Genomic DNA, 144,179 nt, shown 5'->3' on the forward strand with positions numbered 1-144,179 from the left:
CAGGCAGCCAACACCTATTGCTGGAAATATCCCTTCAAAGAACCTTTTGGTACCAGTCCAGAGTCTATGTTCTTTTAGCACTGGGTTTTTCTGCCTAGACTGCTAACTAAACTGCGGCTGGAAAAGGAGCATTTTTTCCTTTGTTTTGTCATATTGTTATGGCTTTGTGGTCGGATAATCATGGAGTGGTCTTCCAAGCTTACCAACGCACATCTTCTACTCCAGTCGTTTAGGAGAGATGTGTAAACAGTAACTCCACACAGCCAATACCAATCCTTAATGGCCCTAGTTACTATATGTCTTGGGACATGTGACAACTTTGGCTTTCCTTAAATGCACAGTACGCTGCGAATGTATTCCTAATGATTACTCCATCCATATGCAAGCACAGTGAAGTGGAAAAGTGGAGTCAGGGTGGAAATCTTCCTCAGTTCTTGCTCTATTCCGTACGTGAGTTGGTGGTAACAGCACTGCATTATTTTTATTTGGCAGTGCTAATATGATCGATTGCATTTACTGTTGGGGATTTCACCAAGCTTGGATGCTCCTCCTTTTTTTCCACACAGAGCAATGATTCTGGGATTGAGCCTATACAGTAGTTGTCACTTTGGTGTGTACCTGGAGTAGAACCAGCATTAAATGATTTGGCCGACAAGCCCATTTCCGGGTTGTATTATAGGATGCAAGCATCCCATCCACACTAAGAAATCCACTTCACACCCACGGCCGCATTAACAATAGGGCTAGGCGGGGCTAAAGCCCCGGGGCCCGAGCAAGGAGGGGGCCCGTGATTGGCTGTGGAGTAGATACTAGCCATCTGATTGCCAAAGCCTTACCACGCAACGCCCCCCACAAATTAGCCCTGTTATTTAGTGGCGCTTTGCCGTATATTCCATGCATTATCATGGAATCATTATCATTAATGTTATAGTGACCGTTCGCAAAGACCCGCCTTTTTTAGTTACTGTGTGACAAGCCAGGCGGCTCTCACGAGTCACGCATCATGTTCTCACTCACGCAGGGAAAAATACATCGCGGGGCAAAGACTAACGTTACACTGAGTGACTATGAGAGAGAGTTCAGAGCAGCTTTCTGTTGATATGAAACAAAGTCTCAACTTTCAAATATTGTCATTTAAGTAATTTAAACAATACCGTTTTCAAGTTCAAGTCCACTGACGTTAATCTACTGACAGCTTGTTGTCGGACAAAATTGCGTATTCGGCGTTATGATTGGCCAGTTCGCCTGTCAATCAAACCCCCGTGGTCAGCAGGACATGGTGAATTGAAACGTCACGTTTTAATTTGATATAACAAATACATTTATTCTATATTTAACTTGTGAACGATCGACCTGCTGCAGATACATAAATAGCTGTCATCAACATTTGAAGATTTGCATCAGAACATATTTCTGTAAGGTCATTGATATAAAGACTAATAGGAATAGGACCCAAGATAGTTCAAGAGAGGAATTCCTGCTATAGTTTTATGGGGGACTGACTTAATATTATTAATCACAATGCTTTTTTCACATTTTTCAAAATATGAATCGAACCATAACATAGATCGTTTTGATCAATTAAACTTCAAATATTTTGACATTAAATGTTGTTATTTACAGTACCAAATGTCTTTTTTAAGTCCAGGAACACCAAACCAACTATACACTCACCTAAAGGATTATTAGGAACACCTGTTCAATTTCTCATTAATGCAATTATCTAATCAACCAATCACATGGCAGTTGCTTCAATGCATTTAGGGGTGTGGTCCTGGTCAAGAGAATCTCCTGAACTCCAAACTGAATGTCAGAATGGGAAAGAAAGGTGATTTAAGCAATTTTGAGCGTGGCATGGTTGTTGGTGCCAGACGGGCCGGTCTGAGTATTTCACAATCTGCTCAGTTACTGGGATTTTCACGCACAACCATTTCTAGGGTTTACAAAGAATGGTGTGAAAAGGGAAAAACATCCAGTATGCGGCAGTCCTGTGGGCGAAAATGCCTTGTTGATGCTAGAGGTCAGAGGAGAATGGGCCGACTGATTCAAGCTGATAGAAGAGCAACTTTGACTGAAATAACCACTCGTTACAACCGAGGTATGCAGCAAAGCATTTGTGAAGCCACAACACGCACAACCTTGAGGCGGATGGGCTACAACAGCAGAAGACCCCACCGGGTACCACTCATCTCCACTACAAATCGGAAAAAGAGGCTACAATTTGCAAGAGCTCACCAAAATTGGACAGTTGAAGACTGAAAAAATGTTGCCTGGTCTGATGAGTCTCGATTTCTGTTGAGACATTGAGATGGTAGAGTCAGAATTTGGCGTAAACAGAATGAGAACATGGATCCATCATGCCTTGCTACCACTGTGCAGGCTGGTGGTGGTGGTGTAATGATGTGGGGGATGTTTTCTTGGCACACTTTAGGCCCCTTAGGGCCAATTGGTCATCGTTTAAATGCCACGGCCTACCTGAGCATTGTTTCTGACCATGTCCATCCCTTTATGGCCACCATGTACCCATCCTCTGATGGCTACTTCCAGCAGGATAATGCACAATGTCACAAAGCTGGAATCATTTGAAATTGGTTTCTTGAACATGACAATGAGTTCACTGTACTAAAATGGCCCCCACAGTCACCAGATCTCAACCCAATAGAGCATCTTTGGGATGTGGTGGAACGGGAGCTTCGTGCCCTGGATGTGCATCCCACAAATCTCCATCAACTGCAAGATGCTATCCTATCAATATGGGCCAACATTTCTAAAGAATGCTTTCAGCACCTTGTTGAATCAATGCCACGTAGAATTAAGGCAGTTCTGAAGGCGGAAGGGGGTCAGACACAGTATTAGTATGGTGTTCCTAATAATCCTTTAGGTGAGTGTAAGTCCTTTATCAAGTGACTATTTAATATGTTTCAATAACAAAAAAATAGCTGAGTAATTATGCATGAAACCAAACTGCAAAGGGTGAAAATTATGTTCTATCTCTAGATAATGCAATAGTTGTTCTGAAACAGCCTTCTACAGAACTGTGGACAAGACTGGGAGAAGACTGATTTAAAAACAGCCTTTGCCAAAGCATTTTCCCAGCCTTTTTGCTTTAAATGAGCTTCTATTTAATTAGAAACCAAAGAGTCCATATCAACTTCAGGCCTTGATTACCTCACAAGGAATGTTCTCAAAACTATTCAAATGGAGTCTCCAGTTTCATGACAATGTTATTATGGAACTGATGATTACTCAAAAAAATACTCAGAGAATGTGACACAGGATTTTTCAACAGCCCTGGGTACATTCTGCAGTGCAAATGTACATAGAACAGGGAATGGGAATCCTTGAGTCACACCTCCAGGAAAACCACAACACATCCCTCTTTCTTGATACAACTGGAGGAATAGTGAGCAAGATACCCAATCAAGATAAGAGAGTACTGTACTACGCTCTTGTCCTCCCAGGAGATTGTTTAACCTAACCTCCATTTCCAATTTTTGAGCTGTTGTCAAATGAGCACAATATCTGCAAGTTGACCTCAGTCAGATTACATCACATCGAGACAGATTTTAATTGGGCCTTGATTCAAAGTTTTCTGCTATCATTCAACAAAGAAAATATTGAAACTTACAAAGGGCACACAAAATCTGACACTCAAAATACAGACTTCAGAAGGACCTAATGAGGTGCACAGTGGTGCATGTCTGTGCAGTCAGCAAAGGACAAAGGATTGCACAACTTTGCTGTGTTTCTGCTTTACACTTTTGCAAAATAGTGTCAGTCTTGAGCAAGCTAAAGCAATCTTTCTGCAGATGTGCATTGTCATTTTGGGTGAAAAATATACACCAACTGTAGGGATGGATGGGGAATGAAGTAAAACTGTCGCTCAGGGCAAGGGACATAGCCTTTAAATCTGGAGATCTCTGCTTACAGAACTGGCAGAGCTAATCCCAAGAGAGGCATTAGTTCTGCAAAACTAAAGTACAAACAGCAGATTGAGGAGGATTTTGGCAATAACTCCAATCCATGGCGATGTGGCAAGACATCCGATCAATGACGGATTATAAAAAGAAGACTGTCTTGCAGCATATGCCAACCAACAATTATGCTAATCTTGCAGAAGAACTTAACAGCTTCTTTGCTCAGTTTGATAAAGACAATAACCAATCTCCAGTTCTCTTTAAATTGACAGGACACTCACAACAAGTGGTACGACTGTCATTGGGCTCATATTAAACAACAATGAAGCTGCATTGGTTCAGCGTGGTGTGACATCAACAACATGGTTTTAAACATCAAAAAGACCAAAGAAATAATTGTGATATTTAGGACCACTAAAAAGATCACCCACAGTCCAGTAACTATTAAAGGAGAGGTCATGGAGCTATAAGTTCCTGGGACTTCACAGAGGATCTGTCCTGGGGTTACAACACTGCAGGTATAGTAGGCAAAGCACAACAACGCCTCTACTTTTTCAGAAGTCTAGGGGAGCTAACCTTCCCCAGAAGCTGTTGGTCAACTTCTATAGATGCACTATAGAGGGCATCCTGACTAGATTAGATTAATCCGTATATGAACAAACAGACTAAATTTTTTTTTAATTTCCAACAGCAATAACTATCTTAAACTCTGATATCCCCTTGTCTGACCATATTTAATTAGCTATGTTGGCAATGTATGACACATTGTTCAATAATAAGTGCAATAATAGTTATTGCTGCTGTACATTTGTGCAATAATAATTGTGTTGGTTACTCGTGCATTTAACACTGTATATGGCATTTTGCCAATATTCTGAACAACTTTTAACATTGTGTATGATGATTCTGTTTCCTTTAGCCTGGCTCCGCCCTCCGCCGTACTTCCGCTCAATTTTCATTTTCCTTCAGTACTACGTCTGGGATTGTGCTGTATTCTTTGGTTTTCTCCTGTAAATTTTTTACCGGTCCAATCAGCGAACAGAGGGAGTGGCTGAGAACGATGACGTTGATATATTTATATTTTAACATTTTTCTCTTGACTCAGGATTTGAAATGCATTTCTGATAGAAATGGCAAAACTGACACAAATTTAAAAACAGCCACTGGCCGACCAAAGTGCTTGTAATGACCCTGAGTGTTCTCCTTACCTGATGGTGGCAGTCTGTGGAGTTTTGAGTCACTCCCCCATGTTAATAGCTAATTGGGGAAATGGAGTATACAGTATAAGTGCTCTGAGTTTTCATTTGGTTAGCACTCTCTTTGGGATAGTTTCTCACAGGAGCGGCTCTTAGCATCTCATTGATTTTCTTTCTTATACTGTACGTATCTTATATCATGTAGCTTTAATATTTATTAGCATTTTGTTTGTTATTTCTTTGTATCTTTAATTTCCCTAGACTTATATTTGTTATGAGTGGTTATTGTTATATTTGTTAAAGAAAATAAAAATAAAAATTCATTCATTGAACGCTGGTGTTTGATCCCTCTTTTATGTTGCGGCTTGAAACGAGCCTGGCCGTAACAGTGCTGTACAATAAAAGCATAAGGGCCTGCTCACATATGACGTCTTTTGCGCGCTCAAGTTCGTTATTTCAAATGTAGGCACGCGGTATGCGCACTCATAATGGAAGCGGTGCAACATGCTCGTTTTTTCCATGCGCGTCCGCGCCGCATCGAGATAAAAACATCTCAACTTTTCAGAATGCCGCAAGCGCACCATAAGCGCACCGTAGGTCACGTGACAAGAACCAACCGGAGCAGAACCGCCCTAGCGCTTTGGAAAAAGGAGAATGCGGCGCGCCCAGCGTTTTTAATTAAAAAAAAAGGGCGGCCGAGAGTTCGGTGGTGGACGGCAAATTCACATTTAAATGTAAGTATTATGTTTTCATTTACTCAAATAGCTGGAGAAACCAGAGTTAAAAGTCACAGGTTTTTCTTTCTTATAAACTTCATCTTAACTCATTCGTCACCATTGCGTGGCTTCATTTGTCATGTGGGTTGAGGCAAAACTTGTGCTAATATTAGTTTAATAATTGTTTCAGGGAGCAAGGAGCAGACAGCTCAATTTATTAAATTGCGGTCTGAAAATGACCATTTCTTAGGGGGCGAAAAACTCCACCAGCGTGGCTTGGAGGTAAAACAACAACCTATTTGTAATATTTGCACTAGTCTGTCTCACTTGTGTATTATAAGAAATATCACTCACCCTATAAAGCACACAACAATAAGAAAAGCAGTAGATAGGGCAATGGGATTCACTTTTGTGTTTTTGTAGTGCAAAGGTCTACAAAGGTTTTAACCAAATTTGAGTATCCAAGTATTTTGTATGCATGTCCTGATGTTAAGTGTGGTGATGTTTTTCAATCAGATCTGAAAAATAGGTGGCCTTAGCTTTCTTAACAGCTCTCTGATATAAAGACCGTTCTTCAGGGTTTCAAAGGATATTTGCAGTTTGTCTTTTTTCCATTTTCTTTCCGCTTTCCTTGATGTTTGTCTCAGGGAGTGATTATTTTGATCAAACGAAGGCTCTGATTTGGATTTCGACTTAAAAAGCTTTAAAGGTGAATGGTGTTCAGAAACTCTGTCGTTAGCTGTTTAGATGAACAACAGACGTGGACATTAAAGTCACCTGCTAGAATTATCTGATCATATTTAGTGATCAGACTCCCTAGAGCTCTGAAAAATCCACTATAAAGCCTTAAACTAAATGTGGTGGCAGATAAATCAAAGCTAAAACAATAGGTTCAGACCAATCAAGTAGTAGTAGCTGAGCTTCAAAGCTTGAGGATAACGGCGGACATCGAGATCTAAAACTAAGATCTAAGATCTAAAAGGAGCATTATAGAAACAGTAGTCAGCTGGAACTTGTTCTGAGTAAGGGCTTAAATCTCCTACTTTCACCCAGGTTTTGGTAATAAACATTGAGTCTAAGAGGCTGTGAGTGGAGATAAAATCGTTGAGAATAAAAGTCTTATTAACCAGGGAGTGTGCGTTAATCAGTGCCATTTTTGGAGGATGTAGAATACTGCGCGAGACCGGAGCTTTACTCAGAGATCGAAGATTAGCAGAGTTTACTCCATCAGAGCGAAGCCAAATACTAATCCGAGGAAGTAGATCCTGTTGAAGCAGGACCAGAGAATCGGGAGGAGCGGGAGGGTCAGGTAGAATACGTCTAAGCCAATGTGATGACAGGACCGGCAAATGCCAAACCGCATAGCAGCTGAGATCCATAATCCGTGGCAGAGGAGTAGAACTGAGTGAAGCGCCAGCTCGCAGGTAGGTCTTTAGTCTGATGATCACTCCTCCGCGTTTCCCGAGTCTTCTCCAACGCTTTCTCGGAGTAATATAGCCAGAGCGCCTGACATCAAAGCAAATTTAAAAGTGCTAATCGTAAATTCTCTAAGATTATTATTTACGTCGGCACTAATGATGTTCGACTTCGCCAGTCCGAGATCACCAAAATTAACGTTAAAGAGGTGTGTGAACTCGCAAGTACGATGTCAAGCACTGTAATTTGCTCTGGCCCAATTCCTGTTCGCGGGAGTGATAAGATAGTTAGTAGACTGTCCTCACTCAATGGCTGGCTGTCGAAGTGGTGTCCGCAAAATAACATAGAATTCATAGACAATTGGAAAAGTTTTTGGGGCAAGCCTGACCTGTTGATAAGAGATGGTATTCATCCCTCCTGGGCTGGTGCTGCTCTTCTCTCTAGTAATATGGCACATAGTCTTAGAGCTCAAACATGACAATCTGGGGCTCAGGTCAGGAAGCAGATGGACTGGCTAAACCGACCGTCTGCTAGCGGCCTCACGTCACCAAGGTCAGATAAATCCCATCACATAGAGCCTCTTTCACCTAGATATCATCATATAGAGACTGTGTCTGTTCCCCGAATTAGGAAATACAAAAAACTTCCAAACCCATCTAAGGGTAAAAATTTAATTGATGTTCAACAAATAAAAAACAGACATAATACAAATGAGCAAATGATAAAGCTTGGGTTGCTGAATTTTCGATCCCTTACTTCAAAAGCACTTATTGTTAATGATATGATTTCAGATTATAATCTAGATCTGCTGTGTTTGACAGAAACCTGGCTAAAACCAAACGATTATATTACTTTAAATGAGTCAACCCCACAAGATTACGGTTATAAGCATGAACCTCGTCTGAAAGGCAAAGTTGGAAGTGTTGCTGTAACTTATAGTAATATTTTCAGAATTACTAAGAAATCTAGTTTCAAATATAATTCTTTTGAAGTGTTGGTGCTTAATGTAATAATATATATTATATAGTGTAAACGATAAATCACGTTTGGGATTTGTGTTGGCTACTGTGTACAGGCCACCAGGGCACCATAAAGATTTTATCAAAGAATCTGCGGACTTTCTATCAGAAATAGTATTGGCTGCAGATAAAGTACTAATTGTTGGTGATTTTAATATACATGTAGATAATGAAAAATATGTATTAGGATGAGCCTTTAAAGATATTCTTAACTCAATTGGAGTTAGACAACACGTGTCAGGACCTACTCATTGTCGTAATCATACTCTAGATCTAATACTATCACATGGAATAGATATTGATGCCGTTGAAATTCTGCAGCAGAGCGATGACATCTCAGATCATTATCTAGTCTCATGTAAATTACATTTAGCCAAGGCTGCAAAGCCGACTCCGTGTTATAAATATGTTAGACCTATAACTTCTGCCACTAAAGATTTCTTTATCAATAATCTTCCTAATCGGTTTCATCATCTCAGCATCCCAGATAGCTTAGAAAAACTCGATATTGCAACAGAAACTTTTAACTCTCTCTTTTCCAGCACTTTAGACGCAGTTGCTCCATTGCGCTTAAAGAAGATTAAAGAAAATAGTCCAACGCCGTGGTACAGCGAGCACACCCAGGCCCTTAAGAGAGCAGCCAGAAAAATGGAGCGCAACTGGAAGAAAACTAAACTAGAGGTATTTCGGATTTCATGGAAAGAGAGCTCGATTGCTTACAGAGAGGCTTTAAAAGCTGCTAGATCTGCTTATTTTTCAACCCTATTAGAAGAAAATAAACAAAACCCGAGGTATTTATTTGAAACAGTGGCTAAACTAACGCAAAAGAAAGCTTCAACCCCAGAAGTGTCCAAGCAACACAGTGACAGCAGTAATGACTTTATGAACTTCTTCACTTATAAGATTGATAATATCAGGGACAAAATTATAACTATGCAACCGTCTACCACAGTATCGCATCAGGGAGTGCATTGTAGTCTCCATGAGGAAAAATTTGATTCATTTGTTGCTATAGGAGAGGACGAATTTTCTAAACTCGTTAAATCATCTAAATCGACAACATGTATGTTAGACCCTATACCGACTAAGCTACTGAAAGAGATGCTTCCAGAGGTCATAGATCCTCTTCTTACTATCATTAATTCATCTTTGTCTCGAGGATACGTACCAAAAAGTTTTAGAGCACAATTTAACACAACCATAGTTGATTCAAAGTGATTTACAGTGAGAAATATAATAAGTATAATTATATCAAATAAGTAATGAATAGCAAACTGCCTGCTTGATTTACATCCACTGGGAGTCTGTGTGCTTTCAGTTGGTCCTACATTTTATCATAAAATGTGAACATAAATTTAAATGTGAACTTGATAAATCATGATTTCTGAGTGAAAACATGTCGTACACAGCTTTCAGCAGATATGTGCATGTCTGACAGTCACTTGTCGCCACCATCTGGTGACATGATTTAACCTGAAGAGATTGAAGCCTGAAAGCTTGGGTTCTGCTGGTTTGGTGCACACTGAGCCAAACCAGCGTAACAAGAGAGTTACGCTGGTGTGTGTGGTGTTGATGCACAGAGACAGAGACGTGTGGACAGAAAGCACAGCTTTATTGAGTGCACTGGTCGAGCACAGCCGAGCGCTGGCGATGATGGGACGGGCTGTTATTAAGGCATCACACACAGCATGCACATACAGTCACATGAACATTATATTGCTCTAAAGACTGCTTAACATGGAAAATGTACAAAACGGAAAAATAGGTTTTTGCACTGATGAAAAATACTTGTCTTTTTTTTCTCCTTCTATAAAGATTTCCAATACAAGAAAATAAATATAGCAAAAAAACAAACAAAAAAGTAAAATAATTTAAAATAGCTCTTTTTTTATTTTATATGTTCAATAGTTTTCTCTGCTATTAACAAATGGCACAGCATTCTTTGAAACAAAGAACATAGAAGGATAAACTCCTGCAACATTCATTTCATCATATCGTAACCGTGTCGAGCGATGGATGTACAAGTGGATCTTAATCGACTAAAGCCTGCTAGTGCTTCACCTCATGAGCTTTACTCATTTAAGATCTGTATTACCAGTAAACATGTCAGGAGAGAGAATTCAGACTTCGATATGCCAGCAAAAGCTACTGTGCGACACACGAGACCTCCAGAGCATCAGTGAACCGGCCCTCGCTAAACCACAACACTGACGCATATCTGGCTGTGGAAAATGCCAAACAAATTAATCTTCCTAAAAAATGCCTTCTTTTTCTTTATGCAAAATATAATTTATTTCTGTGGATGAAATATGACTCTTCTTCAGCCAGATTCAACTGTGTGCATTAAGGAGCAAGTGATTATTATGAGGCCAGCTGTAGATTGTAACTTTCCTCATGGATCCACTCGCAGCGGAAGGAAAGGGGTGTGCGATGTGGCGTATACGGTAATATAGGAATTGTTGTTTTTACCAATGTGAGCTGACATTATTGAGTATGTCACACACCAAACACGTCTAGAGAGAACTGAGACGCAGCCTAGTAAGTTAGCATTACCCCTGAAACTCAAAGGCGGAAAATGCTCTGTATGACTTTTCATCTTTTATATTTATATCATATGATAGAGTTAAGCAATGTCACATGAGCAAGTGTGCCGTTTTCCCAAATATCAGCACGACTGCAAATGTGATATTGATTTTATACATTTTAGACACAGTAATGTCTGTTCAAAGCCACAGCAGAGCCGTTAAGAGTTTCTGAATCAAACGAATCAGTTGAGTGAATGATTCAGTGACTCACTCATTAACACAGTGATTTGCCACTTCCTACTCGGGGTTTTAGTTTCATATTTAAAGTATTTCATTTTTAATATTCATACATCCAAAAGGTTTTTTTAAAACATTAAACTACCAGAATATGAACGTGTTCGTGAGTCAGCTGTCCATGACGGGCCTAAACCATAGACTGTATAAAAATATGGACATATTCTGTGGCGTCACTTTTTGTGACAAGCGTTTTTGAAGCCCAAAGTGGGCGGAGCCGGCCGTCGCCATCTTGGCCGCGCGTCACTCCCGGATAAACGAGAGGCGGATTAGCTGAGGTGACGTGACGCTAACACACAGCAGACAAACGGCTAGTAGTGACATCAGCGGCAATCCACCTGTCACTCAACTGGCCACGCCCCTAATTATGCAGAACTTTAAGGCTTAATATAATTTAAACGGATGAGTTATAAAAATATTCACCCGCCTCAGTCGTCATGAAGGGCAACATTAGCTATATAGACCAAAACCACTTTTTGCACCAGACTGTAAACATGTGTTTTTCTGCTGTAAAGTTGGGCATTTTAACATGCGGGTTTATGGGATTGACTCTCTTTTGGAGCCGGCCTCTAGTGGCCAGTGGAGGAACTGCAGTTTAAGTCGCTTCAGCGTTGATTTATGAGAGATGGGAGGGTTGCCGCTTGGCCTAAACCAGGCATCATCTAATTATTGTTAGCAGGAAATATTAAAATATTTTTGGTCAATATCGCACACCCCTTGTTGGTCTTGATTACCAGTTTAGTTATAAACGAACGCCAGCAATAGAGACAAAAGAACAATAAGTGCAAAGATGTCGAAGTGGATAGCTCAATAACAACAAATCTGCCAACGAACACGAGATCTACTTCGGCACTCTCGCCCTGTTACGCTGTGGGAGGAACATGATTTGCACAGAAGCTGAACATTTACAGAGATTACGTAGAGTATATGTTATAGTTTTGGTACAACGAAGCATGATAAAGAAGCGTGAGCTCTTGCAGGCGGCTGAAACTATTTCACTAAAGGCACAGTTTTCCATGACTGAACCAGAGAACGGCAAATGACCAGCATCTATGATTAGTTCCTATTAAAGCAGCTGAGATACATGAGATCTGTACAGGTCGCGGTCTGTGGTCAGACAGCGGCACGAGTTAGAGGAGGAGCTCACTTCAGAGTCACAATCTCCTGATCATCTACTCTCCTCCACGTCATCCAAGATGTTCATGTCTTTCTTTCTTCAGTGGAAAAGAAATGAAGGTTTTTGAGGAACACACTCCAGGGTTTCTCCATATAGTGTCTTCAATGGGGTCCAACGGGTCGAAGGTCCAGATGTGAGTTTCAGTGCAGCTTCAAAGTCTCGACACGATCCAGCCGAGGAATAAGAGTCTGATCTAGACAAACCAGCGGACATTTATAACACAATACACATTTATATACTTTTATACCACTAATGCTGGTCTTGCTCTAGCTGTGATGCGACACACATTACGTAATAAGGTTGAAAGGTCACGCGTGTTCCGGTTTATAAATGTAGAGTAGGGCAAAAAAATCGATTTTCTTCTCCAACCTTAAAATCGTCGTTTTACCTTTTAATTATTATTTTTTTGGTAAATGTTTTTACTTAGTCTTTGCACGTTCGCTTTATAAACACTGTGCACGTTCGCTTTATAAACACTGGGTCGGTTCTTACGCCTAGGTCACACTTGACCTTTCAACCTGATTGCGTAATGTGTGTCGCATCACAGCTCGTGCAAGACCAGCATTAGTGGTTAAAAGTATATAAATGTGTATTGTGTTATAAATGTCGGCTGGTTTGTCTAGATCAGACTCTTATTCCTCGGCTGGATCGTGTCGAGACTTTGAAGCTGCACTGAAACTCACATCTGGACCTTCGACCCGTTGGACCCCATTGAAGACACTATATGGAGAAACCCTGGAGTGTGTTCCTCAAAAACCTTCATTTCTTTTCCACTGCAGAAATTAAGACATGAAGATCTTGGATGACGTGCGGGTGAGTAAACTATCAGGAGATTTTTCCTCTGAAGTGAGCTACTCCTTTAAGCCAATGAAGAGTCAGAACGAGGAGTTCGTTCTTCTCACCGTGGAGCCGTTCCAAACCCATATGACTCTTCTGTGGTTCACAAAATTGTTTGTTTATCAGAAGACATAGCACACCTTTAGTTACAATGTGGTTTGCAAAATCTCACAACGTCGGAGATCAATGGTGGAAGGGAAGGTTTTCAGTCAATAAAGACTTTTAACTGGAATGTAGCGCATGGACCACGGCTTCTTATTTGGACCCATTTACATTGATACGGGTTTGGAACGACATGAGACTGAATACATGAGGACAGAAGAGTCCTAGTTGGGTGAATCCCTCAGGTGTGCGGAGAGAACACACACTCTGCTCACGTACGCCACATATCAGTTGGTTTTGTCTCGGAAACAAAACATGTCAGGACAGAGCGTCCGCCTTCCTCACGTGTGTGTGCTCGACTGATGATGCGATCCAGGAGTGTACAGGTGGACACCAGTGCGGGTCGAGATCTTCAGGAGATCAGGACACAGTGTTTACATCCACTTCAGAGCATTTGCTGACTTGCCTTTCTTTGGCATCATCATACAATAAAAAATAAAAAAGCGAAACTCAGTGTTTCCTCATTCCCATCAGATCCTCTCAACACACTTGCCAAAGAAACACGGTGTTGTTGGTGAATGTACAGGTTTTCACTCTTCACATGGTTGCGATCACTTCTTCTCTTTAACCCTGAGATAAACACCATGAGCTGATTCACGAGACGTCACGAACTGAAGAACTGACTGACGTTGGTTTAGGAACAGCAGGATTGATGATTGTTGGATGCTGTTTTCTACACACTTTCATATGAGCTTGCGGACCATTTCTGATTGCCTTCATCGTGTTAAAATGACTAAACATGTGGATTATTAGCTTGATTTAGTAGACCTACAGAAGGCACGCTTTCATGGAGAATGACAACAGTTTTTTTCTGGACAAATGGACCAAAACAAGTTTGAATCTCACAAAAAGTAAGAAAAAAGTAAGACATTATCTTTAGATGTAACAGGGTCACAGCGTCACAAGTGGTCCAGTGGAGGTTGCCCAGCCATTTCTAATGCGATTACCTCTACGTATTGGTATTGAAAAATTATCATTTGGTATTTTTGTTACACAGACGTTTACGGAAACCTCAGTATTGACTCAAGATGTTCCTTGAAACAAAAACTGATCTTTAGAGTAGAGTACATTACAAAATACACAAAGAAACATTTGATACATTCTTGTTCCTTGTCAAAATGCAATGACCACGACCGCTCAGGGCTCAACTTCACGGTCAGTTTATGATAGGAAGGATTCGAGTCTCAGCCGTAATGTTGTACCTATTGTAGATATGTAGACCAATTGGGTGTTTTGTGGGCGGATCTGGTGGCAAAAAAATAGTCTCGGCATATTAAACAGTGTCGGCCCAGATCCGGGCCGTGTGAAATCCATGTGTACCGGATGTGGGCCGTATCTGGGCCGACACTATGTTGCTGTGCCGTATTACAAGAAATAATGGGTAGCAGTCGATGGACGGCAACAGAATAAACAATTAAAAGTTTATATTTCAGAATTCGGACTTTTTTTCTTGCAATTCCGAGTTTATAAAACTCAATATTCTGACTTTTTCCCCTCAGAACTGCGAGTTCATGTCTTTTTTTCCCTCAGAATTATGATATAAACTCCCAATTGCGAGAAAAAAAGTTTGAATTGTGAGATAAAAATGTTTAAGGTTTAAATATGTAGGGCTGATATGTGAATACTCTGTAGATCTATTGTTTACATCAGATTCATGCTTTAATAGAAGGGTAATCGTCGCAAGTTTCATCAGTCCGGTTTGTCCGTTTAATGGCTTGCGACCATAAAGATCTGCGTTTAAAAGCTTGTCTTCGGCGACGGTTGTGTGTGACGAAACTGTGACGCTCCCAAAGGGTTTATCAGGCACGTGCAGAACGTCAACTTAGAGACTTTGCTTAAATATTCACATATGCAACTCTATTGGCTGTAAAAATTTGTTTAAGATTTAGCTGGTTACAAAGCTAGTTAATGGAAATCTGGGGGGAAATAAAAATGACCAAGCAACCAACTCTTTAGGACCACTTGAGATAGACTAACCCAACTGTGCTCAGATCTGTCCACTGGCAAACACACACACACACACAGGCTGAAGCGGGCCCTGCTCGTGATGCTGGTACGTCTAGACTAGCCAAAGCGAATGGATATGACGTGTGCTACATTCCCCAACGGCTATTTGTGCTTATTTGTGTCATATTTTCTCTTGTAAATCATTTTAAAGTAGCCACATCCTCTGAAGACACACAACATACATGTTCATTCAAAACAAACACAACCTGAACAGACGTTATAATGCCCACGTCATTGTCCCGGTTCCAGGACAGATCCTATTGCTTCCCAAAAGGACACATCCAACAGTGTTCAATTCGACGACTTCTTGTTCCTCGTTGTTATGTCAAGCACAAATGGTTATGGTTGCATAAATGTCGGCGACTGGCTAATATACTCTGACAGATAAAACAGGGATAAGAACACAAGCCATTACAGCTGAGGGTCTGGAAACGTATGCATTGAGAAACCGAGCCTCGTTCTGATGACACGACGACACTAAAGCGGCATCCGGGAATAGCTTTAGGAGGCGAGCACGCTTCGCCGCACTACTTGCTCCTTCCCAGCATGCAGTTGGGGCAAGCGTAGCTTTCGCCTGGACGAACGAAATTCAGTGTCACTCTGTTCTGCGTCGGAGAAATATCCATCCGTCTCGGTGTCCGGTGCAGATGTGCTGTTCAACAGCGAAGTCTCACTCTTAGAGCGGGACTTGCCTGGTCTAGGTAGGCGTAGACGTAAGGGCACCTGCGAATCCGCATCCCCAGTGCCGTCCCAAGACCCGTGCTCCTCGGAAATGTGGCACGAGTCCATTTTGGAAATGGCTGGTTGAAGCGGGTCGGGCCTGGCTTCGCTACGGCTGTGCCGGTGGAGCGATCGCTCTCCTCGTTTGGACCAAACCTGGCCTTTAACCGTGGATCCGGTCCGAGGAAGCGAGGCGGCTTTCCGGCGGGTGCGCGGCACGCCTCTTGCTTTGCGTCCCAGCTGAGGAGTTTTCCAGGTGGACTTCATGGAGTGGTCCATCATCAGGCTGAGCAGGTTCTCCTCGCCCTGCAGGAGGCTGGCGGACGGGTCGTCGCTCTCCCCGGAGAGAGACCACTGGCTCAGCATGTTATCCGCAGTGATGTGAACCGACCGAGCCAGCCAGCTGTCGAACAGCGAACCGTCCAGCGGGAAGGATTTGGAGAAACCTGCGGAGGAGATGTGCATTACACAATGAGTGGACCGTTCCTCGCCTGGGTCTCAATGAACAAAGTGCTTTTTGTTGGTGTAGTGGTGCAACTGATCACTAAAACTCACGGTTCAGATCATATTATGGTTTTTGAGTCACGGATCGGATCATTTTTTCAGACCAGGGAGAAAAAAAAGGGGGGGGGGGGGGGGGGATGGGGGGGGGGGTTAATGCAACTTTGCTTTTCATTTATTACTTAAAGCCCACTTTAAGTACTTCAACACCACTGCAAATTGCTTAGAAACAAGTGAATAGTCAGTGATAAAATAAGAACAAATACACAAATTACAAGCATAGATAAATACAATATAATAAAGTAAGGTCTAACAGTCGTAATCCGATACACACATGTAAAATAACACTATAGTGTTCACTGTATAAATAAAATATAGATTAGTCTTTGTTAAAGATGTGTTTTGTTGTTTGATTAACATTATTGACAGGAATATTAGGCCGCTGACACTTTAGGACCAAATGCACGGATCTAATACACTGTTACACATCCCATTTCTTCCTCAACTCACTTAAGACATAACCGACTGCGTTTATAAGAATATTTGCTGAGAAGGGCATTTTAACATAATTTTGTGTATACAGGTGAAACTCGAAAAATTTGAATTTTGTGCAAAAGTTCAGTAATTCAACTAATATATTATATAGACTCATTCCATGCAAAGTGCGATATTTCAAGCCTTTATTTGTTATTATTTTGATGATTATGGCTTACAGCTTATGAAAACCTGTTCACAATATTCTAATTTTGAATTTGGGGTTTTCATAAGCTGTACGCCATAATCATCAAAATTATAACAAATAAAGGCTTGAAATATCTCACTTTGCATGAAATGAGTCTATATATTAATTTCACCTTTTAGGTTGAATTACTGAACTTTGCACGATATTCTAATTTTTCCAGTTTCACCTGTATGTGTCCATTTAAGCACAAGGAGACGCGAAAGACGAATCAATTCGAATCAAGAGTAACTTTAAATCTGTAACGCGTCTCTCTCTGCACGCTCAGATAACAGCGCTCTCTTTCGCCTCTTTGGCTTGAATGTTTTAAAATCACTTGAATGTGTAAACTGTCAAGAATAAATACATTTTCACTCTGATGGTTAAACTTAGCACTTAATCCCCGAATCGCGAGCGTGGGGCAGCGGGTCCGTACGGTTCACGGATCGACTGCGTAGAGCAGGGATGTTCAACCTGGCTCCTGCGGGACTACACCCGAGTCTGAACGGTTCGGGGGGGAAATACTGGATTGCGATTTTTCTGCTAAAAAAGAGTTAAAAAATATGTTTGTTTGTAGGACTGCACAATTTCACCAAAAGGTTGCGATTATATATCAATATTTGCGGGCTGGGCATTGACACAAATTTCATGATTCGATTTTTAACAAAAAGCCTACATTTTGATTCGAGTTCGATTCAATATCCATTAATTGGGGCCTATCAGGCAAATTTCCTCAAGGAAAAAATCTCTCAAAAAATATATTTAAAAAATGTTGAGAACCTCTGCTGTATTTACGTTAGGCACAACAGCCAACACTGAAGTAGTTTGTCTTGCCTAAGAAACATTAGAGGAAGTATTTTAAAGTCCCCCTGTGGTGTAAATCCAGCGTTTAATGTTGTTTATGTGTCTATGTGGTGTTATTAATACGCTTTAAGACAAACCATGTGTAAACTCATAATTCGACACCATCAGAGGTGTACAGTCCAGGGGTCAGAAAGTAAAAGTCCTGCCATATGTTTATTCCACCCATGAACTCAGCCGGCGAGAAGGGTCTGGCTGCAGACTTGCACTCTCAGACTTGCACGCTCAGACACGAGCGCTTCCGCTGCAAGTGACGTCACTTGCAGTCGACACCTGCTCTCCGCTACCGGCTGTGGCGTCACTTGCAATCCCTTGTTCTCCGTGTTATTTCACAGAGTCGATTGATGCCAGATTTGAAGATAGCCAGCAAGTGGTGTTTGGATCAATCTAGTGCACTGCATGGTTCTGTTCATTTGCCCAAAGTAGTGTGTATGGAGGAACAAGACATTGCGGAAGCCATTGAGAGATTAGAGAAGGCTGAGTTTCCACAGGACAGAATCGATGCTCTGGAACCCTTTTGCTTCATCTTTACTGTAATGAATGACATGCAAATGTTTCTTGAACATGCAGTCGATGTCATGAAATTAAAGGTAAACTGTCGAACTACACTAGAGCAAAGTGAATAATGTGCTAATGTGTTTTTATATATGTTGTATATTGTCTATTTGTACCTTGTATTTGTCTGTTTTGCACATTAACTGTGTACTGTAAATTGACATTTACAATAAAAAATAAAATAAAAATGCATCATCTTGATGTTTTTCATCTACAAACTGTTCCCACAAAGTTGGGAGCATGAAATTGTCCAAAATGTCTTGAAAATAATAAAAAATAATTAAATATATTATAATAGTAAAAATAATTTCTTTCTTTCTCATAACTGAGTTTTGATTTCTAAATGATCAATTTATGTACAAGTGTTTTCCCACATGATTATTGGCTGTAGGTCATCAGTAAATGTGGTAATTTGGTAATGTGGCATTTAAATGCCAGTGTTTCCCAGATGAAACACAAGAGCTGTTAGTTTTGAATGATGTATGTAATGTAGAGAAATTTGTTTAGAGTTTTGCAAATAGTTTGTTTTTCAAATGCAAACTGAGTGCAAAGCATATAATGTCCTTGTATTTTTGCAGGCTTGGTCTAAAGATTGGGTACATGAGTGAATGGTTTCACTGAGTGAGCCTCAAATTCCACTTGTAGTGTTTTAGCAATTTGAAAAAAACTGTCAACAAAATGACAAATGACACCTTAACACGACCAAAATGAGCGTGTCTACGCGTTCAAAAGAAACACGTAAAAAATTGCCGCGGACAAACACTGCGTGTTGACGCGGTCAAATTTCACGCGTTTTGTTTAAAGACTATTGGCTCCGATCAGAGCAATAGAGAGCAGCGAACGTTCGCTGTTGAACGTTCCGTAGAGAGCAGGCGTCGATTGCAAGTGACGTCACTTGCAGAGGAAGCGCTCGTGTCTGAGCGTGCAAGTCCGAGAGTGCAAGTGACGGCACTTGTCTGCAGCCAGATGCTATTGCAGCCGGCTGATTACACTAATTACTTCTCTGGCTGGAGAACTGTGCTAATTAGCAAATCCAGGACTTTACACCTCTGAACACCATTGCTGAGTATCAAGTGAAATTCCTAAGAGGAGTTTACACATATTTGACAATAAATAATTTTCAAGAGATGATATACCAACTCATTTGCCTATTCATTCAACAGCGTATACTAAATGAGGCAAGAGTTACATTCAATATATTTTAAGGCGTAAAGTTTTTTTTTATTATATATATATATATATATATATATGTAATTTTGGGGATAAAATTGTTGACTACAGGGGAACTTTAAGAACCATAAAAATGCATTTTAAAAGCGCAACTGAATTGCACCGCTGGGCAGTGTATTGAATCGAACTGAATCATTCTGATTTTCTTTAATAAGAAGTTTTTGAATCTGATTGAATTGTCCATTCACATCTCCACAGCTGCTCCTGTCGGACAGCAGAAGGGTTCTCCGGCAGATCTGCACACACGAGGACACCGCAGGGCCACACACTCACCCAGCTGCGTGAACAGAGAGCCGTCGTCTGGTTTCCATTTGTCCTTTTTCTCTGGACTGCTCTTCCTCCTTTCTTTGGCTCGTTCCCGGACTCCCTTGCGGTGAATCTTCTCCCCTCTTAGATTTTTCTCTATGAAGTGCAGAAAACGGAGTATGCAATACACTTAAAATGAGAAATTCATCTTCCCCGGCAGAGCTGAGAAAATTAATTAAGAAATTTTCACTTAAATATGAAAATGGGTGCGTCTCAATCAGCTCCCGAGCTCCTGAATCAGTGCATCGTGTTCATGGATTCGGCATCGGTAAGGACAGTAAAGGACGCGGGCTCATGACACATTGTACAACATCAACGCAGAGTTTATAAAAACCTTTTTACAATATTCTAATTTTGAATTTTGGGGTTTTCATAAGCTGTAAACCATAATCATCACAATTATCACAAATAAAGGGTTGAAATATCTCACTTTGCATGTAATGAGTCTATATAATATATTAGTTTCACCTTTTAAGTTGAATTACTGAAATAAATTAACTTTTGCACCATATTCTAATTTAAGAGTTTCACCTGTATATTTCTGACATTACTTGTAATGTTATTTAAAGCACAGTATGATAAATAATTTGCTTGTTGCATATACGTGCAACATTTCAGCCGTTAATAAATTGTAAATGTTAGCTAGATTTAGGGTTCGGAATCGAATACTTGTTATACAATTAAAATTTCGAATCCTCTCATCGATTAATTTGTGAGCATTTCAATATGACTTTAAACCATTCGAGCGCGAGACGACTCGTGTGCTGTTCTCTGTGCTGCACACACATCCAAAATGCACTCGCAGAAAATTTTGGTGTGATTTTAAACCATGGAAGTGCGAGACGCGCTGTGTTCAGTGCAGGCGTGTGTAACTATATTGTGTAGCTCTTAAAGTGACAGCACTCATATTCCTGCCGTCTCTATAATAACACTAATCAAATGACAGAAGACAGAGAGAAAATTCACTCGTTCTTGACTGAATAAATGCAAAAAATATATATTTAAAAAAAATTAATATTTTATTTATAAACTGCATTGTTATTTTACATTTGATCAGTTTCTGAAAACCTTAAAACACTGTTCATTTCAATCGTATCTTTGTTCAGTTGTATCTATTTGTTGCGATTGCTCATTTTTTATTTGTTCTTTTCAAATTACTGAGTGTTTACTTGTCTTTAATAATGCTTGATTAGTTCGGCTAGTTGTTCTTCTATGGTGTTTTTAAACCGCAGGCAAACGCTGCTTGTGTAAGTGTTCTTTAGCTGATGATTTCTGCTCATGATATTCATTTACATGTTTTGCAATAAGACTAAAAGTGAACGATATCCAAGTTTTTTTTTACCTTATTGGAATCGAAATTAGAAATCGATAAGAATTGTGTTCTATAAGCAGAATCGGAATCGTTAAAATTCAACCAATATCCAACCATAGCTAGATTATGTCCATTACCTGTCTAGCGCCGTATGGTCATGCAGAAATATAATAAAATAATGGTTTGTATTTTTAAGAGCATCTATCACGTTTCGTTATGTGCAGTGAGCTGGCTCGCCTGATTCAAGTTTCTCGCTGGTTTTGACAGTGCATTGTGGGACTTTTTAGGGAGCGAACGTTTCAGTGCACTGGAAGGATTCTGCGATTGAGACGACCTTTAAAATGGCCGACTCCCTGATCAGTGCCCTGACTAGTGAACTAGGGAGCTGACTGATACACACCCAAATTATACATCCAGTGCTTCTAAATCTCAAACCTGTCACCACACACTCGAGTGTTCCCCTAATCTAACGCCTGGTTTAGATCATCAGCTCATTAGTGGAGACTAAGACCTGGGGCTGGTTGCATAAACATAGCTATTATGTTAATACAGTGTCTAAAGTTCTAGTGTGACCCACTATCAGTTAGTCTGGGGCAGCCAGTCGGTATCAAATTAGGCTAATCTAAGTTTTTATGTAGCTGACTTAAACTATGAACTATGACTATGAAAAAAAAAACTATGATTCTTTTGAATTAGAATTTTTTTTCAAAAAAAGTTTGCGTATTACGATTTCTAAGGATTGTTATCGTTATACCATTTTTTTTTTAATGAGGGGTTTAAGGGAGTGCTTGGGTAATAGTAAACAACCTTTATGGTTAGGACTCCACCACAGCATGCAATATGTCTCCAGAACAGGTTTGAGAAGCACTGAGTTAGATGAGAAGATCAGAGAACACCAGACCTTACATCAACAGGCCACAAGAGGGCGCACGGCAGAACTCAAACACAAACAGCAACCGGCTTTATTGCTCATTGCAGAGAACAAACCTGGCTGTCAACAAGTGCATTTCATTTAATAAAAATATTCTTTAAATTTAGTCAGTGTTCATTCCATATTAGTCAATTTTACTAATAAATAAAATGGGATCTAATATTAGTCTATAAACATTTTAGTTGACAAAACAAATTTTACACCAAATATTTAATCATTTTGCGTATTTAAACACATATCAACATTCACAGTAAAACATGTGAAAACTGTCATGCTGATCTCCTGGATTATTAATACTATAATGAGTACAATACTACGAAAAACAAGGTTTATATTTCAGTTATTCATTGTCCATGTTTTAGTCCATTGTAACTGAAAGCTCAATCACAACCTGATTTACACATTTTGCACAACACTGCGTTCATATCTGATTAAAATATGTGAAAAGTGCACATATTCATACTTGTAAAAGAGCAATTATGTGTCACAATTTCCTATATGTCCACTCTTATTTTGATACTCTTTTGTCTTGTTTTGCCTGTGTTCAGTTCCTGTGTTTTAGTTTCAGTTTCCATTGGGTCTTGTTAGTTGCTTGCCATAGTTATTTGTTGTTTCATTGATTAGTCTCACCTGTTACTCATCATCTTATGTATTTAAACCCTCAGTTGTCTTCCGTTCTTTGTCTTGTGTTAAAGTTTTGTGCTGGTGTTTCTTAGTATCGTTCCTGACGTTTATTCAATTCTTCTGCTTCAAGCCTTAGTTTGGATTATCAAGTCTAGCCAGTGTGTGACATTATGAAAATTAATTCTCAGAGATTATACTTAAGTATGTATTTAATGAATGAAACCTTTAACGTCCAAAGACTAATGTGAGAGCATGGCACTTTTATTGTCATGAAATGATATAATGGTGAATCATTTTCTCATCAGTAGATATCTTTAGGTATGATTTTTAGTTTAAACAGCCAAAATATTTACACTGTAATGCCGATATTTTTGAGTATCTAAGCTAAACCTGGGCTTCCAACTTTGGTTTCCTGGTCTGACTGAGATTTTGATGGCATGGGCTGAAACGGTTAACTTTCCCTATCGTCTACATTGACTAGCTAGATACCTAATATTGCCAGACAGATTTCTTACCGGCTAATTCACTTATTTTTAAAAATTACAATTATTTATGGAAAATATAGTATGAAATATACTGCATCAAGTTTGTTAGTCCACAGTTGTAAGGCAGAAAGAGTTTAACTTTTTTTTTTTCGGCACTCTCTCCTTCCAATAATTACAAGAAACCTCGGTTACTCATTTATAAAAATTACTCTTTAGAACTAGCACTGATGGCTTGGGCTGTTTCTAAGCAGGACACCAGGAATACCCAGGTATCCCTAGAATAATCTACCAGGAAAATAAACCCTAATTTCATGAACACAGACACAATCAGCCACCAAACGTCACGCAGCGCGTCCATGTCTCACTGCAGTAAATCTCTGCACCAGTTGATGATAGTTGCTCGCGTGGGATGTTGTCAAGAGGGTTTGTCTGTTTACATGTGCACCAATGATATGATTATTTGTAATAATTAGTGGGACTCAACTGAAATAAGATGTTTACATTGGGGGCGGCAGTGGTTCATGTGGGTTGTCTAAAAACCGGAAGGTTGGTGGTTCAATCCTCGGTTCCACCTGACCAAGTGTCGAGGTGTCCATGAGCAAGACACCTAACCCCAGCTGCTCCCGACGAGCTGGATGGCGCCTTGCATGGCTGCCGTCGCCCGTCGGTGTATGAATGAGTGAGTGAATGGGTGAATGTGAGGCAAATTGTAAAGCGCTTTGGTGGCCATTGGGTCTGTGAAAGCGCTATATAAATGCAGTCCATTTACCATTTACATCATAAGCAAACCTCTTCACGTCTATTTACATGCAGTTTTCCATGAATGCAATTATTATTAAGAACTATTTACATGTACTTTGATGCACAACATAAAAAGTTGATCTCAAATGCAATCTGTGTTGCACTTAACTCAAGTTGTTTATCTTTTTCATATTACTTTAATATATATTCATATACAGTACCTGTTGTTTTTCATTTTTGATATTGCTTTTCCGTTTCGGTTTAATCTTGAACCAATTGCCAAAGTTAAACAGTTTTTACAAACACACCCTTTTGAGCCCTTTTTACAGCTGGTATTAAGATGTATTTTGGTAGATCGGATCACAAATGGACGACACTAAATACAGGTGTAAACGGGTCAAAAATCGCATTCGATGCGTTTTTAATTCCCTCTGGAAGTGGTGAAAGTGGACGAGCTCAAAACGTTTAAGACACGTTTACATCTGTATTCAGTGTCGTCCACTCGTGATCCGATCTACCTTTTTATTCTTGTTTTGTGTAATTATGACAATTGATCCCATGTGTTTTTTGTATTATTTGTCTTTTTAGTTATTCACTGTACAGCACTTTGGTCAGTTTTATGCGGTGTGTAAATGTGCTTTATAAATTAAAGGTGCTATATGTATTTTTTAGCGGCCTCTATCGGTGATGTTTCAGATTGCAACCATTTTTTACAAGAACGCTCGTGCCCGAACACAAAAGCGAGCACTCATGGTACCGGCCACACTGAGACTTTCAACACACCGGAGAAAGCATCACACAACATGCTGGAAACTTGTGTACTCCCACTGCAACGTTACAATAATAGGCTACTTTTATCAGCTTGACGTTGAACTAACGCTCCATGCTCGTACCATGATAACGTTACATTTGTGGTGTTATCTAGCATAAAGCATTTCACTAACTATTCGTGTATCTTTCACGATGTATCATTTTATAATGCTGCCAGCTTGAAAAGTATCCTGACAATGACTGAAGCCTGGAGATACCTAAAGGTTCATTTATTAAATTTTTTAATATAGGTTATTAACATGAATAGAATAACAACGTAAACTTTGTCCTCGCTAAGCACTCGCTTATCATATAAATTTGAAACACAAAAAAAGTTACGGACTGCAGCTTTAAAATAATTGAATTTCGGTAGCAACAGTGACATATCACATATCTGAAGAGGTATAGCCTATTAGAGCTGCACGATTCTGGATAAATTGAGAATCATAATCATTTTATTTAAAATAGAGATCACGATTCTGAAATGACAACTAAACAAAATAACACGTAATTTACAGGAGGTTCTGACAAAATGAGTGAGTGAATGGTTCAATGACTCATTTAATTACTGGATGAATCTGCATTTTTGAACAGATCTCTTGAATGAATGATTCAATGACAAATACATTTGTTTCACTTGTCGCCACCTACTGGTGTAACAATGCAATCTTTATTTGAAGCATCAAGTAGCTTTTAAAGGTGATTTACACTATTTTGATCACTACTGTAGACATCAGTGTGCATATACACTACCGTTCAAAAGTTTGGGGTCAGTGAGAATTTTATTTTTATTTTTTGGAGGAAAGAAATCAATACTTTTATTTATCAAGGACAGTAAAGACATTTATAATGTTACAAAAGATTCTATTTCAAACAAATGCTGTTCTTTTGAACTTCCTATTCATCAAAGAATCCAAAAAAAACAACAAAAAAACTGTACAACTGACAGACCAACAACTGTTTCAACATTGATATTAATAATAAATGTTTCTTGAGCATCAAATCCTCATATTATACTGATTTGTGAAGGATCATTTGACACTGAAGACACTGACACTGGTGATGCTGAAAATTCAGCTTTGATCACAGGAATAAATTACACTTTACTATATATTCACACAGAAAACAGCTGATTTACACTGGAATAATATTTAATACTATAACTGATTTTTGTTGTATTTTTAATCAAATAAGCGCAGCCATGGTTAGCAGAAGAGAATTCTTTTAAAAGTATTTAAAATCGTACCGACCCCAAACTTTTGAACGGTAGTGTATATCAGAACTATAAACTTGTATTACATTACTTACACACTAAATGACTTGCTTCCAAACTAAATCCAGTTGTCAGTTCACCTTTTAGTCCTCAATCCTCTTCTGTACACACACAGTTCAGTAATTTAAAGAAGTGACCACCACTTTCTACATCCGAATGAAAAATGCAGATAGTGACAAATCACATTTACAAAAATCCTCCGCAGTGTGTACAGAACCAAACTGATCAACTAGTTGTTAATGAGGTATTTCAACCTGCATCAGAGACGTTTCTCTCTTCTGTTTGTGCGGTGCAAGAAAACCACAGTGGAAGAACTACGAGCCTCGACTTGTGTTGCCAGATCTGGCTAGAAAAAGCCAACAACAAGCCCATAAAAAAGGGAAATAAATCAAAATGCTTTGATGAAAATAATACTAAAATACTAAATACTAAAATATCATGACCCGCACCTCCTCATGAGCTTTATGAGCCAAGCACAAAAGCGCTTATAATAAGTGGACATGGCAACACTGCAAGAACGCGCTCCGCCTCCGTTGACTGCATTAGTCAAAATTCTCGAACAAGTTTTTTATTGCTGTAATATTACTCTGGCCAGAATAGTGTCAGTCCTAAACTTTACAGTGTGCATGCGGCCACCGTGTGGTTTAAAACACAGTTCATGAAATTGTTTCATATACATACACATGACAACTGCTGTCTCTGGGTCAGCGCCAACATAGACCACGATGTTAATGTGTGGGTGTTTAAATCGAGATCGCGATCTTTAAATGATTAATTGTGCAGCTCCATAGCCTACACAGAAAGTTCACTATTAAGATCAAATAAAGTTCAAAAACATTAACTAAGCACTGGTTTTACATGTCTGAAATGATTTAGAGGAAGAAATGTGAGTAAAAAGTGCAAACAGGGTTGCAAAAAAAAAAAAAAAAAAAAAGTTTTAGGCTTTAAGACATTTTTTTCCTAATTTCTTGGCTCATGTGACTACACTGTATCCGGACCAGTATACTCCTGTATACACTGCTGAAATGCGGACGATTCCGCTTCAATAATATGTGAGCAGCAAGTCTGTGAAAGTTTGTAGTTTTGAGAAAATGTTCATGCGTGGTTCGTTAAAAAAACTATTTTTTAAGTCCCTGAAATAAGGCCATAAAACATACCGAACAAGACTTTTGAGAACTGGATCTTGTAGCCTAGAGATTTAACAATATATTGATTTAAATAAATGTTTGTGTTGCGAGGGAGTGTCGATGGCCATGAATCGATGTGATTCACAACTGGGAAGACAACGACCCTCCCCGAATGGCCCAATCAAGGTAAATGTGACCGTGAGGAACCAAAGAAAGAAGGTGAGAAGATTAAAATAATGGGTTTTTTTCCCCTTGTTTGCAGTTTATTTCAACACAACATAATCAATACACAATGAAGGTCAAAGACACATTATTAAAACACACTAATCTAAACATAGACATTGAACTGTCTAACACCTTTGTGCCATTCCTGGAAACAGTTCCTGTGTGACTGAAGATACAAGTAAACTATACCTGGTATTTCCAATGTGTCGCTGCTTCTTTTGCACTGAAGAAAAAAAAACTGGCCCACCATCAGTAGTCAGTGATTCACCGTGTTCATGTAAAATACTAGTTCAATTGAGTTGAAAAACAGGCTGATGTTGGTACAGCGCTGTCATAGAAAGAGGCTTGTGTGAGAGTTCGAGTCTGCAGGACTCGTCAGTAGTGTCTATCGGGTCCCTGTGTTAACAACAAAGAAAGAAAAAGAAAAAAGAAATAAAAAAGGCGTGTGAGCATGCTGATATTAGGATAAACCAGATTATTGCATTAGTAATCACTATTAATATTACCCTCTCATAACAAAAACATGATTTTTGCAGTCAAAGAGGCACGCATGCTTTGTATTTATTATCATACATAAACAAATTAGAATATGGGCAAAAGTTAATTTATTTCAGTAATTCAACTTAAAAGGTGAAACTAATATATTATATAGACTCATTACATGCAAAGTGAGATATTCCAAGCCTTTATTTGTTATAATTGTGATGATTATGGCTTACAGCTTATGAAAAACTTTTCACAATATTCTAATTTTGAATTTGGGGTTTTCATAAGCTGTAAGCCATAATCATCACAATTATAACAAATAAAGGCTTGGAATATCTCACTTTGCATGTAATGAGTCTATATAATATATTAGTTTCACCTTTTAAGTTGAATTACTGAAATAAATGAACTTTTGCACCATATTCTAGTTTTTCGAGTTTCACCTGTACAGTACAAATGTCATTTTATATTTTAGAAATTATTATCATCACGTTATAAAAGTGATATTTGCAAACAGTATTTCACAGAAAACATTCTTAGACTTTAACATTCATCATATTACAGAGTAAACAAATTAATTTTATATCGTATTATGTTTTATATTAGAGCAAAAGAAACCGCTTTATAGGTCATTAGATGCAATGAAAGGTTGCTTATATTTTACATTTCAAAGTTTAACTCGATTTCACACATTTCAATCTGGCGATGTAATAAAAAGGAAAGGGAAATACCCAAATAGTAAAATGCGTAAAGGTTTATGTAAAAATAACACGCTAACTAATGTGAAAATGAATCACTTACTCGTCAGAAAAGATTTCCTCCGCTGAGTCAAGCCGCGCATCGCACTCTTCTTCTTCTGAGGTAAACAGGGCTCATTCCTCACAGCGTCTTCTTCCAAACCCGATGAACAGCAGAGGAATCTGGTGAAGCGTGACGCTCTGTTTACTGAGGTGGCGGCGCGCTCGCGTGGACGATTACCGTGGGTGGGTGTGGCCACATTAATAATAATGAGCAGAGACTTGAGAAACTCTAGTTGGGTTCATGCGGACTACATAAACTGATAATATTTGTTGTCGATTTCACTTCATTTAAAAGTATAAGCATTGTGTGTGTATGTGTCATGTTTTTGTCTGATGTTTGTTTGATTGTTGGTTTGCTGTGTTTCGATTTTTACATAATAGTATTTCTTACTAAATGTATTGCAATTTTTATATTGTTATGTGAACATGTAATTTTACTCTCTTTTAGGGTGACCTTTACCATCCGTCTAGGGACTGCAGATGAAAAATAGCCTTTTGGCTAATTCTGGCATAGTGACAGAAATGATTATTAATATACACTGTCCCTGTAATAAATAAAAATTCTCGTGTGTGTGTGGCAAGTATTCGCTGAGTTTCGGTTCACATTTGTGACGCATTTCAGAAAGAAGATCACGGAGACCGAGACAGCAGAAAGCACACCCGGTTTGCTTTCTTTATTTTAAGTTTTGTTGTTATTGTGAGTGTACACAAATAAAAATAGACCCTTTACAGTTTCGAATGATCTTATCTGTATGACCAGAAATTATTTTATTTTAAGTTCTTTCCGCTGGTATTAGGAAAAAATGCAAGTGATCCCGTCAGTGCCTATGTAAACAGTGCTCAACTCAGTGTACTATAACAATAGTAAACGCATGACAGCATGTATCAGTGCTTAGCGAAAGATTGGATGTAATGTGACACGTCTAATGACTGCCTGAAACATGTAAATACTGTTCAGACACAGAAGTAGCGCAGCTGCTGTGTTTCTGGGGTAAAGGCCGCACTTCTGCTGCTCCATCAGCGCCATCTACTGTCAGGGAGCCGATGTGCGCTTTCATTCACTCGTTCGCCATGTGCTTTTCATCAGTGTTGGGGTGTCTACATCAGCGCGGATGCCTTTTTGACGTAGCACACACGCTATGTTGCAAATATTAACCGCTTGATGGAAAAGTAATCTAAAAAAAGCACTGCTGTCATTAGTTGCTTCCAACCATCTCCGAAACTGGTCATCTTTTTGATGAACAGCATCAAAAATTAATTCATCACATTTATATAGCGCTTTTCTGGACACTCAAAGCGCTTCACATAGAAGGGGGAATCTCCTCAACCACCACCAATGTGCAGCATCCACCTGGATGATGCGACGGCAGCCATAGTGCGCCAGAACGCCCACCACACACCAGCTTACTGGTGGAGAGGAGACAGAGTCATGAAGCCAATTGGTATGGGGATGATTAGGAGGCCATGATGGACAGAGGCCACTGGGCAAATTTGGCAAGGATGCCGGGGTTACACCCCTATTTTTTCGAAAGACATCCTGGGATTTTTTGTGACCACAGAGAGTCAGGACCTCGGTTTAACGTCTCATCCGAAGGACGGTGCTCGATTGACAGTATAGTGTCCCCATTACTATACTGGGGCGTTAGGACCCACACAGACCACAGGGTGAGCACCCCCTGCTGGCCTCATCCAGGTACTAACCAGGCTCAGCCCTGCTTAGCTTCAGTGGGCAACCAGTCTTGGGCTACAGGGTGATATGGCTGCTGGTAAATACATTTGGTCCAAAAATAACCAAAACTAGGACTTTATCCAGCATTGTATTGTCTTCCGGTTCTGTTGTGGATCCGCGTTCAGTGCCGCCGCTGACGTAAGACGCTGCTGACGTGTGTCTGGTACGCCCGAGCTTTGTTTACAGTCTGAGGGAGACGCACGCTGGAAACTAAACAATCTTCGCAAACATGTCTAATGATTTCCACACAGAGGAAGACTTGCATTTTTTTGCCCAGCCATATTTATTTGAACCCGAATACACGGACGCACCAGACACACGTCAGCGGCGTCACTGCGGACTCGTGCTACACACCCCACGGCCGCATTTACACTGCAGTTCTTCATGCGCAACTCTGATGTTCAACTATATCAGATTTTTTTTCTTCTTTTAAAAGTGACCCATATCTGATATCTGCATGTACACTACACTTGGCGAAACTAACAAAAAAACAACATTATGATATCAAGAAATCATTTTCATTGTGTTTAATTCATTGACATGGAATTCATAGAAACATTTTTAATACAATGGTTTAATTTTTATATCAAAAACATTATATAGTACAAATTCTTCAAGACAGTGATTATGTACACAGATCCGCTATTAGTGTTAGTGTGTGCTAACGGTCTCGAGTAGAAGCTTTCTTTGGCGTGTTAGCGCTTCTGGGTTCGGATCTGCCCTCGTATGTTTTTGTTTCCTCATTAAAACCAAATGTGTTCATCAGAGATCGTACATCAGGACCAGGGACATGTGTGTGTGCAATTTATTTTGTGATTTCACAGGAATGAAGAGAGTCTCCACGACGGCACTGAAAGCGAGTCGCTGCCACTGATTCAAAAGCAACAGATTTCAGCGCCAGATCACCTCTGATTTGACACAAGCGAACGACATTAATACTCTGCTAGTCAACAGAGATGTTTAATTTGTTATAGATACAGGCGAAACTCGAAAAATTAGAATATCGTGCAAAAGTTCAGTAATTCAACTTAAAAGGTGAAACTAATATATTATATAGACTCATTACATGCAAAGTGAGATATTTCAAGCCTTTATTTGTTATAATGTTGATGATTATGGCTTACAGCTTATGAAAACCCCAAATTCAAAATTAGAATATTGCAGAGGTGGGAGTAAGTCACTAAATGCAAGTCTCAAGTCAAGTCCAAGTCTTAACATTGCAAGTCAAAGTCAAGTCAAGTCATTCTGTTGTAAGGGTCAAGTCAAGTCATACTCTTTGCCAAGTCAAGTCAAGTCAAGTCAAGTCAAGTCGCAAATTAGTCATCAAGTCATACCAAGTCGCACACAGGCTAGTTTTACACATTTTTTAACTCTGGGAATTTTATTACTTATTTAGACACAGAGGGCTGATGGGTTACAAAAATAAATAAATTAACTTGTGTGTAATAAATAAATTAGCATTAAAGGGACATTGTGTAGGAATTACTCCCATCTAGCGGTGAAATTGTATTTTGCATTCAAACGAATTGTGCTCTCCAGCGCCTCGCTTTTTCAAATGTGTATTGCATCTACGGTAGCCGTTATGTACCAAAAAGCTATTGACAGGACGTCTTCTAATAGCACTTCGTCGAGTTTTCCTTTGGGTGAACAGGTTTGTTATTTCAAACAAACTGCAACTTTACAGTATGAATTACTGACTGTGAAAAACATGAACCATTGTAATTAGTATTTATGCTTATTTATTCGTTATATTTTCTTAAGTACGTGCATTGTTAGATTAGATATCATCATCATCATCATCATCATCATCATCAGATGATTCAACAGTAGAGGGAGAGGACAGAGAGGCAGTGGATCAGAAGAACGTTTCCACTGTCAGGCCAGAAGCTCCGCGGTGCTTCAATAAAACACGCCCGTGTTATCAGAAAACTAATCAGAAAGAAATGGAAACAGCATTGCAAAACAAATATGATAAAAGCGACCGTTTGCTGGCATTTTTGTTGTTTACTTGACTATTTAAAACCCAAGCATCGATGTTTTACCAGGTGTACAATAAAAGGCGATACATTGATCATGAATTAATGTATGTCAAAATTGCACATTAGTCACACAGAAATAAATTACCGTTAGGTTTCACAAAAGAAATAGGACACACTTACTTCAATCGCGTCTGTTTCTGTTTATTTGGTAGTAACAGGACATATATCACATTTAAAAAGAATGATAATTTCTACAAATATATGCCACCAATAATACGACCTGAGGAGCTTTAGCACTCTCTCGACTCCCAGTAGGCTAACGTTACAGATATTTTCAGTCAGAGAAACAGAGGAAGCTCCCGGGAAAAAAAATGTGCTTTATTTTATGATAGTCCGGTATAAAGAGACGAGACGTAGGCTATCTGACAGATAAAATAAAAACATTATTGTGATAACCTTTATGATTGGTCTGATTTCTTCAAACGTTCACTATGTTTTTTTTACTATGCGTATCTTCAAGCGTTTATTTTGTTTACTATGGTAACGTTAATGGTTAGCGTGCAATATAGTCTTTTACTCGCGTATAAATATTTCTACCTTATATGGTGATCAGAATCCACATCGGATCACAAACAAAAGGCATTCAAACGTGAGTTACATTATTTTAAAAGTAGCCTATTTACTGCTGACAGAATCACCCGGCGCTGTCGTCTAGTAGAGGTGGACGACGAGGAAGAGGAGGAGAGCGAGAGTCAATACCACGACGACAAAGATGCCCGCGGCAGCTACAAGAGACGATCTTGATAGAATTGAAAGTTTCCAAGGCAGAGAAGAGAAGCAATGCAGCCTTTTAAACTTGCCGGGGCAGTGACCAGCGCCTCTCAGCTCTGCTCCTCCGGTTCTGCTGCTTTCAGTTACATGACGCTGGCTCTGAACGAAAACGCGTTGTGGAAACGCGTTTGGTTGGTACTTTTTGACCCTCTCTGCTATTATAGTTTTTCAAGATGGCGGAACGACATGGAAGCCTCCGTGAACCTACCCGTCCCATGTACATAAAGATAATAAATTCTTAATTTACGAGGATAAGTCAGATAATTTGCAGAGGTATTTGTACACCATTGAGGACATATTTAAGAATAAAAATATTGATTTCAGATAATAAAATACCTAAAAACCTACACAGTGTCCCTTTAAGAAGCACTTTAAATGCTCTAAAATAAAAATAAATTAAATGAACACAAGTAAACAAGAATTAATACAACTTTTCTTATCTTGTAAAGAAAAACTAAAAAGATATTGCATTCTAAATTAGTACTGTATGCCAAAGTTTGTAGGCTATGTTCTTACTCTAAACATCCAGGTGATTTGATCCCATAACACAAAATATTATATGGAAATTTTAAGAAAACAAATCTAATAATTTAAATGATTTAAACCCGACTATTTTTTAATACGTGGGTCGTTATAACTGACATTCTCAACTACTTTCTTTCTTACTTTCTCCCGCCCGCAACATTTATGTTTTGTCCCGCTCCCACCCGCAAAAATACTTTTTTCCCTGTACCTCCAAATAGTTTTAAGTTAGCCTACGTGTCGCCCACATACACATCAGCATAAATGCTCCTGATAAATTATTTGTTATTAAAGCATTAACACACAAACCACTTTTAGACATAAAAGCAAGCAGCTCCTGCGTCCATGGTTTGGCATGACTGCGCGCCCTAATTCCTAAAAAGCTGACATCAGTTCATCGCGATCTCACACATCTCTGTTATTATCAATGAAGCGTTCATAATATATACACTTTGTTTGTTATAGTTCGAGGATTTGCCAGCATACAGAATTCAGCACTGAACAAGAGGTCTGTTTTGAGCGGTGAGGGGAGTCTATCGTAAATGCTTCTGATTGGCCATTATTGCGTTTAAGAAATCAACACGTATGTCTGTGATTGGCTACATCGCTCAACGCTGCAGACATGTTAGAAATAGAAACATCTGGCCTGTAAATCGTTTCTATTTTGTTTTAGTTGTTCTTATTGCTTTTCTGCAACAGTTGAATAAAAATGTATTAGTTTTTATGTTTTATTCATAGATATTTCTAGTTTGCGGGAGTCCCGCGAATCGTTTTATTCTCCCTCAACCCGAACACACAGAGTGAGTGCATTACCGCCCGCGCTCCCTCCTATGACGAATAAAAAATACACAATAATTGAATTTTTTTTTTTTCCACAAGTCATTTCAAGTAAATAGGCACAAGTCCGAGTCAAGTCTAAAGTCACAAGGAGCAAGTCTAAAGTCAAGTCGAGTCTTTTCAGAGATCTAGTCAAGTAAGTCTCAAGTCCAGAAAATAGCGACTCGAGTCAAGTCATATGACTTGAGTCTCCCACCTCTGAAATATTGTGAAAAGTTTTCAAAGCTGTAAGCCATAATCATCACAATTATAACAAATAAAGGCTTGAAATATCTCACTTTGCATGTAATGAGTCTATATAATATATTACTTTCACCTTTTAAGTTGAATTACTGAACTTTTGCATGATATTCTAATTTTTCGAGTTTCGCCTGTATATCTGTGCCACGAAATGTTTCAAAAAGTCACTTTTTTCAATGACGTACGACTCGCATTGACGGGAATATATCCGATCTGTCCGCTTACACATGCACGTATCCGATTCATATCAGATTTATTTCCACATGTAAATAAGGCCTGAAACCGATCTGAGAATGGCGGAATCCATGTGCTGTTGTCCTGCGTACACGTTCGAGGGGCGTATCTGATCTGGGTCACATGGGAGGGAATTGGGTCACTTGAACAACGCAGTGTAAATGCGGCCTAAAAGCATATATGTAGGACTTTTTAGTGGCGTTAAAATCATGGGATTCTAATCTGAGACTTTCAGGATTTTCTAATGCCCCGCGGGAACCCTGGCAAAATGTAAAGCGGTCACTAACATGGGAATGCATGCTCGTACTCTTGGTGATGTCACTGGGATAGTTCCTCTTCAGGAGATGGAAAATGTCTGTTGTGTCGCCCAACCGTCAGTCGACATTTTGTTTAGCAGACCGTCTGGGCCGGATCACACAGAACTAGGGCTGTCACTTTACGTTCGAAAATCGATTACACAATCGATCGGACCAACTTACACAAGTTTCGAAAACGAAAATAGGGAATCGGTTTTAACGGCCTTTTTCTTTTCTTTTTTTTTTTTACCAAAAATGTGTTTTAGGTGGACAGATCAATACAGCACACAGAACATGTAGGATGCTGGAAAATAACAATGTCTTTTCTGTTCACCAAATGCTTTTTAACATTCGCTATTGCTTCAATGCAAGTGAACAAGCGCGCCGTTATTTGTTGCGTAGTGACGTATGTGTGTGTGTGTGTTCAAGTAAGCCAAAAATGTGCAGATTCTGCAATACGCTGTATTTAATATATCATGAGGATCATGAGTTGCGTATTTGCGCTAAATCCGCGCAGATTTGTCTTACACGAACTTCCCCAGCAAAGTGAGTAAACACAGAAACACGCCAGATTGGCTCGTGATTTGACAGCGTTTCCCGCCAAAGCTCATTTGTACCGCATCTGGCGGGTCGAGGGAGTTAATCTCAATCCCTGAATGTTGCGCTCCTGTTTGACATTGTGCTGAAACTTCACGCCAATAAATCATCAGTAATATTGCTGACTTGTGCGTCTCAAGCGCCCTCTTTACGCTCGTCCTTATGCCTGTTAGGTGGCCGTGGATTTGCCTGTATTTGGTGTTGAAAATGGAAACGTCTTTAAAAATGGATTTTACAATCGATTCACTAAACACTTATGTCTCAAATCGAACAGGATTTTTTCACAAAAGTGACAGCCCTACACAGAACGTGTTTTTTCAAAGCCTGCGCTACTTTTCCACTGGTTCTCTATGTAAACGTGCTAGATGGATGTGTTTCGCGTCTTTCGTAGCGTCGCATGCATGGCACGGCATTATAAAAACACGTTAAAAGAAGCTAAATCTTCATCTCGTGTTTCCGCAAAATCACGTTGTGTAATGCATTCTTACCTTTTTTTCAACAATTTCCTCCGCTTTGGAGGGCAACGCAAGTGTGTGTCCCTCGTCGGCTCTTTGGAGACTGACTGGATGTGGTCACGTTTATCTCTGATGTGTGATAGACTGGTAGGTTAATCCATTTAGAGTAAAAATGCCCAGAGCTTATCAACATAAATGATCGCAATCTCGATATCGCTAATCGCCCAGCCGTAGTTTGAGCACCTTCTTTCACCGACCATTTGTATAAAAAGGAAAAATAATACACTTTTGACGGGTCATTTTGAACCCTATTTTAGCCGTAAATGACTCCCAAACACTGCTTAAAGCTCTCATAATCTCCTCGCTTTGCTTCATTTCCAGCTTAGATACTGTGCTATCAATTAAAACCGATAGATCAAAATATTAAAAGTAAAACGTAAGAGATTGTTGTGAAGAGTTCCCATACCTCCGACCAGGTCCTTCTCCAAGAGCTGGATCTGCAGGGAGAAGATCTTCTCCTGGAGGTTGCATAAGGAGTGCTTGATCCTCTCTCTGCGTGTGACCATGTAGCACAAGTTTCTGACCTGGAAGAAAACACACCAGTCACTGAGATAGCTATGGCTAGGAGTTAGCATGTGTCTGTAAAACCTCGTGATAATGCTCACATTACATCTGACTCAGTTTGCTATATTCAGCTCCTTTGCTCACATGCAATTTTTTGCCTACAACGACTCCAAATATGAACATTATTTCCTAAATGTTTCTACAAATGATTTATTCTTCGTCATGCATCACGTTTTATAACTCTTAGATCAGTGAGAGCATCTACTCCACCCAGATGCGCTTCTATAGGTTTGGGTATGTTTTGTTTTTTCGATACCGGTGACAAATCGATACTTTTAAAACGGTACAGGTGCCTAAAAACTTAAAAAAAGAGAGCCTCAAAACGATGGTGAATGACATTAAAGAACGTTTTTTAAATTGAAAACAAATAAAAAATTCTTAAAATTGAATATATTAAAATTTTTGATTAACCCTTGTGTTATGTTTCGATTTTCTAGTTGTTGGAAATACTGGTTAACCTTTGTTTTTTTTTTCTTGATATTTTGTGACTTTTTCTCATTTATCATGATGAACATGCATGCAAAGTTTCAACATGCTGATGTGTTTTGACATATACAAACAAAATTACTATTACGTTCGTGATGTTCACGGGTCAATTTGACCCTCATAGGCTGCCATTCAAAAGCAACTGTACAGACACAAAATAAAAACATTTATTTTCTGTATGTAAGGGTACTTCAACTCCAGTTCTAACGTGCAAGTGCATCTAAAAGTGCTCTAACCCTAACCAAACACACTTGAAAAAGCTAAAATCAGTGTTTAGAATTATTTGCAAATTACAGATGAAAATGTTTGTCAGACACAGATAGTAAAATAAGCTCTCATTTCAATATTCAAGATATCTAAAATACCTAGCTTTTAACCAAAACTTTTATGTAGGATTTTCAAAGGCAGCTTCACAGAGCCAAAAAATAAATAAAAAACATTTATTTGATGTATGATTTTGTTATGTTTGGTTTCTCACTTCCCAGTGAGTGAATAATGAAACTAGGGAACTATAGGAAACTAGGGAAAGTTAACTTAGGAAAATTAAAAATGTTCATTATACAGCAAAATTGTATTGTTCAGTTACAATGTTCAAAGCATAAAAAGTAAAAAAATAAAATAGAATAAAAAAAGTAGTAAAAATGTATATGCAAAAGTCAGTATACTGTTTATTTTCCAATTTTGTCAAAAATTGGTTTAAAAAATGAATTAAAAACATTTTTATAAATTATATTTTCAGATATAATGTTTTTGTAATGTTTAACAAATGTTGATATTAAAAGTTTACAGTTTGTATCTAAATCTATGTTGTTTTTCATAGTGTGATTTTTGAGGAATTGTATTAAATCCAATTAGGGTCAATTTGACCCGGTCCATAAGGGGAGTACACAGAATTCGAACAGTGCACAAGGGTTAAGTATATAAATATAAGTTGTCTAAATACAAAACACACCAAATTTACATAACAAATTCACAATAAAACCTAAGCCACCTAACCCAAATACAATAATTCAACACTAAATAAAGGCCTGTTCACACCGGGACGAATTTCGCGCGCGATATTCGCCGACGTTTAACGCCTCGTGACTAAACAATGGGCACCAAAGTGAGTGTGCACACCGACGCGAAAAACGCCACGCATAAAAGCGTCATTTTTTAAAAAACGCCTCGGGTTCGTTTTTTTAGTTTGACGCGCCGCGCCAAAAACTATCCCACCAATGAGATTGGAGCTTTTGCTCTCGTGTCTGGAGCTTCTGAAGTTACAGTAAAACACACCTTGGGGGCGCTCAAACACAAAACGGTCTTGCTGAGCACACACACGTAACGACGAAGAAGATATACGCCAAGTAGCGTCTACACTGCCGGGAAGAAATAAGACGAGGAAGATGCAAGGCCAGATGAATGTAGAGCCGCTGGTCTCGTTGGTGTCGGAACATAAAGAACTATATGACAAACGCGACAGCGACTACAAAAATCTTGATAAAAGAGAACTGTTATGGAGTGGTTTTGCAGAGCAAATGGGCGCCATCTAATGTCAGGGAATGAATTTGTAATCGTCAGCGAAAAAATCGCTTGGGTGTGAACACAAAAAACGCGTTGAAAAACGCTGGCGAATAACGCGCGCCGATATTCATCCCGGTGTGTACGAGCCTTAACACTACAGTACTAATAATAGCAAAGTCTGTATTCGGTATGCAACAAACCAGCTTTAAATTTCAGCAATTCTTTTTACATGTTTTGGCTTCTCTGGCCAAATACGACACATCTATTGACTTACTGCATGTCCTGCTCAAGGTGAGCGTTATTTTAGAACGCATCACTTTAAATGCGTTACGCGAAGCCCATCGTGGAAGAAGAACTCCGTCATGTTTACAACTGTGACATTGAGCTCATCAGGATCAACTGAAGGCTGGATCTTCAAAAGCATGTGAAGTTCGCGGCTCCATTGTTGCAGTAAACTTGCACAACGTTCTTGAATGAATAATTTATTAGATGTACGCCGGTCTGTTATTGTATGGACGTCGACTTTACATTTTCACACCAAACATGACGCGGAACAAATATCGAACTGTGATTGGTTGCGTGTTTTGTCATTTTCGAGACCTTTATAATGATCATGATTCATGTTAGTTGATCTATAACGCACAATGGGCGCCATGTTACTGTGCAGAGAACGGAGTCAGATTTAGGCCTACAACACGTCATCCACTTCTCCCGAAATACATTAAAGTAAGTGGCTGGTGAAGTGTGAGAAGAATAGTTTTATAGTTAACACAATGTGTATCTAAACACGTCATCCATTTATAATTGAAAGGATTGTTATTGCCGCTTCCATAGACATCAGTGTGTATTTGACTAACTATAAATGTTGTTTTGCTAGTTCTAATGTGCATTTAAATGTCTGAAACTTAAAATAAAGCTTGTGTGGTTAAAAGGACTGAATAGTTGTGATGACGTCTCTCTCTGGCTCAGCACCAGCCAACGCAGATTTGAATTTAGAAGTTGATGATCATTACATTAAGCACACCAGTGCGAACGATCAAAAGGGTAAACTAGCGCTCACATGCGGTGATGATGTTTCTTACGTCCGTTTCGGAGAACCAGAGGGCAGATATTTCAACCGACAGCTGGGGCATTTAAAGGGTTAGTTCTCCAAAAATGAAAATTATGTCATTAATGACAGTCTGAGGGAGACGCACACTGGAAACTAAACAATCTTCGCAAAGGATTTCCACACAGAGGAAGACTTGCATTTTTTTGCCCAGATATATTTTTTTGAACCCGAATACATGGACGCACCAGACACACACACACACACACACACCAGACACACGTCAGCAGCGGCACTGAACGCGGATCCACAACAGAACCGGAAGACAATACAATGCTGAATAAAGTCCTAGTTTTGGTTATTTTTGGACCAAAATGTATTTTCGATGCTTCAAAACATTCTTACTAACCCACTGATGTCACATGGACTACTTCGATGATGTCTTTATTTCCTTTCTGGACAAGGACAGTATACCGTACATACATTTACAATGGAGGGACAGAAAGCTCTCGGACTAAATCTAAAATATCTTAAACTGTGTCCCGAAGATGAACGGAGGTCTGACGGGCTTGGGACGACATGAGGGCGAGTCACTAATCACATCATTTTCATTTTTGGGTGAACTAACCCTTTAAGCGGCACCGAAATCTGCGCTTTGCTTCGGTCCGGTTACATCTTTGAGACAGCTGTTAGCTGCGTTATCGCAGCATCGCCTCTGGTTACATGAACGCGTCACCAACGCATCAACACCGAAAACATGGGGATTTTTTGGGGGACAATAGTCGCACAACCTATTCGATATTCTATAATTAAATCAACTAATCGAATGTTCGAAAATCGTGACTCATCCCTAAATAATGCCTGAAACCAATCATTATAGAGCATTGAGAGATGGCACACTCACCCTCTCCAGGTCCTGGCGCAGGTGGGTGAAGAGCTGGAGCCGCCGGTACAGGACGTCCTGCTCCTGCTGGGCCAGATTGTCCACCTCGTCCCTCTTCAGGACCACCAGCGGCTGGTTTAAGTTGGCCTTTCGTCGCAGCTTCCAGTACTGGAAGAGGAAGTCCACGTGAGCATCCGGCAGCGAAAGGCTTTCCGCCACATCCTTGGGATCCACTAATGTGTAGAACTCATCTTCAAGCTCTTGCAGCTTCTGCTTGCGATGGCTGGCTTTCTCCCGCTCGGCCTGCTCCTGCTTCAGGCGGTCCGAGAGCATCCCGGGGAGGTCCAGGCGCGGCTCTGCACTCGCGCCGCTGTTCAAGCGCGAGACACTGCTGTGCTCCAGACAGAACGATTTGAAGCGCACCTCGTCGTTCTCCGCCAGAGTGGTGCGCATCTCCAGCCCGTTGTCGAACGCACAGGTCACGTGGAAGGCCACGGCGCAGGATGGCATGGAGCACTGTGGGAACAGAACGGCATGTGTTTCACGCGTCACAGTCGCTCATCATTTACTCACGCTCGTGTCCTTCCAAAACAGGAACACAAAAGGAAAGATCCAGGGACCAAAGCTTTCGAGCTTCCGTAAAAATATCATTAGTTAGGGCTGAACGATTAATCGAAATTCGCGAAAGGCTGCGATGTGGGTGCGATATAAAAAAAATATGCGCCAGAGCAAAAGCACGACTGTCCTCTTTGTGTGGCCGTCTCACTAAGCGCACATCCGCTCTACCCCAAAGAAGCTAACCAGCTACTGGATAGAAAGTTGTGTTCATTTCGTTAACGAAAAATGTTCGTTGACGACTTTTTTTCCGTGACTAAGACGAGATAACACCAACATCATTAAACGATAACTGTTGTGACACTACTAAATTGGGGCTAAGAGAAATAGACATACTTTATTTTACAAATGTGAAGGAGGATAAAATGTTGTAAAATAAGTAAAGGTGTGATTAAATTGGTTTCAGGCCATAGTTGAAGTTCTGTCTTTTGTATGTGGGACTTATATGTTTGGTGCAGAAACATGCAGACTTTTTATTTTGACAGGAGAGCACCTTGTAGGAGGAAGGCCTTCTTGAGTAGAAAATGCCAAGCTAGTTGGGGCTAAAGGGGCAGCACACTTGGGAATTCAGGGAAATGAGAAAGCAGATAAAGTGGCTAAAGAAGCAGTTAAAAAAGGAGATGTTGAAGTCAATATTAAATTATCACAATCAGAGGGGAAAGGCATAGTGTGGAGAAGTGTAAATCAACAATGGCAACAAAGTTGGGATAATGCAACAAATGGGAGATATTTATATGAAATTCAAAGAAAAGTAGGTATATCAAGAAGTAGGGGAGCAAAGAGAAAAGAGCAGGTGATAATAAGCAGGCTGAGAATTGGGCATAGTAATCTTAATAGCACACTTTTTATTATAGGAAAACATCCTACAGGAATGTGTGAACAATGTCAGGAGGCTGAAACAGTAGAACATGTTCTTACAACATGCAGGAAATTTAATCAGGAAAGACAAGAAATGATAATACAGTTATAAAATATAGGAAAGGTAGATAATACAGTAAAAAGTTTATTGGAGTATGGAGAGAGTGTGGAGGGTAGGAAATGGTTACTTGGTTTTTTTGAGGGGGACTGGATTAGATAGACGGATTTAGTATGAGTGGAAGTAAAGGGTAGATAAAGCCTGAAGATGGCAGTAATGCAACTTATTGGATGCAAGCTGGCGTAAAAAAAAAAGAAAAAAAAAAAGAAGAAGGCCAAAGGGGCATGCATGGTTGAACCAAACAGGGGTGCGTTTCCCGAAAGCATCGTTATCCAACTATGGTCGCAAGTCCGTCGTTACCAATGGAATTCAATCGAACTTGCGACCATAGTTGGATAACGATGCTTTCGGGAAACGCACCCCCGTTTGGTGTCTTTTAGCCTTCTCTGGAGTCGTTTATGGATTAATTACCCATTGAGGTTCAAGAGAAGACTTGGGTTTTTTGGTATTTTTTCTAGTTCATCACGTTTGGAGGATTGTTGCCATTTTTTTCTGGACATTTTGATTCATTTTTTGGGCGCAAGGACTAAGGATTCACCCATAAGGACAATACTTCTCACTCATGGACTATTTGATCAAGGACTCTGGGATAAGTGTTTATTTTTCTGATTTGACTGTTGTGTTATCAATATACTTTGTTGGTTAATCTGCTTATGCCTATCTTTGTCTGATTTCAATTATTGATACAGTTTTTTCCCTTATTTATTCATACCTTTTGAGTGCCCTGAACTTTTAAGTGACTACTGGTTAACTTAAAGGGATAGTTCACTTTGAAATGAATTTTTGGTGTGTTTTAGCTTACCTCAAGGGCATCCAAGATGTAGGTGTCTTTGTTTCCGCAGTAGTTTCAATTTTTATATTTTTAGGTCAAACCGTTCTTGTCTGTCAGTCATATAATGCAGGTCTATGGTCTCCACCTCAAAGAGCATGCACAGAGAAGTCCAAATTAAACATGATTTAATGACTCGTAAATGTAAGTACACATTGATGGCCTAAGACACGAAACGAGCGGTTTGTGTGAGAAAACAAACAGTATTTATATCGTTTTTACCTCTTGTAACCACAGCCACGTCCAAGTGATCTGAGGGCGCCGGCGCTTCGGTCTGGAAGTGATCTCTCGCGCGTGTATGTCACTCTTTGTTTACACAGAGCAGAGATTGTAGGTAAGACGGCTAATTAAAATGGTACTAATTTGCGCTTATCCGGGATGTTTAAACCGTCGTAAAAGAAAACAATAAAAAAAAAAATTACAAATAAAACAATTGTATGAGTGACGTACACGCGCGAGAGATCACTTCCGGCGCTTGCGCAGACCGAACCGCCGGCGCCCTCAGATCACTTGGACGTGGCTGTGGTTACAAGAGGTAAAAACGATATAAATACTGTTTGTTTTCTCACACAAACCGCTCGTTTCGTGTCTTAGGCCATCAATGTGTACTTACATTTACGAGTCATTAAATCATGTTTAATTTGGACTTCTCTGTGCATGCTCTTTGAGGCGGTGACCATAGACCTGCATTATATGACTGACAGACAAGAACGGTTTGACCTAAAAATATAAAAATTTAAACTACTGCGGAAACAAAGACACCTACATCTTGGATGCTCTTGAGGTAAGCTAAAACATACCAAAAATTAATTTCAAAGTGAACTATCCCTTTAAGTTGCAAGCCAAGTTTGTTACGCTGTGACTAAATAAACATGCAATATCGTTGACGAAAAAAGTTCTGGAATCAAATACCGAAGGTCAGGAATCAGATACATGTTATACAATTAAAATTGATTCCTCTTATTGATTTCTTTGTGTGCGTTGTAATATGACTTTAAAACATTCGCGCGCTAGACTCGCATGCTGTATTCTCCGCACACACACATCCGAAGCGTGATCCGAAGCTAGTTGTTTTTATGGTATTTTTAAACCGTAGGCAAAAGTCCCTTGTGTAAGTCTTCTTTAGCCTGTCATTTTTTGTTCATGCTATCCAGCTACAATTAAATATTTTGCAATAAGACTTAAAATAAATGTAAATTATATCTGATATCTAAATGATACACCCCCCCCCCCCCCCCCCCCATTCTCACTCCAAGCTAAGCTCAAACGTTGCCAGCCCTGAATAAAGTAAATAGCTAATTACAAACTAGCTAGTAGCGGTTTCTATGATACTTTTAAGGTGCTATTGTGTCTTGAAACTTAAAAGCATCAGTTATCACAAATTCTCCCATGGAAAACTGTTCTGGAACAACATTTAGATGGTGGACTATTCCTTTACTAGCTCTTCACATAAAGCTGGATATATAATATATATAAGCATGTCCAGCTTTATCTGTAAACATACAGTACACTCATGTAGGATGATATAAACTATATAGCAAATCTTTTGATTGATTGCTTGCTTGCTCTAATCTAATTAAATGAGAACATAGGGCATGACGATTTTAAGATGTTACAAACATTAACATGATTTTCTATAAGGCTGCTTTGAAATAAATGTGACTGGACTTCCTGAAGTCCCCGTCCGCTCTTGCTCTGCCGGTCTCTCACCTGTATACACGTGCCTGTGTGTTCGCGGCACAGGCTGCAGTACAGGGCCCATCGGCTGGCTGGGATGTGGGAGACTTTAGTGATGGGCTCCATCTTCTCAGGGCAGCCGATGCTCACCTGTGCGGACATGACACAACACCAGTCAGAAAACAGGTGAACAATACGCAATCATATTACGCTTATTATGCATCCGCATAAATGTCATAAATTGGTGTTTGTCTGAAAAACAAAGAGTTTGATTTGGTAATTCATTTCTTGTTATGTTTTGGAAAGTTTTTCATTCATAAATGCAGATTGTTTAAAGCTAAACCCAACTTGAATCAGTGGTTAAACTCTTGTGCAAATTGTTAAAATTAGTTAAAAACGAGAAAGCGCTTAAATTGATTTCACTATTTAAAAGCCCTTTTGATTTATTTTTCATGTTATTTTATTTTTATTTAATTATTTTATTTGTTTTATTGCGACTTTTCTGTTTTACTAGTTTTATAAAAATAATAATTTAATACATACAGGCAGTGGTGGAATGTAACGAAGTACAAATACTTCGTTACTTTACTTAAGTACTTTTTTCACGTATCTGTACTTTACTTAAGTAAAATCAATAGTGCATACTTTTGACTTTTACTTTGTTACATTTTAGAGCAATTATTATACTTTCTACTCCACTACATTTCTACGGCGTTCCGTAAAATTTTCATTACATTTTCTGATCAGTTTTTCCCCTGGCAAAACGTCTTCCTGACTGTCCGTCCGTCGCACGTGACGTTTGTCTCGCCAAGTTTGGTTGCCATAGATAAGGGTTGCTACCATAGACTGTAAAAAAAATAAACGATTCTAGAACGCTAATCTTAGTTTGACCCAATCAAAACCCTATAACTAAGGTTCTGGACCCAATCAGGTATGATCCTTCAATCCAAAGATTCTAGAGCCCGGCCCCTTTCGCTTTTCCAACGGCCACATAGTCTGGTGTGGTCAGTCAGGTCACTGTGGGTGTGGTGCTTGCCCTTATCCGATGGAGTCTGAGCCCAAATCAATTAGCCACCCATGGCCGTATTTTCAAGAATTATTCGAAATTACAGGATCAAAAAATGACTCGTGGAGGTTCCTATGTAAACTATGCCTGCCCCGAAAAAATGAGCTGCTGGCCTTCAAGAACTCTCCTTCAAATCTGAAGAAACATGTTGAGGTAAGCAATCTCGTTGCTGAGCAGAATCAATGTCATTTTCATTAAAAAATTTTCTCCCATAAATCGCCACATTGACTTGATTGTGTAAGAATATTTTTTTTGTACAAAAAATGTAATGATACATTAATGTTAGCTAGTACTATGATTAGCTAGTGCATGTTGTTGTACGTTACTGCTATTCATTTTGGTAACGTGGTATTTATGCTGCAATCTTGCGAAATGCATCTTGACATATAGTTTAGTCATGATTATATGGATGGTTATGGTATTTAGTAGATGCTTTTGTCCAAAGCGACATACAACATAGTCATCATCAGTGTTTGCGTTTCCCACACATCGACTAATTCGTGGCGGTGCGCCACAGAATCGACAACACTGGCCGCCACATATTGTGGTTTTGGCGGCCGCCAAAGTGAATTTTTATCCCGCCAAAGCCTTATTTGATCGGTCAGTGATGTATAGATGACTGACTAGCTGCGTTTGTGACAGGTCGCATGTTACTTAAAGAACGAGCAGAAAGAGAGCCCCTCCTCCGGCCGCGTGCGCGCTCTTATCGTCTATAAACTATCTTGCTCTCCCTCCCTCCCTCATATTAATCAAAATCAATTGAGAATTGACATGATGATAAAAGGTCGGAAGACAGTAACCTCCACCATTATAGGAGTATTAGGTTGAATGAGTTAGAATTAATGAATTAACCAAGAGTATTTTGTTACTTTTTATTTTCAGAGAAAGCATGCACATCACCTCAACCAATATCTTCAACTGACAGCACCCACAATCAGGAGGAAGGGAAGCTTGCCTGCTGGTGAGAATGCGTCACACAGTAAGCAGCTGAAACTAGAGGACACCAAAGCCTCACAAAAGAACATGGACCAGGCAGTCATCAACTTTGTTGTTCAGGGTTTGCATCCCTTCGGAGTTGTGGAGCAACCAGGATTTATAAATTTAATACAGCATACTATGCCAAACTACACAGTGATGTCCAGAACACCGGTCAGAGCTAAAATAAAAAAAACAACAGAGGAAATGAAAGCCAAAGTAAGGAGAGCGATGCAGAACATTGAATACATCGCGACTACCACAGACTGCTGGACGGCTTTTCGTCAAAGTTTTATTGGAGTGACCGCCCACTGGATCGAGCCAGACAGCCTAGAGAGATGTTTGGTTGCTCTTGCGTGCAAAAGGCTTAAAGGATCACATACATTTGATATATTAGCTGGAGCCCTTAATGACATCCATACTGAATACAACATTTGCAAAAAGATTGTCAGGACCACTACTGACAATGCTTCAAATTTCATCAAGGCCTTCAGGGTTTATGGTTGTGACGAAGAAAGTTTGGTTGGGGGTTGGGGGTGGGGGGTGGGATGTGAGTGACAGTGAGAATGCTGAAGATCTGGAAGAGGAGATAGAGGGTGTTGAGATACAAGGTGTCATGGATGAAGAGGATGGTGGTTCCGAATATCAGCTCCCAAAGCACCACCGTTGTGCATGTCATCTTCTGAACTTGATCTCAACAGTAGATGCCACCAAAGCCAACTCAAATCAGGTCTACAAAAAAATGTCACGTGCAGCATTTGCTAAGTGCACGGCACTGTGGAACAAGAGTGCTCGCTCCACCTCAGCTGCAGAGGTGATTGAAAGGGAGTGCAAGCTCCAACTTATTCGACCAAATGACACTAGGAACTCCCTCTTTCTTTCAGTGGAACGATTGCTAAGAATCATCCAAGACAGTGGAGAAGGAGCCATCAGAGCAGTTTGCATTGCACTTAAAGTCCCCATGTAAGTGTTATACTGCCAAACACATTGTCTTGCATAAACATACAACATAAAACTTTATGGAATATTAACTAATGTAATATTTAGTAACATTAGCCATCTGTGTATGTTGCAAATGTTATTGCCACATGACATTTTGTATGATTTTCTATCGCTGTGTGACAGGTTCAGCCCTGCAGAACTTGCCTTTTTGACTGAATATGTTGCTACCATGAGCCCAATCGCCAAGGCACTGAACATAATGCCGACAGAAGTGAATGTCCATATGGGATGGCTGGTGCCCACTATTACCCTCCTAACTGTGAAGCTTGACCGCCTCCTAACCTCATCCAAGTTCTGCGAGCCACTGATCTTTGCCCTTCAAGAAGGAATACAGCAGCGGTTTGGACCCATGCTTTTGGACCCCGAACTCATTGCTGCTGCAATTTTACTTCCGAAGTTTCGGACTTCCTGGACAAGCAATGAGGACTTGCTGAAACTGGGTAAGTCACTGTCTCTTTAAATTGCAACATGGAAAGCTTGGCAAAGAGCAGCACCTAACAGTAGAATAAAAAATGTGTTGTTACAGTTTTATGCAAAGGTTTTGGTGCCTCTGATCATTTTTAGGCTTTTAGTTTATCATCTGCTGGACTTTCTAAGCAGCAGCTTGACATATTTCGCACCTTATGTAATTAATGACATCCCAGGTGAAAAAAAAGTGTACTTGAGTGCACTAAAAAAACACTTAAATACAAGAAAGTATATTTGTAGTATATTCTTACTTTTTGTGCTAAAGAAAACTGTAAAAATTATGCACTATATATACACTAATTAAAAGCATATTTTTACTTAAGTAGTACTTAAGTGTAATTGCGAAATTATATTAAATAACATTGATATTTTAAATGTATTTTTAGTGCAATTTTTTTGCATTTTAATATATTTCTAACAAGTGTACTAGAAGTGCATTGGTAATAAATATATGCTTAATTACACTTTTAAGAAATATGCTAAACACAAGCATAATTTTAATATAAATCACTCCGGCCCGTAGCACTCCGGCCCGTAGAAAACTGAGGTTTGACCACGGGGTGAAGGTCTGACGGCAGGTCGGAGTAACTGGTACTCGGAGGGTGTCGTGTTGCCATGCCCACCTCGGGACTCGATCGCGAAGCCAAAGCGGTCTAATATGAAGCAATCCGAGCGGCGTTGCCGCGGATGCAGATGCCATATGCCCCAGGAGCCTCTGAAAAAGTTTCAGTGGAACGAACCGCACTCTTGCCCTCGAACTGTCTCAGGCAAGTCAGCAGTGACTGCGTGCGACATTCATGGCGACCGAGTCGATGTCCATACCGAGAAAAGAGATCCTCTGCACGGGGCAAAGTTTGGTCTTTTCCCAGTTGACCCGAAGGCCCAGACGAGCTAGGTGCCGGAGCACTAGGTCCCTGTGTTTGCAAACCGGGACAGGTTGGGAAGCTGTAGCCAGGCTCCCAACGACTGAACCAGCGGGGTCATACGAACCACAGACTTCCCATCGGTGGTGCAGCGAGGCGGAATGACTGGCCCAGACGTGGACGGCATAGCGGCCCGGTGTGGGGGCACAGTCATTGACCGCGCCCTGACAGAGGAGACCAGGGAAGGATGAATGTTCCACGGGGGTCTGCTCTGCCAGGGGGCTGGCGACAGAGGAGGATGAGAGCGGCACGGTCCGGGGACGGTGCGCACTGTCATCCGGCTCTGGGACAGAGGAGGACGAGGGGTGCACGGCCTGGGGGCGGCGCACCGTGTCGTCCGAGAACTCTGTGTGCTCAGGGATGGATGTGTTAATAATAATAATAATAGATTTTATTTATATTGCGCTTTTCTTGTACCCAAAGCGCTACAAGTACAGTACAAAAATAAATACATAAAAAATAAAAATAAATAAATAAATAAATAAGATACATTAACATACACCAATTAAGAAACAAACACCTTCTTAAAAAAGATGGGTTTTTAACAGTTTCTTAAAACTCGTTAATGTAGTAGCATTCCTAACCGTTAAAGGAAGTGCATTCCGTGCGTTACTTCTTTCTTTAACCACATTAGGGTGCTGCCCACCCGGGGGTGAGCAGCGGGGAGTGGAGAACAAAAGATTCTCCCCCGGCCCTCCACCAGGGGAAGGAGTGGTCCTGCTACCACCTCCTGAGAAGTAACAGTCAACATCACGGAGCAACCCATCTCAGGAGCGCCGCTTGGCCCGGCGTTTAGCGGGGGCCGGGACTGGAGAGGGCTGGGGCGCCTTCCTCCACGACCGGGCTCGGGTGAAGGCTGCTGCTTGGGCCGGGCGGGAGCCGCAGGAGGGTGCCCTCGGCGGCGAACGTATTCTGCCCGGTCGGCTGGGTGGAGGCAGCAGCGGGCCGTCGGGGCAGAATATGCTTAATAGTCTCAGTCTGTTTCTGGGCAATCGAAAACTGTTGGGCGAAATCCTCGACCGCACCGCCGAATAGGCCGGCCTGGGAAATGGGGCTGTCGAGCAGCCGGGACCGCTCAGCATCCCGCATGTCAGCCAGGTTCAGCCATATATGTCTCTCCTGGACCACAGCTGTGGACATCACCAGACCCAGGGACCGTGCGGTCACCTTCGTCGCCCGGAGAGCGAGGTCGGTGGCGGCGCGCAGCTCATCGAAGAGCCTTGGGTCTGTCCTACCCTCGTGTATGTCCTTTAGCATCTGGGCCTGGTAGACCGGCAGAGTGGCCATGGCATGCAGAGAAGCAGCTGCCTGTCCCGCCGCTCTGTAGGACTTCGCCACTAATGTAGACGAAAACCTACAGGCTTTGGATGGGTGCTTAGGCTCGCCACGAGAAGAAGCACTCTGAGGACACAGTTGCATTGCAACAGAGCGTTCAACCGAGGGGAGCCCAGTGTACCCACGGGCAGCTGCCCCATCGAGGGGAGGAAAAGCAGACGAAATCAACGAGCGGTCACGAGAAGACATGGGTGTCTTCCAGGACTTTGAGACTTCATCATGCACGTCCGGGAAGAAAGGTATTGGGGCAGGCTGCGGACGGCAACCAAAAACCAATCCTCCAGCCTCGAGCGCTTGGGACAGGGTGGAGGGGTCCACTCTAACCCGATGCACGCTGCCGCCCGGGAAAGCATGGCCGTCATCTCTGGATCCGACTGAGCCACAGCCGTATTCACACCCGAAGGTGGCAGCTGTGACGAGTCGTCACTTCCAGACGAATCAGACCCGTCTTGTGATGCTGCAATTGACATCGCGTCTTCCTCTGGAGCGCCAAAGGAAACCCGCGGGGCACCCGAAGATGGTCCCGCGGCAATCCCCTGAACACTCGCGGGTTGCAACACTGAAGAAGGTGCTGTGGGGCACGGACAGATAGTCGGCGCTTTGTTCCACACAGTCACCCTCAGATCACCCTGGCCACCAGCCGAAGTAGAGCCGTGGACAGGCACGGATTAACGCACGGGCCTACTGGGCACTTGCCCAGGGCACTGGGCCAGCAGGGGGCCCTGTAAAATGTACTGTGTCTATTCTTTTCAAATAATTATTTTTATTTTATTTTTATTTTCAGTAAAATTTTTAAATATTGAGGAATAATGTGATTTTTTTTTTTCTGTTGCAAAGTATTAACTAGTAAATAAATCAAATAAATAATTTTGATGTATTGCTGCGCTGTTGAGAAGGACATCTAGAGGCGAGTGAAAAGCATTGCGTAATATAAAAGTCACGCGTAGAAGACGGTTACTCAAAAAGCAAAACAAAAATGAGTTTAAAACCACAACCAAGACAGAAGATAGGCTAAGTTGTTTATGTTTTACAATAGTAGCCTATGGGCTTTTTTTTTTAACGAAATGTCAATCTTCATCTTTATAACAGAAGATATAATACAATACAACAATCTTCAAGATACAGTAAATCTTCAAATGTGTAACGGATTGTCACCTTAAAAAGTGTATTTTGTGGTGGAACAAGCAATTTAATCTTTGTTTTATTATTTTAGTTCATTAACTAATTGTTAACTCAACGAATTTAACGTAAAGACCTGCTAGAATTAGGCTAGCTTACTAATTAAATAAATGTCAACTAGCCTAAATGCATTGATTAGAATTGCCATTGGCTAAAGATTTTCTAGTCAACGACTAGTAGTCATTCCTTTAAGCAATTAGTCGACTAATCTCAAGTTAATATTAATTTCTGCTTAAATACTGAGTGGAGGCATATAGCCTATTCCGCGCTCAAGCAAGCGCATGCATAAATATTGCCGCAAAGCACCGGCAAAAGCAGGCTAATGATAATATATGTCTGGAAAAAAACTAGGCATTTTTATTGTTTAATAATAATTTTAAAAAATACAAATTTAATCAGTGTCGGCTGCAAACATATCTAGCTATATCTCCGCTGTAAAGTGGATGTGCCTTTAGAGAGAAATGCACCTTTCATGTCATATCAGCCTAATCAGCCGGTATTTGCTTTCGATTCGATTGGACATTTCAAGCTTTATATAGAAATATTAATCATGAATGTGAGGCTATACACTGTGTTTCAGTTCATTTTTGAGACGCGCTCCAGTTCACGCCACGGAGACCATGAAAGCGCGCCCTGTTTATTTTATTTTATTTTACAAAAGCACAACGTTTTCTTGTTATTGTGAGTTTACAAAAATAAAGGTACCTACTTGCGACTGATGCATTATTCTTTTCTGTATAGGCCTATGACCAGAAAAGATTGAGTAGTCCTATTTCAAGTTGTTTCCACTGTTGATAGGGAAATGCAAGTGTTCGCGCCGACGCTTGCCATGCAGTGCGCGCTGCACACTCCGCACACGCACTTGGATATGCATTTATCTAGGTTATAGTTAGAGCGAGCTGCCATGCCAGACGGATAAGTCCTTTTCATGTTTAACAAATCAAATCATGCATTTTCTACCTACCGCGAGTTAGCGCTGCACCAGTTTGAAAAAGGTAAAAGCATAACGAGCGTAACGAGCGAGAGGCTCCACACTGGGGGATGCAGAGATGTTGCTGCGTCTGTTATTATTAACATTTCTGATTGTTTAAATGACCAGCCCTTGGGGGTCCCCTTAAAATGCCTGGCTTGCCTGCCCACTGTTGTCCAAAAAATTGGTGACGGGGGCCTTTGAGACATCCGTGCCCAGGGCACATCATCGCCTTAATCCGTCCCTGGCCGTGGAGGCTCTACTTTAAAAAGACGTGCCGCGTGCAAGATCTTTTGTGAGAAAAAAACTTGAGTGCTGAAGCACCCGCGGAGAAACACACCAACTGGCAAACCATGCACAGATTAGCAGGAAGTGTGCACTCGCCGGGAGATCGCCGTCACACCAATACTGGAGAGGTTGCTCGTCTCGTAAGAAGCTGACAAAATCAGAGATGGCTAAAGGAGTGAAGAATTAACTTGGCTCCGAAGCGAAAACATATCTGCATTCTGCCGGCGTCCTCCTTTTATACCCACGAGGTAGGGCAGAGTTGCCCCATGCAAATTCCGAAGACCCATGGCATTTCTTTGCCATTGGCTCGTTTTGTAGTACTTGAAGTTGATAGGCTTCTAAGCGAAACCCCATACGTCGTCATCCGACGGAACTCGGAGTGACAACGAAAGGGAACCCCAAATTCCAAATTAGAATATTGTGAAAAGGTTTTCATATCTGTAAGCCATAATCAACATAATTATAACTAATAAAGGCTTGAAATATCTCACTTTGCATGTAATGAGTCTATATAATATATTAGTTTCACCTTTTAAGTTGAATTACTGAAATAAATTAACTTTTGCACGATATTCAAATATTTCGAGTTTCACATGTAAATGGGAAACCGACCCACTTATCGTATTGATATCGTCAAAGGCATCAGCGATATCTCTGACTATCGTCGATCGGCACAAACTAGTGCACTAGCCGCACACAATTGAATTTCAATGCAAGAGGACACACGATCTACAACAGGCACAATGAGCATGAGAGAAAGCATCTCTCAGGTGTGACACCTTCATGTTAGATTCAAGTTCAATTTCTTAAAAATTACATAAAATAGGCGAGTCTCACGAAGCCTATCTTTGCATTGTAACACAACAGTACAGCGTTTCCCCCAACCCTCTCAAACGTGTTACGGATGAGATTAGCATAAATGGGGAATAGAATCTAATTCACTGCGTCTGGAAGATGAGCCTTTTCACTCACTTTTGTGGCTTTCTACATCCTCGTCGTTCGGCTATTGTTACTGCCTCGCTCTTCAATTTCTGTACATTTCATTATAACACCCATGTTGGCCAGGCTTTTCAAAAATCCCTTATCTTCTTGTCAATCCGTCTTTTGTCCTCCTCTGGATATTCAGAAGCCTTTTGCATGTAAAATAGAGCGCTAAATGTCCTACGCCTTTACAGAAACAGCTTGCCCTCAGCCTGACCAAACCATTTCCAGCTCAAAAGCTTTCCTTTCAATCACATGACAAGACAAAGAGGAAACATTTCAATTAGACTTCATCCATTATTTGCGTGCTAATCACAATTTTCCTTTGTCGTCTTCCAGATGAATACGCGTGAGCATGTTCTGTAGCACTTGACAAAAGTGAGCCGATTGTGAACGGTGACGCGTTTATGATTTACTTTCTGCTTTTAATACTTTCTATCAAACAATCATTTGTGAAGCAAAATTCAATCAAAAGTGAATTTCAACTCAACTAGGGCTACAACAAATCAATAAAGTAAACAATCACCATTGAATTTGCTGACTTTACACATCAAACTTTAAAAAAAGGGAGGCAAAGTGATTCACCGTCGAAACCATCCCTAAAATTAATCACGTATAACCGGGGGTGTAAATCGGACGGTTCATCACGATTAAATATGATATCGATTCTCTCAGCCAGCGATACGATATTTGCCGAAAAAATATTCTGCGATTCGATTCAGGGCTATATCGATATTTACTATTTAGATATTACAGGTGAAACTCGTAAATTAGAATATGGTGCAAAAGTTCTTTTATTTCAGTAATTCAACTTAAAAAGTGAAACAAATATATTATATAGACTCATTACATGCAAAGTGAGATATTTCAAGCCTTTATTTGTTATAATTGTGATGATTATGGCTTACAGCTTATGAAAACCCCAAAATGACACTTAGAATATTGTGAAAGGTTTTCATAAGCTGTAAACCATAATCATCACAATTATAACAAATAAAGGCTTGAAATATCTCACTTTGCATGTAATGAGTCTATATAATATATTAGTTTCACCTTTTAAGTTGAATTACTGAAATAAATTAACTTTTGCACCATATTCTAATTTACGAGTTTCACCTGTCTGTCCACAAGTTTACACAACCAGTTACATTTTTATTAACTCACAAACGCAACCAAAATATATAGCATGAACGTTTAATTAAACTCTTTGAATATTGCACGCCCTCTCCCATTTGGGGCATTTTCAACAGAAGAGATGATTTGCAAAAACAAATAATTATCAATCAAACTGCAGCTGGGTTGTTTTGATCAAGTAATAATAACTATTATAAAAATACAGGTTACTTACGAAATTAAAGTTCATACAAAGACAGTATGGCGAGTAAACGAAAGCAGAAATGTGTCGACGGACAAAGGAACCTCATATTGATATTTTACGCGTGGCATCGATGCATCGTATCGTTAGACGTTTGAGCGATGTATTGTTACAGCCACTATCCCCAGACCAGCTTCATTTGATACCTCAGGGATCCATAAGGCACAGCTGACGTGGACCCACTTGGTTCCACTGCGAGTGGGTTTGAGCGCTCCTCCTCGTCTGGGACAGAGCAAACACTTGGCCTGCACCCCGAGAGCACAGGTCCGGCACAGCCAGTTCCCCTGCGGCACCTTCAGGATCCCGTAGCACGCCTGCGGAGACAACAGCACTCTCAGCACAGCCAATGAGGAGCACACATCAGGGCTGTTTCCCCAAAGCATCGCTAGCCAACTGTGGGCGCTAGTTCTGTCGTTATCAGCAGTTCGATGAGTCTGTGTAAATTGTGGGATCCTGACACTCAGTATGCTCAAAAAAATACACTTTGGGCCAGATGTACGTACATTTGCGAACACCGCGTTAAGACGCAGAAAGTGCTTGATGTGAGACCGCAGTGTGTGTGTTATGTACCAAACCTGCAGTTCATCAGGTGATCAGCGCCTCTCCACACACACTATACCGCAAACTGAGCGTATTTAAAGTGCACTTGAATGGGCCTCGTCCTCTCACTGCTGATGCTGTGACTGTTAGAGATGATCCTGATGCCAGTAGGTGCAATGCGAGGAGTTTAACCACGGCTGGAAGGGAATGTGAACGCCGATCTTTGATTTCTTCCAGTAACTGTAATATTGCGCAGCTGCTTAAAGGGTTAGTTCACCCGAAAATGAAAATTATGTCATTAATGACTCACCCTCATGTCAATACAATGCTGAATAAAGTCCTAGTTTGTGTTATTTTTGGACCAAAATGTATTTTTGATGCTTCAAAACATTCTAACTAACCCACTGATGTCACATGGACTACTTTGATGATGTCTTTATTTCCTTTCTGGACAAGGACAGTATACCGTACACACATTTACAATGGAGGGACAGAAAGCTCTCGGACTACATCTAAAATATCTTAAACTGTGTCCTGAAGATGAACGGAGGTCTGACGAGCTTGGAGCGACATGAGGGAGAGTCATTAATGACATCATTTTCATTTTTGGGTGAACTAACACTTTAATCTGTAATTCGTTTTCACTCAACTGTAAAAGTGTGATTCTTGTGGCAAAACTCTTTCCAGCTCGTCTCCTTCGCCTCTGTCTTCGTCTGGCTCGGATTACGCCTGCCGTTTCACCAGGAGGCGTACGCCATAAACCCGCTTCCTAAGTTACTCCTGCTTTTAAGAGGCGGAGAATCTTCAGTGCAGAATAGAGGCGCGCTTTCACCGGCTTCTTCTGTCCGTAGCGCGGAATACATAATTAGGCGCAGTTTACGCTTCCCCTCCATCTCTCTATGGGACACTCCCACTTTCCCCTTGACCATCCCATCAATACATATGCATGACACGAGAAGCGCATTTCGCCATTTTCAGTTCCCGCGACAGGCAGTCTGCGCTTTCCTCTCGGAGCGTCCCGTTCGTAAACACCTCGCCATGGGTTTATGCGCACTCTCCGAAACAAATACGCCTGAAGTGGGGGCAAAAGCGTGAGTACATCTGGCCCTCAGTGTGCAGTAAACATTTAGTCACTGGAGTCACTGGTAAGTCAAATATCCAAATGTCAAGTTTTATATATGATATTTCTGTAAGCTAAGCTATCCTGTCGCCTCCAGCGGGCGTACGTTAGTTCTCAGGGTAATATGACACGCTGTGCTCTCTCTCAAGTGCCTGTATCCACTTTTCTCTCCTTAACCCAGGGGTGCCCAACCCTGCTCCAGCCGATCGACTGTCCTGCACAGTTTATCTCCAACCCTAATTATACACACCTGCCTTTAATTTTCAAGTGAGCCTGAAGACCTTAATTGGTTGCTTCAGGTGTGTTTGATTAGGGTTGGAGATGAACTGTGCAGGACAGTCTGGCACACCTGCCTTAAACGCTTGTTTTTTTAGGTCGACAGCTTATAAAAACTTATTTTATTTCTGGGTTGTTTAGCTTGTTTGCTGGACAACCTGTCACACAGCAGCTTTAAGACATTATTTTGTTTTTTTGTTATAAGTCAGAAATGACAAGGAGGCGGAGTCAATGGAGGCGGTTGGATTGTTTCCCCCCCGATGTGGGCGTGGCCTAAATGCGCTCTGTCTCTATGCAATGTGGGTAATTTTTTGATGGACTACCTGGTGCACACAAACGTTGCACTTGTCGCAGAACACCATCTCGTTGCTGTCCTCCCCCTCGGGCGAGCGGCACACGTCACACACCACGTCCTCGTCGTACTCGATGCCCAGGCCCTCCTCCGTCTCGATGGCCCGCTGCATGTTCTGCTGACACCGGCTCTCCAGCTCCAGGACAACCTGCTCCATGGTGAGCTCGTCCAGCTCCGGCAGCGCTGGCGACACACACACACACACACACACAGGTGAAGCAGAGGAGAGGAGAGGAGAACCAAAGTCCTTTTAGGCAAGTCCTGCCACTCGGCCGCCATCTTGGCAACGCCCAGGGCTCGACATAAGCAATGGCCCGATGGCCCGGGGCCAGTAAAAGAGTATGTCGGGCTAGTTGATTGGCCAGTGACTGGCCATCAGCAAAACAAACAGCCAACGTCATATACAGTGGCGCGAAGAGTGTCAATGTTACTTCAGGTTATTTATAACGTGTTAAAATGTCAAAGAACTATGAGGCTGATACGAGAAAGAGGACATTCCTAGTAGGTCTGGGCGGTAAATCGAGTTTGTAGGCTACAGCATATCGATTTTTTTTTAAACGATATGGAATGAGGCAATACCGTTTCGATACAGTAGTTTGATACGAGCACATCTGAAAAATAGCGGAGTACGCAGTGTGAGCTCCTGCAGTGAAAGAACATAGTACAATTTGTCCTAAACATGACACAAGCTTATACTGGTAAGATATAGTTAACAAGTCTGACAGTAGAATAGTTGACAGATACTGTTGCTGACTGAGAGATAAATACTTGCGCTGTTTAATGCGTTTGAGACGTGGTGCTTTCCTCAGTGCTTAACTTACATTTCACAGGTATATTCTCCATCTGTAAATGTTAGAAAGTCAAACAAATATGTCCATTTCACTGTCAGGAGAGGACGAGCTTCTGCAAGTGAATCTCCGCTAATATTCAAGCTTCCGTTAATGAGCGCTGCCGCGAGCATGCGCGTCAAACAGACGAGCACAATAGAAGAGTAGCGCAATAATTCTGACTAAAAGATACATATTGCTAAAATATTTGTTGTTGGAGACAATAAATGTGCCATATGTGGAATTTTAAACCTACAAGTATGTTTTTATGAAAGTGAGCATTATAATGGGGTAATCAAATGCAGGCTAATATAATTAGTTTGTGCTTTTGTTTTTATTTTCATTTTTAGTTTAGCCTTTAGTCATTTTAAAAACAAAAGCATTATTTTTGCTTTTAGATTGTAATGTTACAACGTTAGAATGTAATATGATTTTAACAACCTTTTTGCACATAATATATTGCATAGCCTACATTACATTCCCTATATTTGTTTCCATATCCTTCAATATCAATATTGTTTGGATATCATTGAGCAGGATGTGAAATAACATTTTTTTTTTAAATAAATACAGATTTTCTTTATCCAAATAGAAAAACGTAGAAAGTACCGAGATATATATCGTATATCGCCATTTAACCAAAAAATACCGAGATATGATTTTTTTGGCCATATCGCCCAGTCCTAATTCCTAGTGTCATGGAAAACACAGTACACCAGGGTGGAGAAAGGCGATGAGGGCATGTACTGTTTCGTTTGCCGGAAATTTCCAACAAAAGCCGACCAAAATGCATAACCGGCCTGCCGACGGACTATCTAAAGTGTAATCAAATTCCCCTCTAAACTTCTGCCTAGCCCCCCTAAAAATGTGTGATTAAGTGTAAGCTACACAAATTTCACTTCAGTCTTGTTATAATCAGATTCAGCGCGTTCTTCATTTTTTCTTCATTGACAGTTTTTTAGGTCATAAATGTTAAACGAATGACGAAAATAATCAGGCAAACTAATATACTTCTGTCTAATTTCGCCATTTTGAAGTGAAAATAGGCCTATGTAATATTACTCATCACTCATGTAATGTAATAATTAGTTTACTGTCATTGTGAGGGGACAAGAAAAATGAATCCTAATGTATACAATAAATACAGTTTAATGGAAAAGTGCTTTTCCTTCTATTTCTTTCAGGGCCAGTTAAAATATACACTCACCGGCCACTTTATTAGGTACCCCATGCTAGTAACGGGTTGGACCCCCTTTTGCCTTCAGAACTGCCTCAATTCTTCGTGGCATAGATTCAACAAGGTGCTGGAAGCATTCCTCAGGGAGTTTGGTCCATATTGACATGATGGCATCACACAGTTGCCGCAGATTTGTCGGCTGCACATCCATGATGCGAATCTCCCGTTCCACCACATCCCAAAGATGCTCTATTGGGTTGAGATCTGGTGACTGTGGAGGCCATTTTAGTACAGTGAACTCATTGTCATGTTCAAGAAACCAATTTGAAATGATTAGAGCTTTGTGACATGGTGGAAGTAGCCATCAGAGGATGGGTACATGGTGGCCATAAAGGGATGGACATGGTCAGAAACAATGCTCAGGTAGGCCGTGGCATTTAAACGATGCCCAATTGGCACTAAGGGGCCTAAAGTGTGCCAGGAAAACATCCCCCACACCATTACACCACCACCACCAGCCTGCACAGTGGTAACAAGGCATGATGGTTCCATGTTCTCATTCTGTTTACGCCAAATTCTGACTCTAACATCTGAATGTCTCAACAGAAATCGAGACTCATCAGACCAGGCAACATTTTTCCAGTCTTCAACTGTTCAATTTTGGTGAGCTCTTGCAAATTGTAGCATCTTTTTCCTATTTGTAGTGGAGATGAGTGGTACCCGGTGGAGTCTTCTGCTGTTGTAGCCCATCCGCCTCAAGGTTGTGCGTGTTGTGGCTTCACAAATGCTTTGCTGCATACCTCGGTTGTAACGAGTGGTTATTTCAGTCACTGTTGCCCTTCTATCAGCTCGAACCAGTCTGGCCATTCTCCTCTGACCTCTGGCATCAACAAGGCATTTCCGCCCACAGAACTGCCGCTCACTGGATGTTTTTTCTTTTTCGGACCATTCTCTGTAAACCCTAGAGATGGTTGTGCGTGAAAATCCCAGTAGATTAGCAGTTTCTGAAATACTCAGACCAGCCCTTCTGGCACCAACAATCATGCCACGTTCAAAGTCACTCAAATCACCTTTCTTCCCCATACTGATGCTCGGTTTGAACTGCAGGAGATTGTCTTGACCATGTCTACATGCCTAAATGCACTGAGTTGCCGCCATGTGATTGGCTGCTTAGAAATTAAGTGTTAACGAGCAGTTGGACAGGTGTACCTAATAAAGTGGCCGGTGAGTGTAGAAGGGGCCAGTAAAACTCTGATCTACTGGCCCTGGGGGCCAGTGGGGATTTTTTTTTATGTTGAGCCCTGGCAACGCCTCCGGGCAGCTATTTCGGACTAACAAGACCAGGCTCCTATTTAAATGAATGGGCAGAGTGTCAGAACTGCAGTTTCACTGGTCACCGGGACATAAAAACTGCTTGTATAGAAACAGCAGTAAAATATGATAAAAATCGCTGAAAAAGTTTGATGACTTTGCCCCAAAATAAGGTTTAAAACGCCCTTTTCCCCACAGGTTATACGTTTACTACGCATGCGCAAGGGTTCTCGTCTCCGCTGTCGCAAACCTCAGCTGTGCGCATGCGTCAGTGGAACCAGACGATAGGCTTACATGTTTCCCGGCTTGACTGTTAAAAGCAGACGATTGGCTTTCCAGCGGGGGGGGGCGGGGCATGTGCATACAACCGCCATCTTTGGCGTTACGGGTTTTCCCTATATAGTTGTATTGAGGATTTAGGAAGGAATACTTATTGCTTTTTTTTATTTATTACTTAAAGGGGCACTTGGCAGCTCTAGCTCAACTCTCTCGCTGATTTTCACTTTTGTTGTCGCCTGTGTTCTCATCAGCGCCCCCTACAGATGTGGGCGTATATTTCACAACACTGTCGTAAAGAAACTCACTTGCGGCGCCTGATCCCGCTGTCTCCCGCTGCTTATTTGCATGTGTTATTATCGGAGCCGGCCAACTCTATCGTGTGGAGCTGTGTCTACCGAGTGGGTAATACATCATACACAGCATCATAGAATTATGTCGAATTGCCATAAAGCAGTTTGTGTTTCTCGCTCGTTCTCGCTTTTCACGAGACTTTTATTTCCCTCTTACCGGGACGTTAGTCCTCATGTTGCAAGAATGGTTCTCCGCCGGGGACGCGGGGAAAGCCACCACTCTCTCCAGAACAGGTTAGTGAACCATCCAAATGATTTCTAAACGGTTTTATTAAGTTGAAATAGTTGCCAAGTGCCCCTTTAAAGCTCACTTGGAAGTTCTTCGATACCACTTCAAAAACTACTAGCCTAACTGATAAAGTTCAAACATTAATAATAACAAATTGAACGGTCAGTAATAAAATAAGAATATATACAGAAATTACAAGCAGAGATGAATAATGTTGATGATTATGGCTTACAGCTTATGAAAACCCCAAATTCAAAATTAGAATATTGTGAAAAGGTTTTCATATCTGTAATCCATAATCATCTAAAGGCTTGAAATATCTCACTTTGCATGTAATGAGTCTATATAATATATTAGTTTCACCTTTTAAGTTGAATCACTGAAATAAATGAACTTTTGCACCATATTCTAATTTTTTGAGTTTCACCTGTATATTAAAGCTGATAAATAATGTATTATTTCCTTCAGCTGAGACGCTTCAGATGCGCACTGTTCGCCATGCTTTTGAACTGCTTGAAATATGATTGGATATAAGAAATTTAGGGTTATCGGCCAATATATCGGTTATCGGCTTTCAAATATAAAGAATTATCGGTTATCGGTATCGGCCAAAATGTTCATATCGCTGCATCCCTAATGTGAAATATACTGTACCTCAGGAGTGGGGGACCTTTTGTTAGATCATGTTAGTTCTTAATAATGCTACATTACTTTATTTTAAAAGCCTATTAAAATTGTCAGAAGCCAAGATTTAAAAAGGCTTAAAAGTATTGTTAGTTGATGTTAAGTGCTGTGTAGGATAGTGCTGTAAAGGCTACACGGTGATTCACATTAAACCTGGATAGACAAATCTAGAATATCACGCACCTTCTCAACTAAACCTAAACTAACTTTTCTCCGCTGAACAGCCCGGCTCATAACACTGCATACGCTACATTACTTTAATCATTCAACAGAATACATTTCAGACACTTTATGACATATCATGTTTCAGCTCCTGTCTTTATCCATGCAATAACTGCGTGTCCGTGACTAAGCTGGGCTTCACTCAGAGCAGCCAAAATAACTATTTAAAATCAGTCTAAGGTATAGAAATGTTTCTTTAAACTTTCATGCGCACATGTAATAATTTAATGCGCATATATTTTGAAACATTGAATCGTGACTCATTCGATCCTTAGCATTTTAAATCAATTATTGACCAGAACAAATGATTCACGATTCAAAAAAACATGTTTCATTGAGAAAACGAGTGAGTAGTTTCACCTCTTATAGAAATACATGTGACTCGACTAATTCCATAAGTTGATACCAACTTGTTTTAAGATAACAAAATTGCACGGTTTAAGAGAAATGCTCACCCAGCTGTCTGAACTCCGCATTGACCAGCTCCAGCCAGGCCACGTCCAGGTCATCCAGGTCGTAGCGGCTCAGCGGCTCGGCCAGACCATGTGACTCTCCGAAGCCGAACTCTGACTGGCCCCGGGTCGGGACCGGCGAGAAGAACGGGATCCGACTGACCTCGGGAAGCTCCCTGGGGAAACACACAACTCCATCAGGCATCGAGCGCTCAGAGCTTCAGGCTCACGTAAGCTCACGGCACAGGGTTTACTGCACACTGTGTATGATCCATATCCGGGCTAGAATAAAGCGCCTACAATCAAGGTCGGGTCGGGTACCGAACTCTGACCTTTGATTGGCACCGACCGAATGACGTCGGCACTACCGAGGACCGATTCAAAATAAATCAATCGGTGACAAATGTCGGTGCCTGAGAACGCATCTGGACGCGAGTGAGACTATTTAAACACCAATCCTGCATGTTCTGTGGGACTCTTTGTGAATGAGTGGCGCACACACACACACACACACACACACACACACACACTCTGCAGTCTCACTATATGAGAAACATGAATGCATTTGCAGAGCCGTCTCTGAGAGTCACTGAAGTTCATCAGCATTTTACAGTCTCATTTAAGAAAAACTATCGCCAGAGCCTGTCTACTGAGAGCCTGGCCACTCCCTATTAACCCTCTGGGGACTAAGTCCTTTTTGGTCCGTTTTCTCTATTTTTACATTTGGGCTTATAAACCATATGTAATGGAGATGGATCACTATGTGTTTGGTATCTATGGATTCAGAAGACCCTAAGATAACATAAGCATGCATGTAATGTGTTTATAAAGGAAGTATGAGTGAAAAATGTACTATAAACTAGAGAATTTCATAAACTGAAATTAGATTTTTCTCATTTATTTCTGAAAATCACACATCACACAAAAATATTGAACAGTTTTTGAACAAAAAATATATTTGTCAAAGCCTTTGCTTGACAGACATGTGTAATTGTTAAATAAAATGTGTAAAGAACAATGAAAAATGTAACTTTATTTACAAATAGTCCCAGGCGTTTTTCTTAGGAATGCTTAGAATTTTCTAAGCAATGCTTTCTTCTCGTCACTCTCCAGTAATTGTTCCAGAGCTTGTTCCACCGTAAATCGTTTACTGCTTGCCATCATAAAAGTGCTAAAACAATAAATAATGCTATAATTGTATGTATGTGTATATTAGGGGTGTAACGATATTTGAACCGAACCGAAAAACCGCGATACACCACCTACGATACGTATCGTGATACTCTCATGGCGAACCGAACACGCCCCGCCCCCTGCGGCCCCGCCCAGACCCGGCTCATTGCACCTCATGTGTTATGTGTACATAACGAATACAGGGCTGTTGCCTAACCACCATTAACCACATATAATCGCAATAAGCTCAGTGTTTTGTTACTTTTGATAATAAGCAAGGTGTAATCTTTCAAATTATGTCTATTTGATCACGAAATGCAAACAATAAATGCCGTTTTGGCGCTCTTAGATGTGGCGTGACAGATATCACTGTATGCATGCGGCAGCGCGGAGCGCGATCATCTCTTCCTCAGTTACAGAATAAACATGAATGGACACCCGAAGGTATGTTGAAAGATACAGTATACTTACTGAAAGGCATCATAACTCGTGTAAACACTCAATCAGTGTTTCAACAGCGGAAATACGTCAATAAAACGCTTAGTTTTTCACATAGCTTTATATTTACCTCAGGCAAGTCATTCAGTGTCCACAGCTTGCTGGTTTGCTAACTCTTTCACTAAATAAATGCTATATATTAGCCTATATATTATATTTTACTTAACCTGTTTATGATATCTTGATTATTTAATGTATGTTTAAAATAGTTGTCATGAAAATAACAGCGACTGTGTAAATTATTATATAACAATAACAAATTAGAGTAAAAACATGTTAATGCAAAAATTGCCTTATGTGCAGTTTACATGTTTTCATAAAATTTGTTATTTGAGTGTTGATTATTATTATATCATTTAGGCTAAAAGTCTAGGCTTGTTAAGCTTTAATGTTATAGTAATGTGCAAGTAAGGGCTGTAGTTTACAGCATTAGCAGATCATTTTGTTATTCTTGAGAAACGTTTACTTGTAATTGAATTAATTTAAAGACAAGGACACAATTTGTTCATTAAAGCACTGTTTAATAAAAAATAAAAGCAATTTTAGCTTTCTAAACCCCCCCACCCCACCGAAATGAACCGAACCGAACCGAACCGAGACCTCAAAACCGTGGGACGAACCGAACCGTCAGGTTTGTGTATCATTACACCCAAAGTGTATATAAATATATATATATATTATAATTGTTCTGTCTCTCTCTCATATAAATCTCTGATAATCCGCTCCGTAAGCCTCCGTTCGCTCTCTCTCCTTCTCTCCATTCAACGCTGTTTGCGTCATATCCCTAACTATATAGTACCACCCCTTGAAAAGGTACAGAGTCCTTTGATTTGCTAGAAAGGTCATGGTAACATTCCTCTGATTGTGTAAGAAAAATATTTCTCCATCGGCAATTTTTCCATTGGTTGTTGTTCGCGGAATCTGCCAAACAACATCGATTTCATTGGCCTTTTACATAGTGGTATTGCGCAACAAGGAAGTGTGCATATTTACAAAGCCGGGTATCACTGTTTTCAGCGGAATCTGAGGAAGACGGTAAAAAAGACCGCAGCTCTCTATAATTAATAGTTTTTAAGATAATTACACATTTGTAAAAGTATGCCATTTTGGGCGGTACCGCCCAATCCGTCCCCAGAGGGTTAAGTCCTATTGAATTGTGGTTGTAGTTCCACCAGAGTTCCATTGGGGGCGATCGCCCGAGTGCATGAGTGAATGGGAGTCTATGGAGCTAGACGGCTAAATGTGTCTCTCTCACCCGATTGCCGTTGAGAAATCTCAGATTTGATTGTAGGTTTTGCAAGTTCAACATGGGTTATAGGTCGAAAGTTGAATGAACGAGTGCTTATGTCCTTTCCATTTCTTACAGGTTGAGTTGTTGTTGCCCATAACACGCTAACATTCTCCTAATGGACGCTGATTGGTCAGTGAAGGACTGATTACGACCAGAGACACCGCTTGATGGCATTGTGGCCTCCGAAGCGGGACCAGAATGTTAAGGACTTTTAGTTTTTCCAAAACTCTTCTAGCTCGTGTGTTTACCTGTGTCCGCTGTGTCGAGAGAACAGAAAGTGCAGAGCGCGAACGCACCAGTGACTGAAGGATTGCCGTAAAGCATTATCTCTGGTTGCACGATGTGTGTGACGTCATTGACATTTTAAAAGACTTTTTAAAGCAAATAAGTGACTCTAAATAATCTAACACCCAACAATGTGTAATTTCTTTGCATCTCGTTTCGAATACAACATTCAAATTACTAGACAAAAAATTTTATCCTGAGAAAAGTGGATTTTAAGGGATCTATCTCCATAGACCTCCATTCATTCTGCACTCGTCCTGTGAGCGCCCTCACGTGGAGCCGGAGTCGTCCTGTGAGCGCCCTCACGTGGAGCCGGAGTCGTCCTGTGAGCGCCCTCACGTGGAGCCGGAGTCGTCCTGTGAGCGCCCTCACGTGGAGCCGGAGTCGTCCTGTGAGCGCCCTCACGTGGAGCCGGAGTCGTCCTGTGAGCGCCCTCAGGTGGAGGCGGAGTCGTCCTGTTAGCGCCCTCACGTGGAGCCGGAGTCGTCCTGTGAGCGCCGTCCTGGAGCCGGAGTCGTCCTGTGAGCGCCCTCACGTGGAGCCGGAGTCGTCCTGTGAGCGCCCTCACGTGGAGCCGGAGTCGTCCTGTGAGCGCCCTCACGTGGAGCCGGAGTCGTCCTGTGAGCGCCCTCACGTGGAGCCGGAGTCGTCCTGTGAGCGCCCTCACGTGGAGCCGGAGTCGTCCTGTGAGCGCCCTCACGTGGAGCCGGAGTCGTCCTTTGAGCGCCGTCCTGGAGCCGGGGAGCCGGAGTCGTCCTGTTAGCGCCCTCACGTGGAGCCGGAGTCGTCCTGTGAGCGCCCTCACGTGGAGCCGGAGTCGTCCTGTGAGCGCCCCCTCACGTGGAGCCGGAGTCGTCCTGTGAGCGCCCTCACGTGGAGCCGGAGTCGTCCTTTGAGCGCCGTCCTGGAGCCGGAGTCGTCCTGTTAGCGCCCTCACGTGGAGCCGGAGTCGTCCTGTGAGCGCCCTCACGTGGAGCCGGAGTCGTCCTGTGAGCGCCCTCACGTGGAGCCGGAGTCGTCCTGTGAGCGCCCTCACGTGGAGCCGGAGTCGTCCTGTTAGCGCCCTCACGTGGAGCCGGAGTCGTCCTGTGAGCGCCCTCACGTGGAGCCGGAGTCGTCCTGTGAGCGCCCTCACGTGGAGCCGGAGTCGTCCTGTGAGCGCCCTCAGGTGGAGGCGGAGTCGTCCTGTTAGCGCCCTCACGTGGAGCCGGAGTCGTCCTGTGAGCGCCGTCCTGGAGCCGGAGTCGTCCTGTGAGCGCCCTCACGTGGAGCCGGAGTCGTCCTGTGAGCGCCCTCACGTGGAGGCGGAGTCGTCCTGTGAGCGCCCTCACGTGGAGCCGGAGTCGTCCTGTGAGCGCCCTCACGTGGAGCCGGAGTCGTCCTGTGAGCGCCCTCACGTGGAGCCGGAGTCGTCCTGTGAGCGCCCTCACGTGGAGCCGGAGTCGTCCTTTGAGCGCCGTCCTGGAGCCGGGGAGCCGGAGTCGTCCTGTTAGAGCCCTCACGTGGAGCCGGAGTCGTCCTGTGAGCGCCCTCACGTGGAGCCGGAGTCGTCCTGTGAGCGCCCTCACGTGGAGCCGGAGTCGTCCTGTGAGCGCCCTCACGTGGAGCCGGAGTCGTCCTGTTAGCGCCCTCACGTGGAGCCGGAGTCGTCCTGTGAGCGCCCCCTCACGTGGAGCCGGAGTCGTCCTGTGAGCGCCCTCACGTGGAGCCGGAGTCGTCCTTTGAGCGCCGTCCTGGAGCCGGAGTCGTCCTGTTAGCGCCCTCACGTGGAGCCGGAGTCGTCCTGTGAGCGCCCTCACGTGAAGCCGGAGTCGTCCTGTGAGCGCCCTCACGTGGAGCCGGAGTCGTCCTGTGAGCGCCCTCACGTGGAGCCGGAGTCGTCCTGTTAGCGCCCTCACGTGGAGCCGGAGTCGTCCTGTGAGCGCCCTCACGTGGAGCCGGAGTCGTCCTGTGAGCGCCCTCACGTGGAGCCGGAGTCGTCCTGTGAGCGCCCTCATGTGGAGGCGGAGGCGTCCTGTGAGCGCCCTCACGTGGAGCCGGAGTCGTCCTGTGAGCGCCCTCACGTGGAGCCGGAGTCGTCCTGTGAGCGCCCTCACGTGGAGCCGGAGTCGTCCTGTGAGCGCCGTCCTGGAGCCGGGGAGCCGGAGTCGTCCTGTTAGCGCACTCACGTGGAGCCGGAGTCGTCCTGTGAGTGCCCTCAGGTGGAGGCGGAGTCGTCCTGTTAGCGCCCTCACGTGGAGCCGGAGTCGTCCTGTGAGCGCCGTCCTGGAGCCGGAGTCGTCCTGTGAGCGCCCTCACGTGGAGCCGGAGTCGTCCTGTGAGCGCCCTCACGTGGAGCCGGAGTCGTCCTGTGAGCGCCCTCACGTGGAGCCGGAGTCGTCCTGTGAGCGCCCTCACGTGGAGCCGGAGTCGTCCTGTGAGCGCCCTCACGTGGAGCCGGAGTCGTCCTGTGAGCGCCCTCACGTGGAGCCGGAGTCGTCCTGTGAGCGCCCTCACCTGGAGCCGGAGTCGTCCTGTGAGCGCCCTCACGTGGAGCCGGAGTCGTCCTGTGAGCGCCCTCATGTGGAGCCGGAGTCGTCCTGTGAGCGCCCTCACGTGGAGCCGGAGTCGTCCTGTGAGCGCCCTCACGTGGAGCCGGAGTCGTCCTTTGAGCGCCGTCCTGGAGCCGGGGAGCCGGAGTCGTCCTGTTAGAGCCCTCACGTGGAGCCGGAGTCGTCCTGTGAGCGCCCTCACGTGGAGCCGGAGTCGTCCTGTGAGCGCCCTCACGTGGAGCCGGAGTCGTCCTTTGAGCGCCGTCCTGGAGCCGGGGAGCCGGAGTCGTCCTGTTAGCGTCCTCATGTGGAGGCGGAGTCGTCCTGTGAGCGCCCTCACGTGGAGCCGGAGTCGTCCTGTGAGCGCCCTCACGTGGAGCCGGAGTCGTCCTGTGAGCGCCCTCACGTGGAGCCGGAGTCGTCCTTTGAGCGCCGTCCTAAAGCCGGAGTCGTCCTGTTAGCGCCCTCACGTGGAGCCGGAGTCGTCCTGTGAGCGCCCTCACGTGGAGCCGGAGTCGTCCTGTGAGCGCCCTCACGTGGAGCCGGAGTCGTCCTGTGAGCGCCCTCACGTGGAGCCGGAGTCGTCCTGTTAGCGCCCTCACGTGGAGCCGGAGTCGTCCTGTGAGCGCCCTCACGTGGAGCCGGAGTCGTCCTGTGAGCGCCCTCACGTGGAGCCGGAGTCGTCCTGTGAGCGCCCTCATGTGGAGGCGGAGGCGTCCTGTGAGCGCCCTCACGTGGAGCCGGAGTCGTCCTGTGAGCGCCCTCACGTGGAGCCGGAGTCGTCCTGTGAGCGCCCTCACGTGGAGCCGGAGTCGTCCTGTGAGCGCCGTCCTGGAGCCGGGGAGCCGGAGTCGTCCTGTTAGCGCCCTCACGTGGAGCCGGAGTCGTCCTGTGAGCGCCCTCAGGTGGAGGCGGAGTCGTCCTGTTAGCGCCCTCACGTGGAGCCGGAGTCGTCCTGTGAGCGCCGTCCTGTGGAACCGGAGTGGAACTGCAACCAGTGCAGGAGCCGGACGTTTACTGGGAGTGGACGTTCTCCCCTTATTAGACACTCTCTGCTATCGTTATATATCATTAACACACAGAAGCTCAAAGGTCTTCACCACAACCCGTCAAAATAAAGGTTTGCTTTAATAATACTAACACTAATAATATTATCAAAAAATTATTTTTTAAGGAATAATCCCACTTTTTCTTCCATGTGGGTAATTTGAACAGTATTTAAAGCTCAGTTGTGCCGCATGTGGTTTGACAAAAAAAGTTTAATTTCATATAAAAGATCAATTAAATTAATATTTTATGTCTTTATTTGATTACTAGAAAATTCACAACACAGAATTTGTGGAAAACAAAACATTTCATAGAATCTTTTTTTTTTTTTTTATAACTAAAATGGTTGTTTTTATTAATATTTAAGCATCACACACAATGGCAGACCGTCGCTCCAAGGCAGCTCTGGCATAAAGTCAATAACACTTCTATACAAGTGACTTTGTTTCTTTACAGTTATTGAGGTAAACATCCCTAAAGTATCGGAAAACGGTACCAGCACCGCATTTCAGGTACCAGTACTGGCTAAAATGTGAGCGGTACCAAAGCCCTCCTACAATGGACATAAACTGGACCTGCATCTGCAGTCCAGTGACTTTTGATTTGCCCTTTAATGATCCAAATCAAGCATATTACTGAGCAAAAATGACTTAAGATGAACTCACATTTGTATTTCTAAGTGTTGAACCGTCTCCTCTCGCCACTGCTGAAATATTACTAACATTCAGATTATATTTTAATTGAAAAGGCACCATTTCAGTTAGAAATAAAAACACTTGTCTCCTGAGGCCACAAGAGGGCGCAGAATATCACGGCACCGCAATTACACTGTTTATTCAAAGCTATTAAAGAACATGACTGTCTGTAAAAAAGATAAAGTGCATAACATTTAAACTAACGTTTCTGACTGAAACAGCATCATGTATTTATTTATTATTTATTTATTACTAAGAGCCGAAGCGGCAATCACACAGAGTGCTTTTTGCATGTTTTAAAAGCATGAGATGCAGTGAATGGAAAAAAACACAAAAGTCTAGATATGTTTTTCAAAAGTTGAACTTCTTTTAAATGTACATAGCTTTCTAAACTGTTGAGACGCGAGTGCAGCGGTCAAAGATGTGCAATCAACCACACACTGACTCTCGATGGACTGCCAAGTTCATCTGTCATGCAGTTGCAGTGTCCGACACACACGAGAGAGAAGTGCTCTTCGCTCCTCTCACTCCACTATAGTCAAAATAATCAGCATTGATTATAATTGTTTTGAGGGGACAGTTCTGGCACTGACTGTGAGATATGATGGTATTTTCTGAACTCCACTGCCAGTGATTGTGAAGCATTTTGTGGAAAACAGCAGAATTTTTGATAATAACACTGTTTATGTTTCATGAGGGAAACCCAAACCACATAAAAATAATTATTATTTATAATAAAACCTAACTTAGATTTTCACTGTAATGTGTTTCTCAACTCTAGACTGTTTTGAGTGGGCCAGAGTCTGTAGTCAAAGAAACAACAACAACAATGTAATGTTTTCCTGATGTGAGACTTGTATTTTGACAGGTGTGCGGTGAAAGCTGTTGACTCTTCTGTCAGATGCAGTGCAAGTAAAGGTGCCTGGAACCCTGAATATGCATTTACTCTGACTAGAGCTGGGCCATATATAGGCCATGAGACGGGACCCCAAATTTGGGCTACCGGTACCATTTTGAGGGATTAAATTTCTTTTTGATTTTCATGAAGGTACACATCTCTAGTGTTGGAAAATGTGTGATAGCATCCGATGCATGGTAGCTTTGATTAGAAATCAACACTTATATCATCCACTCAGTTCAGTGACTACAAGAGAGAAAAAATTATCCTTTTATAATTTTAAAAATGTATTAAAAAATATATAATTTTTTTATTATAAAAATTTATAAAATGTTATCCAATTTTTATAAAATGTAAAAATTATTTAAAGATAAATTAATTTATCCTTTTTCTTGACATATGTTTGAAAATCGTCCTCCGTAACCAAAAACTACCTTAAATCTAATGCTATATCACACATTTTTCCTACACAAAAATCACCATGCGGTTTAATCCCTCAAAATGGTACCAATCAACCCTCTGTCTCACGGCCTAATATAAAAAATTTGATATCTCGATATTGTAAAAATTTTACGATATTTGATATATATCTCGATATGTTTGCATTTGCTTTTTAAATAATAAAAAACATAATTTTGTTTTGCCCCCATTAAAAAACAACAAAAACAATATAGATAGAACAGCTATTGTTACAAAGTAAATACAAAATGTTTACTGCAAATTTAAGCAGTTCAAACAAATCTAGACCAAGTGATCATCTTTCACTTAAGATTTACATCTTACATCTTTTTATGTACATTATTAACAAGTAGTGCAAAACAAGTACAGGACATTCTGTCAACTTTTTACATTACTTTTTACTTTTTTATCATAATTGACACTGTGCAACTGGGTAAAATAATTAAACTGGGATAAGTTTTGCGCAGGTTGGGCTCGTGCATAGATCGGAAGTGGTCACGAAGAGCTGTTCGTTCGCCAACTTTAAGATACAGTTTCGTGAGCGCGTCCTGGGCAAGGTGTTTACGGCAAGGCCAACTGTGTGGAGGACCGATAGCCTTTAGCAGCCGCTTGAAGCCCGTTTCTCCACGGCACTGACAGGCATCATATCTCCGGCTATGTGAAACGTGATCGCCAATGTCTTACCACTTTTTACCATTTCTCGCATATAGCACACTGCAAGAGAATGAATTTGAGATATTCGATATTCACGATATTTTTAAAGGGGGGGTATAATGCCCTTTTCACAAGAAGTCTCTGATGTCCCCAGAGTGTGTGTGTGAAGTTTTAGCTCAAAATACCCCACAGATATTTTTATATAGCATGCTAAAATTGTCATTTTTTGAGGGCGAGCAATTTTTGTGTGTCCCTTTAAATGCAAATGAGCTGCTGCTCGATTTTTCTTTTATGCCAAAAATCATTAGGATATTAAGTAAAGATCATGTTCCATGAAGATATTTAGTAAATTTCCTACCGTAAATATATAAAACATTTATTTTTGTGGTCCAGGGTCACATACTGTATATTGTATTTAAAGGAGTCAAGCACTTTTCAAGAACCTCTTCATAAATATGACGGTTTTTAAGGACTTAGATTTCAAAAAGTCAAACACAAGTACTTTAAGCACCTTTTACGAACCCTGATAATCCCTACAAAGATGAGAATGTGTGTCTTTATGATGTATACATCTTAATTTCAGAATTGACCCTTGTGACTGGTCACATGTTGAAAACAGTATTGTCCCCTGGGCGTCCCCGGGTCTCACCTGACCACCGGCAGGGGAATGGCCTCCACGCTGGCCGGCACCTGCACACCCTTCTCCCACTCCTGCCTCCAGGGGTCCGACAGGAAGTAGAACTCCTCCGGGCTCAGCTGGGCCGAATCAGGCAACTTCATGGCGGTGATGAAATCGGTCCGAAACACCTGAAAGAACATTCGTCACGGTTGTTTTCTTCGGACATTTTCACCGGTGCTGATGCAAGACTGAGCCATTTTAAAAGCACTTAAACAATAAACTTCACTAACAATCTTCCAGACCTTTCACAAATGCTGTGAACACAGCAGATCTGAAGACCTTGATGTTAGGACAGAGGAATATTCATTACAGGGTCCGTACACCTTTTCCAAGGTCAAATTCAAGCACTTTCAAGGTCCATTTTAAAGCTTTTTCCAGCACCTTTCACCACCGTAAATTACATACCAATACATAGTCAAAATGATTATTTAGTGTTTTTATCACATTAAAAGAGATAATGCTATATACAGCCAAAATTGTGTTTCGTAATAGCAGAAGGATCAGACATTTAAGCAAAACACAGGTTTTATTTTTCAAAATGTACCACTGTCTAGTAGATTTTGCTTTAAGTTAATGCTACCCTTAATGTCAGTCTTTCCACACTTTTTCCAAATCTAGGGCATGCCGTACAAACTGGTTCAGTCACATTGGCATGTGTGTCTTCCACCCTATGAAGTTTGGGCGGCCTATGAATAATACTCTTCATTATATTAATGTCCAAATATTGCTTCCCAGATAATTTGATTTTCAGGCTGTGAAAATGGAGTAATTTCAAGGGCTGAAAATATGAAGACGTGGGATTTGAACAGTAATATTTTACAGGCCTTGGTTTTGGGCCACATTCTTGATATAGACGAGGTTTGAACTAAATCTGAGACTTTTTAACCCGGAAGACTCTGACAGCGCAAAGGCACCTGCCTGATAAATAGCTTATATTAATTAAAAAATAAAATAAAAATGCATTTCATTGCCAAGACATATACATTTATCCACTGGAATAGAGCAGTGTAACTATTGCATAAGGCCGTCCTCAGCTCACAGTAGGCTACTTGTAGGACACACTCCATCTGACACGATTTCTGTTCCGCAATCAACGATAGTTGTTATGCACTGGGCTAATGCTACTATAGCCCCTTCCACACAGAGATTCGGGAAAATACACGGATAAAGTGACCCGGGTTTGTTTGATTTTGGTTCATTCACACTGCCAGTGATTTTCCGGAATCAGAGAGTGCGTTCACACACAACCGTAAAAACCCTGTAAAGACACGTGACATCGATGTGACATGTAGTGTCTCAGCAGCGACTTGAGTTCGCTTATGAGCTGCGACTTCTCTCTAAACCACGCTTGTGCATTTTTCTCTCTGATTCGATCATAAACCGTTTCACTAGCGAACGATCCCAGCTTCAGCGTCATCATTACGACACGGCATTGATCACGGCTTTTGTTCACACCGGGACTGAACACGGCCATGTTATACTAGATCCCCAAGCCGGCATCAATCCCGGGCCGTGTTTGTGTTCACACAGAAGGTGTTCTGGCAATTTCCCGGGATCAACGCGCTGTGTGAAAGGAGCTTTAGTTACCGAACTAAACTGCCAGTGTGAAAGCATTCCTAGCTAGCAGTTACTAGCGTAAACAAATAGGCGCTAGCGTTTACAGTAGGCTACTTTAGTTGGCTTACTTAAAGTCTAGGGTGCTTTCACACTGGCAGTTTAGTTCGGAACGGGCCACGGTTCGCATGAAAAATCGCTATTGTGAACGCCGTCATGTGGACCCGGGTGTGCACTGGGGTCCCGAACCCGACACTACCTGGAGGAGGCGGTCTGACCGTGCCGCGGTTCGCGTGAATGTGAAGGCAACACGGACTCGGGTGCGCACTTGTTCAGGAAGTAAAGTGACCTGCGCATGCGTTTTAGCTGATTCTGATGTATTTAGTTAAATAAAACACTTGTAAGGGATGTAAGTCTCCTCAAGAGTGCGTTTGCAATCAGCAGAAAGCCAAACGCGACAGTAAACCTGTGTTGTTCACTCAGCTGCGCATAAAAGCACCAAATTAATAAAAAACACAATATATTGTCCCGTGTTTGGGCCGCAGCAAACGATTTATTTCTCCATATAATAAACGAACTATTCAACTATACGAACTATTTGTTGTGAAAGAAATAGTTACAATTTTGAAAACACCACATTTTCAAGGACTTCAAGCACCCGTACGAACCCTGTTATTAACACACAATCACACATTAAAAACCCCTACAAGTACATCAGATGTGCAATACTCTCACATAAATCAAACAACACCATATAGCTATTCTCAGCTGCTTGATTGTTTATATTATCATCGTATCGGCCAGCTCTAAACCGCTGAAAGTGGACCATTAGGCATAAGGATTTTACAAACATTAGCGTCACGAAACTGTATGCATATTAGCCATTTTTAAATCGAGTCTTAAAACTTTTTATTTCAGGATTGCTTTTAACTCTTATTTTGTTGTTTATTAATTCTTTTTTTGCTCTCTACTTTGTGTTTTAATTGATATTGTTGTGCTTGCTTGTGTTGTAAAGCGCTTTGAGAATGCCATTTTAAAGGCGCTAAACAAAATAAATGTATTATTATTAATATAAAATTACTTTACTTCACTGAAAATCTTGCCTTCCACCCAGTAGATGAATCTGTTGATTGTGTTTTTATATACAAATCTTTACATTTGGCTTATTTTTGTTGAAAGTTTAAATGTAATCAAAATGGACAACTCTTGTTTTTAGTGTTTTTAGAAAAGACGAATGCAACTTCCCTTTCCCGATGGCTTTAACCCCGCGTGACACAGTGTTGCTCACCTCAGAGGGCTTCTTCTGCTCATGGCGGACCCATGTGCTGCTGGTCCCCGTGTTCTTCGAAGACCGTGACCAGGTGGTCACATGACCTGCAGGAGATTGAAGCAGTGCATTTATTAAAGCAAGTATTGCATTGCATTATACGTTTTAAAACAGCAGAGCTTTGATCATAAAACTATTCAAATATCATCGTACCAAGACATAATACTGGCAGATATTGAGTAAACACTGTTATTTCAATGCCTTTTTTGCATTATGCAATGCATACTGTTATACAGATCTCGTTGATTTACATCACAAGCATCAGAATTTAATCTCACTTTCTGTCCATATATATATATATATATATATATATCAGCATCTGCACCATTCGAGTAATTGTCGATTATTAAAGAATAAACATTATTTACAGCCCTAATCATTAATGTAAGATACAGGTGAAACTCGAAAAATTAGAATATCATGCAAAAGTTCAGTAATTGAACTTAAAAGGTGAAACTAATATATTATATAGACTCATTACATGCAAAGTGAGATATTTCAAGCCGTTATTTGTTATAATTGTGATGATTATGGCTTACAGCTTATGAAAAAATTTTAAAAAAAAATTGAATATTGTGAAAAGGTTTTTATATCTGTAATCCTTTCAAGCCTTTAACAAATAAAGGCTTGAAATATCTCACTTTGCATGTAATGAGTCTATATAATATATTAGTTTATATTAGTTAGTCACCTTTTAAGTTGAATTACTGAAATAAATGAACTTTTGCACGATAATCTAATTTTTGAGTTTCACCTGTAATATTCAGGTTGTCTGGGTTTTAAAACACTATCAAAAGTACAAATATTATAATAGATTTTTTTGTGTGTGTGTATAACTATACTTGCATATGTGTATGTGTCTATATTATTTATACTATATTTACGTTATTGTAACTTTCTGTCAAGATGAACCAAATAAAAAGTCTAAATATTATTACGCATATACTATTCCTGTGCAACATTTGATAGCAAAGCCTTAACGTTATGTAGACAGTGCAAGATCAATGTGAATTAATGTACACTTTAAGTGTCATGAACTAAAACGACACACTCGAGTCACGAAACGTTCACTTATTCAGCTGAACAACTCCGGCTCAGATCACATCGGCCGAGACTGATCTCCGATGAACACACACACACACACACTCTCTCCACGTAGATAACGCTGTGGCCGAGGAGAGCCATGTGCTTTCCTCCATCTGTGTTGATCACTCACTGTCAGTGGTGTCCGAGTCGTTGCTGCTGGTGGAGTACTTCCTCCTCTTCATCTCACTCCCCATCTGTCAGGGAGGAAGAACAGTATCAGACCCTGTGAAGATGACAGACACGTGTGTGTGTGTGTGTGTGTGTGTGTGTGTGTGTGTGTGTGTGTGTGTGTGTGTGTGTGTGTGTGTGTGTGTGTGTGAGGAAACACTTCACTGGCTGTTGGCAGATTAATGTGGCCGTGAAACAGGGCTTTTCCCTTCTTGTTCTCGATCATCACTATACAAGAGACTGAGAATCCCACTCGCTCGCTAGGGCTGCATGATTCAGGGGCAAATCTAAATACATTTAAATATTAGGGATGTACGATATATCGGCTACTATATGATCAGTATGATATACACTCACCTAAAGGATTATTAGGAACACCTGTTAAATTGATCATTAATGCAATTATCTAAGCATTTGTGAAGCCGCAACACGCACAACCTTGAGGCGGATGGGCTACAACAGCAGAAGACTCCACCGGGTACCACTCATCTCCACTACAAATAGGAAAAAGAGGCTACAATTTGCAAGAGCTCACCAAAATTGGACAGTTGAAGACTGGAAAAATGTTGCCTGGTCTGATGAGTCTCGATTTCTGTTGAGACATTCAGATGTTAGAGTCAGAATTTGGCGTAAACAGAATGAGAACATGGATCCATCATGCCTTGTTACCACTGTGCAGGCTGGTGGTGGTGGTGTAATGGTGTGGGGGATGTTTTCTTGGCACACTTTAGGCCCCTTAGTGCCAATTGGGCATCGTTTAAATGCCACGGCCTACCTGAGCATTGTTTCTGACCATGTCCATCCCTTTATGGCCACCATGTACCCATCCTCTGATGGCTACTTCCAGCAGGATAATGCACCATGTCACAAAGCTCCAATCATTTCAAATTGGTTTCTTGAACATGACTATGAGTTCACTGTACTAAAATGGCCCCCACAGTCACCAGATCTCAACCCAATAGAGCATCTTTGGGATGTGGTGGAACGGGAGCTTCGTGCCCTGGATGTGCATCCCACAAATCTCCATCAACTGCAAGATGCTATCCTATCAATATGGGCCAACATTTCTAAAGAATGCTTTCAGCACCTTGTTGAATCAATGCCACGTAGAATTAAGGCAGTTCTGAAGGCGAAAGTGGGTCAAACACAGTATTAGTATGGTGTTCCTAATAATCATTTAGGTGAGTGTATGATAATTATGTTATTGTTATCAACCCGATAAGAAGAACATTTGTCTGATATACTAAAGCTGATAAATACTGTATTATCTCCTTCAGATGCGCACTGTTCAACATGATGCTTTTGAACTGCTTGAAATATGATTGGAATCACTTCAAAAAAGGAAATTACAGTAAAGTAGTGCAATGTGAAGCACAAGCACTTTTGTTTTTGTAATCAGGCTCTCAAATTATATAAAAATTTGGATTTATATGCTATTTATCAGCCAATATATCGGTTATTATCGGCTTTCAAATATAAAGAATTATCGGTATAGGCCAAGATTTTCATTTCGGTGCATCCGTGTAAAATTTAAAATGTATTTTAAATTGCGATTTAACAATTGGTTTTAACTAAATTCCAGGTTCCACAATTTGGCCAAAATTTTGTGATTATGCATCAATATAGCTTTAAAAAAATAATAATATTAATAATTATGATTATTACTAAATAAAAAAAAAAAGATCATGAAACTTATAAAATTATTAAACTTATTCAACATTTAAAAAAACATTCTATGAAATGTTTGTTTTTTTTCACACAAATTCGGTGTTGTGTTTTTTCTAGTAATCAAATAAAGAAATAAAACATTAATGTAATATATTTTATCATGAAATTAAACAATTTTTTGTCAAACAACGTGCTGCACAATTTTCCTTACCCGATGTATGCATGCATGTGTACGTGTGTGTGCGTGTATGAAAGAAAGTCTCCTGAGTGAAAACTGTGCAACCCAGTGCCACAAAAAAGACTTGTAGCATTATGTTCTTTCGCTTGTGATTTTTCTCATTTTTCTAAATTAAAATCAGTCAATTTATTCCCTTTTTTATATTTGTTTACAAACTCACCACACACAGTAATGGCCAATAACTGTAATTTATTGAAAGCAATTTTTTTCTGCAAAAGATGACACCTTGCTCTTCAAGATAGCACACTGTTTTAGAATTTTACAGTCTAAAAAAACTAAATATGTGAACAAGGGTTCTAAAGGGTCAACAAGACACAGGTGAAACCAATGAGGGGAACCAAAAGAACTACAAATCTAGACTCAGGAAACAGGAAACCAGAAATCCAAACAAACAGAGAACACGTGACAGGATGGAAGCATGCAGGGCTGGGCTAGGATGGGTACAGCTCTGCGGCATGAGCTGAGAGTGTGTGTGTGTGTGTGTGTGTAGAGAGAGCTGGATGTGTCCAGAGAGAAAGTGAGCGTGAACAGGAGTATTCTGGGTGAGAGAGAATAGACTGCAGTCCCCCAGGGAGAGAGAGATATCTTCAGCTGTTCTCCTGCACAGCACAGCCAATGCTGCTATTTATAGGAATATATAAAGAGGCACTGTCAGACCAGAGGAGTACACAAACACACACACACACACACACAGAATCAGACCACTGATGTTACCACGGCCCTGTTTACACCTGTAACTTATGGAGACCGATTGTGAGTGAGACTCACAAACAAAAAGAGAGAGTGTGAACAGTTTTGTTTTATTACAATGTTTTAAAAATTGTTGTAATTAAAAAAAATTGGTTGAATGAAACAGTCAAAGCCAAAATAAAAGTTCAGTTTCACTTGTTCATATATTACTATTGAACAACAGAATGTAAAAAGCAACCTCAAAGCAATAATTATAATAATAAAATTGTTAAAACATTATTTTTTTTAAGCAATGACCATTTTTCCCATGTTTTAACTTAAACAGCAAACCTATGTGTTTGCCCAAAAATAAAAGGAATTGCAGTCAAGACCTGCCTGGAACTACTTTAGCCGTGTGTTTCCCTAAAAAATAATTGCATACCTTAGAACGTTTGTCAACCAATCAGAATCAAGCATTCGACAGCCCCTATATTAGGCTGCTGTCACTTTAAGACGAATGCATAGATCCAATATAATGATACGCATCTGTTTTCTTTCTCAATAGTTTACAATTCTCAAACGACTGTGTTTATCAGGAAACTGGCAGAGACGGGCATTTTGACTTAAAGGTGCAGTCTGTAAAATTGAGCTAGTGGTGTAAAGAGGTACTGCAGTCCAATTAAAAGTATCGGAGATCGTGGTTTCTCCCGCCTCCTCGGACTCGGCGCTCACGCGGGTCGCCAGTTTGAGACACACAACAGGAACGAGAGCAATGCACAATGAAAATTGGCAAGTGCAGTGTCACAGACCAAAACAATAACAAACATTCCAGCTTGGAATTTCAGAGTAAAAAAATTAGGGATGCACGATATTGGATTTTGGCCGATATTCGATATGCCGATATTTTCAAACTAATTTTGCCCGATGCCGATACCGATATATTTGTTTGTTTTTTTTAAGTGCAAAAAAAACTTATTAACCTCTTAACCGTTGGCAGAGCGCCGGCGCACAGAAGCGTTTTTATTTTTTTATTTTAAATAGTTCAAAGTTACTATCATATTTAAAGGTCCCGTTCTTCGTGATCCCATGTTTCAAACTTTAGTTAGTGTGTAATGTTGTTGTTAGAGTATAAATAATATCTGTAAAATTATAAAGCTCAAAGTTCAATGCCAAGCGAGATATTTTATTTAACAGAAATCGCCTACATCGAACGGCCCGTTTGGACTACATCCCTCTACTTCCTTCTTTAATGACGTCAGTAGAACAGTTTTTTGACTAACGTCCGCCCACAGGAATGCTCCCTCAACTTGCGCACTTCTTATAACTTACTGTGTTTACTCAGCTCTTACGGTGATTTTCTGAAGTAAAACTGACACTTCATCTTTTGTGTGATGTACAATTAGGGCTGGGTATCGTAACAAAATGTTCGGTACCGATACCGATACCGATACCTTGACTTCGATACCGGTTCCTGAACGATACTTTTTTCGATACCAATTTTATGTAACCAGGTTTAACAATATAACATTACCTAATTTTTTTTTCAGTTTGTTGACTTTTTTACACTCATATTTTGAGTATGTAAAAAAGCACCAATGCTAAAGTTTTCTGTTTCCTAATCATTTAACAACATGTATTCTTTACTTCAATGAGCTCATTGTTTCTGCTTTAACTTAATGCATTAATTAACGATGAAACTGAATGAAAATTAATTGAAATGCATTACACTGTCACCTCTGATAACAGATCACTCTAAATTGTAATTTAGACATGCATTTTCTGTAAAGCTGCTTTGAAACGATATGTATTGTGAAAAATGCTATACAAATAAATGTGAATTAAATTAAATATAGGCTACTGGGGGGCGGGATATATACCTGCACGTGAAGCTTGCAGCAAAGCACTGGCAAAAGTAGCCTAATGATTATGGATGTGGAAACAGTAGCAAGGAGATATTTTAATTATTTATTAATGAACAAGTGTTTACTAATGGTGTGTTCACACCGAACGCGAATTTAATTATTTGTGCGAGTAGATTACATACAAAGTCAATGCAAAGACGCGAATAGACGCATCATTCGCGCCGGGCGTTGCAAATGACGCGAATTGGGCGACGCGTTTGCCGCGAACGTCTTCCGCGCAAGTTGAAAAATTTGAACTCGAGCTGAAGATTCAAGCGTCGAACTAGACGCGATAGACGCGTATTTGACGCTCTATTCGCGTTCGATGTGAACACCATTACTCTCAAGTGTATTTTGTGCGCTTCAGTGCCTAGATTTACCGTGTTGCCGGTCTTGGCAGCAATGATCTTGTCGAAAATATTGCATCGCGTGCATCTGGCATCGAGTCTGGCACATGACATAGGTACACTTTGGATCATTTCCACATATTTTCTATCTATCTGGGTTGGGACGCACGCTTACACACACACACACACACACACACACTGCAGCCTCACGTGCGACGAGCCACGTCTCTGGGCAGCCGCGTAAACTAGTGTTTTTCCGCCACAGCCAATCATGCTGCATGCTTATTGTTTCACTGACATTGACGAGATTAACCACTTAGGTACCGAAATGTGGTACCGAAAAACAAGACATGTTTCGATACTCGGTAGTATCGAGGCAATTCGGTCGGTACCTAAAAAGTACCGAACTCGGTACCCAGCCCTATGTACAATAAACTTTATTAAACTCATCAGTATATGTTTGATCATCATTCGGACCTGGTCCGAAAAACAGCAGACTTGTAGGCTATTAATAAATAATGGATACATACAAGCAGATGACAAATACGTTATAATAACCGTAATTAAACTACTAAACTATACCTGTTCCATCTCTATACAGCACTCTGACTCTGTAGGCATTTTTGTCCGACTCGAAATGAACACCGTTTCTGAGAGTTTCTGATATTATCATCATTCCGTGAGATGAAATTGTCCTGAGAGACTGAGCGCGAGCTCATGAAGCTCCGCCCCCTGTGCCGGCAGCAGCAGCTTATTTGCATTTAAAGGGCACACACTAAAACAGCGCGTTTTTCTGAGCCCCCAAAAATGACAATTTAAACATGGTGTAAAAAATGATCTGTTGGGTATTTTGAGCTGAAACTTCACATACACATTCTGGGGACATCAGATACTTATTTTACATCTTGTGAAAAGGGGCATAATACGGGACCTTTAATGTTATTACCTTGACAAACTATACATCATTAAAAAGATATAAGACTCAAGTTTCAGTATTTGACCACTATTGTGTTCTGAGAAACTTGTAATGACAGTTATGTCTTAATTTGTGCCAGGAGTTATGTAATGAAAAAATGAGTCGATACCTTTAATATGAATTATGAGCGTCAGCCGCTCCCATTAAAAAAAAAACTCCTGTGAGATCGTCATGACAGCGCTTGACAAAACAACGTCCCCGAGGGCTTTTAGCTCAACAATGTGCAGATGTGGAGAAATATTGATAGATTCTCATAGGTTTACATCATATTTCTATAGACAGGAATAATGTTTATTGAATTTATACCCAAATGCGTCGATGTAATCATTATGAGCGCTGGATACTCTAATGTACTGTGTTTTCAATCCATACTGGCAGCCTGGGGCGCCTTATGCTCAGTTTAGTCCATATATGGAACACATGAAGAAGTGCCATAACCATGTGACATTCAGGAATAGGGGTCGACCGATATGTGATTTTCAGGGCCGATGCCGATTATTACAGGTCAAATAGACCGATAACCGATATTTTGAACCGATATATATATATATATATATATATATATATATTATAGCTATGTCTGGTGTAAAACTGTAAATTAATGTCAAAATTAAGAATAACAAAGGGTTTTGACAAATACTTTCTTTAAATGATTTTAAACATATCTTTGAATCTGAGAACTGTTATTAATAATAATAATAATAATAATAACTTGTAAAAAGTGCAGAGAGCACCCAGCAGCATTCTGTAAACATTTTGTAAAACTTAAAGACTCTATTTTAATTTTTAAATAAAATTTTAGTAATCAAAAAGCATTTCTAATTAATTAAAATCAAACTCATTCAATTTATTTACAGTTTAACAAAAATTTAATTTTTAGGGCCTTGTGAAAAACCGAACTTTTATTTTGACGGGTTGCCGTGGAGATCTTTGAGTTTCTGTGTGTTTATGATATGTCGATAACTTTTCTCAGTTGAAGCATTAAAAAGCTCATGAAGTGACTAAGCGGCTCTGGAGATGATGTTTATGCAATCATGTCCTCATATAATGATGCGGCTGAGGCTGAAAACAGCGCAAGCGTCACGCGTGCTCCAGTGTGTGTGTGTGTGTGTGGTAACTAAAATCACGCATCTCTGCGCCATTCATTTAACGTTAGAGACACGCAGGATTCATATTTAAATAGTCTTTTTGCGGTTTGATTTGTACTGACCTGCTTTTTATTAATTCATCAAAAAGTTGACAAATTCCGTGATATTCCGCTTTATACAGTAAATTCCGTTTTTATGACTGGATTCCGCGACTCCGTCTGTTCTGCATCGCGGAAATTGACAAAACAACGTCCCCGAGGGCTTTTAGCTCAACAATGTGCAGATGTGGAGAAATATTGATAGATTCTCATAGGTTTACATCATATTTCTATAGACAGGAATAATGTTTATTGAATTTATACCCAAATGCGTCGATGTAATCATTATGAGCGCTGGATACTCTAATGTACTGTGTTTTCAATCCATACTGGCAGCCTGGGGCGCCTTATGCTCAGTTTAGTCCATATATGGAACACATGAAGAAGTGCCATAACCATGTGACATTCAGGAATAGGGGTCGACCGATATGTGATTTTCAGGGCCGATGCCGATTATTACAGGTCAAATAGACCGATAACCGATATTTTGAACCGATATATATATATATATATATATATATATATTATAGCTATGTCTGGTGTAAAACTGTAAATTAATGTCAAAATTAAGAATAACAAAGGGTTTTGACAAATACTTTCTTTAAATGATTTTAAACATATCTTTGAATCTGAGAACTGTTATTAATAATAATAATAATAATAATAACTTGTAAAAAGTGCAGAGAGCACCCAGCAGCATTCTGTAAACATTTTGTAAAACTTAAAGACTCTATTTTAATTTTTAAATAAAATTTTAGTAATCAAAAAGCATTTCTAATTAATTAAAATCAAACTCATTCAATTTATTTACAGTTTAACAAAAATTTAATTTTTAGGGCCTTGTGAAAAACCGAACTTTTATTTTGACGGGTTGCCGTGGAGATCTTTGAGTTTCTGTGTGTTTATGATATGTCGATAACTTTTCTCAGTTGAAGCATTAAAAAGCTCATGAAGTGACTAAGCGGCTCTGGAGATGATGTTTATGCAATCATGTCCTCATATAATGATGCGGCTGAGGCTGAAAACAGCGCAAGCGTCACGCGTGCTCCAGTGTGTGTGTGTGTGTGTGGTAACTAAAATCACGCATCTCTGCGCCATTCATTTAACGTTAGAGACACGCAGGATTCATATTTAAATAGTCTTTTTGCGGTTTGATTTGTACTGACCTGCTTTTTATTAATTCATCAAAAAGTTGACAAATTCCGTGATATTCCGCTTTATACAGTAAATTCCGTTTTTATGACTGGATTCCGCGACTCCGTCTGTTCTGCATCGCGGAAATCACAGGGCTCTATTATATTGAGGTATTTTGCAACTTCAGTGTAGTAATCTATTGCTTCTTCAGCAAAGTCTGCTGCTGCCTTAACTTTGAGAGACTGAAGCGTGGTCAGTGAAGCAGCTCTAGTCAGCGAGTGCTCTCGGTGTGAGAGTGCAACACTTTCAGTGCCTCAGCTTTCCGCGCTGATTGGCCGGACTCGTGACTCCCAACAAATCAGATGTGCGGGGACATTAGTCTAGTCTACAGAGTGGTGAGTTCCGACAAAGGTGGCTGCGTCAGAGCCAAATATAGCGCATTTCAAAATAAAATTATTTTATCGGCAAATCGGTTTTGAAAATGGCCGATACCGATAACCATAAAAATGCTTAATATTGGCGCCGATAATCGGCCGACCCCTATTCAGGAAGTCCTGACACAAAAACAAAGCTTCCAGAGATCGCTGTAAAGTGCAGATAAAGATGTTTTGAAGACAATAAACATGATTGCAATGATATTTGATTTACCTGTGTTCTTCGAGCGATGTCAGGTATTTTCATAATAATAGATTATATTTATAATGTAATGCTAATCGATATAGACTTTATAATTGTGCAGAATACTATAAAATAATATATTTTCTGTCTTATTTTTTCATCTGAAGCCATATCAGATCACAGAAGGTTATTTAAAACACTCGACTTGCGTTATAAAGTAAGTTTGGAGCACAAACATGGTTTTAATCTCATAAATTGTCGTGTATTGATGGTGTGCTAGGCTAACATGCTAGCTAGATCTAGGTGCACCTGCCACCACGTTAGCTGTTATTTTTATGAATTTTTCTAAATAGGAATGCTTACTGAAATGTTTCTTTTTTCAAAAAGAGCATTTGATACAGTTTAAAATGTGAAGTGATAACTTTGATAAAAGAAATGAGTGATTGAAACAGCGTGATTAGCCAGTCGTTAGTGATTATAATGCAGACAAAAGAAAAGCATATTTAGAGCCATAACCAGGCTGGAGAGGTGTGAATGTGTGCAGGGGAGACTGACACTGAATGAGGCTCGTTTGCACCACAAAACAGACTGAATAGATGCTAGAAGATGACAATAAACACCAGTTTGCATTTTAGAGTCTAATCAAAATAAAGTCATATGACATGATCTTGAAAAACATTTAACTAAATGCAGAGTTTTAGACTTATCTTCTTCAAATTTTAAATATAACATGGTCAGACATGTGGCTTTAGTTGCAGTGCATTTCTAGATTGATACAATGCCAACTTCAATTTTATTTTCATGAAGATGTTTCATAAAAAAATAATTTCTAATAACTTAACAAAACTTTGAAGCCATTTTTTTTTTTTTTTTTCATTATGATTAATTAATTCCACATTTACAATAAACTGCCAGGTGTCAGCTTTCAAATGAGATCGATCTTGTGCTTTTAGTACAAAGCGTTCATGAACTGTATCTGTTTCAGTTTGGGTATGCCATTTCTGGGGATTTTTCAAAAGTGGGGTTGCAGCTTAACAGGTTAAAGCTTCTATTAAAGTTCTCAGTCAAGAGCAGTGAGTGATTTCCTCTGTGTTTTGTTGTTTTATTAACATTAAAGGGATAGTTCTCCCAAAAATTTAAATTGTCATTTACCCTCAAGTTTCTTTCTTTTAATTTACTCTCAAGTTATTGTGGCTAACCAAACAGTTGCTGTACTCCAGTGACTTCCATAGTATATTTAAGCACAAGAAAGAAATGAATCCAGGTTTGGAACAACATTAGAGTGAGTAAATAATGACAGAATGTTTATTTCTGGGTGCAGTGTCTCTTTAAGGACAAGCGGCAGCATATTATTACTGTCTCTTTAAGAACTGCACGCGACGCGTCTAATATACACACATTTGACAAGCAGATTTTCTCTGTTTGCTTTCACTTTAGACACAACCAACTTTATGTAAACCTTGTGTGTATTTGACAGTATCAGCGCAATAAGACTCGAAAGATTAGTCCAGTATGCAGGCGCTGTGACGGCTTTAGTTCCTGTGAGCGTCGGGTGTTACGCGCTCAGAAAAGCGCATGTTAGAACAGCGCATCAGCACGTGAATGACATGTTTAACTAGCAAGACTTTGACGCACATGCAAATAATGAACTTTTGTGAATTGCAGTGTCCCGTGAGTGTAACTCTACCTCTGCGTTTACATGTGATGTGAATGTACGTCACGTTGTACAGTATGTTGAGATGAAGGCGCCAGAATTGAACTGATAGAATGCACGATACTATGATTTTTCTTCAAAAGCAGATCGTGGAGACATTTTAATCGTCCACGATCAAAAACCACGTGAGACGCACACCCCTAGTTGGAAGTAGTGTTGTCAAAAAACTCGGTACTTCGGTACCAAGTCGGTACTTCAAAAAATTAACGGTTACGGTACCAGCTTTTCTAGGTACCGAGTACCGGGTTAATCCGGTTCTTGATGCGCTGTCCGAAAGCTGCAGAGTTGCGTCCTCTTCATAAAAACACTGAGACATGGCGACCGGCGGCGCTGCTAATGCGGTGGCTCTGAATCCACTTGTTGACAAGAAAGGAGGAAAGAGCCACATATGGAAATATGTTGAATTAGGCTAATGTCACGTTGCCATAAAGGGCCGTTCACACGTTCACATAGCACGTTTTTTGCGCGTGCAAATTTCAAATGTAGGCGCGCGGGAAGCGCGCTCATAATAGAAGCGACGTGCGAGCTTGTTTTTCCAGGCGCGTCACTGTTTATGGTTGCATAGCGGAGACACGCGAGAGCGAGCGCTTGTGGAGAGAAGGAGAAAGCGGTGCAAACTGCGCTCTCCGTGATGACGAGGAAGTATCAGCAAAGAATTAATTGATTTCTAGCCCTTGCATTAGAAATCAGCTACAGGGTTCTCAAGTTTTGAAGACAGGCAAGAGTGACATTTTTGGCAGTTTTGGATTAAATAAAAGTAGGCTACAGTTAAGTCAAATAAAACATGTTTTATCTCCTGTATAGTTTGGTAACACCACAATACCATTCATTAACATTACTTAATGTGTTAACATCAACACATTGAGTGAACAATATATTTTTACAACATGAATTAATGTTTGTGAATGTTATTTAATACAAACACTTGATTGTTCATGTTTGTTCACTTCATTCATTGTGCATTAAATAATGTTAACAGATAAAACTTTTGATTTTAAAAATGTATTAGTATATTTTTAAATTAACCCCAAGGAGAATAATTGCTATGTATATAACTATGGTTTGTGGTTAGGTCATTTTATCTAATGTTATCTAACAGATAGAATCTTATTGTAAAGTGTTTTTAATACTACAGTTTCCATCTTTGTAACTGTGATATACACTTTAATATATGTAAATTTTATCTAAATTAAGATTTGGTACCGAAATTGGTACCGAGAACCGTGAATTTTCACTGGTATTGGTACCGAATACTGAAATTTTGGTACCGTGACAACACTAGTTGGAAGTTTAAGTTGCTGGCGCTCATGCTTCGTTCACGGTCGTCACGTGCGCATAGGAAACACGCCACCCTATCGGCAAGACTCATCGGCAGAAATATTCGTATCGGCCGATGCCGATGATGCTCACTTTAAGCTTTTATCGGCCGATACCGATGTTGTCCCGATATCATCGTGCATCCATAAAAAATAAAAAAAATAACCGGCTGTAGAAGTGTTTTTCAGAGAAACGAGAATGTGAACGTAGCATGTTTCCTCAATATATGCAAACATATTATGGTAATTTTATGCTTTAGTAGAGTGAAAAAGCTACATACAGCACCTTTAATTTTGAGTGCACGTGTCCGTTCAGGGTTTGAATCTAGTGTTCACGTGCTGTCTGCGCAGCGGTTAAGGTCCTTGCACACTAAGTCCGAATATGCGTTTTTTCGTATTCGTGATTCGGTGGCTCTGAATTGTCAAAAAAACATTAAAACTGCTCGCTACGGATGCGAAAAACGTAGAAAATCGAACCAGAACCAAATTTTCTTATGACGAACGAAAGTTTCGGAGGCAGTGTGCAAGCGTGATTGACATAACGTAAGTTCGGATTTATTTTTTAACGTGCGGAAATTTCGGACGCGAATTTCAGACTCAGTGTGCAAGGGCCTTTACTCTACGATGGCTAAACTTTACAATTAATCCGTGAAACACATGCGTTCCAAGCACGATCCCTACACTTGACTATCACAGATGTGCACATCGCAATATTGATGCTAAAACGCTATATTGTCCAGTCCTACTTAAAGCTGCAGTCCGTAACTTTTTTAAGTTAAAAATAATCCAAAATAATTATATAAAAAAAAAACTATTCTGCCAGTGGTCAAAACTATCTGCTTGCCATAGCTAGATTCAAAACGGTTAGCTTGTAATAATGATTTTAATTCCAGTGGTACTGGTGGGTTTCCGCGGGAAATTCGAGCATGTCTTTGCGTCATTACGTCACACCCGTACACATAAAGAAGGAGTTTCGGCTAGCCGGCTATACTGCGCGTGACGAGATGTTTAGATGTATTCATAGATTTCATGTGACGTCACACAGTGGAGCGGCCGCCATTTGTAGGACCGAATTGCAACATGCCGTCTATCTACTGTGCTGTAAACTGTGATAACAGCAAATCACAAAGATATGTTGAGAAATTAACGTTGACCTGGAAATTTAAATAAAAGTAAAATTAGCAAATTACAGGTTAGCTAGCTAAATTAAAACATGTAGTTTACAATTGGAACACGTATTCTCTATATACAACCTTATTCTAGACCGCTATCTATATTTACATTATAACCTTAGTTATACGTTTGGCTGAATTATGTTGTTGTTACCTGCTTCAGTATGCTAAACTACAGCTCACTGTTTCTGCCTTAATGCATTGTTTAAATTAATAGATTATTAGCTAACTGCATGATTTATATACATTGCTGAAATGCATAACTCGGACACTCTAAATTGTAATGTAGACACATGCATTTTCTAAAAAAGCTGCTTTGATTGTGAAAAGCGCTATACAAATAAATGAGAATTGAAAATAAAGGTGTCCAAACGTCACTGATAATACAAGAGATATGTGCTTTACCAAAATTATTAGCAATTCAGTTCAGCGATGCTTTTATGTTCAGCGATTACTGGTGTAACGTTAATATTGCTTGATTAACAGAGTGCCACTTACCCTTCCTGTTATCAAGAAAATTTTCTTCATGGGGGCATTTAATACAACACTAAATCATAAATCAGATATACCTGTACAATAACATTACGATGTCCAGCAATCAATGTAAATAGTCCATTGAATTTAATTTGTTGTTTAATGACATTCAACATCCAACTATTTTACATATGTACTTTGATGGTCCAGTGGCGGAACTTTTGCCAAGCGTGTCAGAGGTTCTGGGTTCTAATCCGCCCTCATACCCTTTTTTTATTAAAAAACCCTTATTAAAATCGATTGTGTTTATCAGTGGTTGTATATCAGTCAGGAACAGATTTGTGTGCATTTTATTTTGTGATTTCATGAAAGCGCGCGTCCGTGTGAAGACTGTGCGGTGTGCGCGAGTCACGAGAGAACACTGTTTCTGCACCACTGATCCAGAGTCAACAAGCACTTTGATCACTTGATTTAAAAAACAACACATTTCAGCGTGCTAGATCACCTCTTATTTTACTTTTATTTATGTGTATTGGTACATCCGTGCCGCGAGATGTTTCAAAAGTGGTGGGGACATGGAGAGGGATTGTGGACGAGGTAACGTTAGATGTAAATGTCAGCAAACGTAAAATTTGGCAAGTTTTTACTAGACTTTAGTGGAGTCAGCAGTTCGTTTAACAGTAAATACGGATCTATACCTAAAGTATCCTTTTTATTTAAATACCGTTGCTTTTCATCTGTGCTATTTAAGTGTGCAACATCTTTCCGCTCACCAGGGAGAGATTATGCGATTTAACGCAATGGTCCTAAAGATGGCGGCCACAACAAAAAAGTCACGTGACTGAAACCCATGAATAGGCTTTTCTCACTGCACTTTACATTATTAAACTTATGACATCCAGAAAGATCCAAACAACAATCATCAGTGTCAACTGGAGATTCAGCAGTTATAAAACCCAAAAGACTTCGTACTTCGGATTTAAGGAGGCTAGAGAAAGAGGAAGAAACCGTCTCATGCGAACACAAGGATTTAAACATCGGCGGGGCTTTTGAAAAGTGCGTGAACTCAGTGTTTTGAAGGGGTTCGAAACGGAAGAAGAGACGGCTTTTTTCTGCTGAACAAGTAAGACATTTCAATAGTTCAATCGTGTAACAGTACGTTTTCTTAATTCACACAGTTATGGAGTTTCCTTTGTTGTGCCTTTCTCGTTTTGCTATTATGGAGAATATGAATTCTGAACTACACAGGTAACCATAAAACACATTAAATGTAACATTAGTCACGCAATGCTGATGTTGTTAACATGAACAATTTGAGAACAAAGTAGGCTATAATTTGCACGGTTGCTGTAAATCACGTTGATTAAATCTAACGAAGCTTATCATGTCGAATGCTTTTTCCCCCTTAGTTGGTCAGAACAAAAATGGATTTTACTTACTTGTTCAGAAGACATTTTCTTATGAAAATTCTAATGTTGATCAAACTTTCAAAAAGTGAATCTGTGATTCTGTATGCCAGTATCCACACAGCGCGGTGACTGACAGCAGCACTCGCCTCAAAGCACTGTGTTCATCCGCGCCGTTTCATGCCGATTTACAACCCACGTAAAGATGATAATTCTGCGAATCACTGCAGTTACAGATTTCGAACAGAGAGATGGCGACAAAGAGGAAAAGCTACGGACTGCAGCTTTAAATGTGTAATTGCACTATAACAAGTTAAAATAAAGTTTAACCAATTAATTAACTTATTTTACGTGGCTTATTAGTGGTCGAAAACACTCAAATTAAAGTCACGTGCTCATCTTGGTGAGTATTAACGTGAATACAGTTATGAACGGTTCAGGCAGAATGTGTAACAGTGCTTTGGATCCGTGTGTGTCAGCTCTTAAAGGGACAGCAGCCTAATAAACCTGCCGCGCTCTCTGTTGGTAATGTAAATCAAACAACAAAAGACAGAAAATCACGTACTGCTCTTGACTGATTAACTTGTGTAACTTTAAATGATTAATCTGTATTCAATTTTTACAATGAAGATTATTCAAATTTTATTTTAAATTGTATTTATTTTAAACAGTTTCTTAGCTAAATACTGCGGTTAGATCTACCTAAAAAAAATAAAGCAGTCTATTTCATTTGTATCTTTATTCTATTGTATTTATTTGTGCTATTGCTAGTAATTTGTTCTTATTTTATTACTGTTTACTTGTCTTTTTTTTAATTTAATCTACCATTTGAAGTCAAGCTTCCGTGTGCTGTGCCATTGCAACAACACTACGCCATTGTAAAACATACATTGAGTTAGCAAATATTTGTGAGATAATTGATCAACGTTTATATACGGTACGCTTAAAAGCTTTATCATATAAAGTGATCTCTTCAGAAGAAACTCTGCCTAGACTTTCAAAAGATGGACATAAAAAGAAATAATATTAAAAATATCTATACGACAGTGTATATGCAGAGTTTTTTCCGCATGGTATCGTATCGAAGTTCCAGTATCGTGACAACACTACTCAATAGTTTTCTAGTCCTGGTTGAGTTAGTTAGTAGTGTGTTGAAACTGGTGGTTATGGTAAGGGGCGGGACTAGAGATGTAGCGGTATGAAAGTTTCATAGCACTGAAATTTTTATCACGGTCGATACAGCAATCAATATTATCACGGTTTTGTTAAAATGAGATGAAAATGTTCAAGAAGAATGATTCGCACATTGAAAACATTTCAGCTTTTATATTTGGAAATCAACAAACAGCAAATAAAATTAGCAGCTCTGTGCACTTTTTAGGACATATGGTTTGCCAAATAAAAAAATTGACATGGACTAAACTCCGCGGGCGGCGCCGTCTTTGATTCAATACAAGGACACGTTGGATCGCTGCCATAGTTGGTCGCTAACTGGACACCACCATGCTTACCCATTTATAGATCTTAGCCATTTAGAGCCAAATTGTTTGCCAGATTTTAATTATCAAAAGTGATTGCCAATTTAAATGCTTTAATGACATTACGAAATAGCCTAGGCTAATTACCACCATATTAGTTCTGATACCAAATAAAGTCAACTTCATAAATAGGCCTGTATTTGGGCCATTGCGATTATTTTATTATTAGTCTTAAAATGTCCATAACATAAAATCATTGTTGAGCCACAACATTGTCAACATACCATAGTTTGACTTACTGCGCTGCGCTGATTTCTAAAGACTGCTTCACAGTGGCGGCGACTAGCGTCTCGAGCTCAAACAACGCTAAGAGAGAGCTTACGAATGGTCCAGACCAACCTTATGAAAGTGTGACTTACAGAAGATATACTCAGCGTACGAATGTGTCGGGAATCGTCCCATAAAGTATAGGTTAAGAACTACTTAGCGATAAGAACGTTTTGGGGAACCGGGCCCAGAGCGTTACTGACAGACTGGGAAGAGAGGAGCTGCAACAATGGAGAATATGAGGAGAATAATCAACATTCAAGCAGGAAAACCTGTTCTAGTAGAGCCTGGAAACAACACCAAGACTTGTGAAAGGGCACAACAGGTCCCTATTTCCAAATTAAATTAAGACATGCTTTTTGGTTATTAAATTTTATTAAATTGGAATCATGAATAAAAAAGGAAAACGTTGAATTTGGGGGGAAAAATACAAGAGTTTTCATAGGGCGCTAAAGGTGTAGAAAGAAACATCTCAAAGATGATCAGACAAAAAAATTAAATGCTCTATATTCAAATTGTAATAGCAATGTAATTAAGTTTTTTGTCTTTTTAATAAATTTGCAAAGTGTCTCTGCCTCTCGGTTGATGAGCACCTTTCTCTGGTTTATAAATCCAAGCATGGTAATATCATCTCTCTGGGTGAAAACACTCTTCTGGAGACGTCATCCTAACATCAGGACCACATCCATCTCATCCGCCACACACACACACACACACACACACACACACACTGCCCTTCTAATGGCACGCGTGACACAAATCCACTAGGATGGGGAACTCACACAGGCAGAGCTTCATTCATGAATAACTCCCGCGCCTAATCAGAAACGCACACTGCTACCCATGTGATTGCCTCGCCTCCTTCTCCACCAATCACAAGACAGCTGCCAAACACACTGAACGGATCAGCAAAAAAATAAAATAATATATATATATCAGGGCTCCAGACTAACTTTTCCACTGGTTGCACTGGTGCTACCAACTTTCTCAGTTGGTCGCACCAGCATATGATTTGGTCGCACCTTTTTTTTTTTTTTTGCCACATGCCATGGGATTAATCAATGCATGCTGATGAATAGTGGTTTTAATGGACCAAGGCTAGCAAAGGCTTTCTGGGTTGCAGCAGAAATACCTGTAATATATTAATTATCATTGCCAAATTTCAGGATTTTCATGGATTTTGGACAGTGATTTTAATGTGTAATTTTAAGCATTTAACATTTGAATTATATACTATCTATCTATTTACATTTGAATCATATTCTATCTATCTATCTATCTATCTATCTATCTATCTATCTATCTATCTATCTATCTATCTGTCTATTATCATCTTTCTATCTTTTAAAAATCATTAAACATTCAAATGTATGCATTACATTTTAAAAGATTAGAGTATTATAATAAACTGATACAGATTTTTCGTTATCAAAGTTTATAGTTGTAACAAAAAGCAGAAATCTCACACTCCTTCCCTTCTGCATTTTATAATAATTCCCTTTTCCTCTGTGGAGTGATCATGAGAGTAATCGCTCGACAGAGGAAAATATAACCGCTGTAAAGACGTAGGAGGAAGGGGCTCTGTGTTTCGTGAGACCTTTTTTACCATTTTTATATTCTTTAATTCCTGAATTCGTAATTGGCGCGTTTCACCATCAGTGTGCAATGCGCGTGACGTCTACGTTCGTCAATAAATAAACTGCACGTGTCTTGCGGAAGAACACTGTAGCCGGAGCTACTTCTCTCCGTTAATGTCTATGGCGAGTCACGCAGGCACTGGGCTACTCCGCAGCCGAGACGAGCCCGGGATAAAATAGTCCGAATATAAACACTTATTATAGGCGTACCGTAGTGATTCAGAATAAGTCAAAAACACGGTTTGGAAAATGGATTCATGATGTACTCGTTCATTTTGAACATAAGTTACGGACTGCAGCAGCTGATACAGCGGCGCTCTGTTGCTCAAGCGTCCACTCGCACTAATGCGACCACATAACATTTAACTCGCACATTCTCAAAAAATGGTCGCATATGCGACCAATTTGGTCGCAGTCTGGAACCCTGTATATATATATATATATATATATTGGGGGGGACTTTGCTTTTCATTTATTACTTAAAGCTTACTTGAAGTTCTTTGGTACTACATCTAAAACTACTAGCCTAACTGATAAAGTTCAAACATTATTAAAAACAAGTGAACGGTCAGTAATAAAATAAGAACAAATACACAAATTACAAGCAGAGATGAATACTAAGTAACAAAGTTACAAAGTCTAACAGTAGTATTCAAGTACAGAAATTAATAATTAGGCCTAAACCTAAAATAACACTATTTGTTCACTGTAGAAATGAAATATAGTTTCATCTTTGTTAAAGCAGTATTTTCTTGTTTTATTAACATTAATGACAGACAGCAGCAGGAATATTAGGCTGCCGTCACTTTAAGACCGAATCCACGGACCATCCGGTTTCTTTCGCAATCGTTCACTCATGAAAGAACTGAGAGAATACATGCAGAGCCCGAGAAGGGTATTTATTTAGACACATTACATTTCGTGATAATGTGTCCGTTCAAGAGCAGGGAAGCGTGAAACAGGAATCAATTCTGTGTTCAAGCGCTGTCTGAAACACGCCCCTTTCTCTCTCAGCGAGTGTGTGTGGCTGTGCGCAGATAACGCGCCAGTCCTGACTTTTGCCTCTTCTTCTGCGTTTAAAATGGTTTGAATGAGTAAATTGGCCAAATGATCAACTTTCACTCTATGATGGTTAGCCTAAATTCAGCAGTTAAAGGCACACTATGCAAGAATTGTACCTTAATATAACAGCTTCAAAGTCATTTCGGTGGCAAACAAACTCATAGTAGGACGAATCATCCTGGTAGTAAACCTTGGGGGGGACGCCGCTGGAAAAACCAGCAAGGCAAGTTTGAGAGGAGCGCCCCCGACAAATCTCGCGAGAATCACGACATGCTTTACGGCAACGACGTCACACACATCAACAACAACATATGAAGCATGAAGACACTTGCGCGCATTACAGACGTGATACTCGACGATGGAAAAAGCAAAGAAAACACGGTCGGAAGAGACTAGGAAAAGAGAATATCTGCTCAACCTAGGGCTGGGCGATATGGCAAAATATATTATCACAATATTTTTTTCCATATTGATCGATATCGATATTTGTTACGATATATAATTTAATAATGCTACCTAGGGCTGGGCGGTATGACGGTATATATTGTTACCGCGGTAGAAAATGTCAACCGTAACAGATTTTTTTATTCCGTGTATACCGCGACATGCAAATAAGTGAGCGTGGTTAACTTGCGTGCAGCGTGCGTGAGACTGAAACACTGAGATTTGTCAAAGAAACATGGAGAAAGCAGATCAAGAGGATCCACAAAAGAATTGCGTTTTTTTTAAAGGGTTGTTGTTAACGTGATATTTTCGGGGGGAAAGGCGCAGCCATCGACTTGAGCAGTGTAGCACCCGTAGACTACAGTTTAGGGGAGTGCGCGCTCGCAATGGGGAACGCATGAAGTTGATGACAACATTTCTTTTATCAAGGTCATAACGAATAGAAATAATCTTAAATAATGTATAGTTATCTGCATCTTTCCGTCTCTTGTGTATAGTTGATTTTTAAACACGAAAATTGCATTCAGCATGACACGCAAGCGGTTGCCGTGGTAATGAACAGTAGGCGGGCCTATTATAATCCTGTATCTGAGGCAAAATTACTAAATGCAGCGCGAGTTATATATTTCTAACTCCAAACAATTGGCCACTGAACCAGCTGATATAATCTTTCTTTGATTCGATACGAGATTACAACTTGACACTTAACCGATCGAATTTTACTGATGCAAAAGACGCACGCGTGCACACTCACTGAGAGGGAGCGCGGTGTGTCAGTGTTCACCAGGCTATGGTCAAATAATGACGCAGTTACAAGGTGTGTATAACTTAAACTACTTAGTCAACACTAACAGTAGATGCTGTTCGGTTCATACTGCTCCTAAGCCGCGTTTCCACCGCAGGAACTTTACCCAGGAACTAGGAACTTTGGCCTGGTACTCGGTGTGTTTACACCGCAGGAACCAGGGTCTAAATGAAGTTCCGGGTAGATATTTCCCCCTCCGAAAGTCCCTGCTCGCGAGGTAGTACTCTTTCAAAGTTCAGGAACTTTCGCGGGTGGGGCTTGTGCGCTGAACATGCTGATTGGTTGTGTTCACGCCGCATTATGATTGGATAACTCCGCGCAGCATTTTATTTTAACCGGAATTTTTAGAATCTATTGCAGTTCGTGGCTTCATGCAGTAATGAAGTTCCATGCAGTAAGAGTTGTCTGTCTGCAAATATGGAATTTAATAAAAATAAAAAAGGCAGCTGGACCGACGACGAGATTCAGGCTTTATTAAGCGTATTTGCGGAAGAGAAATTTTCTGCGCGTTCGTCCCAGCCTTCTCACGGTCAATGTCCGCAATAGCTGATAACATACGCTGTCTAATTTTAGATCTAACGTTAGCATTACGAGCTTTCTGAACACGCTTTAGTATCAGTGCTCGTCTCTTTTCTGCCGTTTTGTTAATTACTGTCCTGGTTAGTAAACCAATACATCTCAAACAACTGCAGCACAGTGTGAATCTCTTCCATATTTATTATAAATGTGGCGCTCAAAACTGATTACTGTCTTTTACAGTCTACTGTCCGTCACAAGCAAGCAATGAGCAGTCGCGCGCAGTTTACCCGGTACTTTAGACCGCGATGTAAACGCAGAAAGCTACCGGTCTGGGGCAAAAAAAGTTCCTGGGAAAAAAGTTCCTGGGACAAATTGTTCCGGGCAATTGCGGTGGAAACGCGGCTCTAGTCACTTCTGAACTTGATGAACTTGACAGTTTTGAACTCCTCTTGATTAAAGCTCAGGGTGACGGGTTGCCAGATATCACAAAAAGAGCAAAGCAAGCCCCTTAAAAACGCAGAATAATAAGCACATGGTAAAAATGTACCGGGGAACACATTTAAACATTTAGCATTACTAATACCCTACAAAATTAAAAGGAAGTAACTAATTTATTATGAATAGAATAGTTCATATAAAATATTCAGATATTATAAACTGATTGATAAAGCAATGCATGAGATTGAAAAATGATTCAGCAACACTTTTTTTAAAGTTTAAATAAAGTGAGTTGTATTTAATATCAATCAGTTATGGGAAGTTTATCTCATTTTTATTGATGAGTGTGTTTTGTTTAGTATATTTAGCTATCAAAATAGTTTACCAAAGAAAATAATTTACCAAATAAAAGAAAAATCATGCAAGGTGAAGTTCTTTTCATTTCTAAAGTATTTGGGTTTATCTATTATACAAAGCCCCTTTTGTCGATTTTTCGAGAATAACTACATATATAAATAACTATATCGTGAAATATATCGTTACCGAAATAAAATTAGTCATACCGCGAAACACAATTTTGGTCATACCGGCCACCCCTAATACTACCCGTTTAAAGAGTATACTGATAATGATGCCTGAAGAAACCAGAAGGTTCAATAGCCTTTAACGTTAGAGTTTGAAACTTAAAATTTGAATAACATAATGCAAACATTTAACTGTGCAAACATGGCTTGGTTGAGAATATATTTTGTTATTAAATAATATTGCTCCTTTTTGATCGCTTTTCATAAGGGGCAATGGTCGCAAAAGACGACACAATTGGTTGTTGTTTAGGTAACTTACAGCCCCGTTTGCGCTGCTAACAGCAGAAGAACCACTAGCATGTTGGGCTTTCACCGTCGCTTTCGTGCATGTCGGTTCCGCTCATTTTTTCTTTACATTCACTTTCTTCACTGCCGGTAGCTCAAACAGTGCTAGCAAATAGGCGTACACGTACTTAGACGCACAAGCCAAAATCTGCGGTCTGACTGGCTGTTGTCTGTTTATTTCTGCTTTGTAATAGGCTGTTAGGTCTATCTACATCGAGTAAAATATGTCAAAAGTTTATCATCGTAGTCTACATAAATCTTATCGCGATGCCATATGAGATCATTTTATCGCCCAGCCCTAGCTCAACCCGTAAATAAATGCATCAATCCGCTGGTTTTGTTTGAGTTCTTTAATGGTCTAGTGGTAAATCTTTTGCCAAGCGTGTCAGAGGTTACAGTGGTTACAGTCTATATCAAGCAGGGACACGTTTGTGTGCATTTTATTTTGTGATTTCACCGGAATGAATAGAGAGTCTCCGCAACTGCGATAGATTGAAGAGCGCGTCCGAGTGAAGACTGCGTGCGCGCCGCCACAAGAGAACACTGTATCCATGACACTGATAGCAGCGGACACGAGCGCTCAGCTGGAGTTCAAAAACACATTTTAGCGCTAGATCTCTTATTTAATGCAAAAAATGCAAGATTTGTACCTTAATATAACAGCTTCAAAGGGGTATCAGGCTGTGAGTGCAGAGACCAGTCTATGGCAGAGACGCTCTGCGTGAGTGGTATTTACGACAGTAACATTCTCCACAAGTACTCCACAGCGACTCTAGGGTCGCTGTTTGACAAAAACGGAATTCCTGCATTGTGTGCCTTTAATCCATGAAACGCATGTGTGCTGAAGCATGGGGCAGCTGGTCCGCACAGATCAGGGGTCGGCTGCGTTCCGCTCCACCCCTACAAGAAGGCATTACTGATATATTTTATGTAGGGATGCGCTGAAAATTATTGGCCGAAAATGGCATTGTCTTGGCCGAAAGAGAAACCGTCCGAAAAAATATGCGGTTCCGTTTAGTGTATGGACCACGTGTTTCTGCACTTTAACGGACACATACACACAAAATTATGTCAAAATATCAGTCTCGGCAAATATTCTCGTAAACACAGTTGGTAGGTGAGCGTTGAGAAAGAAATCTGCATCATTATATTGGATCCGTGCATTAAGTTGAACTCGGATTGAGCGCCTGGAGCGAGTGATTTCCATGTTAAGTCAATGTAAAGACGCGTTGGCGCGTGTCTGGAGGTCCTGCGGGAGGTCGCGCGAAAGAGGCGCATCGAGCATCTGGCGTGATATGCGCAAGAGATTTTATTTGGTGCTTTTTGTGCATTCACGCGTTTGAAGCGAAATTGCCGCCCGAGTTGAACAATCTGAACTTTGACGTCTGTTTGCGCCGCGTTAACCGATCAGGAGCCTGCTTGCTGCTGTCACATGGTGAAGTGACGTGATAAACGGGGGCAGGCCCGCCCTGAGTCACTCATTCAACATGGGTGATCCTCGCTCCGATGCGGGACAACAGGTCATCAAGCTGGGCGCGGGACAGGCGGAGGTACCGCTGACAGCGGCCGTCATCCAGGCGCAGCTCCTGGAGCGAGAGGTGAAACTCGCCAAACTGGGTTCGCCTCCGAAGGGTCCTGTGGACCCAAGTAAGGCGACGATGACGATGATGAAATACAGAGCGGTGACTCTCTCGATGAATGCTTGATCAACATCAGCCATCTTGCAAACAGACCACTGCCTAGCACTGGCCCCTCCCACAGGAAGCGGATTTCACCTCGAACGCCCGTCTATTTCGCTTCAAACGCTCGCTATATACACGATCCCATTTGCTTTGGACGCGCGAGTGGATTCAAAATGTTCAAGCGTCCAACTAGACGCGATAGAAGCGAATTTGACGCTCAATTCGCGTTTGGTGTGAACGTAGCATTAAAGTGACGGCAGCCTGTAAATACCTGCTGCCAAGTCGTTAATGTTAATCAAACAACAAAACACAGCTTTAACAAAGATCAATCTTAATTTATACAGTGGGCCTGCCCAGTTAATTTATACATTAAAGCCTGATTATATTACTGATTATATATTCAACTTTGAAACAAAACAAACAAAGAAACCCATTGACTTAAGGACGATGAACTGTTAAAAAAAAACTTGTTTCCAAGTATTAGGAGCAATGGAAAATTACCCCACAGTTGCATTCTTAACGTAAATTAAATTTAAATTTTAAATACCGGTATATTTCCTTAAAACAAAAATATAAATATGATTCAACACACAATACATCAGTTTCATAAGTTAAAGGAGCATAATGTATCTATGCTACTGTTTGAGCTACAGATGGTTGCGGCTTGCTATTGGTCAAACTCGTGAGTGACAGGTTGCCCCTCCCTCACACCAGTCAACATGTCATCAGAGAAGAGACATCACAGCAATAGGGGGGGGGGAACAATATTTTTAATCAAAGATTATGAAGGCACATAAATTTAAAACAAGTATATTGATGCACATAAAAATAATTTATAATAAATGCCACAATATTCCATATAAATAAGAACTGCCAATTTTGATTTGACTTTTTAAAATGTATTATTTTATTATTTCTAACTTTAATTGTAAGCATTTAAAATGGAAAACTAGACTTGTAAAACACTATTAATATAGATAAGGTAAAATATGAAACGCGGTTTCCCGCTGCTCAAACGCAGCCACGCCCCCTCCGCGAACGTCACGAGCAGCAGACTGAAGGGGGCGTGGCTGATGACCCGCAGGGCTTGTTAGTGAATCTCTTCGCAGAAGCATGCTAGGCCATCCAGCGTTTATAACTTCACGATACTAAAACAACCACTAATTTCATCTAAAACAGATATAGTGTGAGCGCACTGCACTTTCAAATAACTTTAGAATAATCAGTTGCAGTCAGCTGAGTAAAAGCTCTAACGTTACCTCCCTATAAAAACTCAAGACTATTTTTGCACGGAAGAGTTTACCAATAATGACAGACAGGTCGAAAACAGACATATTTGCGATCATTAATAAAGCATATCGCTTCAGTTCGTGAGGATCCGTATCTTGATCTCAGAATGAGGCTGCAGAATTCAGGCAAACTTAAATCTAATGTAACACAAACGCCCATCCTGAAACTGCGTGATACCAGAAAAGATGGCACATTCTTTCGCTTTACCTTATTTGCGGTTTGCACAAGAGGGCGTGATGTCCTCGATGCACAGAAATCAGCGGATCATGATCATCTGAGGCCAGGCACATGTATGTCCCTCAGCATCCGTGTGACAGATGATTTCCCCTCCACAGCCCGAATAAAAGTTACAGTCGGCGGGTTTAATCCACATTAAATGGCGTCCTGCGCCGCGGTCCGTCGAGTTGCTAAAATCGCAGTTTCCACACTTATTATAGCAACGTTCATCTGTTCGTCGTCCGTGAAAATGTTTCTGAGGAAAGCATTTCCTCACATCCCTGCAAAGTGAAGCGCACTAACTGCTCCAGTGACGTGACAAGCCATCGAGTTTAACGTCCAAACCCCGTCTCTATAGCGTCTAAATTTCGTTTCCGTCCAATGAGGCGTTTTACATTCTGTTTTTGTTTGTTTGTTTGTTTGTTTCCGCGTAAACAAGACCGACTGAGGTGCGGGATCGCAACATTAAGCTCACACTTATAACTCTTTTGGCGCCATATTAATGACGTACCAAAAATTTCCGTTACAAGCGCGCGGATGAAACCCTGTCGTGGCTCGTGCGCGTGAAAGAAAACACCGCGAAAGCTCTTTGCGTTGTTTACCTGTCAAGTTTTATAATGTCCATCAAGAGCCAGCGAGCATGAAGAAGAAAGTCAGCGGCTTCTCTCCTCAAATGAGTGAAGAACGGGGCGGTTCGCTCAAATAACCGACCATTTTACAGAGAGTCCGATGGGGGGAGCCATGAACAAACACGAAAGAGGAAATGCCGTTTGACACAACAAACATGACATCTTCAGTTTCTCTGGGAAGACCTTCTTTTCCCGACAAGCGGACAACTTTGCTTGGGATTAGATATGTAAGTATTTGACATGAAGTCTCTTCTAATGAGGGAACATTGAAGTCACGTCATCATGTCATAAGGTTATAACACACAATATAGTCTATAAATGAGCACTGAGCTACACACACACACACATTAAAAATATAGTCTATAAATGAGCACTGAGCTACACACACATTAAAAATATAATAGGGTAAAAAAAAAAATAGGGTAAAAAAAATACCTAATAGATTTCATCATTCTTATCCAGATGATTGATTACATTAAGATTACATAATAATGTTTTTTGTATTACAATTTTTCTGAAATGTTATGTTCAAATATGCAAATGAGGCATTATCTAATTAAATATCCACTCATTTGCATACATTTCTAGAACAAAAATCTGAGCATTGGTTAAAGTCCCACTCCGATCATATTTTGAGCTATTTGTAAACATTCCCAGTGGTCTTTAAATTATGATTATGCCATTTTTAGCCAAACTCACAAAACCTGTGCCGTTTTCTGGGACTTTGCTTCAGCAGAGCGGCAGTAGCTCATTAGCAATTCGCCTCTGCGTTGTGGGCGGAGCCGTTGGCACGGAGATGACCCTCCCCCTCCCCGTTGCTGAGAGCTCTGTCTCTCCCGCTAGCTTACACCCCCAACCTGTCATTACCGGTGCAACAAAAATTGAGAGCAATATTGGCGCTATCCAGCCGTACAGTGCGTTTTCGTTTTAAAATGCATAACTTTTGCAACGATTATGCGCTCCTGCCGTCCACATTACTGACCCTCGGCCTCGAAAACGGAGACTGACCCCTTCAGTCGAGTCCGATGCAAGACACGCAAGTGACGCAACCCATAGCAACGAGTCATGGCAACGACAGCTCAAACCGACAGAAACATACAAGTAAACGTGAATTTTGTCACATTGTCATGTTAATTATAATCAAATGCATTTTGTTTTATTGAAAACAATATTATCATTGATATTTGTTTGAGAGGGGCACTTTCGATTAATTTTAACAAGCTTGTGGCCCCGCCCAGTGGAGTTACTACGTCACAACTCCAGTCTATTTTGAACGGCATTTTAGCGTCTGCTACTGATTCACAGCCATTTGAATGTAGAAATACTCAGAAATACAACTTTGAGCTTATTTTTCTCAAGATATGTCCTCTAACATAAGAAAAATGCCACAAGAACATGTTAACACCTAGAAAAACATTATTTTCATCGGAGTGGGTCTTTAAAGCCAGGTTCAAAATTCCTGTTTAATTTATTTAGTTTTTTGACATATTATACTCAAAGTTTATCAATAAATAAATCGGAAAATAGGTAGTAGACATTAAAGTCTCTTCTAATGAGGGAACATTAAAGTCACATCATCATGTCATTCGGTTATAACACAGTATAGTCTATAAATGAGCAAGACTGAGCTACACACACACACACACACACATCATTGATCACCCCTGGTGAATATAGGGTACACAATAACTAATAGATTTCACAATACTTATCCAGTTGATTGATTACATTAAGAATTGCACAAAAAAAATTGTATTACAAGTTTTCTGAAATGTTATGTTCAAATATGCAAATTAGGCATGATCTAATTAAATATCTGCTCATTTGCATACATTTTTAGAACAAAAATCTGAGCATTGGATAAGCCAGGTTCAAAATTCCTGTTTAATTTAATACATATTAGACTCAAAGGTTTTTTACAGAGGGGATTTTGGATTTCTCTTTTTATCACTTTTATCATACAGCCAGAAAAAAATAAATTTTCAAAAAAAATGTAGGAATTACATTATGTATAAAATCAGGCAAATTAGATATTTATGAACAAATCTCTGTGTAAAAACCTTCAGAATATAGATAGGAACAAAACTGTAAAGTTTGGTGTATGTAAAGCTGATTAAGTGGAGAACAAAACTCATTTTGAGGAAACAGCCTTATAAGATAGATCAAGTGCTATAAAACATTCACTTAAAAGTGTATTTTGGATGTTTTCTTTCCACTAGTCTGGAAAAAAAAAAACTTTATGAAAAGCCAAAAACCCCAAAATTGTGATGTGAACTTCATACATCCTCTAAAAGTCATCAAAACACCACCTGATTCAAACACACTGAGGAAAATGCTGTAAAAACTGGTTCAGAGACTTTTAATTGTCCAAATGCAGAGAAGGCATTTGTGCAATGTCCTATTGCATATATAATTTTTTGTATTTTAATAATTATAATGATATAGTTTACCAATTAATCTCACTAATCAAGGGGTTTGAGTCATAAATATTAGGCTATTATTCAACATCCTTGTTTAATTTCCACTCCTTCATTAAAACATTAATGACAATTAGGGTGTGCAAAATGACCAAATTCTTATTTCACGAAATGAGAAATTTGATTTCACGATAACGATATACGTATATCACCATATAGTTATTATTTTGTGTTATTTGATCTAATATCTGTTATTTAGAAATAACAAAAAATAAGCAAATTACAAACAATAGGAAAAATACAATATAACAAAAAATATTAATTAAACAAATAAAGTTTATCAGGTACAATAGGTTTATTTTATTGTGTGGTTAGAATTAGTACAGAAATGTAATAATCGCATGTAAAAAATAAAATATTGTTCAGTACATACAGGTATGTATGTTCATTGATATTTAAAGGAGAACTCCGGCGCAAAATGAACCTTTGGTCTAATTACACATTGGTACCTAGTCAACCGTTATCTGAGATTTGTTTTCATGATTATCGAATGTAAATAGTTTTATCTCTAAAAACAGTTTAGCCTATAAAGCTAGTATAACGCTAGTATATTGGGCATAGATCAATGACACATAAAAATCGCTTGTTAATACCACTAACAAGGCTGAAAATAGCCCCACACTAGCACGGTAGCATAATGAGGGTCCCTACCTTCAAACCGAAGCATTGAGAACTTTGTCAGTGTCCAGACAGTTTAATAAGAAGATATTTAATACATACAGTCAACTTCGCGTATACAGGCAGAAGCCATCTTTGAAATACAGTCTCTACCATTCGATCTACGAACGCCGATCCAAGCCTGCTGTTCGCGCTCACCTTATCACAACTCATAGCTCGTTCACATTCTCACCAGCGCACTTGGATCGGCGTTTGTAGATCGACTGGTAAAGACTGTATTTCAAAGATGGCTCCTGCCTGTATACGCGAAGTTGACTGTATGTATTAAATATCTTCTTATTAAACTGTCTGGACACTGACAAAGTTCTCAATGCTTCGGTTTGAAGGTAGGGACCCTCATTATGCTACCGTGCTAGTGTGGGGCTATTTTGAGCCTTGTTAGTGGTATTAACAAGCGATTTTTATGTGTCATTGATCTATGCCCAATATACTAGCGTTATACTAGCTTTATAGGCTAAACTGTTTTTAGAGATAAAACTATTTACATTCGATAATCATGAAAACAAATCTCAGATAACGGTTGACTAGGTACCAATGTGTAATTAGACCAAAGGTTCATTTTGCGCCGGAGTTCTCCTTTAAGAATATGTGCTGATATTGTCACAGTTTGTGTTTCCCTGGGAAACCACCAGAGGTCCTCTTCCCCCACGGTGTCATTCACTCAATACTACAATTCCCATCATCCTGTTCTGTCACTCATTGATCATTGCACACAACTGTTTCCCATCACCTTGTTAGTATCTGTGTGTGTATATATACCCTGTTTGTTTCAGTGTTTGTCACGGACTCGTTGTTATTTGTCACCACACTTCCGAAGGTCTGTCTGCTTGTTTCTTGTTTTATTCTTATTCTTGGACTGACTTGTATGGAATTTGACCCTTGCCTGGACTGGATAACGTATTACGGATTACCCAATAAATACGGCAATTGGATCTACTGTTTCCCGTGTGTGTATCGTGACAGAATGACTCCGTCATGCAAAGATCCAGCAGTATGGGTTTTCGTGTATCTTCCCCAGCCACCGAGAGGGAGAGGAGGCAGCAGAGGAGGAACTCTCGGTCTGAAGAGCCAGAGCCGCGACTTTATTTGAGTGTTTTGCCTTGTGGGCTCGTCAGACGGAGGAGAACATGGCGGTCAACTCCCCTAAGCCCCCTTCCAGCAGCCCAGCTGACGCCTGGTCAGCCGACACCCCCCTCCATAGACAATCTTTTGTGGGAACCCGTCTGGCCAAGTTTTCTGGAACCCGTGGAGGCCGCAGGGGAGTAGGTGGTCGAGATGGACCCCGACACCATCCTCCACTTTGCCCCCTCTTTGACCCTTGGCCATTGATTCTGCCCAGCCCTGAGCTCCCTTCACCGCTGGTCCCGTCCAGCCCAGAGCCTGCACCTCGCCATCAAGGATGGCGGAAGAGGAGGAGGACCTCCTGCCTCTCCAACGTCCCAGTGCAGCCCGCTGTCGTCCCGGTGGTCGTCCCAGTGCAGCCCGCTGTCATTCCGGTGGTCGTCCCAGTGCAGCCCGCTGTCATTCCGGTGGTCGTCCCAGTGCAGCCCGCTGTCATTCCGGTGGTCGTCCCAGTGCAGCCCGCTGTCATTCCGGAGGCCGTCCCAGTGCAGCCCGCTGTCATTCCGGTGGTCGTCCCCGAACAGCCCGCTGTCATTCCAGTGGTCGTCCCAGTGCAGCCCGCTGTCATTCCGGAGGCCGTCCCAGTGCAGCCCGCTATCATTCCGGAGGCCGTCCCAGTGCAGCCCGCTGTCATTCCGGAGGCCATCCCAGTGCAGCCCGCTGTCATTCCGGTGGTCGTCCCAGTGCAGCCCGCTGTCATTCCGGTGGTCGTTCCCGTGCAGCCCGCTGTCATTCCGGAGGCCGTCCCAGTGCAGCCCGCTGTCATTCCGGAGGCCGTCCCAGTACAGCCCGCTGTCATTCCGGTGGTCGTCCCCGAACAGCCCGCTGTCATTCCAGTGGTCGTCCCAGTGCAGCCTGCTGTCATTCCAGAGGCCGTCCCAGTGCAGCCCGCTGTCATTCCGGAGGCCGTCCCAGTGCAGCCCGCTGTCATTCCGGAGGCCGTCCCAGTGCAGCCCGCTGTCATTCCGGAGGCCGTCCCAGTGCAGCCCGCTGTCATTCCGGAGGCCGTCCCAGTGCAGCCCGCTGTCATTCCGGTGGTCGTCCCCGAACAGCCCGCTGTCATTCCAGTGGTCATCCCAGTGCAGCCCGCTGTCATTCCGGAGGCCGTCCCAGTGCAGCCCGCTATCATTCCGGAGGCCGTCCCAGTGCAGCCCGCTGTCATTCCGGAGGCCATCGCAGTGCAGCCCGCTGTCATTCCGGTGGTCGTCCCAGTGCAGCCCGCTGTCATTCCGGTGGTCGTTCCCGTGCAGCCCGCTGTCATTCCGGAGGCCGTCCCAGTGCAGCCCGCTGTCATTCCGGTGGTCGTTCCCGTGCAGCTCGCTGTCATTCCGGAGGCCGTCCCAGTGCAGCCCGCTGTCATTCCGGTGGTCGTCCCAGTGCAGCCCGCTGTCATTCCGGAGGCCGTCCCAGTGCAGCCCGCTGTCATTCCGGAGGCCGTCCCAGTGCAGCCCGCTGTCATTCCGGAGGCCGTCCCAGTGCAGCCCGCTGTCATTCCGGAGGCCGTCCCAGTGCAGCCCGCTGTCATTCCGGTGGTCGTCCCCGAACAGCCCGCTGTCATTCCAGTGGTCGTCCCAGTGCAGCCCGCTGTCATTCCGGAGGCCGTCCCAGTGCAGCCCGCTATCATTCCGGAGGCCGTCCCAGTGCAGCCCGCTGTCATTCCGGTGGTCGTCCCAGTGCAGCCCGCTGTCATTCCGGTGGTCGTCCCAGTGCAGCCCGCTGTCATTCCGGTGGTCGTTCCCGTGCAGCCCGCTGTCATTCCGGAGGCCGTCCCAGTGCAGCCCGCTGTCATTCCGGAGGCCATCCCAGTGCAGCCCGCTTTCATTCCGGTGGTCGTCCCAGTGCAGCCCGCTGTCATTCCGGTGGTCAAACCCGTGCAGCCCGCTGTCATTCCGGTGGTCGTCCCAGTGCAGCCCGCTGTCATTCTGGAGGCCGTCCCAGTGCAGCCCGCTGTCATTCCGGAGGCCGTCCCAGTGCAGCCCACTGTCATTCCGGAGGCCGTCCCAGTGCAGCCCGCTGTCATTCCGGAGGCCGTCCCAGTGCAGCCCCCTGTCATTCCGGAGGCCGTCCCAGTGCAGCCCGCTGTCATTCCGGTGGTCGTTCCCGTGCAGCCCGCTGTCATTCCGGAGGCCGTCCCAGTGCAGCCCGCTGTCATTCCGGAGGCCGTCCCAGTGCAGCCCGCTGTCATTCCGGAGGCCGTCCCAGTGCAGCCCGCTGTCATTCCGGAGGCCGTCCCAGTGCAGCCCGCTGTCATTCCAGTGGTCGTCCCAGTGCAGCCTGCTGTCATTCCAGAGGCCGTCCCAGTGCAGCCCGCTGTCATTCCGGAGGCCGTCCCAGTGCAGCCCGCTGTCATTCCGGTGGTCGTTCCCGTGCAGCCCGCTCTCATTCCGGTGGTCGTCCCAGTGCAGCCTGCTGTCATTCTGGAGGCCGTCCCAGTGCAGCCCGCTGTCGTTCCGGTGGTCGTCCCAGTGCAGCCCGCTGTCATTCCGGAGGCCGTCCCCGTGCAACAACAACAACAACCTTTATTTATAAAGCACATTTAACATAATACAAGTTGATCCAAAGTGCTGTACACAGTGCATAGCAGGACTACGCTATAACAAAATTTAAAAAAAAAAAAAATTACAAGTTTCCAAAAGCTAAAGAATAAAAATGTGTTTTCAGAGTAGATTTAAAAATGTCCAATGAAGGAGGAGACCTCACATGATACGGGAGAGCATTCCAAAGCTTGGGCCCAGCCACAGAAAAGGCCCGATCACCCTTTAATTTGTAGCGACATCGTGACACATTTAAAAGTAAGTGATTTGAAGATCTAAGTGCCCTAGCAGGACAGTATGGCACAATAAGATCACAAATATACCTCCGCCCTGGCCGTCTGCACAGCCTGCTTCGCCCTGGCCGCCCGAGGATAAGTCTCCACCCTGGCTGCCCGATGGACTGTCGTCTCCGCTCTGGCCGGCCGATGGGTCGTCTGCTTCGCTTTGGCCGCCCGATGGACTGTCTGTTTCGCCCTGGCCGATGTCACAGTGTCTGGTTTGTGTTTCCCTGGGAAACCACCAGAGGTCCTCTTCCCCCACGGTGTCATTCACTCCATACTACCATTCCCATCATCCTGTTCTGTCACTCATTGATCATTGCACACAACTGTTTCCCATCACCTTGTTAGTATCTGTTTGTGTATATATACCCTGTTTGTTTCAGTGTTTGTCACAGAGTCGTTGTTATTTGTCATCACACTTCCGAAGGTCTGTCTGCTTGTTTCTTGTTTTATTCTTATTCTTGGACTGACTTGTATGGAATTTGACCCTTGCCTGGACTGGATAACGTATTACGGATTACCCAATAAATACGGCAATTTGATCTACTGTTTCCCGTGTGTGTATCGTGACACAAATGTAGGCTATTTATAAGTATACAGCTGTATACATTATGTAGCATATATTTGATATGTACATATGCATCATTTCTTTTCCTCCCTTCTGTTTATATTGTTTTTAATTTTATTGTTAATGTTTTAAATTAAAATAATTTAAAAAAATGTTTTTTAAATAAATAAATACAAATATTTGCATAATTTTCACTGTATGAATTAAATATATTCTCATTAAAGCGAAAAAAGTTATTCAGTCAAGAGTGGTAAGTTATTTTCTCTTTTGTGTTATTCACATTGATGACACACAGCCGCAGGTTTATTAGGCCGCCGTCACTTTAAGACCGAACGCACGAATCCAATATACTGATACACATCCAGTTTACTCACAACCGTTTACTTTCACTTGGGACATAACCGGCTGTGTTTACATGAATACTCCATACAATGGACATTCTCACATAGTTGCGTGTTTATATTCGACCATTCAAGCGCAATAAGACGTGAAAGAGAACTGAATCAGAGTGTTAAAGTAACACTGAAGCAGTGTTAAAGTTAATGAGATAATGAAGTGATTAATTAGGTAATGATTGAGTATTAGTGATGAACACCTGCTGTTAACAAGCAGAATCACTGAATCGCTGTCAGACGTCTACAGAAGTTCTTATTTAGAATTAACAGAGGTTTAGATGTTGATGTTTTAAAATCACCATTATGGTGAACAGTGTTGCCTTTAGTTGGGCAATTTGACTCTTGACTTCTTATGTGAATTTATGGTCTTTGTAACAGTGTATACCAAAACACATAATTTGTTGCAAAGAAAGCCAGAAACAAAGGTGGTCTGATGATAGGCCTATAGTTTACAACACTATAAAGTAAAAAAATGACCCAAAGTGGTTATTTGTTATTAATATTTTTTTTTTCAACGACATTAATTTATTTATTCAGATCAGACATCAAGCTGATTTTTTTTTAAATATTGGTAAAGTAATCTTTGGACACACACACAGACATCAAGAATCCAAGTATGAATCTCAACAATGGTGACATGCTTTATGCCGCAATGCATAATGGGAGGAACCATAGTATAAAACTCTTGGCTCCCAGCATACATTGTAGCACGAAGCATCTCACAATTGTTGAGATTCATATGCTGATTCTTGATGTCGTTTTTGTTTCTAAAAAAAAAAAAAAAATAGATTTTCAAAACATTCAGCAATTTATATAACAATTCAGAATGTCTTCTCTGTGTCGAGAAAGGTTTTAATAATTTATTATTATTTATTAATAACAAATGACAACTTTTGTTCAGGGATAAGAACAAATTATCCCGAGTTTTCGCATGATTATTTATGCCCCAGCACGAGAGCACGCGAGACGGTTTCTTTCGGGCTGGAAGATATTATTTACACTACAGCGTCCGACTCCGAGGATTTCGGGCCTGCTTTAGCTACTGTCGGTCTCCCGCCTAGCGGCCAGGAGGCGCGGCCTACTGCGGCCTAAACGGAGCTTATCGACGTGCTTTCGCGCGCTACAGAGAAGCTCTCGATCGACTGGCCTGACGACCCCCGTGAGTCACAATCGTCTAAACTCGACGAGAGATTTTTAAGTGGCCCTAATTCAATCTACTTTTTGATCATGAAAACTTTAACACCTGAACGCCTTTGTTTTTGGTTTCCTTTGTAATAAATGATGTGCTTTGGTAAACACCGTTAAAAAGACCAAGATTGCCAAAAGTGAAAATGCCCAACTAAAGGAAACACTGATCACCATAATGGTGACCAGACATTTTAAAACATCGACATCTAAACCTCCGTTCTTAGACATCTGACAGAAATAAAGTCAGTCTGGTTGGTAATAAGTGAAGCTTGGTAATGCTGTTTGTGGAGTTGTTTAATCCTCTGCTGAGATCTTCACAGATTTAACGTCTTCTTTTTTATCTACAGTTGATTTAAAGGTGCTCTAAGCGATGTCATGTGTTTTTTAGGCCAAAACATTTTTTGTCACATACAGCAAACATCTCCTCACTATCCGCTGGCTGCCTGTCCCCTGAACACACTGTAAAGAAACGCGATCTCTGTAGACAGCCCATGCTTCACAAACAGCACCAAAAACAAACTGCAGCGACCCGCTCCCCAAAACATAACAAACTGTTCCAGCCAATGACCGACAAGAAGGGTTTGGGGGTGTGGTTTGGGGGGTTAGTGTGCGGATGAGGAGGAGGGAGGGTCTAGCTAGCCTCCGTTTTGTTTGACAATAGTTCGAACGTCAACAAGAAGTGACGTCACCCAGGATCGCTTAGAGAACCTTTAAGTTAAGACTGTGACTGGAAATCAGTTGTAGTTCTTGTGTTTCTCTTTCCTTCAGTGATTCTGCTTGTTAACAGCAGGTGTTCATCACTAATGCTCAATCATCACTTAATTAATCACTTCATTATCTCATTAACTGTAACATTGCTTCAGTGTTACTTTAACACTGTAGAGTGGGACCATGTGTGCTCTGAGCAGTGCTGATTTAGCACTGGGGATTTTGCTGTGCACGATCGAATGCTGAGAGACTGATTGTGCTTAATAACACTTTTTAACATCTCTTTATATTCTCATACATGCATTTCATCACTCTGAAGTGTCAATAGTGCCATATATTTATGTAACGCGACACACATGATATAGCAAAATCTCTAACGATAGACATTTTATACCAAGGTAACAATATCGTCAGACCGCCCAGCCCTAAGGCAACTATTGTCATATTCACACTTTTGATGGTTAACACTGAATCTGAGTCATTGGGTTGCGATTACAGCCAGCATGAAGCATCTGAGTACTGCAGTTCGAAGGCTCAGTGGGAGTCATGGTAATCATGTTAGACTGCAACGCTTGTTGTAAATAATCTTTCAGTTTTGCAGCAGAAGCACATCACACACACACACACACACACACACTTTGTGCTCCAAATTACAGCGTTTGCCTGGCCGAGCTGACGACTCCTCAGACTTACACATCAACCGGCCCGGTGTTCGCCATAGCAGTGTGTGTTTCAGTGTGTGTGTGTTTCAGTGTGTGTATGTTTCAGTGTGTGTGTGTGTGTGTGTGTGTTTCAGTGTGTGTGTGTGTGTGTGTGTTTCAGTGTGTGTGTGTGTGTGTGTGTGTGTGTGTGTGTGTGTGTTTCAGTGTGTGTGTGTGTGTGTGTGTGTTTCAGTGTGTGTTTGTGTGTTTCAGAGTGTGTTTCAGTGTGTGTTTCAGTGTGTGTTTGTGTGTGTGGTGTATTTTGTACTACTATATGTGGATTAAGTTTGTCCCTTAAGACTTGCCGTTGGTTGGCTTGTGTGTCCTCTGCGCATGTCTGAGAAAACGCAGAGTCTGTAATGCTCACATGTTGAGTTGAGTGTACTGACACAGTTCTCCTGATAAACAGTTAAACGCGTGCCTGGTCTGGTTATTCAAGTACACCACATAATTGGCGACGAGATAAATCGGTATAGTTGTGGAAATGGCGCACTTTTCCCAAAGACCAGACGAGTTCAAGCCGGAGTATGAAACATGGTCTGCCTATGTTGAGCGCATGGAGTTGCTGTTCGAGGCTCATGATGTCGACGACGGAAAGAAAGTTCCCATATTGTTGAGTTCGGTCGGCGCAGCAACATATGGCCTTCTACGCAACCTGGTCCAGCCTGACAAGCCAAAGGACAAAACTTTGAATCAGATTGTGACCATTCTAAAAGATTACTATGAACCTAAACCACTAGTCATCGCCGAGCGTTTCAGGTACCGTAAATGTGTTCAGAAAAGCGGCCAGACAGTCACGGAATATGCTGCTGAGCTGCGCCAACTTGCTGCGAAGTGTGATTTCGGGGAAAAATTGGACGAAGCTCTACGTGACGGATTTGTTAGCGGAGTCAGTTCTGAGGCATGCCAACGCAAATTGCTCTCTGAGGATAGGCTGACTTTTGCGAGAGCTGTGGAGCTTGCTGTTAACATGGAGACAGCCCACCGAGATGCGCAGAAGTTGCGGAAAGGTGATGATGTCACCGCTGTTCACAAGGTAAAGGGGGGATGGCGCTCGCCTGCAAAACAAGAAGGGTACTACAGATGTAAAGGAAAGGATCATAGTGCTAGTGATTGTTACTACAAAAATCTAAAATGTCATAAATGTGGCAAAGTCGGGCATATTCAGAAGGCATGCAGGACTGAGGGGCAGTCACGTGAGAAGCAGGAGAAAAAGGGAAAGGGAAAGAGGAACAGTGCGAGAAAAGAAGAAAAAATGACAGGCTACATACAAGCTGACGAAATAGAAGATGAAGTTCTGATGTTTTCTGTGTTCAGTGCAAGTGGTGCTGGCCGACGGCCGTACAAGGCAATTTTTGATGTAAATGGAAAACAAGTGCCGATGGAAATTGACACAGGAGCGGGAGTCGGCATTATCTCAGAAAATGTGTATGAGCAGTCATTCTCACATGTGCCACTGGAGGGCAGCAGCGTCGCACTGAAGGGCTATTCGGGAGAAACCATACCAGTGAAAGGACAGTTCATAGCAAAAGTGACTAATGGAAATCAGTTTGCTGATCTACCGCTTATAGTAGTGGCGGGAGGAGGTCCTTCGCTGTGTGGGCGTGAATGGCTGGATCAAATAAAGCTGAACTGGGGAATGATTAAAAAAGTCATAGAAAACGTTGCGCACCCAACAGCTAAACCCAAGTCAATTCAAGATGTGTTGAATAAATATGCTGATGTTTTCAAAGACGAGTTGGGGACATTAAAGGGCATTAAAGCATCGATTTCAGTAAAGCCTGACGCAGTTCCAAAGTTCCACAAAGCCCGTGTCCTGCCTTTCGCAATGAAAGAAAAAGTAGAAAAAGAGTTGGAACGCCTGGAAAAAGATGGTTTTATCAGCCCTGTGAAGCACAGTGAGAGGGCTGCTCCAGTGGTCCCGGTAACCAAGCGGGACGGTGGGCTCCGTTTGTGCGGCGACTATAAGGTAACTGTGAACATGGCTACAAACACTGAAACATACCCATTACCACGCATTGAAGAGGTTCTAGCAGCATTATGTGGGGGGAAAATATTCTCCAAAATTGACCTGGCAGCCGCTTACCAACAAGTCCTTCTTGATGACAAGTCAAAAAAGTATACAACTGTGAACACACATAAAGGACTGTTTGTGTACAATCGGCTGTGTTTTGGCATTAATTCTGCTGTCAGTATTTTCCAAAGGATCATGGAGAACGTGATGAAGGACCTCAACGTTGTGGTCTATCTGGATGACCTGCTGGTGATGGGCAGGGATGAAACTGAGCATCTAATGAACCTGGACAGAGTTCTACAGCGGCTGCAAGAAAATGGCCTGAGGGTAAAAAAAGCAAAGTGTGACTTCGGAAAAACACAAATCGAGTACCTAGGTCACATGTTGGATGGAAAAGGAGTCTACCCTTCTAAAGACAAGGTCAGAGCCGTGCATGATGCTCCAACACCCACAAACGTCAAAGAATTAAGAGCTTTCCTGGGGTTAGTGAACTATTATGGTCGTTTTTTGCCGCAGCAAAGTACTGTTTTGGCCCCACTTTACAGACTGCTGAAGGACCAAACAAAATGGGGGTGGAGTAAAGTGGAACAGAGCGCTTTTGATAAGTGCAAAGAAATGTTAGCCAGTGACAGGGTATTAGTTCACTATGATCCGAACCTGCCGCTTTCTCTCGCATGTGACGCTTCAGCGTACGGAATTGGAGCCGTTATTCAGCACACAACATCTGAAGGGCAAGAACATCCAATAGCTTATGCTTCACGTACACTCTCACCGGCGGAGAGAAACTATTCGCAGATTTAAAAGGAGGCGTTGAGCCTGGTGTATGGAGTAAAGAAATTCCACCAATATCTGTGGGGGCGGAAGTTCAACTTGATCACTGACCATAAACCTCTGCTCACGCTGTTTGGAGAACATAAAGGACTTCCAACAATGGCAGCAGCGCGAATACAGAGGTGGGGTATTATACTGTCTGCTTATGATTATCACATAATCTACCGCCAGTCAGAAGAGCACGGCAACGCAGATGGTCTGTCTCGTGTCCCACTGCCGGAAACTACGGATGCTGGAACAGAGACAATGACAGCATACCTTCATGCACTAATCTGTGAACACCTGGAAGATGCACCACTGAGTGCAAAACAGATTTCCAAGGCAACACGAAGGGATGCAGAGCTATCTAGGCTGCACAGGTACATATTGGAAGGGTGGCCGAAAGAAGTATCAGAAGCACTGAAGGTGTACCACAAAAAAAAAGATGAACTATCTGTTGAGCAAGGTTGTGTTCTATGGGGAACAAGAGTAGTAGTGCCTGCAAAGCTGAGAACAGCAGTGCTTAATGAGATCCACAGTGGACATCCTGGCATTGTAAAGATGAAAACCATTGCAAGGCAATATGTTTGGTGGCCACATGTAGACATGGACGTGGAAAAGACCTGTAAGCAGTGTGACAGGTGCCAGTTGGAACAGCGTATGCCGCGTTTAGTTCCTCTGCACCCCTGGGAATTTCCGGGAGATGTCTGGAAAAGGCTCCACATTGACTTTGCAGGCCCGTTCATGGGGCACATGTTTATGATAGTTGTTGACGCGTATTCTAAGTGGCTGGAGGTTTTCAAGATGGCACAAATAACGTCCTCCGCAACCATTACAAGGCTTCGAAGGCTTTTTGCGTCATATGGGCTACCAGAACAAATTGTCACCGACAACGCCACGACTTTCACATCAGATGAGTTTCAGCTGTTCATGAAAAGAAACGGTATCCTTCACACAACTGGTGCACCGAGACATCCAGCTACAAACGGCCTCGCTGAGAGGTATGTTGCCACATTCAAAGCAGGCATGAAGAAGCTGGATGGAGAGGATTTGAGTGTTGAGGACAAAGTCTCGCATTTTCTACTGCGATATCGCACAACTCCCAATAGTGCGACTGGAGAGTCACCCGCAGATTTACACCTGAAGAGACATGTGCGTTCGCGGTTAGACTTCCTAAAGCCAAACATCGCAATGAGGGTGAGGAGGAGGCAGTATCAGCAGAAGGAGGAGCATGACAGTCGAGCTGCTGAAAGACAGTTTGATGTGGATGATCCTGTATATTTACGCAATACTGCAGGAGATAAACCTAAATGGATTCCGGGAGTAGTTACACTTACACAACAGACAGGTCCGGTGTCGTACCGGGTGCAGGGAGAGTTAACTGACCAAGTGTACAGGCGTCACGGAGACCAGTTGCGACCTCGATATCCTCAGGGTGTTTCGGACCCAGAGCCTCAAGGAGCAACTCAGTCAGCAGAGCCGGAGAGTGACCTTGCTGTCCCAGTCTCTGCAGCACTGGTCCCACCACCTTTTACATTGGACCAGCCTGAGCTGCCTGATCCAGAGACAGTGGCTTTGAGGCGCTCGGAGCGTATGACTAAGCGGCCGTCACGTTATAGAGATTAAGTATAGTGTGATGCTGGAACTTTCTCAGCTATTTAAGAGTGTTGAGTTATTTGAAAGGGTTAATATGTTTTGTTTAAATATGCCAATCATTTAATTAACCAGAGTGAAACCACTTTTCTGTATAAGAAGTGTAGTTTAAGTTGGTGCTATATATGTTTATGCACTGTGGGGAGATTACCTTTTATTTTAAAGGGGAGGTAATGTGGTGTATTTTGTACTACTATATGTGGATTAAGTTTGTCCCTTAAGACTTGCCGTTGGTTGGCTTGTGTGTCCTCTGCGCATGTCTGAGAAAACGCAGAGTCTGTAATGCTCACATGTTGAGTTGAGTGTACTGACACAGTTCTCCTGATAAACAGTTAAACACGTGCCTGGTCTGGTTATTCAAGTACACCACAGTGTGTTTCAGTGTGTTTTTCAGTGTGTGTGTGTGTGTGGCAGAGAAGTGTACAACTATGACACTGTACACTCATGAGTTACAATAATGACCAGACATGCCTTTGAAGAAGAGCACAAATCCTGCTTATGGAAACCTGGTAAAAATAAAGCTGATTTTATGAATTATTAAACATTTTAGTTGCATATGAAAAAAAAAACATTTACGACATACAGGGGAAACTCGGACAATTAGAATATCGTGCAAAAGTTCATTTGTTTCAGTAATTCAACTTAAAAGTTGAAACTAATATATTATATAGACTCATTACATGCAAAGTGAGATATTTCAAGCCTTTATTTGTTATAATTTTGATGATTATGGATTACAGCTTATGAAAACCTTTTCACAATATTCTAATTTTGAATTTGGGGTTTGCATAAGTTACGTCTCTTCCTCACGCCTCATTTTCGTCTGAGAATATCCCTGTTGTGATTATTAACCTGGTAACTGAGCATAACTGAGCTTATTTAAGCTCCTCTGATATTTATGCATCAGTATTTCATTCTTTGTAACGCTTGGGTTATATACAGTATGTATCTATGTGTGTATGGATGGTTTTTTTTGGTCTGTTATAATTGTGGATGAGGTCACCAAGAAAAATCCCAGACAACCTGTTTGTTATGGCAATAAATAAATTAATATATATCATATCTTCCTAGTACATACTGTATTGTTGTCTCTGCGCACACACTGAATGAAGTTGCTCTCGTCTTCTCTCCTCTATTGTGTCGTATATCGAGTCAAACGCTTCAGGAACAGAAACACATGTGGGCGGGGCTTGATTGTGTCTGTGGGGAATTGATTGGATGGTTGTGGTTTGCTATTGGCTGATCTCATGTGAGTGACAGGTTATAGCCCCGCCCTTGTCATCAGAGAAGAGAAGCTGCAAGAGGAACTGATTCTGATTCAAAACTATTAAAACACTAAGATTAAACACTGCAATAATAACCAGAATTGTCCATTTTGATTTCGTGGTGACTTTAAGTGCATCCTTCATGAAACGCTTGAAAGAAACAGGCCTGATGAAGAAAGTATAGAAAGTCTTTTGGGGTTTTTTTTCTTCCTCTTTTTTGTTTTTTCTTCCTCCAGTCCAATAGGTGGCAGTAATTCACCACACGCTGGTAAAGGTTTTGGCACTTGCTGTGTGAACAAACAATAAAATAAATGATTCAAAAAGGTTAAAGTCCCCCTGTGGTGAAAATCCAGCGTTTAATGTTGTTTATGTGTCTATGTGGTGTTTTTAATACGCTTTAACACAAACCATGTGTAAGTTCATAAGTCGACAGCATTGCTGAGTATTTTCTGCTTAACCCTTGTCTTATTGTTGGAAATACTGGTTAACCTTTGTTTTTTTTCTTGATATTTTGTGACTTTTTCTCATTTATCATGATGAACATGCATGCAAAGTTTCAACATGCTGATGTGTTTTGACATATACAAACAAAATTACTATTACGTTCGTGATGTTCGCGGGTCAATTTGACCCTCATAGGCTGCCATTCAAAAGCAACTGTACAGACACAAAATAAAAACATTTATTTTCTGTATGTAAGGGTACTTCAACTCCAGTTCTAACGTGCAAGTGCATCTAAAAGTGCTCTAACCCTAACCAAACACACTTGAAAAAGCTAAAATCAGTGTTTAGAATTATTTGCAAATTACAGATGAAAATGTTTGTCAGACACAGATAGTAAAATAAGCTCTCATTTCAATATTCAAGATATCTAAAATACCTAGCTTTTAACCAAAACTTTTATGTAGGATTTTCAAAGGCAGCTTCACAGAGCCAAAAAATAAATAAAAAACATTTATTTGATGTATGATTTTGTTATGTTTGGTTTCTCACTTCCCAGTGAGTGAATAATGAAACTAGGGAACTATAGGAAACTAGGGAAAGTTAACTTAGGAAAATTAAAAATGTTCATTATACAGCAAAATTTTATTGTTCAGTTACGATGTTCAAAGCATAAAATGTAAAAAAAAAAAAAAAAAAAATTATGTGCAAAAAAAGTCAGTATACTGTTTATTTTCCAATTTTGTCAGAATTGGTTTAAAAACATTTTTATAAATCATATTTTCAGATATAATGTTTTTGTATTTTTTGACAAATGTTGATATTAAAAGTTTACAGTTTGTATCTAAATCTTAAATAATAAAGGGAGTACACAGAATTTGAACAGTGCACAAGCAGTGAACCAAAGACAGTCTCAAAAACACGGTTTGAAATCGCTGGTGTTTCTGACGTCACAAACGACCTTGTAACCAATCAGATCAACGTGTGATCGTCAACCAGTGGATCTCTGAGCTGAGTGAGTGAGTGGAGGCGGGGCTCATTTGCATATTCATAGAACCGCGCATACTAAATGAGGCAAGGGTGTCGAGTTACATTCAAGATATTTTAAGACATTAAGAAGGAAAAAACTTTAAATATGTAATTTTGGTGATCACAGATTAGTTTTAAGGGGGACTTCAGGGGGACTTTAAAAGGGGGACTGGTTTTTACACGTGTGTTGCTCGCAGTCAATGGAAACTAACGGGAAACGAACTTCGTCTAGTGGAAGCGTTCGGTACTGCGAGCAAACTACACCTGAAAGCTCATTTTCTGGGGTATAAACCTCAAATTTAGAACAACTTGCTTACATTTATGGCTTTGCTTTTTCTCACAGTTTTAGAGTAAAACTTGTTTTGGAAAATATATATCTCATATAAAAAATTTAAATCGTATTTTCATGCTTTTTTCATAACAATAGGCTACATGTACACTTGTACAACTTTTTCACGTCAGGAATAATCTGCCAAGTGTCGTCTTTAAAAAGAGATTTTTTTTTACCCCTCCAAAACATTCACAAACACCGATTAAGTTGGAAATTAAATTTTCAGGTCCATGCTCAAAAAGTGAATCTATTATATCTGCTGCATAAATATGATTTAGTACCATAAAATCCCAATATAATATACAATTTTAAATAAAAAACACAACTAAAAATCATTGTATTGAAATAAATTTGACCAACACACAAACAGAAATGGTGTTTCAATATCAGGAAGAACTGGATCATTTCCAGTCTCTGCACACAAATGGCAATTTACATAATCAATATAAGCATCCCACAAAGAAGTATATACAATTAAATACTAAAGGATAAGCTATACTTATTTGTGGGATGCCTATATTGATTATATGACTTGATATCATAGAAAATCAAAAAGTGGGAGAATTCCTATGCAATATGCGAAATATATACATTTGAAGTGGATCATAACCTTTCATCAAGGTTATACATGAATATTGAACAATACCTGTTCTTGTCTTAGGCCAACTTTGATGAACTTTTTTCGATCCACTTCAAATGTTGATTCCTGTATAAGAATGATTCGATTACTGTTCCTGCAGGTGCACTCCGGGCCAGCTGGCGGCGGTAGTGGCGCTAGTGCTCCACAATCTGCTCTGCCAGCCGCCAATAAAGCGAGGAGGAGGAGGAGAGTGACGTCACATCTCCACCATGGCGGCCGCGGATGTGGAGGACTTCATCGGGCAGAACCGGCTGTTGTCGGACTTCATCGAGACGTTTCGCGGCGTGTCCGAGAGCGACAAGCACTGGAAGTCCAGGAGGGAGTTTTTATTCAGAAACATCTCGAACTACGAGGAGGAGCCTCGCGTGGACCACCTGCTCGCGCTGTCCATGGTGTGGGCCAACCACGTGTTCCTGGGCTGCAGGTCAGGGGTCAGGCCGCAAGAGTCACGTGTTTCCGCACGGGAATAATATTATGGTTTAGGTTATTGTGTTTTTTTTTTATCTCACAATTCTGACGTGCATTTGCGAGTTTTTTAAGCTTAGTTAAGCTTCTAAACCATTATGAAATGCCAAATAGTATTATATAATATATCACGAACATGTGATATCAAACCAGTCTGACTAACGAAAATTGTAACTAATAGGTTGTTTACATTTATAATACATGCTAAACTTGCCCCGGACAAACATTTATGAAAGTCTTCGTTTTATTTGAGAACACAGTTCAGCGCCAGCCTTCCACTCAGACTCATACTTTGTGTGTGTGTGTGATGTGATGTGATATATATATATATATAGAAAGAGAGAGTCTCAAATACTGGTAAAACTGCTTGTTTCAAGAAGTGTGTGTGTGTGTGTGTGATGATCTCCTCTGTGTATCTGCAGGTATAGCCCAGGTGTGTGTGTGTGTGTGTGTGTGTGTGTGTGTGTGTGTGTGTGTGATGATCTCCTCTGTGTATCTGCAGGTATAGCCCAGAGACGTGTGTGTGTGTGTGTGTGTGTGTGTGTGATGATCTCCTCTGTGTATCTGCAGGTATAGCCCAGAGGTGTGTGTGTGTGATGATCTCCTCTGTGTATCTGCAGGTATAGCCCAGAGGTGTGTGTGTGTGTGATGATCTCCTCTGTGTATCTGCAGGTATAGCCCAGAGACGTGTGTGTGTGTGTGTGTGATGATCTCCTCTGTGTATCTGCAGGTATAGCCCAGATCTGCTGGAGAAGGTGGGAGAGATGGCCGAGGGGATCGTAGTGGAGGACGCTCCTGTCTTCAAGACCAGAGATGAACTGATCAAAGAACAGCAGCAGAGGGTACACACACACACACACACACACACACACACACACACACACACGAGATCTGTGCAAGCTGAGGAGTATAATGCAACACATCTGTCTGATCATGTTTTACTTCAGAAGAGTTGCACAGTTTAAAGTGATAGTACATAAAAAATGACAATTATCCCATGATTTACTCGCCCTCAAGTCACCCTAGGTGTGTATGACGTTCTTCTTTCAGACGAATATAACCAGAGTTATATTAAAAAATGTCCGATATCAGGGTTCCAGACTGCGACCATTTTTTGAGAATGTGCGAGTTAAATGTTATGTGGTCGCATTAGTGCGAGTGGACGCTTGAGCAACAGAGCGCCGCTGTATCAGCTGCTGCAGTCCGTAACTTATGTTCAAAATGAACGAGTACATCATGAATCCATTTTCCAAACCGTGTTTTTGACTTATCCTGAATCACTACGGTACGCCTATAATAAGTGTTTATATTCAGACTGTTTTATCCCGGGCTCGTCTCGGCTGCGGAGTAGCCCAGTGCCTGCGTGACTCGCCATAGACATTAACGGAGAGAAGTAGCTCCGGCTACAGTGTTCTTCCGCAAGACACGTGCAGTTTATTTATTGACGAACGTAGACGTCACGCGCATTGCACACTGATGGTGAAACGCGCCAATTACGAATTCAGGAATTAAAGAACATAAAAATGGTAAAAAAGGTCTCCCGAAACACAGAGCCCCTTCCTCCTACGTCTTTACAGCGGTTATATTTTCCTCTGTCGACCGATTACTCTCATGATCACTCGACAGAGGAAAAGGGAATTATTATAAAATGCAGAAGGGAAGGAGTGTGAGATTTCTGCTTTTTGTTACAACTATAAACTTTGATAACGAAAAATCTGTATCAGTTTATTATAATACTCTAATCTTTTAAAATGTAATGCATACATTTGAATGTTTAATGATTTTTAAAAGATAGAAAGATGATAATAGACAGATAGATTGTATATAATTCAAATGTAAAATGCTTAAAATTACAGATTAAAATTACTGTCCAAAATCCATGAAAATCCTGAAATTTGGCAATGATAATTAATATATTACAGGTATTTCTGCTGCAACACAGAAAGTGTTTGCTAGCCTTGGTCCATTAAAACCACTATTCATCAGCATGCATTGATTAATCCCATGGCATGTAGCAAAAAAAAAAAAAAAGGTGCGACCAAATCATATGTTGGTGCGACTAACTGAGAAAGTTGGTAGCACCAGTGAAAAAGTTAGTCTGGAGCCCTGTCCGATATGCAAATGTACGATATATCAGTCATCATATCGGTATTGGCTGATATATGTTCATTTTTAATAATGTGTGTGTGTGTGTGTGTGTGTGTGTGTGTGTGTGTGAGGCTGTTGCCAACTAGCGTGAGAACATCATCACGTCTGGCGTCTCAGTGAGCTTTGGCTGATCTACGGTTCAGTCCGTGTCAAATCAAAGAAACTTCCACAGCTCAAATGTTTGATTTTGTTAATATTCTTTCTGAAAAAAGACAAACATTAATGGTGAAGAAAGCCAAAATATTAATTGTCATGAATGTAGATTTACTCAGAGGTTTTTTAAATCACTTTAGAAAGATGGCAGCAGCATTTTCTCTTTACTCAGAGATTGGTATGTTTATCAGTGAAATCTGTTGACGTTAGCAATATTTATGTCATTATATGCCAACGGTGACCGTTCACAAATAGGAAAAGCAAGTTTGCATGGCTGTAACTCAAGAAGTAATACAGATATCGGTTTAGATAATAAACTCTTCTTTCTAGTTTCAACATTGTCTGTTGGTCAGATATTCCTCTTTATAATAATAAAGTATCAGCTGTGTGCAAAGTAACCCACATTTGTTTTTTAGCCAATTTACTCTCGGAGCCGCATTGGGATCTCCATATCTCTGGGATTGAACCATATAGGCCCTTTAAAATGAAGATACCAAAATAAATGTTTGTTAAAACCCAGAATCTAAAAGGATATCAAGATAACTTTAATACTTCTTGAGTTACAGCCATGCAAACTTGGGGGAAATAACATAAGCTCAAGATGTGCACAAATTACTCTCGGAGCCGCATTGAGATCCCAATATCTCTGGGATTGAACCATATAGGCCCTCAAAAACACGGATACCAAAAGAAGAGTTTGTGAAAAAGCCAAATCTAAAAGGATATTAATATATCTGTATTACTTCTTGAGTTACAGCCATGCAAACTTGGAAAAATAAGTGTTTTTCCCCATTTTTGAACAGACATATAATGAAAGATGGATAAAGTCAACAGATTTCACTAATAGACCAATCTCTGTGTATAAATATTATAATGATGCTGTCATCTTTCTAAAGTGATTTATACCCTCCTGTAATTTGGCCTCCTCTACAAAACAGTGGATTACTGAGCAAATGAAGAGTTTGGTTCCAAAACGCGATAAACGACATTTAAAAAAAAAAAAAAAAAAATTAGTTACTGCAAAAATCAGTATTGTATCTGGTTGGTATTGAAAAGACAATGTTTAATTTTAAGTAAAATGCGATATCCGCCGTGTTATTCTGTCATGTTTTCTCCCTTTCTTTCCAAACCGCGACAAACGCCAGTCTCTCTTCTCTGCAGAATGCGATATATCCGCTCTCAACCAATCACAACGCACCATTCCACTCTCAACCAATCACAACGCACCATTCCACGCAATGTAATGTTTTCACACCGAACGCGAATAGAGCGTCAAATACGCGTTTAGTTAGACGCTTGAACATTCGCTCGAGTTCACATTTTTCAACTTGCGCGGAAGACGATCGCGGCAAACGCGTCGCCCAATTCGCGTCATTCGCAACGCCCGGCACGAATAATGCGTCTATTCGCGTCTTTGCATTGACTTTGTATGTAATCTACTCGCGCAAATAATTAAATTCGCGTTCGGTGTGAACACGCCATAACGGCAGCGCCTTAAATACACCCGGCTTCCTATTTTTTCTTATCTATTTTGTACTTTTCGATCAACAAACAAACAAAAAAATGAATAATTTTGACGGCATTGATGAACCTGTGGCTGTTTCTGCGGTGGGTGAGAAACGTAAGGCATCGAAATCGAATCATTTACGGGAGGAGATTAAGAAGACGAGGCACTCGAGGAGGAAAAATGTTTTCAATCTTCTTTACAGTTCTTAATAAAAATATTATACTAATAAACTTACGTTGTTGTGTATTTTCAACAGCTTCAATATGAGAAAAAACGACTTTTATATTGATTCAATGGATTTATTGCATTTTGGGGGAAAAAATAATCCGTTTTTATAATAAATCTTTGAAAATCAAAACCTAGATTTTAATTTTTTTTATGACCTACAAATGCTATGTGAAAGTTTGAAACAGAAAATAGTGGTTTTCATCTTTCCACTTTCTTGGTAAAGAAAACACATTTTTACTCAAATTAATCTAAATGGATTTATTGCGTTTTGGAACCAAACTCTTCAAATATACATGTGTGACATTTAATATTTTGGCTTTCTTCTTAATTTATATATTTCTTTCACCAGAAAAAAACTATTTTAGCAGTGAGCCTCTGGTTGAGTCGAGCCCTCTGACCCGTCAGTGTTGAAGAGTACGAACAGAGGGTTTGAGTGAAGATTAATGTGTGTGTGTGTGTGTGTGTGTGTGTGTTCCTCTTGTCTTCCGCAGCGGTGACGGAAGGACTCGCCGGGGATCAGATCCTGAAACACACCAGCCTTCATTGACTAGCTCTCACAGTGTTTATATTTTGTTACTATAATGTTTTTGTATTAGCAACAATAAAAATGAACTCATTGTCTTCACTCCAAGTCTGAATATTTTTTACTTTTTTTTATACAGCATTTTAGAAGTATAAATGTTCCTCTGATAAATTCACAAAAGCTAACTCTCCGAACATCATATGCACACGCCCTCATTTACTGTCTGCTTTTATATTTGAAGCACAAACATGTGAGCGTAAAGATGTTATCAAATACAGATACAAAAAGATGATCCCATAGTCAATCCTCAGGTGCTTTTACAGGCGAAACGGGCATGAGATTAATCTTCAGATATATTACTGATGTGTAACTAGAGAACGCAACATTTGCCAATAATCTGCACTGCTTCAGTTTAAATCAACCGCATCAATCCGACAACAGCACATCTCAAGCTCTGTTAGCAATGACTTACCATGCAGTTAAAATAAATAAGCACACAAATATAGTTCTCCTGTGTGTGTGTGTGTGTGTGTTACGAGTCGACCCAGCTCTGCTCCACGATGGCAGACACTCTCTTCTCGTATTCTCGCTTGTTCTCCTGATAGAGCTGGGCCGCCTGGCTGTTGGCCGGGCTGTTGGGGTTCGGCTCGTCCAATAGAGACTAAACACAATCACACAGGCATTATGGGAAGAGATCTGAATGAGCACAACAATAAATCCACTCGTCACAGACTCACTACAGCAGAACTCTAGCCATTCATTGGTGTTTCTGTTCTCGTCACACATCTTTAGTTTTTTCATTGTAAAAAAATTGTTTAATTAAAATGCTTTTTTGGTTTGTTTAATGGCCTGCAATCTTCACAAAACCCATTACAAGTAACGTGTGAGCATTTACTCGACTCACACACACACTCAGTATTCCTCACAGTGGTTAAAGTCCCCAACTTTATCCATTAAAACTCATCTTTCATCACCAAAATGACATTCACACATTTTTTCGCCTTAAAATATCTTGAATGTAACTCGACACCCTCGCCTCATTAAAAAAACACTGTCGATTTATGAAATTACACATGGCTTGTCTTAAAGCGTATTAAAAACACCATATAAACAACATTAAAGCTGGATTTACACCACAGGGGGACTTTAAAAACATTTCAAACCTACAATATGTTAAATTACACAAATATGCTTTATATATATTAATCTCACGTTATTAAGCGATGTATTTGCTGTTGACCTTTGATCTAATTAAACCATACTAAGCAAACACGACTGTAGATTAATCTTCATTTTTGTTTGTGTTTATTGTTTTACTTTCTTCTGTTCTGAGATCAGAGGATTATTCACTGTCGGTGTGAAAGGGCCTTTACTTGGATAAAAATGGGAACTTTTGATTATTAATTATTAAAATCGCACAGGTGAGACACGTGATGAATCGGTGTGTGTATAATTATTTTGTATATATAAATACACACACATCCATGTATATATTTAAGAAAAATGTGTTATTTATACATAAAATATTTAAATTATGAATATATAGACACTATATACATGCAGATATTTCTTAAAGGCACGCGTGTGTTTTCATTTATTCTAAATAATTATACACACTACACACACATGTATAATGTACATTTTGGATGCGATTAATCGTTGCCCAGCACTAATTAGTTTGTATTATTTTGTATTTAAATGTCCAGCTCTTTTTATTATAAGAAGTTAAGTTATTAAACCTATGACAAAACTTTTTTTGAGCAACTTATTTAAATATCATGATAATACCGTATAAGTAGTGTATTATCAATACAATTATCCTAACATGTGAACCTGATCCCGTCACACGCCTGGTTATAGATACAGGTGAAACTCTTAAATTAGAATATGGTGCAAAAGTTAATTTATTTCAGTAATTCAACTTAAAAGGTGAAACTAATATATTATATAGACTCATTACATGCAAAGTGAGATATTTCAAGCCTTTATTTGTTATAATTGTGATGATTATGGATTACAGATATGAAAACCTTTCACAATATTCTAATTTTGAATTTGGGGGTTTCATAAGCTGTAAGCCATAATCATCACAATTATAACAAATAAAGGCTTGAAATATCTCACTTTGCATGTAATGAGTCTATATAATATATTAGTTTCACCTTTTAAGTTGAATTACTGAAATAAATGAACTTTTGCACCATATTCAAATTTAAGAGTTTCCCCTGTAGAAACCGTTGAAGTTTACAGCGTTATTGACCCGGTTCTCCAGAAAGGTTTAAATTTAAGTATCAACTTATTAACAGAGACAACATGCAACATATGTGCAAAATAGATGTCACACCACAGGAGCGTTTAGAAACTGAAGAGTAGCAAACCCATCATGCACCTGGATGGATGTCAGAATGGAGGAGACGTCATACGTGGGACTCCAGCGGTTCTGGAGAATGTCTAAACATATACTGCCATCTGCATACACTAGACCACAACAGAACAGCGTCAGTCACACACACTGCAGACCTGCGCACGACGGGCTTTCGCACCGGAGGAACCGTTCACAGTTCCACGACTATTGGTGGAAGTCCACGGATGTTGGCGCGTTCGCACCGCAGGAACTGGGAACGATTTGAGCTCTAGGAACTCCTTTGAGGAACTAATTTACTCGTCCTTCAGAGTCGGTCTAGACCAGCGCTATAGGAGCTACAGTGGCGTTAGTGTTCTCTGATTGGCCGAACGCACGCGGAACACCAGCACCCGCCATTTAAAAAAAGCTGTGTAAACACACAGATTATAGCCTATATATTTACTCCACAAACTAACTCTACGAACATGTAAAACAGGGATAGATGGACGTCTCAAGCTTTACACTGAGGAGAAACTCCAACACAACTCTGAGGAGACCGAGAGAATCATGATGATGTGTTTCTGCTCAGCAACACTGGATATCAACACACGGCATACGCTAATAACTCTTCATCACTGTCGACTATCTGTGTATTACAGCTCTATATAATAACGTATGAGACAGCACTGTCCGACAGATCGTACACTAATGAACAGGAGAATGCGAGCGTTTGTTCTCAGCGCCGTCAAAATAAAAGTCTCAACAACGAGCGTGTCAGAGTTTCTGCCGGCGCTGCGAACGCAACCAGGAAAACATTCCTATGGGAACCATTAGTCCTCGGGGAACCACCCTGGCGGCCAGATCCTAGAACTACCGGTGCGAAAGCCACTATTACTTCAGAACCACTAACAGCAGCTCACCGTTGGGGTGAAACATTTTGGAGATGAAGCGAACCGTAGGAGGCTTGTTGGGATATTCTTCTGAAAATTCAATAACGAGTTTAAATGTTCCTGCAGAGAGAGAGAGAGAGAGAGAGATGACTCAGATGAACACAAATAACATCAGACATGACCTCTATGCCCTGACACTACTCAGTTTCGGGGCGGCACCACCTTGTGGTCAAAAGTTACAATTAAATTTCCAAATATGCTAATAACTTTTGAATAAATTAGCATATTATAATGAAACTGATCTTAATAGATTCCTTGGGTCATACCTAGAACACCAGTTTTGCCATAGTCAGCCAAACTTCCTGTCCACCATTTTGATTTTCGTCAAAATCAGAAAAATTCCACCATTTTGATTTGTCAAAATCGTTAAAAAAAATCCACCATTTTAATTTTCATCAAAATCGTAAAAAAAAAAAGTCCACCATTTTGATTTTCGTCAAAATCGTAAAAAATTGAACTTAATTACAAATTAACATCACATCAAGCAACAACCTTTTGTGGTTTAATGTAAAAATAAAGACTAGAGCTGCAACAACGAATCAATAATAATCAACAACGAATTTGATTAGTCGATAATAGTATGCGTTTCTATGGAAAAACGCATCTGAAATGTAATCGCAGAGACGGACTGAGCTCAAGTTATCAGAAGCACAGACTTTATATTAACTCTTTCCCGGCTTCGGTGTTTCCACTGTTGTACGGTAGGGGGCGCTATTACTTCTGAAAGAGGACTGAATGTCCTGATGAAAACAGGCGAAACCGAAACAAGCGATAGAAGCATTGCTTATGCACATTGTAGTGTTATGAAATTTGGCACACTGATAAAGGACAGTCTGAACATTAACCACAGCAATTTTGGAGTCTCTAACTCAATCCCTCTAGCGCCACCAACTGTCTAAAGTTGCACTCATGTTTTTGCTAATAACTTTTTCCTATGACGTCATTTTTACGCCATGCGTAAACATTAAATTAATAAAAAAATTACAAAAAATTCAAACCCCTACTAGGCCGTTACTCTGATTTTCACGAAAATGTAACCAGATCATCTTCAGAACATGCCATCAAAGTCGATTCGTCATATCGTTCTCGAATAACTCACGAACGAATTCAACGAAATGGCCACTAAATGCTTTAGCATATTCTGACCAAACTTCGTGTTTATGACAACAGTTTCGGCACAGCGCCACCTAGTGGCCAGGAGATATGAAAAATTGCTACTTTTGCTGAATGCTTTGCCCAAATATCACAAAACTTCTCTTCACAAAAGTTCTTTTTAGATTCAGTGCAGCATGCCGAGTCGAACAATACCCAGTTTTTCATATCGGCCATTTTAGGCGTCGGCCATCTTGAATTTTATCAGCCATCTTCTATATTTTACGAACGCATTGGCGTATTGTTACGAAACTTGGTATGTGCCATCGGCACCATTCCCTGACAGTACTCAAAGTTTTGGGGCAGCGCCACCTTGTGGTCAAAAGTTATAATGAAATTTCCAGAAAGCTAATAACTTTTTAATAAATTAGCCTAATCAGCCAAACTTCTTGTCCACCATTTTGATTTTCGTTAAAAAAAATCTAAATCAAACTTCTAGACAGTTTATCCGATTTTCAGCAAAATCGAATCATATCATCTTCAGACTGTGCGAACAAAAACTTATGGATTTCGTGTCGATAGACGAAACCGTTTTCGTATATCTTTTAGCACATTAACACATATTAATGAGGCACACTGAACAGAGATAGGTCCACTATATTGTTTTCTCCGCAGTCGAATTGCACCATTGTTTAGACGACAACCTTAAAGCATGATATGGAATAAAATTAAAATGATTTTTCGTCCAATTAATCGGTTAACCAAAGAAATAATCAATTGGTTATCAATATAATCGATAGTTGCAGCCCTAAAATGGAACATTAGGAGTATTTATGACTGTGAAGCTGCTTTGAAACAATCTGTATTGTAGAAATAAAGCTGACTTGACTAAATATACGTCAGGAAAGTTGGACCTAAGCCTCGCATAGCTTATATAAGCCGCTCTCAGATGAATAATCAATGGTTATTAACTAGTGTTGTGTGTTATGGAGGAGTCAAGGACTGGCTCACCATCTTCAAAGGGCGTTCCTACAGGCCTGCAAGGAAACAGACATAATTCATAAATAATAATAATAATAATAAACATCTACTGTAATGGCTGCCATGAGTCTCACTTTATCAAACGTACCCAAAAATCACAGCGTTCCACAGCATGATGTTGTTTTCTGAAGGAGCACCACTGACGCCAGTCGGAGGATCTTCCTGAAGTCTGTAAACCAACACGAGAGAGCTTCAGATCATTGTTCCTCATTCAGGGCTTCAAATCATTCACAGAGACCAGAATACAAACTGTAAAGTGGGACAATAGGCCTTTAGATGGACCCTTTACTGGTTTGTTATTGCTGACAGGCCGATCCTCTGGTGAATAATGAACATCTCGCATCAGAATCAACACATTCAGATGGACTTCACTGGACTGGCGCTGTTGTTTGGTTATGATGAATAGACACTAAGCTAACACAGGGCTCGACATTAACGCTTGTCTGGGACACAAGTGGACTTTTTGAAGGGGCGAAAGAAAGAGAATTGCACTTGCTCGACCGGACAAGTATCCTGATGTGAATACCATTATGATTAAAAATGTGACACTGATTTCATTCAACCGCTCAATAAACAAGTAAAGTCACTTACATTTGAGACGCAATATTGAGTTTTTGTTCTGTTTCAGCAGCGAATTTCATAAACAACTGCCTCATTCCTGAATGAATCAGCCGTTTGAACGAATCATTTGAGGCAAAGATTCAATGATTGATTCATAAACAACTGCCTCATTCCTGATTGAATCAGCCGTTTGAGGCAAAGATTCAATGACTCATTCATAACCAACTGCCTCATTCCTGATTGAATCAGCCGTTTGAACGAATCGCTTGAGTCAAAAATTCAATGACTCATTCATAAACAACTGCCTCATTCCTGATTGAATCAGCCGTTTGAACGAATCGCTTGAGTCAAAAATTCAATGACTCATTCATAAACCACTGCCTCATTCCTGAATGAATCAGCCGTTTGAACAAATCGTTTGAGGCAAAGATTCAATGACTCATTCATAACCAACTGCCTCATTCCTGATTGAATCAGCCGTTTGAACGAATCGCTTGAGTCAAAAATTCAATGACTCATTCATAAACAACTGCCTCATTCCTGAATGAATCAGCCGTTTGAACAAATCGTTTGAGGCAAAGATTCAATGACTCATTCATAACCAACTGCCTCATTCCTGATTGAATCAGCCGTTTGAACAAATCGTTTGAGGCAAAGATTCAATGACTCATTCATAAACAACTGCCTCATTCCTGATTGAATCAGCCGTTTGAACGAATCGCTTGAGTCAAAAATTCAATGACTCATTCATAAACAACTGCCTCATTCCTGAATGAATCAGCCGTTTGAACAAATCGTTTGAGGCAAAGATTCAATGACTCATTCATAACCAACTGCCTCATTCCTGATTGAATCAGCCGTTTGAACGAATCGCTTGAGTCAAAAATTCAATGACTCATTCATAAACAACTGCCTCATTCCTGAATGAATCAGCCGTTTGAACAAATCGTTTGAGGCAAAGATTCAATGACTCATTCATAACCAACTGCCTCATTCCTAATTGAATCAGCCGTTTGAACAAATCGTTTGAGGCAAAGATTCAATGACTCATTCATAAACAACTGCCTCATTCCTGAACGAATCAGCCGTTTGAACGAATCGTTTGAGTCAAAGATTCAATGACTCATTCATAAACAACTGCCTCATTCCTGAATGAATCAGCCGTTTGAACAAATCATTTGAGGCAAAGATTCATTGATTCATTCATAAACAACTGCCTCATTCCTGATTGAATCAGCCGTTTGAACAAATCGTTTGAGTAAAAAATTCAATGACTCATTCATAAACAACTGCCTCATTCCTGAATGAATCAGCCGTTTGAACAAATTGTTTGAGGCAAAGATTCAATGACTCATTCATAAACAACTGCCTCATTCCTGAACGAATCAGCCGTTTGAACGAATCGTTTGAGTCAAAGATTCAATGACTCATTCATAAACAACTGCCTCATTCCTGATTGAATCAGCCGTTTGAACTAATCATTTGAGGCAAGATTCAATGACTCATTCATAAACAACTGTCTCATTCCTGATTGAATCAGCCGTTTGAACGAATCGTTTGAGGCAAAGATTCAATGACTCATTCATAAACAACTACCTCATTCCTGAATGAATCAGCCGTTTGAACGAATCGTTTGAGTCAAAAATTCAATGACTCATTCATAAACAACTACATCATTCCTGAATGAATCAGCCGTTTGAACGAATCATTTGAGTCAAAGATTCAATGATTCATTCATAAACAACTGCCTCATTCCTGATTGAATCAGCCGTTTGAACGAATCGTTTGAATGAATGACTCAATGGGTGCTTCTCAATATCCCTCCTCGTCTCCTCGATCTTTTATTATTTATTACTAATTTCTACCTTTATAAAGGTAAAAAAAAAATCCCTCAGGGTAAATATCATAAATATAAAGATTTAAATATGTCAAAGCTTATTGAACACTGATGAGGATATTGCTTCAGATTCATTATATTTGTTACTTTGACATTTCTTCTTTTAAAGGATAGTTAGGTAATAGTTCACCCAAAAATGAAAATTATCCCATGATTATTGACCTGACGCATGATGTAGGAGTAGCGTAAGCTGAGGTGAGTGTAGATGACCTCTGACCCGACGCATAACCTCTGACCTGACGGAGCAGCGTAAGCTCAAGTGAGAGTAATGACCTCTGTCTGACCTGATGCATGACGTAGGAGTAGCGTAAGCTCAAGGTAGAGTAGATGACCTCTGACCTGACGCATGACGTAGCAGTAGCGTAAGCTCAAGTGAGAGTAGATGACCTCTGACCCGACGCATGACGTAGGAGTAGCGTAAGCTCAAGTGAGAGTAGATGACCTCTGACCCGACGCATGATGTAGGAGTAGCGTAAGCTCAAGGTAGAGTAGATGACCTCTGACCTGACGCATGACGTAGCAGTAGCGTAAGCTCAAGTGAGAGTAGATGACCTCTGACCCGACGCATGACGTAGGAGTAGCGTAAGCTCAAGTGAGAGTAGATGACCTCTGACCCAGAGATGGGGACTCGAGTTTGAGACTCGGACTCGAGTGCGACTTAAGTCCCACACACAGTGACTTCAGACTCGACTTGAGACTCGTCCTCGAAAGACTTCAGACTCGACTCGGACTCGAGCTGCGGGACTCGTGAACAATGTTTAATTTTAGGAAACGTCTGATGAGCTCGCTGTTATCCCCCTCCCTCCGTTACCTATAACCTGCCTACGTAACCACGTACTACGTGGCCTATTGCTGGCAGCGCGCGCGCGACCACACATGAGAGGATAACAAACAAAAAGTTTGACTGCAACGGCCGCTGCTGAGCCATTCATCGTTAGCTTTGGGTTAAAAAACTTCAAACAAGACGCGCTCAAAAGAAGCGCTCAATGCAAAATATGCAGTATCACGATAAAAGATTCTGGCTCAACCACATCTAATTTTATCAGGCATCTGAAAACGCACCCTGATAGGTGAGTAAACATGTTTAGCTCAGCATTGACCATCTACCGTTAGCTTGCTTATTGCTTTAGCTACCTAACGTTACGGGAGGTTAACTCCGACTGTCTTCCTTATGAAATATGAATGAGCGTTTGTTTAATTGCCAAACTTGTGCTGGTCGATTAACGTAACGTTAATCATTTACGTGCCGCTGGCTGCCCGTTGTCTACAAACAGGTTTATTGTTGATCATGTAACGTTACTGTTTCATTTAGTTATAACGTTACACTGGTTTGAGAGTCTGGGATGTGTTGACTTACAGTATATAAGCTATGATTAGTTGCATAGGCAGTGCAGCCAGAAGAAGCCAGAAATGTTTTGTGGCCCATACCTAGTGTGTTAAGAGAAGAGAAGGTTAACCAGTCTGTTCTCACCCTTTGGATTTTTTTATTTCTAAACATTTTGTTCTTAACAAGTTACATGCCAAAAGTTGGTCAGTTGCTTCACATTTACACTAAAGATTTTGAGCATTTGAATGTTTTGCAAGTGCACTGTAGTGTTAAAAATTTCATTTGGATGCAATAGTTTATTTGCATTTAGCTACACTGATGTTTTGCACTAAATAGGAGTGTGTCAATTTTACTGTTGTGAGTTATATCATTTTCTATATTTGGTCTTATGTCTTGGTATGTTCAAGCTACAAGGCAAAATAAAGAAATTAACTAAAAGTAAAGCATTCTTGGTGTTTTTGTCATGTTGTAATAGCCTGTTTACACTGATTATATACCAAAATCAAAGCTGATACTGTATGCTAATAGATAAAGGAGTCATAATAACATATGGTACCACTTTATTTTGATAGTCCACTTTATACATTCTACTAACTATAAGTAACTTTGCAGCTGCATGTCAACTAACTCTCATTAGAGTATTAGTAGGCTTAATATCTGCTAATTATATATTATAATATCTTATTTTGTTGGTTCCCCAACAGATATTCTACTGACTATAAGTAACTTGGCAACTACAAGTCAACTTGTTCTCCAAACCCGAACCCACATCATAACCTGACAGTCTACTAATACTCTAATGAGAGTTAGTTGACATGTAGTTGAAAATGTACATGGTTAGTAGAATGTCTAAAGTGGACTATCGAAATAAAGTGTAACCTAACATATTACATGCTTTGAATTCCTTATATAAAGTTATGCAGTGTTCTAAGCAACCTGGATGGGTCGCTGTACGTGATGCAACACTTATAACCACAAGAGACTTGAGACTTGACTTGGACTCTAGTTCAGAGACTTGAGACTTGACTTGGACTCTAGCTCAAAGACTTGAGACTTGACTTGGACTCTAGCTCAGAGACTTGTGAGCATCTCTGCTCTGACCTGACGCATTATGTAGGAGCAGCGTAAGCTCAAGTGAGAGTAGATGACCTCTGACCTGACGCATGACGTAGGAGTAGCGTAAGCTCAAGTGAGAGTAGATGACCTCTGACCTGACGCATGATGTAGGAGCAGCGTAAGCTCAAGTGAGAGTAGATGACCTCTGACCTAAAGCATGATGTAGGAGCAGCGTAAGCTCAAGTGAGAGTAGATGACCTCTGACCTGACGCATTATGTAGGAGCAGCGTAAGCTCAAGTGAGAGTAGATGACCTCTGACCTAAAGCATGATGTAGGAGCAGCGTAAGCTCAAGTGAGAGTAGATGACCTCTGACCTGACGCATGATGTAGGAGTAGCGTAAGCTCAAGTGAGAGTAGATGACCTCTGACCTGACGCATTATGTAGGAGTAGCGTAAGCTCAAGTGAGAGTAGATGACCTCTGACCTGACGCATTATGTAGGAGTAGCGTAAGCTCAAGTGAGAGTAGATGACCTCTGACCTAAAGCATGATGTAGGAGTAGCGTAAGCTCAAGTGAGAGTAGATGACCTCTGACCTGACGCATGATGTAGGAGTAGCGTAAGCTCAAGTGAGAGTAGATGACCTCTGACCTGACGCATTATGTAGGAGCAGCGTAAGCTCAAGTGAGAGTAGATGACCTCTGACCTGACGCATGACGTAGGAGTAGCGTAAGCTCAAGTGAGAGTAGATGACCTCTGACCTGACGCATGATGTAGGAGCAGCGTAAGCTCAAGTGAGAGTAAATGACCTCTGACCTGACGCATGACGTAGGAGCAGCGTAAGCTCAAGTGAGAGTAGATGACCTCTGACCTGACGCATGATGTAGGAGCAGCGTAAGCTCAAGTGAGAGTAGATGACCTCTGACCTAAAGCATGATGTAGGAGCAACGTAAGCTCAAGTGAGAGTAGATGACCTCTGACCTGACGCATGATGTAGGAGTAGCGTAAGCTCAAGTGAGAGTAGATGACCTCTGACCTGACGCATGACGTAGGAGTAGCGTAAGCTCAAGTGAGAGTAGATGACCTCTGACCTGACCCATGATGTAGGAGTAGCGTAAGCTCAAGTGAGAGTAGATGACCTCTGACCTGACGCATGACGTAGGAGTAGCGTAAGCTCAAGTGAGAGTAGATGACCTCTGACCTGACGCATGACGTAGGAGCAGCGTAAGCTCAAGTGAGAGTAGATGACCTCTGACCTGACGCATGACGTAGGAGCAGCGTAAGCTCAAGTGAGAGTAGTTGACCTCTGACCTGACGCATGATGTAGGAGCAGCGTAAGCTCAAGTGAGAGTAGATGACCTCTGACCTGACGCATGATGTAGGAGCAGCGTAAGCTCAAGTGAGAGTAGATGACCTCTGACCTGACGGATGACGTAGGAGCAGCGTAAGCTCAAGTGAGAGTAGTTGACCTCTGACCTGACGCATGATGTAGGAGTAGCGTAAGCTCAAGTGAGAGTAGATGACCTCTGACCTGACGCATGACGTAGGAGCAGCGTAAGCTCAAGTGAGAGTAGATGACCTCTGACCTGACGCATGACGTAGGAGCAGCGTAAGCTCAAGTGAGAGTAGTTGACCTCTGACCTGACGCATGATGTAGGAGCAGCGTAAGCTCAAGTGAGAGTAGATGACCTCTGACCTGACGCATGATGTAGGAGCAGCGTAAGCTCAAGTGAGAGTAGTTGACCTCTGACCTGACGCATGATGTAGGAGCAGCGTAAGCTCAAGTGAGAGTAGATGACCTCTGACCCGACGGATGATGTAGGAGCAGCGTAAGCTCAAGTGAGAGTAGATGACCTCTGACCTGACGCATGATGTAGGAGTAGCGTAAGCTCAAGTGAGAGTAGATGACCTCTGACCTGACGCATGATGTAGGAGTAGCGTAAGCTCAAGTGAGAGTAGATGACCTCTGACCCGACGCATGACGTAGGAGTAGCGTAAGCTCAAGTGAGAGTAGATGACCTCTGACCCGACGCATGACGTAGGAGTAGCGTAAGCTCAAGTGAGAGTAGATGACCTCTGACCTGACGCATGACGTAGGAGTAGCGTAAGCTCAAGTGAGAGTAGATGACCTCTGACCTGACGCATGACGTAGGAGCAGCGTAAGCTCAAGTGAGAGTAGATGACCTCTGACCTGACGCATGATGTAGAAGTAGCGTAAGCTCAAGTGAGAGTAGATGACCTCTGACCTGACGCATGATGTAGGAGCAGCGTATGCTCAAGTGAGAGTAGATGACCTCTGACCTGACGCATGATGTAGGAGCAGCGTATGCTCAAGTGAGAGTAGATGACCTCTGACCTGACGCATGATGTAGGAGCAGCCAAAGTCCTTTTAGGCAAGTCATGCCACTCGGCCGCCATCTTGGCAACGCCTCCGGGCAGCTATTTCCGACTAACAAGACCAGGCTCCTATCTAAATGAATGGGCAGAGAGTCAGAACTGCACTTTCACTGGTCATCGGGACATAAAAACTGCATGTATAGAAACAGCAGTAAAATATGATAAAAATCGCTGAAAAAGTTTGATGACTTTGCCCCAAAAGAAGGTTTAAAACACCTTTTTCCCCACAGGTTATACTTTTACTACGCATGCGCAAGGGTTCACGACACCAACTTCATTTACGTCTCTATCCAGAATGCCGGTGTCGTGCTCTACAGCACATACTTAGAATGTAAGGTAACATATTTGTGGTCGATATAAAATGCTTTAACTACTGTAACAAGGTTCAGATGTTATGGAAAGAAGGAGGCAGGAACCGGCGAACATTCAACCATTTTAATAAATAAACAAATCCAAAAATGGAAGTATGCCAGCAGCCCCGGATGAGCTGCTGGCCACACAAAACAGAAACAAAACACAACATAAAATCAGGCCTGTTCCTCTCTCGATCTCCATGTCGTCGCTCCACCTTTTATGCCTCCGCTCCTCCGTGAGAGATACGAGACGATGCGTCGCGCAGGTGCCGCTCATCAGTAATCACGCCACCGGCCTCACGCAGCTCTCTCACGTCCCTCGTCCTCGGCCTGCTCGCCACAACTACCTTGGTAGTCCGGTGTTTTCGCGTTGTTATCACCCTCTTCCATGTGGATTCCATCTGATCTTGCACACAACAGTGACAACACCATGGCACAAAACAACTCGCTGTCGCCAAATCGTCTCCGCTGTCGCAAACCTCAACTGTGCGCATGCGTCAGTGGAACCAGACGATAGGCTTAAATGTTTCCCGGCTTGACTGTTAAAAGCAGACGATTGGCTTTCCAGCGGGAGGGGCGGGACATATGCATACAACCGCCATCTTTGACGTTACAGGTTTTCCCTATATAGTTGTATTGAGGATTGAGGAAGTGGCATGTCTCTATATAAATAGTCTCTGGAGCAGCGTAAGCTCAAGTGAGAGTAGTTGACCTCTGACCCGACGCATGACGTATGAGTAGCGTAAGCTCAAGTGAGAGTAGATGACCTCTGACCTGATGCATGATGTAGGAGCAGCGTAAGCTCAAGTGAGAGTAGATGACCTCTGACCTGACGCATGATGTAGGAGCAGCGTAAGCTCAAGTGAGAGTAGATGACCTCTGACCTGACCCATGATGTAGGAGTAGCGTAAGCTCAAGTGAGAGTAGATGACCTCTGACCTGACGCATGATGTAGGAGCAGCGTAAGCTCAAGTGAGAGTAGATGACCTCTGACCTGACGCATGATGTAGGAGCAGCGTAAGCTCAAGTGAGAGTAGATGACCTCTGACCCGACGCATGACGTATGAGTAGCGTAAGCTCAAGTGAGAGTAGATGACCTCTGACCTGATGCATGACGTAGGAGTAGCGTAGGAGTAGCTTAAGCTCAAGTGAGAGTAGATGACCTCTGACCCGACGCATGATGTAGGAGCAGCGTAAGCTCAAGTGAGAGTAGATGACCTCTGACCTGACGCATGATGTAGGAGCAGCGTAAGCTCAAGTGAGTGTAGTTGACCTCTGACCCGACGCATGATGTAGGAGCAGCGTAAGCTCAAGTGAGAGTAGATGACCTCTGACCTGACGCATGATGTAGGAGCATCGTAAGCTCAAGTGAGTGTAGATGACCTCTAACCTGACCCATGATGTAGGAGCAGCGTAAGCTCAAGTGAGAGTAGTTGACCTCTGACACATGATGTAGGAGCAGCGTAAGCTCAAGTGAGAGTAGTTGACCTCTGACCCGACGCATGACGTATGAGTAGCGTAAGCTCAAGTGAGAGTAGATGACCTCTGACCTGATGCATGATGTAGGAGCAGCGTAAGCTCAAGTGAGAGTAGATGACCTCTGACCTGACGCATGATGTAGGAGCAGCGTAAGCTCAAGTGAGAGTAGTTGACCTCTGACCCGACGCATGACGTATGAGTAGCGTAAGCTCAAGTGAGAGTAGATGACCTCTGACCTGACGCATGACCTCTGATCTGACGCATGATGTAGGAGTAGCGTAAGCTCAAGTGAGAGTAGATGACCTCTGACCTGAGGCATGATGTAGGAGTAGCGTAAGCTCAAGTGAGAGTAGATGACCTCTGACCTGAGGCATGATGTAGGAGTAGCGTAAGCTCAAGTGAGAGTAGATGACCTCTGACCTGAGGCATGATGTAGGAGTAGCGTAAGCTCAAGTGAGAGTAGATGACCTCTGACCTGAGGCATGATGTAGGAGTAGCGTAAGCTCAAGTGAGAGTAGATGACCTCTGACCTGAGGCATGATGTAGGAGTAGCGTAAGCTCAAGTGAGAGTAGATGACCTCTGACCCGACGCATGACGTAGGAGTAGCGTAAGCTCAAGTGAGAGTAGATGACCTCTGACCTGACGCATGACGTAGGAGTAGCGTAAGCTCAAGTGAGAGTAGATGACCTCTGACCTGACGCATGATGTAGGAGTAGCGTAAGCTCAAGTGAGAGTAGATGACCTCTGACCTGACGCATGACCTCTGACCTGACGCATGATGTAGGAGTAGCGTAAACTCAAGTGAGAGTAGATGACCTCGGACCTGACGCATGACGTAGGAGTAGCGTAAGCTCAAGTGAGAGTAGATGACCTCTGACCTGACGCATGACCTCTGATCTGACGCATGATGTAGTAGTAGCGTAAACTCAAGTGAGAGTAGATGACCTCTGACCCGACGCATGACCTCTGACCTGACGCATGATGAAGTCGACGCCTCGCGGTTCAAACAACAAACTCAAGCTCCTCCCACATTTCTCTTTAAAAATTCTCCTTTTACACTTCTAATTCGTGACTGGTGTTTTGTTTTGCTCTATCCTCTGCGCTTTCACATTCGTCAATGCGGCATGCATCGGGTCATAGGTCATGTGTTGGGTCAGAGGTCACGCATCAGGTCAGAGGTCACTCTTCCGCCGGAACTAGACTCGCGTGAAGCCATTACAGGAAGCCAGTGATTATAGTTTATAAAGTTATAAATATGGATATTTTTCTTACAACAAACGCTACTCCTATATCCTACTTCATGCATCGGGTCAGAGGTCATGCGTCAGGTAAGAGGTCATGCGTCGGGTCAGAGGTCACTCTTCCGCCGGAACTCGATTCGTGTACAGCCGTTAACGGAAGCCAGTAATTCTAGTTTATATTATAAAGTTATAAATATGGATATTTTTCTTCAGAAGGCCTTTATTAACCCCTGGACTGGATTAGTCGTATGGCTTCTAAATCTCACCCCCCATTCTCTGCCATTATAAAGCTGGGAAGAGCCTGGATAT

The 144,179-nt window shown here is 41.2% G+C and overlaps 3 protein-coding genes across 5 annotated transcripts in view; 1 reads left to right on the forward strand and 2 right to left on the reverse strand.

Moving 5' to 3' along the window:
- Positions 1–15,027: 15,027 nt before the first annotated feature.
- jade2 (jade family PHD finger 2) lies at positions 15,028–104,472 on the reverse strand. 2 transcript variants are annotated; one of them, XM_056242746.1, is made up of 12 exons: positions 104,247–104,472; positions 78,021–78,084; positions 76,766–76,851; positions 73,894–74,051; positions 63,717–63,889; positions 58,154–58,365; positions 56,041–56,208; positions 45,366–45,482; positions 41,257–41,751; positions 37,158–37,275; positions 20,125–20,253; positions 15,028–16,432 (listed from the first exon to the last, which is right to left on the reverse strand). In XM_056242746.1, exons 2-12 carry the CDS (start codon positions 78,082–78,084, stop codon positions 15,768–15,770), a joined length of 2,385 nt encoding a protein of 794 aa, XP_056098721.1. In that variant the 5' UTR covers positions 104,247–104,472; the 3' UTR covers positions 15,028–15,767. The 2 variants fall into 2 exon arrangements, with proteins under 2 accessions (XP_056098721.1, XP_056098720.1); XM_056242745.1 differs by having other exon boundaries at positions 103,636–104,472.
- An 18,800-nt stretch (positions 104,473–123,272) lies between these two features.
- Positions 123,273–128,234, forward strand: cdkn2aipnl (CDKN2A interacting protein N-terminal like). Its single transcript, XM_056242754.1, has 3 exons — positions 123,273–123,532; positions 124,304–124,415; positions 128,101–128,234. Exons 1-3 carry the CDS (start codon positions 123,318–123,320, stop codon positions 128,104–128,106), a joined length of 333 nt encoding a protein of 110 aa, XP_056098729.1. The 5' UTR covers positions 123,273–123,317; the 3' UTR covers positions 128,107–128,234.
- A 276-nt stretch (positions 128,235–128,510) lies between these two features.
- The window catches only part of ube2b (ubiquitin-conjugating enzyme E2B (RAD6 homolog)), a 16,715-nt gene continuing 1,046 nt past the window's right edge, over positions 128,511–144,179 (reverse strand). Inside the window, exons 2-6 of one of the 2 annotated variants that reach the window (XM_056242765.1) lie at positions 133,648–133,728; positions 133,530–133,555; positions 131,397–131,486; positions 130,522–130,610; positions 128,647–128,793 (exon numbers count right to left, since the gene is read on the reverse strand). In XM_056242765.1, the coding sequence (XP_056098740.1) occupies positions 128,665–128,793; positions 130,522–130,610; positions 131,397–131,486; positions 133,530–133,555; positions 133,648–133,728 (415 nt within the window). In that variant the 3' untranslated portion in view covers positions 128,647–128,664. Of the gene's footprint in view, positions 128,794–130,521; positions 130,611–131,396; positions 131,487–133,529; positions 133,556–133,647; positions 133,729–144,179 lie in introns of both variants that reach the window. The other variant, XM_056242767.1, reaches the window with a different exon arrangement.

Source organism: Rhinichthys klamathensis, unplaced genomic scaffold (genome assembly GCF_029890125.1).
Source record: "Rhinichthys klamathensis goyatoka isolate OS25496 unplaced genomic scaffold, OSU_Roscu_1.1 h1tg000750l_1, whole genome shotgun sequence".
Lineage (NCBI taxonomy): Eukaryota > Metazoa > Chordata > Actinopteri > Cypriniformes > Leuciscidae > Rhinichthys > Rhinichthys klamathensis.

Coding starts and splice junctions, on each gene's coding strand:
- jade2 (XM_056242746.1), bottom strand. CDS start 78,084: ATGGGGAGTGAGATGAAGAGGAGGAAGTACTCCACCAGCAGCAACGAC. Junction 76,852..78,020: donor CGACTCGGACACCACTGACA/GTGAGTGATCAA, acceptor AATCTCCTGCAG/GTCATGTGACCACCTGGTCA. Junction 16,433..20,124: donor CTCTCTGTTCACGCAGCTGG/GTGAGTGTGTGG, acceptor TCTCCTCCGCAG/GTTTCTCCAAATCCTTCCCG.
- cdkn2aipnl (XM_056242754.1), top strand. CDS start 123,318: ATGGCGGCCGCGGATGTGGAGGACTTCATCGGGCAGAACCGGCTGTTG. Junction 123,533..124,303: donor CACGTGTTCCTGGGCTGCAG/GTCAGGGGTCAG, acceptor GTGTATCTGCAG/GTATAGCCCAGATCTGCTGG.